At 42.3% G+C, this 142,799-nt stretch overlaps 9 protein-coding genes across 11 annotated transcripts in view; 6 read left to right on the top strand and 3 right to left on the bottom strand.

Moving 5' to 3' along the window:
• LOC311006830 (ankyrin repeat and BTB/POZ domain-containing protein 3-A) overlaps nt 1-9,027 on the top strand; it is a 205,894-nt gene extending 196,867 nt beyond the window's left edge. Inside the window, exons 11-17 of the mRNA XM_083999812.1 lie at nt 622-800; nt 2,089-2,194; nt 4,276-4,378; nt 4,477-4,558; nt 5,521-5,589; nt 5,692-5,805; nt 7,261-9,027. Coding sequence (XP_083855938.1) covers nt 622-800; nt 2,089-2,194; nt 4,276-4,378; nt 4,477-4,558; nt 5,521-5,589; nt 5,692-5,805; nt 7,261-7,491 — 884 coding nt within the window. The 3' untranslated portion in view covers nt 7,492-9,027. The remainder of the gene's footprint in view (nt 1-621; nt 801-2,088; nt 2,195-4,275; nt 4,379-4,476; nt 4,559-5,520; nt 5,590-5,691; nt 5,806-7,260) is intronic.
• A 5,590-nt stretch (nt 9,028-14,617) lies between these two features.
• LOC311006829 (uncharacterized protein) lies at nt 14,618-23,644 on the top strand. Its single transcript, XM_083999811.1, has 7 exons — nt 14,618-14,901; nt 16,514-16,716; nt 17,079-17,180; nt 17,276-17,371; nt 17,961-18,071; nt 18,335-18,458; nt 20,843-23,644. The coding sequence occupies exons 1-7, from the start codon at nt 14,874-14,876 to the stop codon at nt 23,449-23,451; spliced, it is 3,273 nt and encodes a 1,090-aa protein (XP_083855937.1). The 5' UTR covers nt 14,618-14,873; the 3' UTR covers nt 23,452-23,644.
• A 7,453-nt stretch (nt 23,645-31,097) lies between these two features.
• igf1 (insulin-like growth factor 1) lies at nt 31,098-48,704 on the top strand. Its single transcript, XM_083999635.1, has 5 exons — nt 31,098-31,562; nt 32,951-33,110; nt 43,335-43,579; nt 44,114-44,149; nt 44,815-48,704. The coding sequence occupies exons 1-5, from the start codon at nt 31,515-31,517 to the stop codon at nt 44,872-44,874; spliced, it is 549 nt and encodes a 182-aa protein (XP_083855761.1). The 5' UTR covers nt 31,098-31,514; the 3' UTR covers nt 44,875-48,704.
• A 4,729-nt stretch (nt 48,705-53,433) lies between these two features.
• On the top strand, nt 53,434-55,753 carry pmch (pro-melanin-concentrating hormone; the record flags this gene model as incomplete). The annotated part of the gene is made up of 3 exons (XM_083999364.1): nt 53,434-53,682; nt 55,438-55,579; nt 55,692-55,753. 3 exons carry the CDS (start codon nt 53,434-53,436, stop codon nt 55,751-55,753), a joined length of 453 nt encoding a protein of 150 aa, XP_083855490.1.
• Nucleotides 55,754-56,724: 971 nt separating this feature from the next.
• On the bottom strand, nt 56,725-70,698 carry parpbp (PARP1 binding protein; the record flags this gene model as incomplete). Its single annotated transcript, XM_083999168.1, has 10 exons — nt 56,725-57,083; nt 57,643-57,865; nt 62,029-62,110; nt 63,410-63,591; nt 64,547-64,730; nt 68,123-68,277; nt 68,474-68,644; nt 69,398-69,502; nt 69,636-69,872; nt 70,549-70,698. 10 exons carry the CDS (start codon nt 70,696-70,698, stop codon nt 56,752-56,754), a joined length of 1,821 nt encoding a protein of 606 aa, XP_083855294.1. The 3' UTR covers nt 56,725-56,751.
• A 707-nt stretch (nt 70,699-71,405) lies between these two features.
• On the top strand, nt 71,406-84,826 carry nup37 (nucleoporin 37). The gene is made up of 10 exons (XM_083999820.1): nt 71,406-71,459; nt 72,337-72,539; nt 72,638-72,759; nt 76,388-76,460; nt 76,703-76,797; nt 82,821-82,911; nt 84,061-84,242; nt 84,319-84,369; nt 84,504-84,597; nt 84,688-84,826. The coding sequence occupies exons 2-10, from the start codon at nt 72,384-72,386 to the stop codon at nt 84,799-84,801; spliced, it is 978 nt and encodes a 325-aa protein (XP_083855946.1). The 5' UTR covers nt 71,406-71,459; nt 72,337-72,383; the 3' UTR covers nt 84,802-84,826.
• Nucleotides 84,827-90,227: 5,401 nt separating this feature from the next.
• On the bottom strand, nt 90,228-96,257 carry th2 (tyrosine hydroxylase 2; the record flags this gene model as incomplete). The annotated part of the gene is made up of 12 exons (XM_083999819.1): nt 90,228-90,473; nt 91,369-91,502; nt 91,610-91,705; nt 92,365-92,421; nt 92,511-92,580; nt 92,677-92,812; nt 93,415-93,560; nt 93,661-93,711; nt 93,797-93,864; nt 93,964-94,052; nt 94,278-94,452; nt 96,003-96,257. 12 exons carry the CDS (start codon nt 96,255-96,257, stop codon nt 90,308-90,310), a joined length of 1,443 nt encoding a protein of 480 aa, XP_083855945.1. The 3' UTR covers nt 90,228-90,307.
• A 992-nt stretch (nt 96,258-97,249) lies between these two features.
• On the bottom strand, nt 97,250-113,444 carry pah (phenylalanine hydroxylase). Its single transcript, XM_083999818.1, has 13 exons — nt 113,134-113,444; nt 111,815-111,934; nt 107,738-107,921; nt 104,547-104,635; nt 103,945-104,012; nt 102,608-102,804; nt 101,712-101,847; nt 101,562-101,631; nt 101,390-101,446; nt 100,192-100,287; nt 98,593-98,726; nt 98,378-98,493; nt 97,250-97,839 (listed from the first exon to the last, which is right to left on the bottom strand). The coding sequence occupies exons 1-13, from the start codon at nt 113,221-113,223 to the stop codon at nt 97,796-97,798; spliced, it is 1,401 nt and encodes a 466-aa protein (XP_083855944.1). The 5' UTR covers nt 113,224-113,444; the 3' UTR covers nt 97,250-97,795.
• Nucleotides 113,445-118,126: 4,682 nt separating this feature from the next.
• Nucleotides 118,127-141,236, top strand: LOC311006840 (uncharacterized protein). 3 transcript variants are annotated; one of them, XR_014596398.1, is made up of 4 exons: nt 118,127-118,270; nt 121,284-121,522; nt 133,413-133,478; nt 140,377-141,236. XR_014596398.1 is itself a non-coding variant. In XM_083999824.1 (3 exons), the coding sequence occupies exons 1-3, from the start codon at nt 126,829-126,831 to the stop codon at nt 140,785-140,787; spliced, it is 669 nt and encodes a 222-aa protein (XP_083855950.1). In that variant the 5' UTR covers nt 125,628-126,828; the 3' UTR covers nt 140,788-141,236. The 3 variants fall into 3 exon arrangements, 1 of the variants encoding a protein (XP_083855950.1); XR_014596399.1 differs by having other exon boundaries at nt 121,281-121,522; XM_083999824.1 differs by lacking the exons at nt 118,127-118,270; nt 121,284-121,522 and adding an exon at nt 125,628-127,020.
• Nucleotides 141,237-142,799: the final 1,563 nt, after the last annotated feature.

The following is a 142,799-nucleotide window of genomic DNA, read 5'->3' as shown; positions in this document are numbered from 1 at the left end:
CAATTTACACACTTTTAATCTCAACTTTTAAATTTTGCGTCTGAAAATAGTGAAAAACGTCCCGGCTGAGCCCGAGGTGGCGCCTTTGTCCGTCCGGCCGTCTGAAACTCAAAGATAACAAATTCACGATGATATTAAACATCAAAAAGCAGCAAATCCTCCAAAGTGAGAGGCTGAAAATGAGAAAAGTGTTTGGCTGATAAATGACCATCAGTGAATTTTCCACTCGGGTTAATCATCTAATAATTTCAGCCGCGCCGCTGAAACACAAAGCTCCTTCCGTCACGCCATGATTTATGTTGATTTCACGCACTCATCACTCACTGTTCATCATATTGTTGCTGATCATTCTTCTAACAGGACGTTCTTTAATTATACTAAAGTGCTTTCTTCTTTCTTTTTTCTTTTTTTTATTCCCACCGGAGCCTCCGACTTTTCCACTAATCCAGCTCTCACCGTGCAGTCGCCCTTCAAACTCGCACTAACGCCATTAAAAAAAAAAAGTGATGGAAACATGGTCGACTCTCTGGCCTCCCTGACGTCGCACTTCCTCCTCCTCCGCTGCTGTGTGTATTTACTCTATATGTCTGCGTGTGTGTGTGTGTTTGTTGGTGTTCCCAGGCGTTCCGTGGACGCTGCACACCTGGCTCGAGTCCCTGCGCACCTGCTTCATGCAGCACCGCCGCCCGCTGATCCAGGGTCTGCTCAAGGACTTCAGCTGCATCCAGGAGGACGAGTACACGGAGGAGCTGATCACACACGGGCTGCCGCTCATGTTCCAGATCCTCCGCACCAGCAAGGTCAGCCGGCCACTTCCTAACTACTGTAGGGATGTCACGATTATAGATTTTCTTGGTACGATTATTATAAGAGGAATAATCACGGTGTTAAGACTATCACGGTTATTATGCATTATTTAATTTCACAACACTATGAATGTGTAAAATCAAATATAGTCAAAATGTAATACTAATTATATACACATTATTAATCCCCCATTGGGAAATGTTTGAAATCTTTAAAGGGATAGTTCAACATTTTGGCAAATTGGCCCATTGCCACAGTCCCTATAGTCTTAGCAGTAGGTTCGTTACCTTTAATTGTTGGTGCAAGCTATTTTTAGAAAGGCGGAGCAGAGCTGTGAGCTGCTCAGAGCTACGCTACAGAGGCTGATGGGATTTCCCTCATCATATTATCACGCTATGAGATAATAACAGAACGTTACGAGACAGAGTTGTTTTAGAGGTAAATTCATACAAAACCGCTGACGCGCATTCTTGTCGGGGCAGTTTTTCAGCAATCAGTCTCTGCATTTACCTCTAAAACAACTCTGTATTGTAACGTTCAGTTATTATCTCATAGCGTGGTGAATGTGCAGATCACAACTTGTCCACCAGAGCGTTTTGGAGTTGTTGGATTGTGTATTTGATGAGTTTGATGAGGGAAACCAAGAAATCCCATTAGCCTCCGTCTGCTAAAACTATAGGGATTATGTAATTACTTCGGCGTACACAATCAGGTGGGTTTCCCACAGGTGGTGATACATATTAGATATATTTCCTCCTGTAGCTTCTTTGCAGCATACTTTTACAGGATGGCGAGCCGTCGTTGACGTAATGCATTTGTTTGGAGGGAATAAGTCTCCTTCTGCCAAACTTCACCACTAGGCACGTCGCTTTCCTGCATCTCATACAGAACGAAAACAAAGTTTCACACTCAGTTCTTGTGTAACTTTGTTTTCGTTCAGTGTGAGTTGCTCTGATCTGTCAATAAGTATTTAGGAATCTTTGCGATTAATTAATTGTGGCGTTTAATGCTGCGGTTAATTGTGAAAACAAGTAATCGTGACATCCCTGTTCTTCACACACATGCACGTAAACAAAAACATAAAATGAAGCCGGGAACACAAACTGTCCTGTGCTGGTGTGCAGGGGCGACATTAATTCTCATATTTGCATCTATTTAGTTGCATTACAGAGCTCGTTATCATACATTTGCATAAAATATTTGTCCTGAATAGCTGATGGGAAACACACAGAGGCCGCGGCGGAGCTGTAATCTGTGTAACGTTTGTGTCCTCGCTCACAGAACGAAGTGATAAGCCAGCAGCTGTCGGTTATCTTCACCCAGTGCTACGGGCCCTTCCCCATCCCCAAGCTGACGGAGATCAAGAAGAAACAGACCTCGCGCTTAGGTAAGAGAAGAAGAGACGGTTTAAAAATAGTTCCCACCGAGCGCTTCCTGCGTTAAAGGAAGCAGAGTGACGAGGGAGCGACAGCAGGGCGAGTCAGAGGGGAAAAAACCACAGGAGGCGTGTTGTTTTTTAGGCGGGAGGCGGATTTGTCTCCTACTTTGGTGAGGTCAGAGGTCACATGTCAATCAAAGTGATTTAATATGAGGAAACATGCTCCTGTTTTCTTTTACTCCGTCTCTGATCTCTCTGCAGAAACTTTTAAAGCTTTTATATAAACTCTCCGAGAGTTGAGTCAGTTTTGTAAAACATCACTCAGCTCTTTAAAACGTCCATTTTTAACATATTTACTTCAGAAGTTTTGATCCATGAGAAGATATATTTGTAGTTTTAAGAACTAAAAACCATCTCAGTGTTGTTGTACATCTATTCACACTGGAGCTCTAACAATAATAAATTTCATAATTACTGTCATATCCAACTTCCTTGTCAGTTCGGTCGATTTGATGTTCTCTTTCCATCGAATTCACACTGAGCTGAGAAGAGCTGCTTTTAGCTGTAATTTGTTAGCTTCAATCATACCAACTTTGCAGATACTCCAAATGTAGCACAACAAAGAGCTTCACATGAATGCAACATATTAAAATCATAAAAATAAAATGGAAAAAATATAAAAAACATAATGAAAAATTATTGAATAATAATAAAATTAACAAATTAAACCATTAGAATAAAATAAGTACATAGACAGGGTTCCCACACGTCCTGGAAAACCAGGAAAATTGTTTACTAATTGTCCAGTCATGGAAAACACATGGAAAATAAGAAATAAAAAGTCAAATGTCCTGGAAAAGCTTGAGTTGCCCTTGAAAATGATCCACCAGAGCTTTATTTGAGTTTTTCAGACCCTGTTAAGGGATTTATTTTCCAAAGAAGTTCCTATAGCAAGAAAACTAGAGCTACTGTGTCACCAGTACTGGACCATGCATGAGGGTAGTTAGTACATATCTTTAAATCAGATTTCTGGGGCTGAGAGAGGAATAAACATAGAAAAAAATCATCTGCAAAATAAGGTCTGTCGAAAAGAACATAACTTATTAAAACATGTCTGTCAGACCGTAGCAGCTGAAAATGTCCTGGAAAATGATTTCAAGAAAAGAGTGGGAACCCTGTGAAAGCATTAAATCAGTGAGACATCAATGCTTGCCAATAAAAAAGTATGAAAAGTAAAAGTTTCAGAGCGAGTTTGAAGCTCAGGTGAAGAAATAAGGTTTGAGTTTTTTTGTGAAAAAATACTTCTCACACCTCTGGTATCTATTTCCCACAGCTCTGGGCTGAGTCTCTTACTGGGAACCATCAATAAAGCAGCGGTGGGTCGTCTCAGCTCTCTGGTCTGTGTGGTTCATCGGGGAGTTATAGCTTTGATTTAGCTTGGTAGCAACAGGTCTGCGAGCCAATCAGAGGAGAGGAAGCTCAAACATTAAGAAATAAACATGTCTGACATTTTATCCTCACACAGAGTTCATTACACAGATCTGAACCGAACACTTCTGATCTGATGCATGTGTCCACGCGTCACTAATGATGTGTTTGATCACTTTGTAATCTGGTATTAAAGAGCCTTTGAAGTTTGGGAGGTCACAGTCGTTTCTACGTTTCCCTTTTTTTTCTGATGTTGTGTTTAATTAGAGGAGGAAGAGGAGGAGGAGGAGGAGGAGGAGGCAGCGAGGCAGAGAGACTGTGCTGCAGCACCACCTAGTGTCGGTTTATCCACAGGAGGAAAATAAACTGACATTTCATTTGTTGTGTGTGTGAGTGTGTGTGAGTGAGGACGATTAATACGTTAAAAATCTTTGGCAGATAATTAATTTGTCCCGGCGCTCGAGGCTGCACCTGAAGCAGCAGGACTCGGTCCCGACCAGCTGCCACTTACAAACACTCTGAGTTGTATTTTGAAGATGTGAGTGATGGATCAGATTAATAATCAGGGTAATTAACGACCACGTGGACGCGAGGAGCGATGCGTCATCGTCCGTCTGTTCTTCATTCAACTCCCTCTCTCGTCATGTTTATTCTCCCCTCAGATCCTCACTTCCTGAACAACAAGGAGATGTCCGACGTCACCTTCCTGGTGGAGGGGAAACCCTTTTATGCACATAAAGTTCTGCTGTTCACAGCGTCGACCAGGTTTGTTTCATCATCTTCAGTCTGTTTTCTGTTTTGTGTGTGTGTGTCTAATTAAATAAAAACTGTATCTATATATGACTTCCTGCTCTGTCGTCCAGGTTCAAGTCGCTGCTGCAAAACCGACCGGCGGCAGAAAACACCTGTATCGAGATCAGTCACGTCAAGTACAACATATTCCACGTAAGAGCTTCACTCACTCTGGTTCCTTTTCTCCGCTAATTAAGTCCTGGGAGGAAATAAAACACAAACAGATCAAGATCTTTGGCTGATTCAGAGTCAGTTCAGACTGCAGCGAACAATAACATCCTGATAGCGATGAATAATAATGAATTTCTTTCTGGAGGATTGTGGACAGGACTGTGTTGGATGTTTTATAGTTGAAAAATGAACTTTGTTTATTCTGTAAAGTGTTAAATGCACAGTTTATGTGATGAGCAACAGGTGTCAGATATATAATAACTGTTTTTCATATCAAATAATCTCTTAATCATTTGCCAATCAGTAGTTTAGACTGTATTATATCATAGAATAGCTTCTTGTAACTATTTAATTAAGTGATTAATAGTTTCACCACAGGAAACAGCAGCCTATGGGACTTTTAACCTTTTATTTGTCAATATTAGTGACTTATTTACGATGTTTTTATTATTCTAAACACACGTTCTTACCTCAAACTTGGAATAAACTTAATCTAACTTTCAGTTTTCACTATAAAAATCAAATCCTTTACCTTTACCGAAAAACATTACCTGGTGGATGAGTAAACAAGGCATATTCTGTACATAAACCATGGTAAATGGTTTGTAAATATCAACTGTGTATGTATTGTTTATTACTATTGACAGAGTATACATCTATTTTTTTTCAATATGGGGGGGTTATGTAATCTTTTCTTCTTTTTTTTTTTACCATATACTTTAAATCGAGCACTCTAACAAAACAATTTCCCTTAGAGATCATTTAAAGTCAAATTTCTTTCTATAACTGAAATCTTTCATTCTGTTAAAGAATTTAACTTGCCATCAAATTCCCTTTAATGTGGATAAAAATACACTCAGACAACAGTAAAAATGCACTAAAAAGAGATTTTAAATGCACATTATTCTCTAAACAGGAGGTTGTTGTTGTGCTCTGTGTTCCAGCTGGTCATGCAGTATCTGTACTGTGGAGGCACCGAGTCTTTGCACATACGCAACACTGAAGTCATGGAGGTAAGTCAGAGAGTTAGAGGCAGAGCTGCTGTCAGTGTTTTCTAATCCTCAGAGCTGTGTCTCAGTCTGTGTGGCTCTGCTGTTCCTTCCTGCTGCTTCCAGCTCCTGTCTGCAGCCAAATTCTTCCAGCTAGAGGCCCTTCAGAGACACTGTGAGATCATCTGCTCCAAGAACATCACCACGGAAACCTGCGTGGACCTCTACAAACACGCCAAGGTGAGAAGAACGAGTTGTTTGTTCGTGCACGAGATGTAAAACGAAATAAAACGCTCACGGACATGTGGTATTACCTAGTCTACATATCAGGACTGCACAAACACTGGAGCACTTTAAGTCTCTATTAAAAACTCATCTCTTTTCCTTGGCATTTTAGTTTGGTTTTATATGTTTTCACTTTTGTTTTATTGTTTCATTGCATGTTTTACTGTACATTACCTGTATCCCATTTAGTTTTATTGTTACTAGTTTTGCTTGTATGTTTTTCTTGTACAGCACTTTGTACAACTTGGGTTGTATTTTTAAAAGTGCTATATTAATAAATATGTATTGTATTGTACTGTATATTAGATATTGATAAAAAAAAAACACTTTATTATCAGTTTTGATGAAACAGCTGTAAATGGAGGAGTATCAGATGCCTCTCTGTTTCAGCTGTTAGGTCGAATGCAGCTCTCTGAGAGATTCACCCGACTCATCGACCTCCAAACCTTTTCCTCTTCGTCTCTCTGTGCATCAGATGTGAGATTGTTGAACCCTGTGGCCTTGTTGTTGTTCTTTTTCTTCTGTTCCTTCTTTAAACTCAGTAAATGTCTGGTTTTGTGGAGGAGAGCTGTCGTTTTCTTTTCACCAAGTGTCTCTCTCTGTTCGTTGTTTTGGCCTCGTTTCACCCTGAGCTGCTTCAGTTTCACGTTCTGTTCAAATAAATTATTTCACTTTAACGGCAGTTTAATATGCAGATGTTGGTTTTGAGGCCAGAGAAAGAAAATCTAGCAGCTTTAGAGCCAGATGAGACCAAAAACTGAGCTCAAAATAAACTTTAATTCAACAAGTGGACAGAGAAAAGTTATGATGGACAAGTTAATACAGGATATTCCTACATAATTCATTGTCAATTGCTTGTAAATATTTACTATCTATACATCCTGTAGAGTATATTTGTTAAGTAATTATTTTTCATATATTATTCTAATATGACATTGTTTTTGATGTTGTTTTAGCTTTACAGTGCCCCAAGTGGCCAAACCACAAATTAATACAATTTAAATTTTTACGACAACAGTGAAACCTTGAACGTCTTTGGAATAAATCTGTAGCGATTTGGAAAAATTACAGAAAAGTAACTGAGAAAAATGCTAAATTGACTTGTGAGAATGACCCACACAAATGACGTAGAAATTAAAGTTACAACAGGGCCAGTGGATATAACGTATTTGATCCTTAATAATTGCAAATAATTGACCTTTTATTTGACTTTCTGTTGAGAAAATGATCAGATTATGACGTTTTCTTTGCTAGTTTTCATTCAAACGAGAGTGAAGATATGAAAATGTCTGACTGTGTCGCCCCCCAGTGGACAAAAACAACGCTGCAGTTTTTACAATTAAACTAAAACTTTATGATCTCAGAAAATGAAATAAGAAACTTTTTTTTGCCTTTTCTTTCTTCCTGTAGTTCCTCGGGGCCTCGGAGCTCACAGCTTTCATCGAGGGCTACTTCCTGAAGAACATGGTGCTGCTGATCGAGCTCGACGGCTTCAAGCAGCTCCTGTACGAGCCCCCTCCCGCCGAGAGCCCCGCGTCCAGCCCGGGCATCTGCTCCGACATCCTCCTGGACCTGGAGAAGACTCTGGCCACGCGCATCCACTCCATCCACCTCTCCACCTCCAAGGGCTCCGTGGTGTGACGCCCACTTCCCAGTCCCAGTTCCCAGTCCCAGTCCGGAGCGCTCCGATTCCAAGCCGCAGCATCCACGTAACACCGCCCAGCGCCCCACTCCCCCCTACATCCACCCACCCACCCACACACAACTGCTGAAGAGGAGTTTTTACGTCAGGGATTTCCCTTTAACTCTGCCCAGAGGAGGCTTCATGTTGGCGAAACGTGACGGAAACAGAACGGAAAGTTCTCGAACTCCTTCCATCATCACATCGACTCCAACAACAACAACAATAACAATAGTAACAGTAACCCTGACCCCCCCCCCGGCAGTGAGTGTCACTGCAGTCTGACCATGACTATGAAACTTTCTATGGTATTTCATATAGAAGAAGACGTGCATGAAATACAACACTGTACACCTTTTTCTTGCTTAAAAAGGTTAGAAAGTAGATTTTAACTCAATAAAAAGCAGCTTTTTCTCATCATCGCCTCTGATATGAGACTTTTTGAGGTTTACAATAACACCACTGTACGGGAGCAGCAGCAGCAGCAGCAGCAGCAGCAGCAGCAGAAGAAGGTTTCACTCATGCCAAAACATGAATATAATCCTACTATACAACCAATACAAGTGACTCGTAGCAAAGCCAGCAGACAGGTTTGAAGGCGGACTTGTTTGAACTTCTTTTACGTTTCATTGTGTCACTTGTATGTTGGACACGTTTCACTGTGTTTATTATTATTATTATGATGATGATGATGATGATGAAATATCGACTGTGTGCAGAGGCCAAACTGATCACAGGAACTTCCACCGTGGCCACAGACGCCGCAGCGCTGACTCGGCCCACTCAGTGAAATCTATGCTGACGTACGCTTGAAACACAGGATGTCCAACTGGGAAATTAACTTGTGATAACTCCACGAACACTGTCTGTTTTTCCTTTTTTTTTCTTTTTTTCTTTTGTTTTAGTTTTTTTTCTGCATGACACCTCCTCAAACTGAGCTGCCCTGATATTGCTTTTTATGCAGAGCTTACTTCTTCTCGAGTAAACGGGGGAAAACGCTGCTTATTAACTTTGTATCTACTGCAAAACAACAACAACAGACTGGACTGAGCCGGACCGGGGTGGAGGATGGATTTTGACTGGCAGGGAATTTCTCTTAAAGATATTTAAAGCAAAAGTGTAAATACGTCCTGAAAAAGTCATCGTGCTGGTCGTTTCTTCTTTTTTTTCTTTTTCCCGTTTTCTTTTCCTTTTTTAAAAAAAAAGCTGATGTACAGTATTCTCCTACACGCGCTTGGCTGACGACAACAGTCTCATTGAATGTGCTCCCTGAACAGTTTGTTCCTGCTGTTACTGTCTCTGTTTATGCAAAAGTTGCATGTTTAATCTGTTTCGTATATGACCCCTCCGTCTCGCCGTAGGTGTGCTGTATGTGTGTGTGTGTATGTGTGTGTTTGTGTGTGTGTAGGTCGGTAGGACTGAGCAGGGTGTTGATTGTTCCTAGATATAAAGTCCAAATCGAAGGAAGTTCCTTCACATCGTTTTTTTATTTTTTATTTTATCCCGTATTTCCGATGCATTCCAATCGATCATCGATCACAGACGTCACTGTCGGCCGAGTCGATCAATGACAACGACACTGGGTTCATTAGAGACACAGAGTTTACACCAACTGTATTTAGGAAAACACCTGAATGGAAACACCAGAAACATGAAACACAAAAAAAACGTTAAAACTAAAAGTCAACTGCAGATAAACGACCAACTTAAACATACATTTTTGCAGATTTTCCTCAATTTATTGCTAAATTAAAGTATAACCTTGACCACAGTTAAAGCTTAATCATCAGAGTGAAACATTTAACGTCTGCTATGGGTGGAAATAATAAAATAATTTAACTGAGTAGGATTTCAACTTGATTCTAACATCTGATTACAGAGATATTATTATTATTATATTGGTGCCAGAAATTTAAACCTGAAATTTAAAATAATCTAAGTTTTGATTCTGTTTCGAATTAACATGAATTCAACAACCATGGTGTCAGGTTTTATTCTTAATCTCAGCAACAATAACTCTGATTCAGGCAACAGCACAGAGAAGATGCTGATTCAATTAAACTGTGGTGAAAAGAAGTGTTAAATAACCTGCAAGAACAGCATCCTTTAATCTTCACATTAAAGCCAAACTCCAGAAACAAAAACCTCACTATTGATTTAAAAAAGGATGTAAAATCTCAAATAAATCCAAACGCAAACACAAATTTAGATGATTTTATACAAAAAGTGAGTGTTTTTTTTCATTTGTTGGTGTGTGTCCATCAGGTGTTGATGAGGTCACAGGTTCAAGGTGTGTAGAGGATTTGATTGGTTGTCATGTGAACGTGTTATTTCCTCACTGATTTGTTGTCGTGTCTCTAATGAACTCAGACCTCTGTGTGTTTCCCTCCACACTCATTCACCTGCTGCAGTGTGACATCACACTGTTAAGCCACGCCCCCCCATCTAATCTGCCTATCAACCCTGTTGGTTGGTTAAACTCCATCAAAAAAGGGGGCGAATGTGAAGAATACCTGTCTTGTTTTGCTTTTTTTTTCTCCCACGTGACCATGAACGTCTCATTCAGACACAAACATCACCCCTGGGTTCAGGAGGGAAGCGTTCACCACTCACGTCTGTTTTTAAATGAATGTAACGATGCAACGACAGGTGGATACTTACAGAAATGTGCATTTTTTTGTCTTTGGTGCAGCAGCAAAACCAAAACCAGACGCTTCCCTCTCTGTCTCTGCAGCGTGCGTCCTCATCGTCTGTGGTTTTTGTTCCTACATGAATCCGACTGACAAATATTACGACTTAGAATATTGTAGCACACGAAAAATTACTTCAATATTTGTTTTTGGGCCAAAAAAAAAAGAAATAGAAAAGATATTATAAGAGAAACATAAAGGCAAATAGAAGTTGGTTTTAAGTTCTGTAAATAGTTACAGAAAGTGAAATATAGATATTATCCTACGACTTTATTTTCTTACCTACATACATAGCACTATATATTTTATTTTACATTCCACAGCTATTTTGTTTTACAAAAGTGAAAAAGATTATATAAAAAGATGCTTTAAAAAGAAGTTTTACTGAAAAATGAAGCAATATAATATTTCCATCAGACTGTATTATTTACTTTTTGACTAGTGCGATGAATAATGAACACAGGATGCAGAGTAATAACAGAAATGTGACACGAAACAAACTAACAAAAAAAGCCTGGATATGTTATTTCTGTTTATATTATCTGTGACATCCCACAGTGTGTTTTCTTTTTAAGTGTGTTTCACTCATTTTTAAAAGAAAGACTCTTTCTAACGTCCAGACTGCCAGCCTGTTGATTTCACCCTGATTTAGACTGAGATCATTCACCACAACAACAACCACACACACACACATACACATCTGAAACATACTATATTTTTAAATGTGAAGTGTAACTTCTTAAAGATGCAAACAAACCATATAAATGATGTCAGGCACTCCGAGTGCTCGTGTTACTGTAGCCTCACACAATCAGAAGCGTTAGAAGTGTTTGGAGCTTTGGGTTCACGTCTCAGCAGCTGGATATGGCTTTAACATTAACAACAGGAGGATAAGCTGAGAGTCTGGGAGCTTATCTCTGTTTCTATCAGTCTTAATGTTATGTCATTAGCAATAGATGAACTTTAGCTTACCCTCCTCCTCCTCCTCTCCTCCCTCCTTTCTCCCTGTGCTTTTGATCCGAGCCCGGGTCAAAGCCGTAGAGTAAATGTGGGTTCGCATGGCTCTTCTTGTTCTATGTTGTTGAGAATGTGCTCTTCTGTACACCAGCTCTGTCGAAAAACAGGACTCTCCCCCTTTAGTTGTCAATTGAGCATTTATTTGCCTGCGTATTTGTTCCTGGTAATAAACAGCAACTTCTCCTTAGAAGCAGTGGAAAAACGTGCATGGGATGTTTCACTAGATTTCAAAAAATCCCCGGGGGGATGACCTTTTTGCAATTTTTCTTTGGTTTTTTGTCTTTTTTTTTTTTCCTTTAATGAGAACATGTATATTGTACAAAATATATATAAATATATATATATGAAATATAAATTATACATGGTGTGAGAAGCAGGGATGTGGTGGAGTCTAACAACAAAAGGGAATGTTACACTCGTGCTACAGTTTCTGTCGTTCCATGACATGCTTTTGTGGACAGCTAATAAACGACCACAGTTTAAACCTTTGCTCTGTTTTTTTTGTTCCATCACTTTTTACCTTTGACACAACGGACATGAAGTTTTGTACGAATGTTAAAGGGATAGTTCAACATTTTGGCAAATTCTTCTTTTGTCATAATCCCTACAGTATAGTCATAGCAGTAGGTTCATTACCTTTAATTATCGGTGCATGTTGTTTTGAGATCGGTGGGGCAGAGACGTGAGCTGCTCAGTGAACACAATGGAGGTGAACGGGTACAGGTCCCCTGTCCCTCATCAAACTCATCAAATACACAATCCAACAACTCCAAAACGCTCTGGTGGACAAGTGGTGACCTGCACATTCATCACACTATGAAATAATCATGTAACATTAATTAAAGGTAATGAACCTATTGCTATGACTATTACAGTGTACTGTATATAGGGATTATGGTGAGAGGAGAATTTGCCAAAATGTTCAACTATCCCTTTAATGATTATGTCAGGGAGATGACGCCTCTGGAGGGGAATTTAAAAATGAACCAGAAAACTAGAATCACCTCCTCGTGGTTGACTGTTTATCCAGAGTTACATAAAATATGAGTTATGTGGGTGATTTCTTTTGTCATAACAGTTATTTCTGAGGTCAGTGTGACCTTTGACCTTTGACCACCAAAGTCTAATCACTTGATCCTTAAGTCCATGTTGATGTTTGTGCAAAATTTAAAGGTATTTCCTTGAGGAATTCTGGAGCTGTTGCATGCACAAGACTACAACTCATGATCTGCGAGGCCACCATGGAAGTGACCTTTGACCTTTAGCCACCAAAAATCCACATCAGTTCATGGAGTCCAGGTAAATGTTTTTTTGTTTCTGTTTTATAACCAAATTTGAAGGATTTTCCGTTAACCAGGTCCAAAAATATGTTTTGTGTTTTCACCAGGAAGAGTTACGGTGTTTTTTTTTTAACAAAGTTATCGATTTCAGCTTAGTTTAGATTGACACACATGTTTCACAGTCTATAAAATGAGGTGATAATGTGTTTGTAAATCAAACATCAGTTGTTTTTTGGTCTTTTTTATGGATTTGTTAACGGTAAGAAAAGAATAGAGATAAGACAATCAATCAGACTACTTAAAGACCCCGTTCATTCATAAAAACAGGGCATATAAAGTCTGTATGTTTGCATTAGGAGTCCCTATTTGCTCTGATCTACAGCAAAAAGAATTAAAAAAAAACCTTTGAACATAATAAAACCTGCTCCACAGTGTGACTGCATAATGTACAGTAGCAGAGGAATTAGAGATGCAAGTAAAAGTTTAGAGAAGCTTTATTCCTTTTACAAGGACACTGCAGCTTCTCCTGAATAACAATGTGACAGATGTGGCTGCGGCCCAGCTCCGCCGTGTTTTATCAGCCGCTTCACCTCAACCGAGCAAATTAGTCGAGATACTGAGAGTCATGACAGCTCCCGCACAAAGCCAGAGCTCTGTCTGCACTCAGACTGATGAAGAAATACAAGCTCATAAAAAAGTCTGGAGCTGAGTTTGGCTCAGATTCAAATAATTATTTTTTAGAGGGGAGGCTCCTTTTAACACTGCACTGAAGAATGATATCACTGAAGTCATGCAAGTTAAATTACACATATGTATGTGAACAGATACATTTAGTCATTTAGAACTGTCTTGTTTTCTTTACACCATAATAAATGAATAAATATGTCACTATTTCATATCACACGTTTTGTTGTTGAAGCATTTTCAGTGTGGCCCTTCCTGGTGACCACATCATTGTTTTTTAGAGTCTCTCCTCTCCTTATGCAGCTTTTATTCTGATTTTAAACATTTGACAGGCAGTTTACGAGCACTCAAACAATCATTTATTAAGGAGCATGAGAATCAAATGACTCATTTAACCTCTTGGAAAAATTTGCTGTGTTGGCAACTCACTTCATATTTACATGGTTTTATAGTACAATAAATGTCTGTGAGGTGGTTTTCCTTCATTTGATGTGCCTGAGGCATGACTGCTGGTAAATTAAGGATGATTTGTATGTGTTTTGAAGACTGATATAAACTTAAATAGTAAGAAAAACTGGTATTTATTACAGTGAATAAACACCTGAAACAAACAGTAGATATGTAAGGTGTAACATTTGCCTCAAAGACAATTTGATTTGATTTAGGGGCAATGTGCATTTACATGAATCCTTTTTTTTAAAGAAAAGAAAAAAAAGAGTTATGTATTTTTAAAAGAACTACTAATTACATGTGAATAGTATAGTTAATAAAATGTGTATGAAAGTTAAAATGTGACATAAATTATCTCTAGGCAATTGAATCAAGTCAACTGGACTTAGTTTTTTGTCTTTGAAGATGTCCCTTGTCCAAATGGCTTCATCAGTTTGTGCAGACTGGTCTGTTTAGAAGGCTGATACAAACTTAAAAGGAAAGAAAACTGGTTATTATTACAGTAAATAAACATCTAAAAAAACATAAAGTGGCTTTATCAGTTCGTGTAGACTAGTGCAGTCTACACAAACTGATGAAGTCACTTGGATAAGGGGGGAAACCTCTTCAAAGCCTATAGGCTAGATGCCTTTATTGACCTGGACAAATGAGAATTATGCCTGTGTAATATGCATGTGCTATCTAAACCTCAACAAACAACATCAATTAACTTACAAAGTAACAAAATAACATACAAAAAAACAATAAATATATTATTATATTTATACGAAAGTGGAAGAATTTGCTGTAAATGTCTGTCTTCACATAAAAATGTTTTGGTGTCGTTTCCTCAAGCGGCCACTAGGGGACAGTAGGCGCCAAACCAACTTTAGATCAGCCTGACATTTACCAGCCGAAGAAGAAGAACATCTTTCCTTTGCTGACCGCCGTAAAGTTTGTGGTAAAACACCGCAGAACATTTCGTCTGTGGTAAACAAACTAAACAAACCAGACAAACTCCGCAGATCGTATGGAGGAAACACGGACTTGTAAAAAAGCCCGCGGCGCCTGAATGAGAGCTACGTTAGTGACCACGCCTGCGCACTCCGTGCTGAATATCGAGCCGCCCTTCCTCCTCCCCGCCGCCGCCAACTTGCACCGCAGGGTCGGGCGGACGTCGACTCACAACACAACAACCCCGAGTTGGTTTACCCCCCTAACCGAGGACTTCCCGAGTAGAAAATGGAGAGCCCGCAGCGCAGCGAACACGGTGAGCTGAAGACAATCCAGTCCGGAAGCGTCCATAGCGAGTTGTGAGGTTTTGTTTTGGATTGTGTGCGTCCGATTTTAAACATGGCGTACGCCGCTCTGAGATGGCGGTGGCTTTGTGCTGCTGTGTTAATACAGCGCCAACGAGCCGAGGTGTGCGGCGGCGGGTAAAAAAAAAGGACTGAGTGAGCTTAACGACAGCTCGGCTAGTTGTCAAACTCACATACCTGGTGATTTACTTCAATATAAATACGTAAACTTAACAGGCGGTGTCGGTTAACGTGTCCACGTAGCTCAGAAACGAGCGCTGAGCGGTTGACAGGTGCTGCATTCGCGGGCTTCAGCTTTAGCTAGCGGCTAAAAACAAAAACATAAATCGAGCGAGCACCGGGGCAGTCTGACATGCTTGATTATGGGACACACAGCGACAGGTTTTCCTCCAGAGACACACTCTAAACTAGTTTCACTTTCTACTATTTTTCCACACAGCGATGACAACATTCAAAGTCACGACCGTTGCAGCCATGTTTATCTGTGCTAATGTGCTGAAAGTCGTTATTTCCGACACTTGAGCCTGTCCCTGAAGGCAACATGCCTCAACTACTGCATCCACTGAGGATTCAGAGCACCACAGAGTAGCCAGACCAGAGGGCCACTCTCGGTCAGTTGTCATGGTCATACTGACATTATTTCAGCTCATGTTGAGATAAATTGATACATATTTATACAAACAAATAAGATATCTGTGAAATTAAATGATCTCAAACTAAATAACATAAAGTTGGTAGATTTTACCTGAGCAGGAGCTGTGGTTGGGTTTGCAGGGGATGTACACAAACAGTGATGAAGTTCATTTTAAAATCAGTTTAGTCTATTTTGAAAGTTATTATGAGAAATTTAGATGATTGTTGTGGGAAAAATAAACTTTTTTAAGCTCATATAAACCTGGATCAACACCTACACAAGCTGATAGTTGAGTGTCCTACAAAACTGAAATATTAGGTGTCTCATAAAGAAATTTGCAGGACAAATTAACCCCAGAAACTTCACATTAGGGCTGAATAAGTTACTGTTTTCATTATTGTTTGATCTGTTCTTCCCCCAATTAACTGATTTAATCATGGTGCCTTAAATTAACCCAAACTTAGAGTAAGTTTTGCCCTCGTACATGACAAACAGGAGCATCAAATCCTCACCTGAGAAGCTTTGTCCATCTTTTATTGACGAAATGAGTATAAGTTTAATGGCTGATTATGTATTTATTTATTTGCTTGTTTTTGTTACTGATTAATTGATCTATTTACTAGACCAAACGTAAGATCATCGATAGCTACACTCATGCATTTTGTGCGGATATGGGATTACCATTTACTTACTTAGTAATGTCATGAATGAAGTTAATATAAAATGTGTCTTGTTATAGATTCTTCTTTACTCTAATCCACACTGACTCAGGATGTGGACATAGTTAGACACAGAAAGTAAACAGGATTCACCACTATTTGTCTTCAGATAAAAGTCTAGTGCTAATAAAACATTGTCTTCACTGCAGACTTTATTTCTGTTTACTCTGATTATCACATTTACACTGTCTGTCATAATATATTTTCCAGACCAGCTTCTTCTGCTGCCGTCCCTGCGTCTCTTCATCCCCCCCCTGCGCCTGGTGTCTGCAGCCATGTGGCAGGTGGTCCAGAGGGGGAGCGTGCAGGATTATGGGATGGTGGAGGAGTTCATCATCACTGTGACAGAAATTGTACCTGAACTACTGAATGCAGATCAGAAGGCTCAGCTCCTCCTGGGACTCAGAGCGCGGGTGAGGCTGCTGCTGAGTGTTTAGCAAAAAAAAAAGAAAAGTTAAACAATTCACCAGGGAGCTGCATAAAATGACAAGAGCAGCAGTTTGGTTTCTCCCCCTGCAGATGCTAAGCTGTCAAAACAAAGTGTGTGCACTTATTAATATGCGCTGTAGCAGTGTCACCTTGAGTCACTTCTTGCTGTGAATATAATCAAACCAACATCACAGCACAGAGAAATCCAAAGCAGCCAAACAACAAAAGACTGAATTTTCATGACTGACAGTAACTGGCAACACTCTGTACATCGTCATCAACATTTCCAGGTGCTGCTCCGTCTGTTTTATTTACCTTCAGGTGATATTTTCCTTTTTTTTTGCAGGTTGTTCTTGAATTGTGTCAAGCCGAGCCGATGACTGACAGAGAAACCATCGAAATGCACCTGGAGCAGATCAAAACCCTCGTATCCACCTGGGCGGCGCAGGTTGGTTTCTTCAAAATGTGACCTGCAGGTCTCAAGTGTTTTTTAATATTTTACATCCAGTGATTTTTTCTTTCTTTGTGTTTTGTTTTTTCCAGCCATGTTTTGCAGAGGTTGTGTTCCCCGAGTCAAACTTTGTGGATCAGATTGAGTTGTTGTTGAAAGACCCTGAAGAGAAGGAGAGGTTTTTCCAGGTTTGTGATTTATTTATTTATGTTAAAGGGATAGTTCAACATTTTGGCAAATTGGCCCATTGCCATAATCCCTATAGTCATAGCAGTAGGTTCGTTACCTTTAATTGTCGGTGCAAGCTATTTTTAGAATGGCGGAGCAGAGCCGTGAGCTGCTCAGAGCTACGCTACGGAGGCTCAAGGGATTTCTTGGTTTCCCTCATCAAACTCATCAAATACACAATCCAGCAACTCCACAACGCTCTGGTGGACAAATTGTGACCTGCACATTCACCACGCTATGAGATAATAATGCAACATTACAAGACGGAGTTGTTTTCGAGGTAAATGCAGAGTATTGTCCTCTGAGAATTGTGTATTTGATGATTGTGAGTTTGATGAGGGAAACCAAGAAATCCCATGAGCCTCCGCTCTGCCGTTCTAAAAATAACTTGCACCGACAATTAAAGGTAACGAACCAACTCCTAAAACTACAGGGATTATGGCAATGGGCCAATTTGCCAAAATGTTGAACTATCCCTTTTAAAGTTTCAACACATTTTGTTGCTGTGAATGTTTCTTCATTAGATCTGTTTATGTTTTTTTCCTCCAGGATGTTTTCCCGACAGATTTTGGGCCCGACTACGACAGCGCCCTGCAGGTGCTGATGCTGGATTTCCTGTCCAGACTGGAGAAGCTTCTCCCGGTGCCAGACATCCAGCAGGTACTGGGGCATGAGTAACCAGCTAGTTTGTCACCTATTATAAGAAATAATGAGGTATAAGTGGAACCTGAATGTTGGCAGGTAGAGGAAACGTTTGTGTGATGATGGACGGATCTTATTAGCGTCACCTGGTGGTTTATGTTAATTTCCTGTCAAGATTAGAGTTGAAAGTAGGACACTGGATTTTCTCTCAGCACAGAGATAAAGCAGCACAACGTGGTCTTTTCCTTTTTTGTGACTGTAATCTTCCGTCTCTTCTCCAGACGGCCTCTCTGCTCTGCTCAGTCCCATCTGCCCTGGAGGAGTGTGTGCACTCTGTTCCTGACCTGCAGCATCTGAAAGCTGTGCTGCTCTACCACACATCACTCGGACAGTTTGATTTATCTGGTGAGTCTCTCATCTGGGCTGCGGTTTGTTGTCTTTGTCTGTGAGTGAAATACATTACCGTAAATGGTAACCCTTAATTACATGATAATGTCACGAAATAGCCAAGAAATAACAATTAATTGCGTCATAATGTCCAGAAATTGCCTAGGAATAACCGTCAATTTCATAGTAATGTCAAGAAATTGCCAAGAAATAACAATTAATTGCGTCATAATGTCAAGAAATAACAGTCTAGTAAAATATACATAATAACAAGTTGTAGTAGCAGAATTGCCATGAATAACTGCTAATGATTGGGTAATTACAGAATAAATGGCATGCCAACATCATTGTTGCCCAAAATAGATGCAGCAGCCAGTTTCCACGACATAGCCGAGTACTTTCAGTGTAATTAACCTGATGTAATTGTAATTTCCACAGTCGTACCTAGCTAGCTATGAAGAATTGTAACTACTACCGGTACAATAGTTGTTTCCTAAAAGCGAATGGTAGATGTGGCAACTGCTGCAAATGTCTCCATAGTTGATGATTACCTTTCCACTGCCAGTAAAGTGTAATGGGCTTAGAAACATATGAGTAGTTTAAACATAACTAAGATGGTAATAAGAACTTTCACTGTAATTACTTTACCATAGCCTTGCCTAGTAACCCATATGGATGAAATATGTAAATATTTTCCAAATGCTAAACAAAGACAAAGTAGGTACCATGAAATGTCACATTACTATGAAATTGACCGGTATTTCTAGGCAATTTCTCAACATTACGACGCAGTTAATTGCTATTTCTTGACAAATCAAGTAAATACCAAGAAATAGCCAAGAAATTAAAGGGTTACCCATTAAATAATTGTTTTGATTTTTGATTTTATCGGTAAAACTACTGGTTAATGAGCTTGTACGCACATTTTAGTGTCCACACAATGAGTGAATGAAATCCTGGTTTCTTAAACCTTGAGATTTAGAAGTTTAAATACTTTGAACGAAACTAGTGAGTGAGTTTGTCTGATAAACCAAACCAGGATTAGTCACCGCTCAAGAATCTCAGGCAAGTTGGAGTTATTTAATGACTTTGAAACACAGATCTGAGTCAAGTCAGGCTCTGTGTAATTCTCACTTAAGAAAATAGACATAAAAAGACAAACATAAAAGATCCTCACACAGTTGCCAAAAGGAGAGAAAAGCAGTGTTAGTTTGTCCAAGAATAAAAAAGACTAATGTGGAGCAGCAGATGGAGATTCAGATGGTGAAGTTAATTTTTAAATTAACAGTCAGCCTCAGTCTGACGTTAAAGCCAAAATGCTTCTGTAATATTAAAGCGAGCTCACTGCAGGTTATAGTCTATAACAAGTCTTTTACAGCCGCCGTGAGCAAAATCTCATTAAAATTTCAGACTTCATGTCTTCACTCTAGAAAGTGAACAGGTTTTTTTTATGAGTTTGATGCTGCAGGATTTTCTACCATGACAACAGCTTCAAATCTGTTTAATTCAGACTCATATCAAATTAAAATCCAAACTCTTGTAAAGGAATTAACACTTTATGAATCATAAATACACTCATACATTGATGCAGACTATTTGGTGAGAACAAGTTAATGCTTACTACTTAGACTTACTTTCTAACAGATAAAAGGAGCCTTAAAGTAGCTTGTTAATAAATGATGACGGGTTTTACATGAATATGGTCATTTGAAATGATAATTTGATTTGCCATAATGAAATGAAACTTTTTTACCATTAAGATTCAGACGGTGCGTAATTGGTAGTAACTTAATATGATGAAGCAGCAGATGCAAATGCTGGAAGATGGATAAGATAAAGAGATATGAGGCTTAACAGCACAGGTAAATGTGGGATCACTGTTTGGAAAGTGGCATTGATCTATTTATCTATTGTGTTTAAATTATTTATAGGGTTAATAAGCCAATTAAAGGGACAACGAGGAGTTTCTATTTGGTTATAAAAAAGTCTCACGTTAATGTGGATGAATCTACGCTACCCACACTTGTTAATGGGCCCATTTTCGATAAATACATCATTTTGTCTCCATCGTTATTTTGTTATTATTAGTGGTGACTTTCTTTACTTTCGGTTTCGTGGCGAGACATGAGAATAACGCCGCCGAATCGCCGTTTATGGTCGGAACTACGACGGTATCTGATCGTCTTTGAACCTCTGACTTTAATTCTTGATGAACATGAGTCTGTCTTGCGCCGGTCAAACAATTTCACGGTGCGCGCGGAGGCTCATAAATGTAGTGTGAAAATGCTTCGCTTTTCCAAAACTCCTCGTTCTCCCTTTAATATACAGATAATAAACCATTGATAATTCCTTTTCCATTGTAAAGTGTGTAAGTTTTAACAGTTTTCCCTTTCCCCACCCAGATGAATCTCAGACCATTCCTTCTTCGTTTGGGAATTGCATCCTGTCTTCACTGTCGCTCCCTCAGCTGGAGAAGGTGGTGATCAATGCAGATCAAATCCAGTTGCAGCCTCAGTCGGAGCAGATCCAGGGCTGCATGACGGTCCAGGTGGAGGGGGAAACTGTGACGCTGTTGGACTACATACAGATCGAGCAGCCGCTGGAAGAGCCGGACATTCAGGAGGACAACGAGGTGAACGAGGAGGAAACGGCAGGAGAAGGAACAGACGAGGACGTCGGCGACTCTTTAAAGCCTGCAGCGTTTCAACCTCTGAAACAAAGCAAAAGGCTGCAGTTGAAAAGAAAAGCATTAAAGGAGAGCGACTCCGCGGCGGCGAAGCGGCAAAGAAAGAAATACCCCAACAACAAGACGTGTCCGGTGTGCAGTAAGACATTCCTCCGAGCTGCGGCCATGCGGCGGCATCAGGAAATTCACTCTGCAAATCGGGATCTCAGGTACAAGTGCGGCAACTGCGACAAGCGATTCAGGGACCATTACGACATGAACCGACACAACATGCGCGTTCATGAAAAGGAGGAGCTGAGCGTTAACGAAGAAGACCCGGAGGACCCGAGCACCTCCGACATGATGGGGGATAACAAAAACTGTGGTCTCTGTGGGAAGTATTTCGCCCGTCGAGTCGACATGGAGCGACACATGAAGTCCCACTCGGAGGACCGGCCGTATAAATGTTCTTTCTGTGAAAAGAAATTCAAGAACCCGTATGTCTTAAAGAGACACCAGAAGGAGATTTGTAAGAGTAGAGAGCTGAAGAAGCCAAAGAGGAGGGAGACGCAGCGACCAAACCCGCTGCCGCCGTCAGAGGGGCTTACGGAGGGTAAGATCTGCCCCATCTGCAGCCGGATCTTACCCTGCACCGCCGACATCGCGAAGCATTTACGGTCTCACTCGGAGGAGCGTCCTTTTATTTGCATCACTTGCGAGAAGGGCTTCAAGTACAAGGACACGCTGAAGAAGCATCAGATCATTCACGGCCACGAGGGCATCAGAGAGGAGCAGAGTAAAACCGTGGAGCAGATCTTGGCTGAAGCGGACACTCGGAGTTGCGATGATACCGGTGTCCTTGATAAAAAAGACGATAATCCAGAAGTTCCTACGGAGGCTCCCGAGGAGTCGGCGGTGGTGCCTGTGCAGAAAGTGGTGAAAAAGGCTCATAAAGTTTGTCCCGTCTGTTCTCGGACGTTCGACAGCATCAAAACGCTGAACAGGCACATCCAGTGCCACACGGACGATCGGCCGTACCACTGCGTCCACTGCAAGAGGCGGTTTAAACACATGCACGGGCTGAAGCGACACCAGATTTACGCGATCTGCCACAAGAAAATCACCAGATTCTTGTGGAAGCGGGAGCTGAGAGCGGGATCCAGCCAAGCGAGTGACGTAACCAGCGCCGACTCCCAGCAGGGGCAACCGCTGAAGATCCCCGTGTGGTGCTCAAACTGCGGCAAACACTTCGAGTACCTGTCCGCCTTGAAGGAGCATCAGGAGAACATGTGCAAGGTGGACGTGAGGGAAATCATGAAGTGCGACGACTGCGGGAAGGAGTTCAAGACGATGACCATGCTCAAAGTGCACCAGAGGATCCACAACCCGCTCTACTGCAAAGAGTGCGGGAAGATCCTCGCCAACGAGGCGGCCTTCGAGAGGCACAAGCTGATGCACAGGCCGATGCAGTGCACCATGTGTGAAAAGAACTTTACGCTGCTGAGGCGTCTGAGGGAGCACTACGAGAAGCAGCACAACTTCACCGGCCCGTATCCCTGCGCGCAATGTGATAAAACCTTCATCCAGTTGTCCTACCTCGCCATCCACCAGAGAATCCACAAAGGAGAGTTCCCTTACATTTGCAGCTTGTGCCCGGAGAAGTTCAGGTCTTCCAACTGTCTCACGGTCCACCTGAGGAAACACACGGGGGAGAAGCCCTTCCTCTGCTGGCAGTGCGGGAAGTGTTACCGCTCCGCCTCCGAGCTCACGGTCCACATGGGAACCCACTCGGAGGAGAAGCCTTGGGGCTGCACGGACTGCGACATGTCGTACCGCACGAGGCTGCAGCTGACGAACCACATCGAGCAGGTGCACATGGGCGTGCGGTATCCCTGCAGCAGCTGCGGGAAGCAGTTCATGAAGGAAACGTCGCTGAAGAGGCACGAGCTCATCCACACGGGGGAGCGGCCTCACCAGTGCACGGTGTGCGGGAAGACCTTCCTGACCGCCAACGAGCTCCGGCTGCACAACAGGTACCACACCGGGGAGCGCCCGTACAAGTGCGAAGTGTGCGGCAAAGCCTTCATCCAGTCGGGGTACCTGAAGTCGCACATGCGCATCCACACGGGAGAGAAGCCATTCAAGTGCGACATATGCGATAAAGGCTTCAGGTTGTCGTATCACATGAAGAAACACAAGCGGACTCACACCGGGAAGCCAAAGAGCTACATATGCGAGGAGTGTGGAATCGCCTTCCTCCAGAAAAAATCGCTGTGGGAGCACTCGCTCACTCACACCGTGAAGATCGAACCCTCATTCAACGATGAGGAGGTCGTACTTCACTAGACACCCCTTCATTTTAAAGCAGGTTCTTTTATACACCGTTGAGTTTTTTTTCCCATGTCTTCAACAGAAAACACTTCATTTTTCATTTTCCCTTTTTGTTATTTGACTTTGACCAATCTGTAAGTTATTTTGTTCCTTTTTGTCGCTTCACTGTGTTGATTCACATGTTTCTGAGGTGAATCCATGAACTGTAAGGCCTGTGTTTAGTTTCTGCTTACATTGCTTTTTGAAATAAAATCAACCATGAGCCATGAGTTTCCTGCTCCCCTCACTCTTTTATGAAATTTCTATGAAGAAATAATGTCAAATAACTTAATAGAAAAACATGTACGGATCTAAATTACTTTAAATTGAAATTGGCGTTAGGCTGTTGGTTGGACAAGAGGGCAAGATGCCACCGGGAGCTTTGAGAAATTATGATGAGAGTATAACGGTAGTGTCAAACAAAAGGAAAAGCAACCAGCAGACAGCCAGTTCAAAGCATCAACCAAATGCTAAGATGCTGTACAAATGAATCAATAAATAACTCATAACAGTAAGCTGCCATGGTTATCAAAAGTCATATACCAAACCTGCAAAACTAACATAGGATCGGCATCGGCATTTTTAGTGAAACACATTCTATAGTCATAATTATTAGAAATAAGGTTCAACAATGATTTAGGGTCATATAATGTTTTAAACATAGACCAATGGATTACAAAATACTTGTTAGTACACAACATATGCACAGACATCACTGTTAAACACCAGTTAAGTAATGAGTAAGAGTATTGATTCAAAATGTGACCCCAAATTAAACTTGACAAAAGGCCAAAGCAATGTTTCCCAAAGATTTAGTTATTAAATCAATACATATTGACATTTTTCCATTGCAAACACACAACAAATCAAATGAAAATCACTTACGGTAGTTTTACGTTAGGAACGTTATTGCAAACAGCGTCAGTGCAGGTGCGGACACAACACAATGACAACAGCACATCACATGGTAACATAAACACACATTTAGACAACAGACAAGCACAGCACAACAATAAGTAAGCCATATAATAAATACTACAACATGGGACAAGAAGCACTGACACAGACTGTTGTCCAGTGATCAGTCAGTGGCCTTGTTGGACCAGAAGATGGCAGTATAGTTGTACTAATGATCAGGGGGCTCAGCGGCTGCACCTCACAGGGGAGGGTGAGCTGTCAGTGTTGCCCCCTGCTGCCTCAGCTTGTGTTGGAGGATTTCTCCCCTGCAAGCCTCCTAATACATAAATAATACAGTCTTTTAATCCTTCGTTAACATCTGTATATCACAACTCAGTAAATATCAAAAGAAATATAAGCAGAGGAGGATTGTGTTTGCTGTAATTTCACAGGGGGGGGGACGTGTTGTTTGTTGATGCAGCTTTTTTTTTTTTGCTTTATGCAACATAAATTTCCCAAGAATTGTTTATACGGGTTCAGTGACTGCGGATCAATACTTTGCCCTCTGCTCTTCCTCACAGTACGTGTCACCTGACTGTTTACCCAGCCTGAGTGACAGTCGAAACCACAGCGGCAGCAGCTACGGCAGCATCCCTGCCCATTTCCAGAGAAACTGCTCCCATCTCTCAGAAAAATCAAAGGCAGACTGAGTCAGAGCTTCTCCAGAGTGTTGGGAGCAGATCACTTTTTAACCCAAAGCATATTGATTTATATGGGGCTGTAATTGCTTCAGTGTGTCCTGGATTATTCCCCCCGTAATTGAGGCCTGGCAGAGGTCTCTTTCCTAGACATAGCCTCCCCGGTGCCAGGTGGTTGGCAGAGAGGAGCACCGCACCCACTCCTCAGCCAGCGGGAGGGAGCCAGGGAGCGGTGGCCCCTTACCCCCCAAAAAACCACTCGTCGTTGTGGGATAAGTAAACAGCACAAACAGCACACTTCCCCGCATGCTTTGAGGTATCTCGCTCAGGCCCTGGTCCAGCTGCTAAAAACTGCAGAATGAGGCAGCACAATATGAGGCAGAGCAGGATGGGACAGACACATGTATCGCTGCAGTATCACTGACACTGTGAAGATCTGAGTCCGTGCATCTCTTTGGATATTTGACTCTTGTCTGTGGCTTTGTCTCCCCTGGATCAGTTGTGTTTACTGCAACCTCATATTAAGGCTGTAATTACTGTACATGCTATTGTTCAAGTATTTGTTTTGTGTGTGTGTGTGTTTTTTTTTTTTTGTTCCTGACTCAGTGGAACATTCCTGGATTTTGTAGCAGATGCTCGCACGCTCGAACAAGTCTCAAGATTTATTGCAGTGTCACACGTTAACAGGGAGGGGGGTAGACAAAATAATGGAAACACTGTCCCGGGCCGGTCACCGCCACTGAAAACAGCCACTGGCACGTCAGGGTTGTACAGTGGTTTGTGCCATATGTTGCACTGGTTTTTCCAGGGGCTGATTGACCAATGCACCTGCAGTAGAGTAGACGTGGCCTGTTTGAGGCTCTGTGATGCTTTAAAACCTCAATATGAGTTTGTCACAAGATTAGAACATATAAAACAGAAACATCTTATTTCTGTACCACAATTTTTTTCTGGATTTTTGCTATTTTGCTCTCTATTGAAGTGCACGATGCCTTCAAACCTTTAACCCACAGGTCATAGCTATGTCCTATTGTGATTTTATAGAACAAGCACAGAATTGAACACATTAGACAAAGCATCCATTTAGACAATTACATAAGTTAAAGGAGAACTCTGGTCATTTTCAACATTACTTAGAAAAGTCAACTAGACCTTACTAGACGACTGTCGAGCTCGGGGCTGTCGTCTAGTAAGGTCTACCCAGGAAGCTAGAATAGACAGAGATACGTGATAAAAAAAAACACACTTTAACACTACTCTCTCATATTAACAGAGTTATTCACACTTAGTGTTGTGTGGTAAGGAACTGGTGGATGCTGCAAAGCATTTGTAGTGATATTTTGAGCATTATAGCTAGAGGCCGAAGTCGTGGTTAGAAGTACTGCCCCGATTACTTCGCTGTTTAACTGCAGTGTGGCGCAGCTAGCAGGAGGAGAGCTAGGTCCGGTCTGCACAGATTTTTCTCGGATTTTTTGCTATTGTCGCACTCGGGGACCAAGAGCTGTAGAGCGTTACTTAGAAAATGGCCAGAATTCTCCTTTAACATGGAGATACGCAGAGCTAGGGGGCAGGTACAGCTGTGATGCAAAACAAAATTAACATGTTTCTGTCTCAAAACAAAGTTTAACATATGGTTTGTGATTACAGACGAGAACATTGTCGCCACTCTCATGTTTGTAGCCTATGAATCTACCGCCAGCAGCTAGCTAGCTTGATGGCTAGCTTGTGCAGAGGCAGTGACTCGCTATCAGAAAATGACGCTAGCTGCTACGCATGCTAACTTCAGCAGAAGACAAGAAGAGAGAGACTCTGGAAACAGACGTTTGATGCCGAACTCGCAACAGTTCATCTGGACTATGGTGAGTAAACAGATGTTAATGCTAATGGTAACTTTGTAGCTTTAGCAACAGTTTTGATCAAAAAGTGAGTTGATGATATTGAAAATATTGATTGAAGTCCTGCTGATACAACCAATTTGCATAAGGTATGACTGAATCTGTTATTTTAGACAAAATCTAGATGTTTTTTGCCAAACCAGTGCTCAAGTTACAGTAGGCTGGCAACAACAAAAACATAGGAGAGTAAATAACAACCAGTGAATTTGAAGAATGTGGCTCTATTGTTTTCATTTCTCTGTTGTTCAACCTCAAAGTTTAGTTTCCTAAGAGACTTGTGTGAGAAGAGTTTTTTTTTTTTTTTTTTTTTTAAATCCTGCCACTTCCAACATGTTCCTCAGCGATCACAAACAGTTAAACATGAACCAGGGATTTTTTTTTTTTTTTGAAAAGTAGGTTTTGATCATCAACAGGCACCACGGAATTTCCTGACCTTTTTGCCAAAATACCGTGACCCCTCCGTGTTACTACGGAAACATGGGGTATCAAAACAAGCGCCCCCATTTATTTCTTTGCCTTTTGCTCCATGACGCACCTTTATTTCTTCCATATGATCAGTGTGTAGATGGCAGCAGAGCTCGGAGGTTTTGTTGTGTACAGTATCTGCACTCAACACTTGGACGACAACAGTGCCACACACAAACTACTACTACTCGTGCACACCGGCACATAACCACCAAAGCTTGGGAATGTAATACACATTAAAAAAAAAAAAAAAAATCACAAATTACCCCTACAATCACTTGCAATAGATACCCTACTTTCATTGTTTTTGCAAAGCTTTTTTGTTTTAGTCAGTGGATAGAGGAGGGAATATAACACAGAGAACCCACTGAGCTGGAAAACCCTCAGACTAATCAAGAGAATAGAGGAGGATTGCTCTCCTAATCAAGTGTGTGTGTACGTGTGTGCGCTTGCATGTGTGTGTTTCCTCAAGTGAACCTGTGTGTGTGCCCAGACATATCCCCAGCCTCACACACATTCCCTCCCATCTTGGGTACCAGCCCTGAAATCCCCCCACACACATACACAGCCCTCCATCCTCCCTCACCATGCACTCTGGTGTTCATGCAGGATTTTATTTTTTATTATTTATTTATTTATTTCTTATCTTGCCAAAAAAAAAAAAAAAAAAAAGCTTTATCTTGTTTTTCTCTCACTCTAATTATTCCTCTGTCCCTCTCACTTTCATCCACTTGCATTCATTTGCATTCTGCACCGCTGTCTGTATCTGTGTATCCGTCTGACTCGGACATTTGTTTGGCAGGAGAAACCAGACGGGATGCTGTTAACGCTGCAAAAAATGTCCATCTTTACAAGTCCCTTTTTGTGTGTGTGTGTGTTGCTTTTTATTTAACATGTAAAAACTGTTCCAGATGACGTGTTACAACTGTTTTGTTGCCTAATTTGTCGCAATAATTTTCATTTTATAGGTTCAACTCTTTCAAGAAGGCACCTCACTTCTTCACTATCGATGAATCATCACTAAACTCAGAGGTACAACCTTTAAAAAGTGGAGAATCCATTACAAATAAGTGAAACTGTCCAAGTGACGTGTATTTTTAACACTTCCTGAAACAATGAGTGTGACTCTGAGATTGTCTCCTGATCAAAATGACTTGCAGATATGGACATTTTTTGCAGTGAACACTTTCTCCTTCCTACACCAGAAGGGAGTGAAAACAAGCCTTTCCCTGGTCAATGAGTTCACTGGGGCGGACGTCTCCTTAGACAAGGCTGTATGTGTGTGTGTGTGTGTGTGTGTGTTGGGGGGGTGGTGGTGGTGGGGGAGGGGAGATGGTGATGGGTGGGGGGGGGGCTCAAAAGAAGAGAAGACCGAAGAGAAAGGCGAGTCAGAGCGAGGGAGGGAGAGAAACCTGGCACCAAGACAGTTCAGAGCATTGGGCATTAGAGACCGCGAACAAGGGAAGGTCAGCCCCCCCCACCCCCACCCCCACTACCCTCCACCCCCCACCACCCACCCTTCTTCTTCTTCTTCTTCTCCTTCTTCTTCTTCTTTTACTTCTTCCTACTACTGCATCAGCAGATGTGCTGCAGGAGCCCATCATCAGTATCAATACTGCCAGACCACAGCCACAGCGATATCAGGAAAAATCTGTGATGAGGCAGTTACACGCTCGATTGTGGCGGCTTTTATGTCAAGAGGCAGTGAAAGATGAGATAATTTCACGTCTAAGATCAGCTACTGACTGGCTGACTGACTGACTGGCTGGCTGGCTGACTGAGAGGCTTACGGGCGTCAGTGACCAGGCACGTCCCTGATCTGACGCTAACAAGGTCATCCGCTGGTCTGAAAGCAGCTTTGTCCCTCTAATCAGAGGAGCGTCATCATCATATTCCACCACGTTGTATCAGCAGCAGCTCCTGATGGTGACGCAACCCACCAGGAACGGAGACATTGTCCGACGCACGTCTCGTCTCCCAGCAGCAGCAGCAGCAGCCCACTCAAGATGATGATGGTGATAAGTCGGGTCACAGATTGAGGTCACGGACCTGCATGTGTGGGAGTGAAAGAAATAAAAACCTGAAGGTAGAAGTTGCAGAAAAAAAGCTGTGAAACACTCTGAATCACAGATGTTTTTAAATGCACCACGATGTCTTCATTCATTTCTTCATTCATGCATTTCTTTGGCTGCGATGCAATTATTCTCGACAAGTGTTTGCTGCATTGTGTTTCTACGCCTAATTGTTCTTGCTTTAATGTAAAACTGTGACATTAAGTGGGTTTTAGCTCCTTCAAATGAATCAGTGCCAAACTTGTGGTCGTAGATAAACATGTTGCACATGATGATAAGCCGCTATCAGATAACACAAGGAGCAATTTTCCTTTCTTTAATGATGATTTTAGACAAAATGAGTGAGTATTTTTTTTTAAAGTTAAGCTAACGTCAGAACAAATAATCAAAATCCTGACAGTTAATAGTTAGCCAAGTTAAAAGCCTCAAGATTTAACTCAAAGTTTTTGCTGATTCATCCAAAATTTCATCACGGAAAAGCAAGATACTGAGACTTTTCCTGTGACCTCTGCGTTGTGACCTTTCATTTCATCCTCGGGCCTCGCAACCACAAATTTCTGTGCCGCCGAGATCAGAGTGGGCGCCGTAGCATCTGATTCTGCACCACGGGGTGTGACTCAGTGTCACATGGGGACATTTGATGGAGCTTGTGTTTTTGACCCACTTTACCCCAACAACCCCTAACTGTTGCGTGCCGGCCCCCTTTGGATCCAACCTCGCTTGTGATGGATGATGATACACACTTTACACACTCTGGCCCGAGCATGCTGGGATACGCGCCGCCGCTGCTGCTGTCCCGTTTTATGATTGGGTCACAGCTCTGATCTCATGTTTAGTGACTGGATCAGTGTTGATATCCCGTCCTGGCTGAAAACTCTCTAAGCCCTCGCCTCGTGTGAAGCTTCGCCCTGTCATTGCTGCTGCTGCTGCTGCTGCTGCTGCTTTTTCCCCCTCTGTGTCACAGTGGGAACACACTTTGGACAGCACACACACTCCGCAGCATGTGCCATAAAGTGGTGGCTGAAGTATGAAATATGAAAAATGTGAAGTAATGTCTTCTTCACCATGAATCCCCATGTGTATGTGTGTGTGTGTTTTTTTTTTTCCAGCCTCTGGGTTCACAGAAGCATCAGATGTCATTTGCAGACAAACCTGCTTGTATTGACTGAAGCTGAGCAGACAGAGCCCAGAGCAGTGACTGATTTATGACAAGAAATAACAGTGACAGTGTGCAGACAGGCAACAATCCTGCACAGAGTCAAAGAGTTTAGAGGAAGCAGGACCATAAAGTGTCTCTCTGCTCATCTCTGGCTTTGTTTTTATTCCAGATTTCCCCCACTTTATCCTTTTAGTCAGCCTTTTATTATTATTATTATTAGGTCTCCATGTTAGTAGCACAGTGTTGACTGAGTGGAAAAGTGTTTTAAATGATTTATTTCACCCTTGATCAGATCAGACTTTGGATAGACCGGCTGCTGAATTACGCAGTGCCAAATTACGCACAACAACCAACAGTCATATCATAACCCTGCAGCTTGTCTTTAACTTCTCCTCCATGAGTTCTTCTCAGCGCATAAAACAGTGTGTTATAGGAGTGTGGAGCTGCCGCTGGTGGGGCAGCAGCGCTTTTTTCTATCTTGATCTGAACTACTAACCAAGTCTTAGAGAGATCAAAATTCAATCCCGTTCTGAGAAAAAAAGAGAAATGACGTTATTTGAATATGTGCCCAAAATCCTTAATGAATAACTTAGGACGAGTAGGAGGCAAATGCTGCCCCAGCTGTTTCCTGTTGAAAATGTCTGTGTAATGTAGATAAATGTGAGGGATTTTCTCTCTAAATCCGTCTCCTGTTCGCTAAATCTCACTTCTCCAAAACGAGCCTGCGCAATGGAACAAAGTCGGAATATTGAGATGTGACATTGCCCGCATCTCATCCTCTTTTCTCCCCGTTTTTTAATGACTTCAAACAAGTTCATTTTCGCCGGGCTTTGACTTGCGGAGACCCGTGGGGATGTCTAGCGCTCTTTCCTTTCAGTGGCATTTATGTGATGTCTTCAAGGTAACTTACCTGATTTCCTTTGACACTATACATTTCACCTTGGTTCTTCACTTGCTCACTGTTTGCACAGAGCATCCTTACCTAGTTTAAACTGGAGGGATTTTAATCGCTTATTTATCTTTTTTACAGCTTTTAAATGCACGATCAACGAGGATTTATGTTGATTTTTGATCCTTTTTGTATTCTGTTATTTAGTCCACTGTTCTGCATGTTGTGTTGATTCTGAGACAATGTGCCTGTTTTGGCTTTAATTGACTTTTTCTTTTGGAGATGTGAACATGCATTGTGCAGGAGTTTCACTGCACGGATGAATGGGTTTTTCATCCTCGGTGTCTCTGTGCGCTCTGCGCTCTTTTTCACCAGAAAGCCTCAATGCAGCTCTGCAACTTTCAGAGTAATTACTGCTGAGTCTGCATTATTAAGTGCTAAATATCTAACCTGATGCTGCGGGGTTAAGACAGAGGGGAGCTTAACATGAAACGCTCCTGGGCGTCGGGACCGCGCGGCTGCGGGGCTGTGATGAAGATGGATAATGTCCCGTGTTTACTCTCTTTATTATGTATATTTGGCCCACTCTGCTTCCTCCGCTGGGTTTGGCGGGAGAGACGTTTTCCATCTCACATTTTGGATCGGAAAGATCCCGGGCGCTTTTTTTTTTCTTTCAAAAAACAAAACAAAACAAAAAACACATCTTTTTATTCTGTTTTGGGTCAATTTGGAACCACTTTGAGTTGAGTTTTGTGCGTAATAATGCGCTGACAGCTGCGTTTTGGCACAGCGGGACGAGCTGAATCCTCGTTAGCAGCTGCTCATTAAAGATAGGTTTTTAAATTTCTCTGATTAATGCGGACTGTTGCTGGCTGATTAGGTCATACACAGGCGCCGAGCAGCCAGATGATAAGGGGGGGGAAGTGTGTTTCCAATTTGGACGCGCTCTGCTCGGTTGCGCACAGGCGCTCCGGAGCATCAGAGCCGGTCGGTCAGCCTCCTGTTTGACTGTTTGACGCTGGCATCAAGTGGAAGTTTGGATTTAATACGTTTTCCTCCAAAACCCTGTAAACTTACCATCTGTGGCAGCGGCCACTTTATTTCTCTTTTCTTCCCCCTGTTCCTCTTTTTTACAGAGGAAACAGGCTGGATGTTGGAGAAGGAGCCTTAAGCTCACTCAGTTTATTCTTATGTGGGTGAATGTGTAATTCTGCTACTGCTGATGTGCCCTGGAGCAAGATGCTGAGCCATCTCCTCACCAGGCAGCACCAGTGTGTGGAGCAAACAGACTTTACTGTGACTTTCTGTGATGATATGAAACTGTGTGTTTGGTGATGCTCTGTTTGTGACAGCAGTGAAAATGTTAACTCACTCTCTCTCTCCTCTCTCCCTGTGCGCAGAGTGCGATGTGCTGTATCTCCTGTAGCCACACCCTCTCACTACTGCTGTGTGTCCTCACCCTGACTCCGACGGCAACAGGGGCGGGCCCAGAGACCCTGTGCGGGGCGGAGCTGGTCGACACGCTGCAGTTTGTGTGTGGAGAGAGAGGCTTTTATTTCAGTAAGTGCACCTTTTTATTTATTCATAAAGGTTGGCTGTATCTGTCCCAGAGCTCTCCACCTCCAGCGAGCTCATAAATAAAAAAGCAGCCAGTTTGACATCTTGTCTTGACTTTCCCCTGCATCAGTGTTCTCTTTCTTCCTCCCTTCATTCATTCCTCCTCCTCTGTTACATCTTCTCTTAAAGTCCACATTCATCCCTTTCCTTTCAATGCTCCACTCTTCGTTTATGGAGCGAGGCCCAGACTTATGAACCGAACACCTAAATGAAATATAGAATAAAGATAAGTAGCTATATTATTGGTGGCAAATCACAGTTTTGCCCACGGGCAAAGGGCTTTAAGTGGAATTTGGCTGACTATCTCTCAGAAAAAGGAGGGGTAGAAACTAAATGTTGCTGTGAAGTTTTTTCTTTTTTCCACCAGAGAAGGGAAAGCTACCCAAAGAAAACCCTCCACCAAGAATCCAGGATTTAAATCTCAAATTTTTCCATTAAGGGTACAACCCAGCCCAGAGCAGCACAGGATATATGGAGCTACCGAGGTTAGGTGCAATGTTCCACCGGCAGCCAGTGTTTCTCGGGACATGTATCCTGATCTTTCTGTCAGAGACGGACAGTGTGACTGTACATTAGCAGTATATCTGGCTCAAACACTCCACAGCTGAAGTTTATAACCTCATTATTCACGTTTCTTTGGCTGACATCCACCAATTAAGCCACTTTTCACCAAGTGTCCTTGGTGGAGATACAATGCTCCACCAAAAGTCTTTTTCTTTTTTTTCACTTTTCTAATAATTGATCATGCTTCTGACTCCTGTGCAGTTTTTGACATAACAATCCATTATTAATGGTTTGGTTCGGTCCCAAAGTTATGAAAGATTTTCCACATGTGGTAGACTTTGTCAGCTGCCAATTTCAGAGAGAAGAAGATATAAGATTTCTGTGGGAAATCAGCAGCATCTATAGTGCATTTGCAGTCGCTCTCTTTTCCAGTAATTGATTGCTTTCACCCTAACCTGAACCTGGAATGGTTTGTAGATACACCTTCTGGAGAACCTGGTGACTGATGGAAGATTAGGGGCCAGGAAGGGCCGAGTGTTGGAATCCAAGTCTGAGCACAGAAGAGGGAATTACACAGTGTAGGCACAGTGTATAGACTGAGCTATGAAGACCCAGTCCCCACACCAGATGAGTTCATCTTATTGGTCAGATGTTTGCATTCCAAACAGCAGTCCTTTGAGCTAAAGAAAGTTGAGAGTATAAAGATAATAGAAATACATCTAATATTGGTTGAAACATTTCACACAAAACCTCTTGGTGGCACTAAACTCAGGCGATCCAACTAAGTCGAATCAGATTCATCCTCTGGGGAACATGAATGAATGGACCTAATGGTGGGGTAATGCATCTGATAGTTGTTGAGATATTGGATCAAAGCGATGCACCAACCAGCCAACTGTACCATCCTGCATGGGCAACAGCTGGACAATAGACTCTTTATATTCACGGACCACACTGTTATCTGGGACGTCTTTTATAAACAGAGGCGGCAGCTGAATCAACATTTCTGTTGACACAACATGGCACCTCGGTTGATACTGTCTCATTTATGGTAAATAGACATACAGTAGGACTATCTAAATCTTGCAGATTTCTCAAACCTTCCATGACCTTCATCCTACCTGGCCACTTCATCAAGATCACCTGTCTGTCATCATCATCAGCCCTTAACAACCTACATAGTGTTTCATATTTCTTTAAAAAACCAAACAGAAAGTCAATGACTGGTCCTGTCCTCTTGAGGCTATTGAGAAACAATGATTGACGATAGCAACCCAATGCTTTGATCAACCCTCAGACAAAAACACTGACAATGGACGATTCTGCAAAACCCTTTTTAAAATTCTCATTGTCTACAAACTCTGTGCATGACAACATTTGTTATGGTTAAAGGAGGACAGGGATTGTGGTTACGGTTTGGCAATAAAGCATACTTGGCACAAAACATGGTCTCCTGCATGGAAGTCAGACAAGCTACACATGGATCCACCATTAGGACAATCTGCTTTATTGGATTGGCATTGGATGGAAAATCTGGAAAACTGAGCTGGGGGTCCATTGCCTGCATGCTTACCTCTTGTTCATGTATGGCTCAGAGTTATAAAGTTATTGGATGTCCATTGTTTACTGTTGTTACCAATGAGGAAAACACTTATTTGTATCTGGAGTAAAGGTGTGGGAGTCATAGCAGAAGTCGTATCCAGTTGCACACACCAGTGTTTGATCTAACCCCAACCCTTCCTCTAAGATTAACTGGGTATTTCAGCTGCATTACATTAATAAAACATTACATAACACAACATTAACTACACCGTGGCATTGTAGGAATAAATAATATTAAATCGTTTCAATAGAAAGGCCCAAAAATGTCATTAAAAGTAATGAGATTTTTTTTGCAGAATCATCCAATCTCAGTGTTCTCTCTGGCAGTGGGGTCACCATGCACCTTGCTGCTGTTCCCCACCACCCGTCTGCCAAATTCCTCCACCCCTGCATGCAGCTTTTCCAGGACCAGTCAACATCATTCTCTGCATCGGGCCCTTTTGTGCAGCATTTGCCAGAGAGCTGTTGGAGAGCCACCAAAGCTGCTGCAAAGCTGCGAGTCTTGTTCGTCCAGATGCTCCTGGCAACACCCACATGCTGTGAAGTGGTCATGACAGCCTGCTCGATTGCCAGTTTTCTGCCAGTTAAGACTTTTTGGTCTTTGGATTCTCTCTGCTGCAGCACTTCTCATGTACAAATGGCCATGTTCTCTTCATTTATGCTGAGAGACAGTGGAAGATTATGGGCAGTATGATCAAATAGTACATTTTAGTCAACGCAGAACTCAAGTTTTTGTTCCTAAACTCAATTTGTCAAAGGTTCCGGACAATGAAAAGATCGACTCTACAAGACTAACTAGACTTGGATTGTAAAGACGGTGATATTAACACGCGTTCGTCAACCTTTTTCTCGAAAATCAAACTCCCCAGCAGATCCCTGGGTAATGTTTTATATCTCAGTTTGAAGGTTTGTGAATTGGTCCCAGGAAGTGTCTTCAGCCGCTGCCAAAAGCTGATGAAATGTTTAAGATTTTGACAGCGTCTGAAGGTGTCCAGAGATTGGATGATGTGAGAATGTGACGAAGTGTTGGCTACTGATAGTGGATTTATACTACAGCCTTATAAATGTTTCTCCCAGGCCATAGAGGTATAGCACTACTGTCCATATTCATCTTGAGAGAAAGTTTTGAATTGAGGCCAATGTAACTCATGAATCCTGATGCAGGATACACTTCTTAAACAGGAACAGACCCTTTTGTGGTAGGGGGAATGTATTTGTCTTTCCCGCATTACCTTACACTGAACAGTCACTGAACTGCACAGCGTCCATCTATCAATGCCACATTTTCCTGTGTTGAAAAAGAGGTGTATTTCACGAACACTCCATCCTTTTTCTGAAAAGACGATGAGGTTTGAGCAGCAGGGTGCTGTGCTTTGGAAAATATGCTGTTCCCTGTCTTCCTCGGTTTCTCTTTCTCTCTCATATTCTCGCTGTCATTCCTTTTTCTTCTCCTTTCTCTCTCTCTCCTTCGGTCGCCACATGTACCAGTGGCTGTTTGCATAAAATATCTGGAGAATCCATTTGGTGCTCTGTCGTCTATAGGACACAGTGGTGTTAACAGCCTGGCCAAAGGAGGCGTGCTCCTTTCCCTGAACTCTTCCCCTCCAGTCTGGTCATGTTGAACTTGGCAACCCTGTGATTGATAATGTGTCCAGAGACGGTGTTGCAATGACAGTGGGCTTTCTGTGCAGCGAGTGCTTTTGCCAATCCACCTTACGCATGTCACCAGTAAAGTAGCACACTTGCATTTGAAGACTACAGATTTCCAACCCTGACAGAAATGCTAAATACTAGTTGGTGGAAATTCTTTTCTTTTTTTTAAGGTAATGAAACAAACTGCGGTCTCAGAAACAGAAAAAAAAAATCCACAACCTTAGTCAGTTTTTCCAATTATTAGCCTGACCTAGAAATCCTCAGTTGTCTTTGTAATGCTTTAGCAGGCAGGACCGTGGGGTGATTTCACTGGGATGTTCATTCCATGAATCAGATCTGTTATGGGAGTTTTTTGGCTTAAGTGTAAGTGCTAAGTAGCTCCATGTCCTAAGTCACTTTTAGTTCATGCTGAAATATTCTCACTTATTCTAGAGTGAGCATGAAATATATTATCTCACTGTTGATTTCTAAAAAATGAATGATACCAGAAGTCTCATGAATTACAACAAGATGGAATAATCCAGCAGTTTTGGCCAAGACATAACTGCTGGTACATGACGTTCTTATGAAAAAAAAAAAAAAAAAAAGCGTGGCCAAATATGAAACATTGTAATTGTTTTTTTAGGTGTTTTGGCTTGTGAGTTGAAGGAAGGAGCGGGGAGGAAAATAGCTTTTAGCAACCATTGATGAGACTTCCTCCTCAATATTCATCCCCGTCAATTTTATTCAAAGCCACTCGAGCCGGAGAGAGAGGTAGAATGTGTAAACAGCACGTCACATGCATGCACGCACACATGCACGCACTCAAACACACATGTAGCTTGGCCTTGTCCCTCAGCAGCAGGGGATTATGTGGATTACAGGATGATCAGGACCCCCCCCCTCCCTTCCCACCCCTCCACCCCCAACACACACTCCCCACCCTCCCTAATTTTACACTGGACAGCGGAAAAGGACTGATTGTGAAGAAAGACCTCCTGTGTCCCAGAGCTCCATCACTGCAGAAAGGTGTCGTTTTCCCATTAAGGCCCCGACCGAAAATCTCCGACCCTCCTGTGAGTCACAGCTCAGTGGAACAAAGAGGCGTCTCATGAGAAGGACACACAGGCATCCTCCAGATTTAAATCTGTACATTAGGTGAAGTTGAGACACGAGGGATTTGAGGACACTCAGGGACTAAACACTACTTTACCTTTGAAACTCTTCCTTGGTTTAATCCAATTGCATAATGTCGGACCGCTACAAAGCAAAATTAGGACGTATCCAGTTGCACGAGTGCGGAGATCACCGAGTTTAGAGTTGATATCCTGGCCCTTTCTGGAGTTCTTTCGTCTTCACCTTAGGTTGTCTCTTAAATTGTCTTGCGTTTCACATTCCAGCTGTGAAGAAACCAAAGAATCCTGTTCACTGTTGATCACTTGTTCTCACTTTATTGCCAAAGTTTGCACAAAAATAGATATTGAGAGCAGACATAACTCTGTCTAGGCCCCCAATAAAACATAATTAACTCCAGTTCATTGTTTCAGTTCAGTCAGAAATGTGGTGAGTTGAGATAGATACCAGCTGGACACCAAGGAGTCCTACATGTTGTAATCACCCTTAGATGTTCAAGTGTTCATTCATCTGCCAAAATTACGCACCAGTTCAAAGTTTTAAGACGTAATAATGGGAAACTTTGTCAATCTCTGTTTCCTGTTGAGCCATTACCATTGAAAAGAAAGACCCTTACTTACAAATGTCTGGAATATCCTCTAATATATGTCACTAATGTTTCACCAACAAAAACAGATTCAGTGATAAGAGACAACCTCTACCTAGTAGGCTACTTATAAGTCGACCTTTGGAACTTGTTATACATAACTTTGACCCAACAAAGGTATTAGACATGAACATCCATACATTTATTAAAAATAGCAGATTGTTTCCCTTTTATATGATTGAGTAGTTTCCAAAATATGTCTTGACAAAACGCGACTCAATAAATCTACCCTGATATATTGATCATGTTGCGAACCACACTTTGAATTCTGGTTGGGATACATTTGGATAAGATTTTTGTGTCACAGAACAGTAATGTGAGGAACACTTCACTCATGCCATAAACTCTTTGTGGTACCAGTGATAAAGGGGTAGTTTCCAGCACTTTAGCAGCTCTTATAGTCCCTGCCTAGCTGTAAACTGCCTGACACTTTGCAGGAAGAGCAGCGCACCGGCTCCAAGAATCCACTGTTTTTTATTGACCATGACCAAGCTGTAAAACTCAGATGCTTTCTGTACCACTCTGGAATGGGGGAATCCAGCCATCTCTCTCCAGTGCCGTTCCTTAGAGGTGTCATGGTTTTCAGCAACGCGATCCAAGAGCATGACTCAGGAGGCAGATGTAAAAGTAAAAACTCCTTACCTAGAGGAAAACAAAGATACAAAAATCCAAGCAGACAAACAAAGAGTCGGACTGGAGGTGAAATCCAAAAGAAACACAGGCAAAGTCCAAAACATGATAAGGATCAAAACCGGCAGGCAAAAGTTTTTCTTTGTGCTGGAAAGCTTAGGCGCATGGAACAAAGATAATCTGGCAGAGGACAAGTGGAAACCAACCTGTGTATACACTAGTGAGCTAATGAGAGAATAAGGAACAAGTAAGCAGGTGAGTGTGGAAGAAGAACAGATCAGGAGATCCTGGTGTTGGGAAAAGAAGGCAGGTGGGAGGTTCAGGGTCTGAAATACCAACAGAATGTAAACAAGCAACTGACATGGAGGCTGCAGAGAGACTTCTTGATAGGTTTAATGTGGGAGATGTGAAATGAGGGGTGGAACATGGGATTAATGACTTTGATGTTGGGGAATGGGCCAATGAATCTAGGAGATACCTTTCAGGACTTTAACCTTTACAATAGGACATGAGTAGGAAGAAACTCCCACTGGTTTGCTGTGTTGGGGTGTTTGGCCATTCAGAGACTAGTGATGTAGACCTTGAGCCAGGTGTGGTGGGAGGATAGTGGGGGTTGATGACCTCCTGAGCAGTAGATGGACCAACAAGCTTGTGGTTGAAGTATATTCAACTCACAACAGCTGCTTGACCTTAAAGGAAGGAACATGAAGCTCTAGAAGTCCATGTCCATCTCCTGGTTATCTTTCAGTTTGGCCATTGGACTGCAAATGCAGTGGGTCCCCAAGGGATGAACTAACCAAAGCCTGTGTCTTCAAATATTCCGCTGAGGGCTGGAGATTGAGGTCTAGAGTTGATCACCTGGAGTGACCAGAGAAAGTGACATTGTGGGCAGAGTTGAGGTGTCACTTGAATCTCTTATTAAGCGTCTATAGATGTTGTCAAATCATAGGAATCGCTGAAGATGCTCACCTATCTAAGCAGAACCCCCCCCCCCCACCAAAAAACAAAACCTCCATGACCTGAAGCTCACCCATCTCTCCTTTTGTAAAGAGTTTGGTTGGACCGTCCTTGTGTGTCCCATGTGTTTCATAGGCATCTGGAAAACACAACATGGCAGAAGGAGGAATGAACACTATTTGTGCCGAGTCAGTCAAAAATCAAACCAAAGATGTCAAGTAAAGCCGTGCAGTGGCATCGGATGAAACAGTTGGTAAAAACTAAACCCCCGACAGGTTGAAGACAGTTGATTCCCCTCCATAGTTTTCTGTTAAGAAGGACGCTGACAGATTAACATCTTGTGTAAATCTTTTAAATGAGTACTTTTTATAGTATCAAGCACTTGAGAAGTGGTTCTGTGAAGTCTGTAGCCTGCTCATTCGCCGAGGATGACAGCTGTAGTCAGCTTGGATTCACAGCAAATACCAATTATTCCATAACTCTCACTTGCTTATTTCAAAAGCGAGTGAGAGTTATGGAAAAAAGAAAATATGCCAGAACATATCAAAGTGTCCACAGAAACTTTTCAAACCACTTCTGGAGCACGAGGCTGTGTTCAAACAGACAACGGCAACGGTGTGAAAAAATGCAGCCCTGTTCGGGACTGCTTCCCAGGTCCCATAAAAGAGTTCAGGGAAGTGGCTATGAGCTACTCATTAATGGAGATGGGGTGGTTAACCAGATGTACCTTTGCAAAATAAATCAGTTAGTCCTCAACGTTATAGTCTTTTCTCTTGTAAAACCAAAAAATATGGTTTGAAAACACTTCAGATGAAAAATGAATCTCACCTTTGTTACTCTTGTCCAAGTAAGTGCGCCAACCTTAGAAGGGCTCACTGTCGCCCCCTGAGGCCAGAGAGACAAAAACACCCACTTGGTGCTTGATCTTCGTGGTTCTACCGGCTGAATCGGACCCGAACCCTTCCTTCATCATCATGTGTGAACCCTGCATCCTCTTCCCAGCATCCTTTTCAAACAGCAGAAGGCCACGAGGCAGGAAGCACTGGCAGAATAGGTTGTTTACTCTTTGTTTAACAACAGTCAGAGGAAACAACTCCTTGTTTATGAGGGATTACAGCAGCTATCCATGGAATTGAAGCATTTAAAACCTTCCAAAGCTTTTAGACCTGATTATTGTATGCGTGTTTTTCCCCAACCTGCCCTAGCTGATTATCCTACATGCTACAACCAGTGCCAGCTGATTTTTCTCTCCCTTCCAGCTGTTTGTGCAGCAGGGTTGCAAGCTATTTTCAGAATAATAGCGGACGTTAATTTGTAAGGCTTTATTGGGAGGGATTGAAACAGGCCAGGCAACAAGGCACAGCCCCCTCTTTTGGCTTTCAGCAGCCATTATATAATTGCCAGCCGGGGCTCAATGTCATATTTCTCTAAATTTCTTGACATCAGGTGTTAATGTAACTGCCAAGGCCGGTCCCACTGATACACACCACGGGGGAGAAACAGCAGATTGTGTTTGTTCAGTTGAATGAAACCACAGCAAAGAAGTACCATGAAAAACACAGTGGAATCCCTGGCTATAAACGCATGTCTGTCAACTAATTTGAAATTTATAAAAATAAACTTGTCAAAGGGTAAATTGGGAGGTTTTTTAGTCATCCAGATATTTCATTCAACACATCTATTTTGGGTGACTGGGATCTGGGTAAATCCAGTTCCTCTGTTCCCTAAATAATGCAGGTGTGCAATGTATTTTTAGCTTCATTCTACCTGATGTGCAACATGAAAGCCTCTGTTTTGAACCCCCCCACTGTCTCCCCCCTCCCATTCACACCTCCATTAGCTTCACCTCTGCTTTGTGTCAGGGGGTCCGGGGGAGAAAGATGCTTCTGTTTCTGAATGAAAGCTGCTTTCTGTCCAAAACAACATTGTCAGGACAAGGCAGACAGAGCAGAAGTTAATGCACTTTGTCAGCACTGGCAGCCTCCTGAGCCAAGAGCTATTAACTCTGAGAGGGAAAGGCATTTCCTCCTTGTAAATGCCATATTAAATTATTATTATTTCATTTGGTAACAGGGAAAAGCCCATCAGGGCTATATTGCTCAAGGTGGGTTTTTCTAAAGGCCACCAAAAGAGGGTGGGTTTTTTGGGGGGGGTAAGGGAGTTGAAAGACGATGCGAGTATTGGCGTCATGGTAACTTGATGTGGTCACCGAGTCAAAAACGCTGAGTGTCACACCTTTAAATACACTTTCACTTGTTTAGATTAGACTAAAACTACAAGATTTCCACTGTACCTCTGATTGCCATGACCTCTTCTCTTTCCCTTACGGTCATAAAAGGTGCATCATACTTCCATCCTCACCATCCTTGTTCTCTGAGTGAGCACTTCAGGGTGCTCAGGCTTCTGCCAAATGAAAATGTGAATGAACAGTGGGGCATAGCCAACGGGGGTGCGGCCTCAAAGCCTGCCTGGCTGTTTCTGCAGGTTGATCGGGCCCAGTGGGCTTGTGGTTTGGCCTCGCTGGACGAGCCTGTGTGTAAAAGATACCTGCGCCAAAATGGCTGAGCGTGATATTCTCAGCGTTTGGGTGACTGCGACCACCTTTTTTACAGGGAGGCAGCTGCCAGAAAGGGTCCATAGTGTGCAATGTGATACGCTGTAAATTTTACACGGAAGAAATCCATGTCATTAAGGCTGTTCATATATCAGAGGAATCAGACCCGGTGACCTGGCCATTATCGCTGCTTTATTACAAGCAGAGTGTCTGGCCACTACCCACAATTTGTTTGATTAACCCTACTAACAGATACGAGGCATTGGTGAGGGGAAAACAATCTGATTTATAGACGCTGAATGGACTCTTTGCTAAACCCCAAGCCACTTAGCTGCTACACCTGTCAGGCTTTCCATTCTTGCACAGTTCACATGCAGTTTGCAATGATATTTGCAGATTCGCTGCTTGAAATTATAATTAATAATATATATTATGATTATTATTATTATGTTGCATGATTGTGTCTCATCTCATCAGGTATCTAACGCCTCTCACTCTTCTCCAACAGGTAAACCAACAGGCTATGGCCCCAATGCACGGCGGTCACGCGGCATTGTGGACGAATGCTGCTTCCAAAGCTGTGAGCTGCGGCGCCTGGAGATGTACTGTGCACCTGCCAAGACTAGCAAGGCAGCTCGCTCTGTGCGTGCACAGCGCCACACAGACATGCCGAGAACACCCAAGGTTAGTACCGGGCACAAGGCCACAGAGCGGAGGACAGCACAGCAGCCGGACAAGACAAAAAACAAGAAGGTGAGCACAGCACCAAACACACACCTGATCTTTTTTTTTTAACTATGACTTGTTGGACATTTTGGGAAACAGGTTATTTCCTTACTTGAGTTAAATTAGAAGATTGATAGTACTTGTATATATGTTCCTTCAGTATGCAACTACAGCCAACATGTGGTTAACTTAGCTTAGCATAAACATTAGCAACAAGAGCAAACAGCCTTTTTATGTATTTCAAGTCTGTTCAACAGTTTTATATCTTTTTGTTTGGTCCATATAAAAACTGAAATGTAACAACTTGAGTTTGAGTCTTTGCTGGAGTTGTGTAAAGCAAGGCTAGCTGTTTCCAGTATTTATGCTAAGATAAGCTAACCAGCTGATGGCTGTCGTTAAAAATTCAGCATCCAGGCATGAGTGGTGTCAAATTTCTCAGTGCATTTCAAAACTGTCAGCTGTTACTTTGAGAGGTCATTGAGTTCAAGCTTATTGATAACATACTGTATAGCATGAAAAATGATCCCAACTAATTTAAATGGCTTTTTTCTCATCCCACAGAGACCTTTACCCGGACATAGTCACTCATCCTTTAAGGTATGCTTGCACATTGATGCTTTTCATCTTATTATTAATTGATTATTACATCATTTAAACCTGCATCCACCACATAACATCCACGTTGACATTCTTACGAGTTTCAAAAAGCAGAACAGGCTTTATTTTGGAGTGGGAGACATTTGTTCAACCAATCTGAGCTCAAAAATCTTAATCTCCTGACCAGATGAAGACACTGTGAGGTCTAAATGCGGACTCTGCTGTTTCATCCTTGAGTTGCCAACCTGAGAGAGAGAGAGAGTGTGTGATCCTTTTAAGCTTCAACCTTGTGCTTTTTACCCTTCTCTCAAAAAAGAAAACCATTAGCAAGAGAAGGAACTAAGTGGTTTTTGTGGTAGACCCAGTGGCACTCCCCACTCCCCTGGCAGAACCTCCACTCTGCTACTGTACATTATGTGCTGAGATTCTGGCAACTCACCGTAACACACTGACGCATGCAAAAGGTCCAGAGATAAAGCCATGCATGTCATGTTTGATATCACATGTGCAGCGATATCAACATCCCTCGTCCGTTCATTGATTAGGAGATTGTGTCACACTGTAATCCGATATGAAATCTATTGTTTTCCTCATGAAATCAATGTAACATATGAATTGATTTAACCTGGGTCAACCTCTGAGTGTGTGTTTCTTCTCATTTGCAGGAAGTGCATCAGAAAAACTCAAGTCGAGGCAACACGGGGGGCAGAAATTACCGAATGTAGGGAAGGAGCGAATGGACAAATGCCCAGCGACTTGGGAAGAGAGAAGGGAGTGGCCTTACCTGGTACCCCTGTGGAATGGTTCACTGTAAAACAAAACAAAGAGGATGCTAACAATGGTCGGAAAAGCTCTTCAAAATGATAGAAACCAGAGAGCTAAGTGGTGTTAAGGGTTTGATGAGGGATCTTGTGATTATTTTATACACTGCACCATTCCATATCGGGAGGAATTCTTTGTTAATGCAATGTAACAGACTAGTTTAGCTGCTGAGACACGAACAAGAGCTTATTATACCTCCATGTGTGAGCTGCAGCATCCCCTGGCTCCAGGAAAGGTGGGAACGGATCTGGGCTTCAGCCAATCAGAGAGCTGCAGGCTTGTGTTTGAGAATGAGTGGTCCATCCTGTCCCCTGAACTTTGAGGAGGTAAATCATTTTACCCTGAGAGAGTGGATTCAGCCACTCCTCTGGTAAGATGGGATATTTTATCACCGGTCACATTTAACAGTTACTACCCCGAGTTAAAATCGGATTATCTTACCTTCAGAATTTGTTTCCATGCACCATGCATTACTGAGGATATTTTTAAAAGAGTAAAACAAGGTTTGTGTTAAAGGACAAAGACCAGATGGCTCATTATCAGACTTTAAAACATTGTTGTAGTTACTTTACCTTGAGCCCAAGTCAAATCCCTACTTCCCAGTGACTGAAGGCAGCGTTCTTATATCTAAATGGAGTCACTAGAAGGTTTGAGTCCAATCCAAATCCTTCCTAAGCCTCAGGAAGTGTTGAGAACCTGAGGACTGAGTCTACAATCCAAACACTTCTGTAACAACAAATCAAGCACTATTAGAGGGGATTTTGAGGAAGATGGGAAGTACAGTAGGTACTAGAAATATAAGATTGTACAAACCAGAGAAACAAATTGCCCAGAAGCAAACTGAATTAAAGGTTGTTGTTTTTTTATCAGTCTGCACATGGTGCTTGTTTGGTTGTCAGAAATGGGTCATTCGGTGGATTCAAAGTGCATTTGGCATTTAAGCAAGTGGAATAAGTCAAATGGCGACAATCAAGCGAAATGTTTGTTGTCTGTATCCTTTTCACATGCCAAATCAGATTTTTTTTTGTCAACAATTCAACATTTGAGTCTGAGTGAAGGCCTGAGTTCAAGGTTCAAAGCGCTAGTCATTAAAGTTTAGTCACTGCAAGTCAACAAACGCGCTAAAAAAATTAAAAAAAACAAAAAAAACTAGAATAATCTTTTTCTTGTTAACATAAAGAACCAAAAAAATGTATTCAAATCTGTCAATACCGAAGTTTAAAGCAAAAAGACTGAGAGGCTGTAACAAATTGATTGATTGATTGATCATGGCCGGTAATATTTTGTTAGTTTAAGGAGGCCGAGAACTTTGCTGCTTCAGTTGTCGCTTGGACTGCATTATCTGCCACGATGGCGAGAATACAGCAAAAACTCCACTGAACCTGTCGCAAAGTCCACCAGAGGAAACATATAGATTTGACAGTTTGGTAAATATTGCAAACCAAAATGATGAAAAAGTCCTCCTGGAGATGCGGGAAACGACACATATTACAGTACACAAACACACATAACGAAGCACCCAGTGTAAATGAGCGTTGTGTAACTGTGAGCAAGGGTCAAGCACACACAGACCTACACATACACAAAATGAAAAGCCAGTTCTGAGAAGTCCTTGCATGGCTGACAGTCAATGGCTGTTTGTTCAAGCCTCTGTGTGGATTTACAGTCGTTTTATCGCACAAACCGCCCATGACATCTCATAACTGGCTCTGCCTCCTCTGCCTGTGTATAATCAAACAGTACTCCCATTTATGTTAACCTATGCATTGCTATCATTCATTGTACATGATGGTTTCATATAACAAAACTGTATTAAGAATCCTATCCACTGTATAATGGTGCTATTTTGTAGTTTGTTACTTGCAAGAGATGGCTAAGACAGACAGATGGCAGGGCTTACATTGGAGGTCTTCCCTTTTGCACAGCCTTGTGGCCACCATTTTAATAGTGTTTTTATTTTTAAGCTGTTTCAACAAGGTAGTAGTGTAAGCGAGTAAATGTATCTGTGTGAAATCTGTGAATGCATGGAGAATTAAAAAAGAAAAAAACAAGAAAATACCATGTTGTGGTCCCAAGAAGGCAAAATGCTATTTTTTCTACTGTTTTTAAATTATTTTCTCAACATAGATCCCTTATGCCAAATAACTTGACAAAAGTACTGTGAACTGTGATTCTTCCAATTGTATTGAGGTTGTTCAAAGTCATGGTGTGCTTTTGTCTGTCCTGAGATGTGTGTGTACATGCACCTCACTGGAAGCCATGGTATTAACTATTAAAATCACTTAAAGCGAGACTACATAACTTTTGCCACTGTGGCCACGAGTGATTGTAATTGTAGGACAATCATTACGCATTCGATTTGCCTTGATCTAACGATATCGTCATTCCTCAAATGCTTGGAAGACATAATCATGTTTAGCGGCAACATGCCAGAATTTAGCGGCACATAAGTAGCAAAGAGCTATAAAGTCAATAAATGTGTAAAAGTGTTGTGTAGCGTAAAAGAGTAGCTTGAAATTTACTTACATGTTTTCTTTTCTAGGGTTAGATGGGAAAATTGAAATCACTCTCCTATCTTTACATTAAATATGAGGCTAGCAGCTGGTTAGCTTAGCATAGCGCAACAAGGAATCAGCTAGCTTGGCTTTGTCTGTCATGACGAGCAAAATCTGCCTTAACACCGTCAGACATAAGCAAGCTAGAAGTTTCGCTCGTGTTTCCTGTCTTTATGCTAAGATAAGCTAAACTTGCCTCTGGCTGTATCAGCAAAATTAGTTCTAGTAACATTATCTATATTTCCCTCCAATTCTTGGTATTTTCAAACAATTGTAAGCTACTGCTTAAACTCTGGCTAACATTAGCTTCTGTTAGCTTCCCCTAAAACCCCCGAAGCATAACGAATTTCTGTTTTCTTTCAAAAGTTACCTAGTCTTGCTTTAAGAATAAACCAGGAGTTTATAATTTATTTTGTCCAAAACATTTGTTACTTTAAAAGTGTGTTTTTATCTGCAATGATCAAGGTTTTAAAATGGGAATTTGTGTAAATGCTTTGGTGTCTGTTCGTTTGAAATTCTCTTTATCGGTCGACCTGGCGACTGAAATGAAAAAGAAGCTGGCTGGAAGACATCATAGGTCCTCCCAGATCTTCAGATAGTACAAACCAAAGACTTTTTTTGATGAGATGAAAAACCTCATTCAGCATTATAGTCATGAACTAAACCTGCGATCAGATCATTTAATAGCAATTGATGCCATCCCTGTCTGAACTGCACTGCAGCTACAAATACGCCCTTCACACACTGTCTCTGGTACCTGAAAATACAGCTTGTGTAGGCTAATAGATAGTAAAGTGAGCCGGACAAAAACTCCCTCGGTGTAGGCTATCTGGAAATTATTTGGGGGAGCAGTGATGAAGAACGCTACAGCAACCAACTTCAGAAATCGTCTTGACTTATAGGCTATGAATCATTCAAATATTTCTGTTCTGTCACTTGTGTGAAATAATTAATAAAGCCGAGAAAGATGGGAGTGTGTGAGACATTCACAACTCTGTGTGTGTATGTGTGTGGGGGGGTGTTAATAAATAAGAAAATGTAATTTCCTAAAGCTCACTGTCCGAGAAACTGTTTGATCACAGCGCTGTTATTTATGGTGCTCGATTGCCTTCTGTAGAAAAAAAAAATACTGACAAATTGTTCACCATTCCTGCTGAATAAACCACTTGTCAACATCACAGAAACGGCTGGCGAGTTCTTTCAGACATCATGCACATACCCTCATTAAAACCTCCAGGGAAACATCATCATCCTATAAAGGTTTTATTCCCTCTATTATGCAACATTATAGTGGTAAACTCTAGGAACTCTGTGGATTCAGACACATAAACAGCAGATAATTACAAAGCAGGGGTTCTTCTCTCTTAAAGCATGTACAAATCTTTTAAGGCATTTCGGCTATAGATGAAGCCGTAACTCAAGCTGAGGCTTTGTGCACTGCGCACAGGATGAAACTGAGCGTGCTGGGTGTGCTGAATGACAAAGTGATACTTCCTAAGAGGTGCCGGGGTCTGCCAAAGAAAACAGAGCGGGGCGTGGTGCTCCCTGAGGCCAGAGCTGCATGTTCAGCTCTTTAGAGGATGCTCGCTTGCTCGCAGTGACAGTGCCGAGAGCTCTCACTCACTCACTGTCAGCAGTTTTTTTTTCTTCCTCTTCTTTTTCTAAACAAATGTATATGGGACAACAATCAAACCCTGATAAATTGGCTCTCTGGCTGACACGCAGCAGAGATCAAAATGTAGAGCAGCAGGGAGGCTGGCAGCGCTCCGGTCATCCCAGCCATCCTGGATGTTATTTCATCCCATTTGATGACTAATACAGAATCAATTATCTCACCCTAATGGTTCAATTGCAGGCTGCAAGCTTGCAAGATTTAGAATTCAAATAAATCAGAGAGAAATTGTGTGCAGAGAGGCCTGGGCAGTGGCAGGTAACCAAGCCATAACAAATGTAAGCCAATTATAAAAGTGAATACGGATGTGCACTATCATCCAGTTGTAATTACTCTAAAATACAAACGTCAGGATGTCGTAAAAGCGCTCTGTTTACCTTCTTATATGTGCTAATTTTGGATTACATGGTGACTCAAGAAGTGCAACACAAGGCTGTTTGAATAACCTCAGGAACCAGGATGGTTCTGGAAAGAACACGATCCTTTCCCATTGATCTGCATGCACTCAGGATCCAGTGCATCTAAGGACACAGAGTTTGGACTGAGCCCTGAAACACAATCTCTCCACACTCTTCAACTCCTCATCTTAAGCACACAATTGTCTTTTGAATGACCTTGTGGTTTGTTTTACTACACTCACCAATTTTACTACTTATTCTACTGGTTGTTTTACAGGAAAAGTGGTTGCAAGGCTTCATCAGTCTTCAACCATTCATTTTTTTTCAGTAGGACACACACAGGATTTCACTGTGCTGGGGTTTTAACTTTTTGCTCCTTTACTGTTGTCAAATTTTTTTTTTAGCATTTGTTGTCCTTGATCCCTACCAGTATTCTCCGATTCCTTGCGGCGGCGAGGATCCAGCCTTGGCTCGCGATGAGTTGATCATGACAAATTTACAAGTAGCCTTGTGTCACATTTTATTGTTACCACGAGCCAAGGCCAGATGTAAAAGGGAAACAGAGACACAAGAGTCAATGTAGCAAGTGCACAATGAGTGAGACTCGTGCTAGAACTGAGGGGGGGAATTAGCAGTTTCGATTAAAGCATGTGTAAGAAAAAAGAAAAAAAATTGGTGAAACCATTGGAGGAGATTCTCCCTCTTTCTCAATTTCAGTCGACAGTGGAAATTCACTGAGGCTTGATTATAGCAGGAGAGAGTGTTGGCTCAGCTGTGTGCTTTAAGAACCCATGATGTCAGAGCCTTATTTTCCTTGGAGAGACTCTCATCAGCTGCATTGTTCCAGGAAACCATGGTCTGTTCTCTGGGCAACAAAAAAATCCTGCCCAAAATGCGTCCCCCCCCCCCCCACTAACCCCCCTTTCTGCACCCGCATCTCTGCTGAATGCAGCACGCTGGCCCCTGGCACGACTTTAATACACACACACACACACACACACACATACACATTGACACGAAGCATCATGCATGGAGCATCTAAAAGTCCTTGGAACCAAATCTTCCTCTGTGCTGTCACAGCGTTTGTCTTTTTAAAAAGATGAGTGTTGGTGATAAAAGGCAGCGTGTTAATGCAGGACAGGGGGGCTGGGCCGGGGGGGGGGTTGGGGTGGATAATGTGCTGACCCCTGGAGGATTATAAAGAAATGCTGCTACTGATGTCATAGGGCCCAGATTTTTCTGAGGTCTCTCTTTTTGCACAGAGCCGTAGGCGGTGTGATTGAAATACAGCACCGGCGACTGACAGGTGATGCAAGCAGCTGACAGAGCTGATGAAATAACCACTCTGCAGCTTCCTCGACTTTAAAATTTAAACCATGCGCAACGCCGAAATCGATCCTGGACACGTTTACTGACTATAAATCAGCGGCAGCACACACAGTAGGCTAGTTGAACAAACTTTAAAGGAACCGATTGAAAGTTTGACGAACATCAGGATTTCGTAAAAAAGACGTTCATGGATTCCCACTGAAATCACATTTGGTCCCCGGGAGATTATTTGACTCTTGGCTCTTTTTTCTTTTGTTGCTAATGTTCTTTGTTAGAGAATTATGGTAATGATTTCCTAGAAACCCCGGCCAGGGAAAAATCACATCTAGCAGATAAAGACCTTCACCACAGCTCAGAGTTCATTAAATCTTCAGGCCGCCAAAGGAGGAGGTTGATCGAGGCCAGAGGTTTCTGGATCAGGTGGCGTTGCAATGCATCTACTGTCCGTATCAGTTTGCAGATATATATATACAGCCTTTATCAAGAGAAATGTGGGAGAAAAGGGAGGGAGACATTATCAGTAAAGAGAGAAAGAGCGAGAAAGGTTACAACAACAGAGCACGAAGCTCACAAGTTCAGTTGTGCTTCTGCTGGAACGGCTGTGCCCCTGTGGACAAGTTCAGTCCTTCAGTAGAAGTCCTCACCCTCCAACAATAATACTTACAAAATAAAGGCTGACCGCTCCAAGTAAAATCACTTCAGCTGAGTTCAATAGCTATTATTCATGTCCCAGTTCTCCATCCCATGCGCTACGGCTCCTGTGATGTTAATAAGGTAAAAGCCTCCTGAGCTGAGAAGAAGCCTGCGAGGAGCTGTGTCAACATGACGGCCCTTTGGTTTTTACTGTGCCTCCACCTTTTACCATCAGCCGACAATGTTTTGGACCATCGGTGTGTGTGTGTGTCTGTGTGTGTGGGTGCTTGTCGATCAAAAAGCTGCCAAGACTTGATCACAGAGCTGCGGGATATCAAATGAGTAGTTTGACATTTTTGCTTATTTGGGTCTTGCAGAGAAAGAGAGAGAGAGAGAGATTGCAAGTGAGAAGATCAACAACATCCATGCTAGTGGCTCTGTGAAGCTGTGGTTCTGGTGAAGTCTCACTGAACACAACATGACTCACAACCCATTCATTTTCCAAGGGACTGGAGCAAATTGCCGCCAAAGGTGGCGTAGAGGCCAGGCTGGGCTGATAAATTTAGAATGAATCAGCAAAACTGCATGAATTTATCAATACATGTTAGTGGAAAAATACACACAACACGTCCAATATGTGTTACCAGGGGACAATAAGAAGTGCCAAACCTCGCTGGGACTTGTGCTTCTGAGCCAAATAGTGACGTTTGAAATTAAAAGTATTGAAAAAAAGAAAGTCAGGACATTCATGTTTAAAGTTGCAAATTTACAAGAAAGAAAAAAAAAAAAGTGGGTTTTTTTTTCAATGAAGGAAACGTGTCTCTGCACTTCCAAAGGTTTGAAGAGCACAGGCTCCGTACTGATGTGGTAATTCTGGGCTAAAATAACAAGTACTAACAAGTGATACTGAAAAGTGAAGTTTGATGAGCTCTTCTACTGCAGGCAGAAAACAAAATAAGCAATGTGTGTCCAAACTTGCAAAACGTTACATGTGCCTTTCCCTGATATAAAAACAAAAACAAATTTGTAATTTTCTTAAACGTACTTTTCTAACCTTATGATGTCAGAGTTTTAGACCTGCTGTTTGTGTATTTCCATGCATTTTCTTAAGTTTCAATATATTGAGCTCTCAGGGTAGGCCTATTTAAAATGATTAATTATTTGGTAAATACAGAATATCATTAATGTATATCTATATAGATGGTTGTTCTTTATTTCTTATACATATATGAGATTGGGTCAATCTTCTCAACCAACTCTACATGAAAGCCTATAAGCATATTTACCCAAACGTTGAGCTGTTCCTTTAATGTGACTCATCATTTTCTGCCAAAAGACCATCTGTTGGTGTTGGTGTTGGTCTCAATTTGGAGGTTTTGTGATACGTGTCGCTGACCTTTGTCAAAGCTCCATCACAGGATTTAGTTCAACCATTCTCTCATTGGGTCTCTGTCTTCTTCTCACCTGCTGGGTTCATTTCAGCATGTGGATTATATGATGAGACCATATTCACCACTAATTCCTGACCTTTCACCTCCCGTGTACCTTCTTGACCCCACTCTGTGATGTAGAGGGAATTACAGCCCTGATATATTTCCGCTCTTGGGGCTGTTTTGATTCATCGTGTTTCTAAACAGACAGAATGAAGCTATTCAGGGTTTTCTTTAAAGAAGAACACCTATTAACGGAAGCAGAGCACATTTGTTCTGACCTTTATTCACCTTGTGACCTGAAGATGGACTCACCTCTGCAGGAGGCATGATGCTTTCGTCTTTAACAGTTCAGTATATAAACCAGCTGAGATCCCAGTCACACCAGTCATCGAGCAAGACAAGATCATCGTCGGTCTCTCCAGAAGCGAACACTGTCGATACCATGATCTCTGTCTACTCCCTGCTCTTTACTCTGGTGCTGTTCTCCGAGCTGAGCAGCCACTTGGTGACTGCGGCCATCCCTGCTAATAAGGTAGAGGATGGTGTAATAGAACAAGACGGCCTGGGTTCACTGCTGGGCGACGAACCCTTGAGCGAGCACGCCGCGGTGGCCCCCATCTATAGACGCCGCCTCGTGGTGGACACCAACGACAGGGACGAAGACGGGAACCCTAAAATCATCTTGGTGTCGGTAAGTGACACATTGTGATTGACAAAAGACCTTCTGAAGATGTTTAAAGGGTCAGTTTAAACAGTTATAAATCAGCTTGGTTGCCAGGTTTGGTTCAGTTCTCCAACGTTTACAATGCCGTAAGTTACAGTTTAGAAAATGGGACTGTTCAAGACATATTGTATAAGGTATTTAAATATGTATTTCTACAAAGCACTTGTAAGTAGTTCTGTTTTTCTGACTTTTGAGGTATTCAGCAGCAACTAGAATTCATTGGTGGTGGTGACCGCTTTGGAAAAAGGCCTTTAAAAAAACAACAACAGCGACTTTAATACAATAATAATGATGTGAACAGTTTTTTTTTTTTACAGTGCGGACATGTCACCTGCTTTTGGTTAGTTAAATGTGACACCACTCTAATTAAATCATTTATTCATGCGAGGATGTTTTTGTGTCGACACCTGTTCTTAGGGTGCAAGGAGTCACATCCACATAGAGGTGATTTGTATAATAAGTGCTCCAGTCTGATGAATAAGAGGTGCTGCGTTGTAAATAACCATCAAAAGACGACGCTAGCCTAAAAAAACAGGTCAATGAGAAAACCTAATTTTTATCAGAAGGTGTTAAAAGGGTTGATCCAGCAATTTAGCAATTATGATATGCCTTAAAGCTGGGCCACAGTTTAAAATTTAAGAAAATATGGACAGAGCTGAAATAGCAGAGACTGAAATATAAATATAAAGGTTTTCGTTCAAAATATGTGTCAATGCCGAAAAACCAAGCTTTTTCCCAATAGCTACTGTAATTCAGTTGGGTAACGCATTTAATTAGATCTTACCTGGAGTTTGTAAACCAGGATTTCTGTTAGGTATTTTTAATATTTTGCAATCTTCCCAATTAAATCCAACAGTAGTATTATGCTATCTGTGCTTATACGTCAGCAAATGACAACTCCATTATTGGCAAAGGGATAGAAATCCTGAACTTTCTCTCTGTGGTCATATTCTTGTCATTGTGTCATCACATTGCAGCATTGAAATTCAATCCAACTCAATCTAACCAGCTACTTGGGTTATTCTTAATTCATCTCGAGTTAACTGTCTGGCTAGTCTCCGTTTGCCGTCATTCAGGCGGCGTTATTCTGCCAGCGACAGTCATGCATCATAACTATTCATTGTATGAGAGTTCTTTCTATAAACAACCTCAGCTAACCATAGTTCAACAACAACAAAGAGCACATTATCTCCATCCTGTGCCTGAACATTTGACCCTTTTCAATTGGCCACCGTCCTCGCGTCTACCGCTAAAAGTCTATGTTTCATACACATCTATGAAAATCTTTTACAGCAGCGTTGGAAAACCGGGAAATACTATTAGCTGAAAAGGTCAAATGATCACAAGCCTATAAAGATTTATTGGAATCACAGTGGGAAGAATGATCGTATAGCTGTGCTTCCTCAAACGTTTGGTTGCTATGTGTAAAGAGTTTATCTGGCGGCTTCGTCTCCAGTGTGTCATGAACATGGTGGTTATCTCTGTGGTAATGGAGAACAGGCAGCCGCGATGGAGAGAACAAAGCCGTGGAAGAAAACAGGCCACTGTGATGTAGTAAAAAACTGGGGGGAAACACATTTTCTTCCATTTGGGTTCCTGCGACTTAGATCAGCTGGTAAAACACAGATCCAACACCTGCGCTGCACGTGAAACGCCGACGATCCAGAGTTCAGAGCCCGACGAGCCGTAATGTAATAATCACTGATCAATACTGTGTTTCAGGACATGAGGCAGAAGGGACACAGCCTTCGTGGGCTGAGCCCGGCCTTTAGCCGGAGCCTTCCTCTGCTCACAGACCGGAGCTTGAGCCACACTCCCGCCGAGTACAGCTTGAAAATAGATCGCAGAAACACTGACCTCGACAGTAAGTGTCCGGAAAAGCCTCTCGCTTCTAAGAAAATCCTCCTCTAAACCATTTCAAATTCCTGGATGTTTATACTAACTAATGCTCTGTATTCTTTCCTTCCTTCTCCCAGTGCTGCGATGTATGATCGGAAGAGTGTACCGACCCTGCTGGGAAGGTGCCACCCTCCAATGAATGTGCTGTAAAAAACAAAACAAAACTTCTTCCTCCTGTGTTAACACTGACATGCATGCATTTCCTTGTAGAAAATAAGAGCGTGCAAACATGTAAATCAAAATAAAAGTTTATTAAAAATGAAAAGCCTGCCATATATTTACAGTGTGGTTCATTGTTGTGGACTGTACAGTCAGCTACTGTTGAAATACATTATAAAACATGTGTAAAGCCACATCTTGACCAGATTGAGAGCTGGTTGAAGTTGTGCAGAAATGATTGATCAGGCTGATAGAAAAATTAAACAACAATTTTTCATCATTAATCAGTGAACCATTAAAGTCATTTACTGAACAGAAATTGCAAACAGTTGCCATTTCCCGCTTTATTCTGTTAATTTGAAACGGGGTTCCCTAATGTCCTGAACTCTTGGTCGGATAAAATATGATTTTAAAGATATCCCAGAAGTTGTGTCTGGAAATTACTTTCTGCCCTTTTCTGACATTTTACAAACGTAACAAATACAAAAAGGACGTTTTGGGAAATATGCTTATTCACTTGCGTGGTCAAGAGTTCGACGAGGGAGCGATACTATCGCTAGCAGGTAATTAGCTTAGCTTGCATAAAGACTGGAAATAAGGGGAAATGGCTATTTGGCTCTGTTTAAAGGGCAACAAAATCCCCCTATCAGCATTTTTAAATCTTACCAATTAAAACGTGATATCTTGTTTGTTTAATCTGTACAAAAACCTGCTGTGTGTGCAAAATATGAAGCTACTGATTTCAGCCCGTTAGCGCAGGTAATGTAAATGTGGGGAGACAGCTAGACTGGAGCTAAGCTAACGTTTTCTCCCTACACGAGGCGACTTCTCATGGAGCTCAGAGCAAAAACAAAAATAAGTGTTTTAGTTTATAAATATAAAAAAGAAAAACTGGATTAGTTAAACTAAAAATAATCATTAGCAGCATTAATTTTAGCAGAAACGGAAAATCTGTCATGACTTGTGTGCACATGAGGATCAGACTCTGAAGAAGCTGGTCAGCTTCCCCTGTCCTGCTATTAGCTTCTTCTTAGCCGCCGCCTTGTTTACAGTCTTGGCAGGCATTTTGCCCGAGACGGCAGCCGGCCGTTTCTTCTCCGGAGGCTGGTTCTCCGACTCTCCGTGTTGGTCAGATTCCACCTGCTTCCTCTTGCTGCCCTTGCTCTGCACCTGAATGCCACTTTTCTTCCTATTGCCAGCGCCTGCGCCTCTGCTCTGGGCATTTCCACTCCTTGGCGCGAGAGCAGCCCCCTGCCGTCTGCCACTCTGCTCCTTATTTGGACATCCAGAGGTAGGCTTGGCCGGGACGACTGAAACAAAACAAAAGCAAGTGTGAAAACCTGGTGGGAGAAAGAAAAAAGGAAAAAAAAAATAAAAAAAAATGCTGTGACGAAATTGCTGACGTTAGCTGCTAGTCGAAGCAGGCCGTGTGTTTATTCTATGAAGCTGAAATTTAACATTTGTCATGTAACCCGATGGAGCCAAGCCTGAATTCCCACGGAAACAAAAGACACAGGGGGAAATAGGCAAAAGGTCTGTGTAAGAGTGTGTGTGTGTGTGCGTTCTTTGGTTTTCACTACAGATGTGGGGGTGTGCGGGTTTTATAGAATGGGGATTCATTTAATAGCTAATGGTAAGTACCAGTCCCAGGGCTGGGATTGGGAAGGGTTCATGGCTGGAGCTGAGAAGGTGTGCCTCGGCCTCGGTCCAGCCGTGTGGCGTCAGAGGAAACAGAAATATATCCCAGCAGAAAGAGAATGCTGCACGGCTCGTGTTGACATTTTGAGCTTTTTCTCTGCTCTGCGTGCAGGAGGAGGAGAGGACAGAAAGTACCTGTAGGACTTCCAGAAATGAAGGTTGAGTCTGTACCTGTGGCTGCGCTCTCCACACCAGAGCTGCACCCCTCCTCCTCCTCTTCCTCCTCCTCCTCCTCCTCCTGCTGCTCCACAGCTGGGGTGGTTTTGAGTTTAGGTGCTGGGTGCACACAGGTGGGGACCTGGCTGCTGCTGGGGAACTCCAGCACACGGTTGAGCGGCAGCTCTTCATCTTTGTACGTGCAGGCAAACTGGGATCGGATGACTTTGTCTCTGGGCTGGAATAAACAAAAAAAAAAAAACCCCTTTGATCCAAGCTGATATGATAGGGACATGGCTGATGATGAGTATTAATTCAGCAAGCTTTGAAAAAAAAAAAAAATTTGCATTCTGGCTTTGAGTTTGGTGTTTTGAAATAAAAAAGGGAGAAAAAAAAAACTTCACTCATACTAAAATTTCAATAAGTGCTTTCCCACTCCTGCACATTGTCAGCTGCTCAACAGGACAGAACGAAGCACCACATGTTTACAGCTGCTCCGTGAAGCTGGACCTGCTAATTACTGAACACAAAAACAGACTGGACTGAGGCTGGAGAGAATAGCAGTTTTTTTTTTTTTTTTTTTTTTTAAGGAGATGAATTGAAATTTTGCTCATCTGCCACTGAATGGATCGCAATGAATTTTGGCGAAGACGTTTTGGATAAAACTACACATTTCAAACTTGTGGTTGAACTGATTCATCATCTAGAGACTATTAATTATGTGTACCAAAGTCATTATCTAAGTCACCCATCGGCATGTTTATAGTGTGACTCTTTCTGCAGAAGACGCCTTAGTCATTGATAAAAGTTGAGAAATCATGCATCAGCTCAACTTTACTCAAGTCAAGAGACTGAAGCCAACTCTTCTGACTGGCTTATCACACATGTGTAAAAGCAGCAGCACAACACCTCATTAAAAAGCCTTTTTGGACAGACTATAGTTGGTTGCAACAAAGTGAGGATGATAGTGAAGACTATACGATCCTGGGCCCTGGAGCACACAGATCCACGGCTTTTCATCCACTGTTTGATCTATGCCTGCCTGGGATTATCACAATCCAAGGATTTCACCCTTCAGGCCAGTGGGCCACAGTAGGGAGGAGAAATCTGAGGGAAAAAATACAGCGAGCAAAGCTGGGTGGGCCCGTAAAGCACAAAGGGATCAAAGCCTTTGTGCTATTCAAAAGAACTTCTTAAAAAGAGCACCTAAAACAACAAGTAACCGTAAGGACTGAGGCACACTTCAATAATGGAGCTAAAAATGTATGTTGCCCTGGTTGCATGCTAATAAAACATATCTGGAACGCCCCCAGAAACAATGGGAGGGGATGCGAGAGTGAACACGGCCAAACCATGACTGACGGAGAACATCTAATCCAATTACAACAGGTGGGAGCCCGACGTGGCACCGTGTGGTCAGACGGCCCTCATTCCTCCGAAGACGGCTGTCCTGAAATAACCCCCGCACACCGCCTGACCCGACGCTGGAGACACCTGACCAGGACATTCCTGATGGTGCTTCCAAAAACCAGGTGCAAGTCGTTTCTGCAGCCTTGTGTGTTTTGACATGTGTTCTTCTCGCAGGCAGGTGATAGGAGCGAGGAGCGAGGATAGCAGGTGCAACGCAACCACCATCATCATCACCACCAGAGGAGGACGACTCTGGGATTACAACGTATATTCTGCAGCATCTTCACAAACATAATTTCCTGACATAACAGAAGAGCAGCGCTAAATTGGCATTAGGAGATTTACTCAAAGTTTTTTTTTTCTTCTTTTCTCTGTTTGGATAGTCTGTGGCACTGAAGAAAAAAAAGATTTGGACGTGTCCCAAAAAGCAGAAACTAAATCTGTTCATATCTGTGTGTGCCAGTTGACGTCAGTGCATGATGAAACTGCTGGAGAGGGCCGGGATAAAGTCATTCAGCAGACAACAGGAAACAATAACCTTTCAAGTTTCCCTTGCTAGTCGAGTTACGCGACTGATATGGCATCTTCAAAGTGAAATTGATGCAGAAAGCTTCCGCTCACCGAGTTCAGGAAGCGGTGAGCTGCCCAGGGACCATTACAGCGCACTCAAACAGGAAGGCAGCCAGATTGTGGGGAGTTAAAATGACATCTGCTAGCGCAATCAAATAAAGGAGCCATTTCACAAAATGTGTTTAGCATACATGTTAAAAAAAAAAAAAAAAAAAGGAGTTCACACAGCGGAGCTACCTTGTGTTAATACACCAGTCCTACCTTAAAACCTAAAGCTGGCCTTGCTGGTGTTTTTAAAGGGTGACTCAGCAGTCGTGGAGTGGATGCACTGCTGGACTCACATCCTTAAGTAAAGGTTGCGTAAACCCCCCCCCCTCCCGCTAAAATCACAGTCCTGCATTAAAATTTTAATAGCAGTATTACCTGCAGAATGAATTTAAAGTATCACAATAACCCCGCTCTGTGTAATATTACCAGGATCTCATTATAGGGTTATTACGGCTGATTATTATAACTTATGTGTTTACATCGTTGTAGCCGTCATACGCGACACAGGAATTCAGAGGTATCTGATAGCGATATCGATATTGTAGAGTTTTAAATGAATCGTATATATCAGCCAATATTTTTTTTAAATATATATATAAAAACAGTATAAAGAGAATTAACATTGCGTTGACGGACAGTTAAAGAAAAAAAAGGAAAGGGTCATAATCGATGCAGCAGAAACACAGATGTTGGTTGTTTTTTTTTATTATTCCATTCATTCCTTTGGCTTTTCAAAACCTGGTGCCTACATTACCCACAATGCAACTGCAACAAAGGCAGTGGGAAATTTTGGGGTATGATAACGCCAGTAGAGGATAACAACCCATCTATTGAATTAGTTTATCTGATTTCTCAGCTGTAAACAAACTCTGTTGTCAACCGTGACCGATTTAAAACACTGAGCAGGACACGACACGGTTCAAGTTGTCAGTGCTCTCTGGTGGCCAAACCGTCTCATGAGGACACTCAGGACTTAAAATGACTCAAGACCTAGTTCGGCTTTTCTGTACCAAAGTTTACTTAAATGTAAAAGAGGCATGTATGTCAACTAGATCTGAAAAATCACCTGTAAACTCTCTCCATACATCCAGCTTCTCTAGTGGGAGAATTAATTTTACTTTTCTCAGTCTTGTGATGCAGTAAAATTCATATTTTTGGACAGAACAAAACAATTGAAGGTGTTACCGTTTGCTTATGTGTTATAGACACTGTAAATATGGTAGGATGCAACATAAAAAGTCAAAATTCTTACTTAAAATGATGATATAAAACGCATATATAAATAAAATGCCATCAGCTAGTGATGACACGATTATACATTTTCTTGGTACGATAATTGTCAGAAATAATCACGGTATTACGATTATCACCATTATACATTAATTTCATAATTTCAAATTTAATTTATTTACACAAAATAATTCAGTTAACATTCAAGTCATTAATTGTCATCTATACCAAATGTTTAGGTTTATTTGAATAGTTTTGACATGCTAACATTTAAATTCCTACCAATTCAATGTTAGATTAGGAAAATTAACTTAATTTAAACCAGTATCTGTGCATTTACCTTTATTTTGGTGCTTATTATTTGCTTATGGTTCCGACATAATCGTCATGATTCCAAAAAAGATAAATTAATTGTGCCGCTTAATACCGCGATTAATTGTGAAAACAAGTTATCGTGACGTCCCTACCATCAGCTGATCCCAAATCGTGATAACAACTTCGAGAATCCAGTATTTGTCATGCTACGTAGTGGAACAGAAGCGTAAAGAAACACAAAATACGTACGCGTAAGTAAGATTTTAACAAACTAACCCTGTTTTCATGACACATAACGGTGCAACAACTACAGCAAACCAACTAAATAACCAAACCAACTATCTACTGTAAGTAACAGTAAAATCTTTGAACTCAAAATCACAAGGCAACAGAGGAGGAATCTGCTAAATGTCGTGTAACATGAGGGTAAAAAAAAAAAAAGCAGCTGAGCTCAGAGGCAGGAAGAGCAGGTATCAATATCAGACATACAGTACAGTTACATTGTGCACTGTAAGCAAATGGTCCCGTCCTAATAATAGGAAAACATCAGGATTGGTTAATGGTTTGAATCCCCCACGAATAAGTCGTTTTATGCCATGGATTTAAACAGCACCCTCAAACCGACGCTAAGAGCTAAAACACAGCTGTGCAAACGGGAACGGTGGAATTCAGTTAAGATGTGAGCTTCAGCTAAGCAAATAAATAATATAATACCAGGGAGAAATTACAGGATATAAAGACATTATTTTCAATGTTTGTACATCTGATTCAATTTGAAGTAACTGATGGTTTGGATTTGGGGCTCTTGGACGGAGGGGCCCACGTTACCTTGGGTTTGAGCAGGTCTAGTCGGCTCTGGACTCGGTTCTTTAGGGGTTCTGGAGAAGATCCAGTAGACACTTCAGGGGATCTGAGGAGCGAGCCACAATGAAAAGCAAAAAAAAAAAGAAAAAGAAAAAAAGACAAGAGGTTAAAACTTAAAGGAGCCTGAAAGGTCACATGGTCAGAGCGCTTTCTCTCTCTCTCTCCTGAACACAACTTTATTCAGAGGTGTTTTCACAACAAACTGCCAAATCAGCCATTCGATGTCATCCACCTCCGACATAATGTAGGTTTCCCCTCCTCCCTGACCACAGGCAGTGGCTATTTTTTTTTTCTCTCTTTGAAAAAAAAAAGAAATATTATTTTTATTTCAGACGTTTTGACCAGAGAAATTGTTCCAGTGTGGTGTGGGAGGATTTTCTTCCATATGGTTTCAGTGCAGAGTTGTAGAGTCTCATGTTGGTCTAATTGCTCTTTCAGGGGCTTTCCCACTCTCACTGGATCCTTGTAGTAGTGAACATGGTCAAATCTAACTCGCAGCTCTGCGTGATAAACCAACATAGTGTCATAATAGACTGTTAAAATGAATGCTAGACCAATAAAAACTGACTATTATGGTCTATGTTGCTCTGTTTTTTTCTTCTTTTGGATAAACCTGAACTGAAATGGTTAAAAAAGGAAAACAGTGCCATTATTATCATTCTACATGTATCTCTCAGTCTGTTATGATCCATCACTTGCTGCAGCTGCGACTGAGCCAAATAAGGATGCAACAAAGTGTCACCTTCATCATTGATTAATCTGTTGATGCTCTTTCCAATTGACCTCAGAAAAAAGAAAAAAAATGCATAAAACAGAAATGCACCATAGCAGTTTCCTTGAACACACTTGGCAAGCTGGAGCTGGCAAATATTTTATAAATCATAAAAAAAAAAAGTGCTTCATTTTCTTTTGATTAATTGCCTAATTACTACAGAAACATTTTAAGTGTCCATTAACGAGATTAAAAGCCTGCAGTGGTTTTGTGAAGCTGTACTTAGTAATGTAGTAATGGCAGCGCATTAAGGATAATAGTAACATCTTGATTTTGCAAATTCACATGTTTTGCTAATTAGCATTAAAAGTAAACTACAGCTGAAGTTTTGCAGATAAAAAAAAACACAATATATAACTTTGCTGCAGTACGGACAGATATACGTAGAAGATCAGGCTTTTTAATTCTTCTGCAAATGGTAGATGAGCTGACAGACAAATGGATTTCACTTTTGAGGATTAATAAAGTTATTCGTATTAGTATTTGTAAATAAAAACTGAGTGGGGGTTCATCATCTGGGAAGAATGAAGATATAAAGTGATGATGAGGCAAAACGTTTGTTCTGTAACCAACCTGAACATCATGAGGAAGCTCGTCCCCTCGGCTCCACTGAGGACGGGCTGGTCCTCACACAGCAGCTCCGCCTTGTTCTGGCACGGAGGCGTCAGGGCCTCCTCGTCCAGCAGCGCCATCAGCACCTTCACCGTGTCCCGGCCTCCGTATGCGGTGGCGTGGTTCACCGTGTACGCTTTGGGCTGGAGAAGGAACAGCAACAACAAAACCAACATCAGGGTTCACACTCCATTTTCCAGGACTTTGCAGCTGCTACAGTCTGACAGAGATGTTATTATGCCACACACTAATACGTCCCCTGTCCCATTCATGCATCTTTTTGACAATTATACCTTATTTTGTACATTCAAGGGAATAGTTCACCAAAAAATGAAATTCAGTCATTAGTGACTCACCCTCATGCTGATGAATACTCTGGAGTAGTTTTTTATTGTGTGTCCTGAAGGGATATAGTCCAGAGTTTATTCGAAACAACGTAATTTAGGAAATTTTTACAGCCTAAACAGTCCTGTATTGCGCTCCGACGTTCACGTGCACCAGGCAAATTCAATACAGGACTGTTTAGGCTCTAAAAATGTCCTAAATTATGTTGTTTCGAGTAAACTCTGGACTATATCCCTTCAGGACACTTGGATTGCAGCGGACGAGCAGTAAGGAGGAATATTAAATGGTTTTTGTGTAGTTTTATGGACCTTTTTGTGTCTGGCGCTATTGACTCTCATACAGGATTTCGTCGGACTAGGAACCGGCCTCCCGGGTCTACAGATGCACTTTGAGGAATAAAAAACTACTCCGTATTCATCAGCATGAGGGTGAGTCAATACTGATGAATAAATTTCATTTTTGGTGAACTATTCCTTTAACAGGGTCTGAAAAAGTCAAAGTGAGATCTGTCTGGTAGCTGATGTCACAATGTGATCAATAATTTTCCAGGACAACTCAAGCTTTTCCAGGACATTTGACTTTTTTTTTTTTTCCCCTCCTCATTTTCCATGAGTTTTTCCATGACTGGAAAATCGGTCAACCATTTTCCAGGTTTTCCAGGACACGTGGGAACCCTGAACACGTCAGCGCAGAGAAGATGAAGCGGTGTCGTGGAGTCAGTGAGGAGCAGAGGTCACGGGGGTCACGTCTTACCCTGGCGGGGCTTATCCCCGTCCCACTTCCAGTAGCCGTCTCTTTCTGAGTCTGGTGGATCTGGCGGATTCTCTCCTTCAGCTCCTTCGCCGCCTCGTCGGCCGCGGCGTAGAAAGCCTCTCCGCTGCTGCGTCCCTTCACCAGCGCGGCCCTGATGGCGGTCACCAGCCTGGCCCCGCACGCGCTGAAGATGAGACGAAAACACAGCGACACTCAACATTGATGTACACTGGGAGAGCTGCATTGTTGCATTTGTTTTGGAAAGGAGTCGACTCTTTCTTCTGCCGAACACACACACACACACAGGTTTTCATCTGGATGGAATTAATAGCGTTCAAAAGTTCAGCCAATATTTGCCAACATGAATAACTCGCTCCTAAAAACTGAGAACCCAGAAAAGCCGGGGGCCTTAGTGTGAATGTCTTCAGGAGATATACTGCAGCTTCACTTTCAATTAATTGGACACTGACTTTAAGGTCTCAGAGTAATTGTTTCGGTGTTAACATCCAGTCGAGCTTTATTTCACTGTAACTCGGCTTTGCCAATGTTAACAGTTATGAAGCAGAAAATATCCCCGTTAAAAAGTCACCCTGGGCACTGTCACCGACCGACTGTCGGCGGAGAAACTCCAGGATTTTCCTTCTTTTAAAGTTTTATTTCTCCTTTTTTTTGTGCACGTGTCCAAAAATCATAGCAACATATCACGTCTGTAGGTTTCTAACAGTCAAGTGCACTGCACACTAAAAGCTAGAAGTTAGAAGGGATGGCGGCGGTAAGGTGGAGAAGGAGAAGAGAGGCGGTGGTCCAGCGCTGACCCGGCTCTGATGTGAGCGAGGCTCCGGGCTCAGTAACAGAATCATTTGGGAAAACAGATGTTTCGGCGAACAAGGGGCCCTGAACTCTCCGTAGAAGGTGTTTGTATGAGGAAACACAGTACTCCGCTGAGAGCGCAAAGGCACTGCCTGTTGAAAGACACGTGTTGGCCGGGTTCATCAGTGTCTCGTCAGACGTGGAGCAGCGAGGGCCCTGAATGAATCCACTACTACACAAACATCACAGTGTGTTGTTATGGCTCGGTCTGAGCGGAGCAGAGCTGAACGTCGCTACTGGGACTTGCCTTCACCTCAGAAAGCTCCACCATCCCCCCACTGCCCCGTCCTCACATGATTGACCGGCCTAAATCATTTCTGATAACCACTTCTGTTGTGGTGCCAAGTGCCTCCACGTCCAAAATAATCTGTAATGGTATGGTAGAATGATCTGTGCAGCTCCAAGGTTTGATGATAATTCATCAAAGTGAAGGAGGGGGGGGAGGAGAACAAGTTATTTAACAAAGACGAGCTTTGATGTAGCAAAGATGACCATGCTTTAGCAATCCACATGTTATCATGATGAGAAGCTTAGATGGGAGTCATTACAGGGATTTCAAGGGAATAATAACAGGCTGCAGCGGGACAGGTGGATTTCATGATCACAGGTATTATTTCAGCGCACAGGTGCCTGCCAGGCTGATACACCGGCTGTAAATATGAGCAGCAGCAGCAGCAGCATAAGCAGCAGTTCAGCTCTGTGAAATGTAATTCAATTAATGAGCATTGAAATCAGCTTCAACAGGAGAGAGGAAGCAGAACTTTAACCTGAACTCGAGTTACAGGAAAAGACGTGAAGCAATTCAAAGAAAATTCTGTCCGAATCGTAAATAAATCCCTCCCGAGTTTCACTGTACTTCGACTTCGCCCCGCTGCCAGACACCCAATCGCACTCGACTTTTCTTGGAATCTGTGCTGCTGCTCCCCAGTTGTCAGCGGCGGCGGCTGCTGCTGCTGCTGTGGCCGCCGTGGCCGTGGCTCGGGGTGATTTCTCTGGAAATTTATAAAAGCCACAGTAAATTAAATTTTTGTAATTTTGTAAGGATGCATTACTTGGAATGGAAAACGTCAGCAAAACTGTTTGTACTATCCTGTTTGGGATCATCTACTACAAATCAGTGAGGTTTCCCTGGTTATAGATAGGATGGAAAAAAACAGTTGTAAAAAAAGAGGATGATTTTATTTGAGTATCAATTTCTCATTTCAGAAAAGCCTCAAGGAAAAACTGAAAGAGCATATGTGTGTTTTTAATCAAGAAATACTATTAATGCATTGTTTCCTGCATTCTTCGATGCTGCAGCTTTTCATTTTGCTCATATACATATTGGATTAAACAGACATAGTGCAAATTCCCTTCTTATACTTTACACTTTTATCAGAAAATCTGTTTTTTTTACACTCAGAGGAGGTGGAAATGTTCAGCGAAAGCCACCGGATGCCACTTTAACCCACCAAAACTGCCACTGGGTTTGGTTAGAAATTGTGAACTGGCTGTGGCAGCACCACGCACCCAGAGGCCAAACAGCTCTAAGTGGCTTGATGGTCTCCTTGCTTTTTACTTTGAGGAATTGGGTCACCAAATTGGACCAGTGCTGAATGAGTTCCTAGAAATACCGCACAAACATCCAGAGTTGCTGTCTAATGCCGGTCTGGACGGGTTCAGCCACATAATGATGTAAATCATCCAAAGTACTGCAGGACCGGAGCCACAAACAAACAGCTGCAGAGACTATCCAAGGAAAAAACAAACAACTCCCCTCCAACAGACCGTCTTCTGACGTCAGCAATCTTCTTCATTTTTATGAGATGGGCTGATTTAGACGTAGGTAGAGACGTCAGATATGACAAGAAATATTAAGAGGAATATGTTGATCGGCTAAATTCACCAATAAAGATAATCTTGTCTTATATTGATAATTTCTGGTGCGCACTGCAGATGGAGTACGTCACATCCAGCTCACAAACTACAGAAGATCGACATTTTTAGAACCGCGGAGGAGAGCCGTGAGCTGCTCAGAGCTACGCTATGGAGGCTCATGGGATTTCTTGGTTTCCCTCATCAAACGCATCAAATACACAATCCAACAACTCCAAAACGCTCTGGTGGAGAAGTTGTGACCTGCACATTCACCACGATATGAGATAATAACAGAACGTTACCAGACAGAGTTGTTTTAGAGGGAAATTCAGAGACTGCTTGCCAAAAAACTGCACCTAACGGAACGTGCATCAGTGGTTTTGCATGAATTTACCTCAAAAACAACTCCATCTCCTCTGCCATTTTGTTGTACTTCTGTTTGTGAACGTTAACATCTACTGTGCATCATGTTTGCGTAAAGTCGATTAATCGGGACAGCTCTGTTCCTGTTGTGCATTTACACTGTATATTGTACAACACAATCAAGTGTATTCCTCTAAGCTCAGCTCAGCTCGGTTCTGTTCCCATTGTTATAAAAAATTTGCTACTCAATGCTTTTTCCTGCCTTTTGTTTCATGTTGGATTTAAAGTGGAAAAAAACTGAGCTGGAATCCATCAAGAATTTACAGAATTTACAGTTCAGTGATGAATGGAGCGCGTCGAGTGGCGGGGGCCTCCCAACAACTACAGCTGACTGACTCTGTCACAAAGTGCGGAGGCTTCACTTCAAACAGAAACAGTAAGACAGGGAGCGAGGAGCGGAAGCCCGGATTAAGCTGTATTGTGTACCTTGGGTCAGGAATCTCCCCCAGTATTTCTTCCAGGTTGTCTAGAAACTGGACAAAGTCAGACAGGCCTTTGACATGTTTCCTCAGTGGGTCAGACTCAGCTGGAGCGTAGCCCTTTCCTCCGAGCTGGATGGCCCTCACAAAAGATGTCACAGCCTGCAAAGAAGCACGAAAAAAAAGAAAAAAGAAAAAAAAGACTTGAATGTTGCACCAGAGAGGACGTCTCCAATTTATAAAGTCATAGTTTTTGGGGGTTTACTTGTTGTTATGCAACGCATGATGAATACATCATCGCTCAAGCCCCGAGGACATGCTGCTGCTGCTGCTGCTGCTGAGTGTGGATGTTTCTTACCAAGAAGAGAGAAGTGCTGTTGTTGTGTGCGGCGTGCTTGATGTCGGTGAACGCCTGACGTCCAAGCGCGCGGCTGGGGACGTCGAGGGTCAGCGCCACGGCCATGTCATTCTTGGCGTTGACGAGCAAACTCAGATAGGAGCAGAAAACCCTCCTCACCGCCATTTTCATCTGTTAGATACACAGAGTTCACATTAGTAAAGTCTGGAATTTAAAAAGCAAGATATGTGTTAACCTGGTAACTTTCAGACAAAGCTAGGTTAGCAGTTTTTCCAGTCTTTTTTGCTAAGCTAAGCAAGTATTTACTACATTTAAACGGACTAACTTGTATGGTGTAATGATTTTCTCATGTGTCTCTTGAATTAATACGTTTCCCCAAGTGTCAAAGTATTCCTATGATAAAACTTTTGGCCGGTCCAGGTTGTGTTTATCAGCAACCCAAAGGGACAGTAGCTTTACAGCCCGAGTAAAGCTGCTAAAAACAGCAGCTGACAGCCCGTATTAAACTCCAAAAATTACATCACCCCTAACTGGTAGTGCAGCAGCAAGCCTCCACTAAAAACTCATAAATTTGCAAGTGACAGAAGAGTGGAGGAAAGAGACTCTGTTACAGAAGCACTTGTCCAGCCCCACATTGTGCAGTGTTTTAAACATCTGCGTGGTAATTGAATTCACATTGCACTCTTAAATCTGAGTGATATGATATAGAGTTCCTGTCAATAAGGATGGATTCCAGACAGAAATTATGCCAAAGACTGGAAAAGTAAATGCATGGATTGTTGCCAGCAGGAGAAAAGCCTTTTCATATTACTAAAAACACTTTATATGAGGGTAGAGGTTAAAGTGGAAACAGGGGGTTTCTTATGGGACTTTATGATATAAGTTGCACCTTTTATTAATGCATGAAAGCAGGGCTCGGCCTACCTGAGAGCTGCAGGGCCTGCTTTTACTAGACGGCGTGGACGGCACGGAGGAGTCTGGCAACTCGGAGACCTCCACGTTGCCCGATAGGAACTCAAACAGCTGGGTCTTGGCAAAAGAATAGAAACAAAATATTAGAGAGATAAATTAATTGGTCTTATCGCTAACTCAGTAGGCAATCTGACCATCCACAATCAACAGGCTTGATTTCAACCAGCTCCCTCCCTCCCTCCCCGCTCACCGGGCACACAGGCTCCTCTGGATCCGAGTCCACGAGTCTCAGCTGTTTGTACATGGAGAGGATATCAACCAGGTCCACGGTGTTGGAGCGTTTCAGGAAGGATTCGTATGCCTCCAGGATGAGATCATAGTTCTCCAAGCGTGCAAAGTCGGGGGGTGGCAGGTGGAGTTTGCCTAACAGTAAGTGTTTCCAGGCCATCAGGACATCACTCAGAGCCACTTTGAACTCTCCACAGCGCTGTCACAGGAAGAGAGAAAACAGTTTAAGGAACAGCCGTAATTACTGACGGCCTGGAACCAATCAGTTCAAAAGCAGAAAAGACCTTCTCCTCCTGCAGTCGAAAAAACGGGCCGTGAGCGGTCTCAGCCGGAAACCAGTGGTAATGTCATCAGTTATAGACGTGATGACAGTCAGCCTGATGGTTCAATTCAACTATGCCATGATGATGATGTGAATTGGGCTCGTACTACCTTGCATTCAGGCCACCATATGACTTGCAGCTAGAAGACTTCTGCTGTAAATCTGCGAGTGTGTGAGTGTTTTATTGCTTTTTTTATTGAACGTATTTTGACTTTTCCATTTATTTTGTAGGTTCATGTCCTTTTGTCAAAAGAATTAGACACAATAGAGAAATAAAAAGCAGATCTTTTGCACAGTTTAAACACTGAACTGCCACAGAGCACTGATGAATAATTCACTTGAACTTTTTTGACATAATGTGCCTTTGTGGGGTTGGATACTACTGGATACTTTCCATTGCAGTTCACCCATGTGTGTTTCTGCTAAAATATTATCACATTTGTATTTTTTAGACTGTTTTTATATGTAATGAATTGCATGTGCATTCACAGATGCAATATTTGTTTTCTGAATGAATCCAGGGTGGTTTTGGTTGAAGGAAACTAACTTTTACCTGCTTATTCACTTCTGCAATAGCAAGCTGCAGCACCATCAACATGCCATCAGCTCCATGAATGGTGGTCCTCTCAGACTGCAAAACCCTGTGGCATTCTCTCCTGAAGGTTTTCACCATCAGCTTCAGACGGTCTCCGAAATCCTCCATTGCTCCCTAAAACAGCACAAAAGAGGATGATTTCTCACAATTCTTTTAAATTAAGATGCAACTTGTTTCAGGCTTAACTTTTACTAAATTAAATCTAGTTTATACCAACTCTGAGGGAACAAAAGAAGGTTATTGGACTTCATAGTAAATCCAAAAGTACTTTATAAAGAATTTCTTTCCACCTCCCTTGAAAAGAACCCCCCCAAGCTTACTGCTGAGCTAACTTAGTAACAATTTATCCCAAAAAAAGGATTTAGTTTGTCTTTTTCGTCAGCTCACAATACAAACATACTTATTATTAAGTGTTAACTGAGTATTAAACCACAACATAGCACAAAACAACGTTAATTTAGTGACTCAAACCTCGAGTATTGTGTCAGTCTTCAACAACAGAAACACGTCCACCAGCAGAAGAAGCTGTTTTGAATTTAAATCAACGATGACGTATACAGCCCTCTGGCCAACCAGCTTGAAGTATCCAACAATGGGGGCTTCCGGATTTAACGTATTTCTCTTTTACGCTTTTATATCAATTTTTTTTTGTTTACTAATAGACTGTGATTGTTCTAATCAATATTACTTTGAAACCTAATCGTATGTTGGTTTAAAGCGACGTAGTTTAATGTTTTTTAAATTTACGTTGCTCGAGATGTCCCCTTCTTATTTCCACACAATGGTTCGTTCCATGTCGTAGCCGGAAGAAGACTGAAAACATCCCAAAGGCGCGCACGCTTTGACTCCACGAAATAGTAGAAAATAAGGTGGTAAAGTAAAACATTCAGAGCTGTGTGGTGAACAGGGATATACACTAATAGCTTGAGAGTATTTACAACCATGTCAGTCGGAGCGTTTTAATGGTAAAGTCAAGCAAAGATAAGACTTTGTTTGGCTAATTCGCTAGCTTGCTGTGTTGTCTTATCTGAGCCAGGTTTCAGCTCTTTGACAGGTGATAGGTCACTGTTATGTGCCATTTAAACCTGGATAAACTTATTTCCAAAGCTATACTTTAATCTTATGACATGTGGCGGGTGTAACTTTATTTCAACAGGCTGTTAAGTGAAGGACATTGTGGGATTATCGATCCAGTCTGTGTAGTTGTATTGAAACTACTTAGACATTACAGTCATTTACGTCACTGATATGTGTATTTAATACTTGCCGAATTGATGGATGATCGATATTCATTAGGAAAAGTGTCCCATATTGAACCCTGTTATCAGTATTAATATCTGTGTACACAAGGATGTGTAAAATAAGTAAATATTTGAACGAGGTTTGGTGCGGCGCTCTCTGACACACATCTAGTGCAAACATTGTGAAAGTGTCTGATTTGACTGACTAGTTTTACTCTTCATAGCCTGAGGAAGTAGTTTATGTTGATTTCATGATAGATTAGATCTTGTAATATCGCTGAAATGATTGTGAGCAGTCATTTGAGAATATGTCACCACTCCTCAGGCCATAGATTCACCTCTTTCAACAAATCTTGCAAATATCCAAATTCTTTATTTCACTTTTGTGCAGGAAATGATATGACAGTATTATATTCTTGTTTTACTTAAATTTAACTCTAGCTAATGTGTAATTGTGCTCTGCATATAACTAAATTGTCCTCTGTCCTTCTTTATTCTGTTGCAGCACGGTTGAATCTCCGATCCGAAGCCACTTGTACCACAACACACAGCATGCAGGAGGACTCTAGCCGCAGTCCCAGCTACACGGTGGCATGTGAGGACTACGTCCATGTGGTGGAGTTCAGCCCGTTCAGCTCAGGAATCCCTGCCTCTCTGCTGGCGTACGGTGGAAACCAGTATGTGGTCGTGGGCACCTGCCTCTTCCAGGTGAGAGATGCAGTTTCACACAACCAGATTTTCCCCTCTTGAATTGTATATTCCTTTTTTTTTTTTTTTTTTTTACAATGATACTTTTGTTACCACAGGAGGAGGATATGGAGATTGAGGGAGTTGAGTTCAACGTCCTTCGAGTTTTCCATCATGAATTACGTGTTGATGCGCTCGCCTGGAGCCCTGAATCCCGACTGGACAGCATACCCACTATCAGGTAATGTTGCTTTGAATAGCATTAAGGGTTTAATTTCAGTACTAATCGGGGAGGCTCAAGCGTCAGATCAGCTTATATTTGACAACTTAGCCCCTGAACACCATGTATTTCAGCTGCCAGGTGCCAAATGTTGCTGCTTCCCATGAAAACTGAACCTGAGAAGATTTTTCAAATGAATCCATGCATCAAATTAATTTATGATAAAACTGACGGGAGAAGAATCTGACTGTCAGATACTTTTGTCCTTCACAATTTCTGTTTATCCTGCATAAATATACCAGAAGCCACCAATACTTCAGGCTCAGGGTCACTTTACATGTGCAGAGGAGGAGCAAGGTTTCAAACCATCAACTACAGTCGATGGTCATGCTCTGCTGCCACCTAAACCATCTCTAGATTATGTGAAGTGTGTTCGCTGAGTAATTAATTAATCAGTTTTATGAATGACCTTATTAGCATAACAGATGATTTTTTAACAAAAGATGGTGAGTTTGGTGGAACAGTTGCAGCTGCAGTGCCTCTTATGTAAGAGATCATCAGAGCATTGTAAAAGGATTAGAAAGTTTTACGCCAGGCTTAGTTTGCTCCTGCATCGGGAGCTCGAGCTTCGTATCTTTTAACACAACAGGATAATTATTCATTCACAAACATTCTTCTTGTGACCAGAACAAGAGGCGGTTGTATTGAAAGCTCAGCAGCCACGCTGTGTGAAAGTAGTCATCACTGTCACACTGCAGCTGCCAGGATGTGAGCCAAGTTGTTTCAGGTGGCCTTGGACAGGGTTGGAGGAGGAGGGGGGGTGGTTGGGGGGGTAACCTAACTGTAGATTGTTAGAAAGCAAGAGTTTCCTCCTAATTGGAGCAGGGGATGGGAAGGCTCGGCGGTCCCTCCAGAGGTGTTTAGCCTTTCTGTAATTGAAAAGGAAAGGCAGCGATAATTCCCAGCCTTCTGTGGTTTACTCCACAGGGCCCTCGAGCCAGCGCTGTGACGTGCGCACATGTTATTGCGCTGATGACTACCCACTCTGGTTCCATCCCTCCCTTCGATCTGCACGTAGCCGTGCCTTCCAGGAAAAGTACAACGTTCTCACAGGCTTGCCTCAAAACAGGGGCCCAGAGAGAGAGAAAGAGAAAGAGAGGGAGATGAGGGGAGGAAAAGGGGGCTCGAGCTGCAATCGCTGCCACCAACCACCACATCGGCTTGTAATGGGAACAAGTCTTAGGCCTGTTGAAACTTACACAGAGCCACATGCTCCCAAATAAACAAACTCTATACCTTGGACAAAGCATTGAATGACAGGTAGAGAGAGGACAGGTAATGACAGGAAATGAGGGGGGGGTGGAGGGTGGGAATGACGTGCAGCAAAGCTCAAAAAGCAGTTCACGTCGGGGGCATCATACCTCAGGATGTCCCTCCATAGACTCTGACTGCAGGTTGCATCACTAGGTAAACTGCAAACCCTGCACACAGCCTTCACCACCGCTCATCAGTGAATAATAACATGCTTTTTTTTTTTTTTAAACATATGCTGCAGTTTGCATAAAACCGATTAAACATCCCAGCGTTGCTTCCCGGTAAGCAAAAACCGCACTGCCCTCCATCTCTCTCCTTGTTTCTTGGATTACTGAAAAAATAAACAAACAACACACACAAAAAAAAAAAAAAACCTGCTCATCAGAAAACTCTGCTGTGTCATGGCCCCATGAGTGATGGCAAAGACGGGAAGTCTACCCCATCGGACAAATAACAGCCTTATTTAATTACATTTTGTTCACTGGTTTTGCGTACATGTCCTGCCTGCACGGCCGCTGACCAATCACAGCCTCTCTCCGGGCAAATTAGTTTAGAAATGGAAAACTCCAGCTAACAAGTAGTGTAGAGCTGTTGTGGAAACAAAATGTTGTATCGGATGTTTCAGAGTATTTTGGTTTAAAAAAAAAAAAGAAGACAGGACGAGTGGAACAACAGCAGAGGAGGCTTTTTCTGGCTGGAGCTGCTTCTGCATGTGTGTTTATTTATTTATGTGGTTTATTCTGTCCCCTGAGGTCCAGAAGCCACCGTGCAGGTGCCCTGACCCGCCATTAGGGGTCAGTGATGCAGTGACACGGTTCAGGGCCTTCACTCACTCTCTGGCCTCCAACCCCCTTTTACACAACCAGGGCTTGTTTGGTGGAGGGCCAGACCAAACTGAGAGTACAACTACTGGTAATCAAACCCTCTGTCAGACCCCGGCCAAGAACGTAACCCCTACGCAAACTGTGTACCCCCAATTTTTTTTTTTTTTTTTTTTTGTCGGGAAACACGTTAATTTGCCTGGAGTCTTGTTGTCGCTGTGAGGTTGCCAGGCCACGAGGGTAAAGACTGTAGGAAGTAACTGTGCCTAGCCAGTGGTCGCTAAGAAAGCTACACCGCATAACTCCCCATAAAACCACAATTTGCCGTTTTTACACTCAGATTTCATAAACATGATAGTGAGGCGCACGTAGCCATGTTTAAAGAAGTTCTTGGACAGAGCCACTTGCCCGCTGGTTCCCCCCCTGCCCGTCCTCTGTTTACAGTCTTTATGCTAAGCTAAGGCTGCTGGCTGTTGCTTCCAATCATCTTTGAACTCTTCGGGCAAGAAAACAACCGAGAACACGACACCGCTGCAAAAAAACGAAAACATTGTCAAAAAAAAAAATCATTAAGAAGATGTTTTGGAGACGAAAACAATCTGTCAAGCTTCAGAATTCAGATGTTGAAGCAATCGAGGGAGCTCCACGCTTAAAAGATGTTCCCTCTTGCCTAAAACGTTCTCCTGTTTCACACAAAATTTGCATTCGAGTTTATGTTTTGCAGGCCTCCGCGGGGTTATTCTCGTCTCTGTCGTTTGCAAAAACAATAATCATGGTGATTTGAAACAACAAACCTCCGAATTCACCAGAAGTTTTAGCATTTTATCGTGACTTTTATTATGTTACGCAGGATTTGTTGGAGAGGAATCAAGAAAATGGCTTTGACATTAGGGCTAAAAAAACAGCCAGAATGTGTTCCATGCTTTACTTCAAAGTACAACACTAATTTGTAGGGTGAGAAGGCCCGTCCTAATATAATCTAATCTACTGTAGCAGTAATACCCCGAAGCACGTTAAGGGTGTTTGTAGTGACATCATGCCAAATCCATCTGTGCCTGCGACTGAAAATGTGTGAACCGCTGTCTGTTTATTCTGGTGATATGTGTGTGTTTTTCTTGTCATAAGTGAGTTAGTGTAATTGTGTGAATAATTGCAGGCACTGGTGTATACGAGGACTGATTAGAGGGAAAGTCCTCTGCCTGGCTCCGCGCAGGTTTTTTTGAACAGAGACATGCGTAAATGGCGTGAGGAATCTTGTTTTTCTCCGTGTTTATCTTAGCTTGCAATTAGAATCTCCCTGGCAGCGTTTCCACTGATCGCCGTCCAAGTTCCTACCACACACACCGACGGCCTCAGCCAGAGGTGTCAGTCTAGGCGGTTGCAGGCATGTATGCAGAACAAGATGTTGTCTGTCATTGGGTCTGGTGCAGGCCGACTCTGTTTTGATGTTCTTTCTTTGTTTATTTTCATATCCTCTCTTTCTTTTCCTCTTCTCTCCCCCCTTCTCTCTGCAGATTCTGCACCGCGGCAGCTGACAGAAAGCTACGCCTGCTGACTTCTGATCTCCAGGATAGGCATGAAGTCAAGGTAGTGCAACATCTGGAGCACATTGGCCAGAATTGCGCTTGTCAGTTGGCATCAAACTTTCTCTACTTAGCACTGACATTTGGTACTTAGTGATACAGCAAACGTAGCCGTGCAGAGCTGCAGCCGCCGCCGCCGTGTGTGCTGCTGGCTAATGTTCACTTTCTTTTATGGATAATGCTTATTGATCATGTGTTTGCTTGTTTTGCATACTTACATATTGTTTTTCCCGTGCCGTTGTCTAGGTGATGGAGGGGCACACCAGCTACATTAACCATTTGGTGTTCGAGCCCACAGAGGGGAAACAAATTGCTTCCGTCAGTGATGACCACACTTGCAGGTCCAAACCGTTTTGTTTCCGTGTGTGTGTGTGTGTGTGTGTGTGTTCGTTCCCAGCTTCTGATTTTCAGTTCTGTTCTCTGTTAATGGTGCAGAAAGTCCTGACTGTGTTTCCACAGTGAAACTTGATGCTAAGCACAACATGCTCCGGTGTGACTGTGCGTAAGCACAGAGCTGCTTTGTAGCTTTTCTAGCTAATTGGTTAAATATGGAAATCCAATTAGCTGCAGAAAGATTTTCCTCTCTAAGGGGGACCTATAATAAGGTCCCCAAATTTTCCTTTTCAATTAATGCTAGAGGAGGGAAAAAGTGTGTCAGTAGCCAGGGTCACTGCAGGGACAACCCCCCCCCCCCCTCTACATCAACAGGCTGCTTCTCTTGCAACATGCAGACCCTTGTTGCAGCACAGGCCCTGCTCTTACTGTACATTGTTCATGTGCAGTAAATATATAAATTCCTTATATTGATACAGATGCTTGTAGATTCAAAGCAAAGGCTGCTGGGAAGTGAAGTCCAGGGCTTTACGCATTTTATTAATAGTTGATCAACAGTCTGAGTCCATAGAAGTCAGTTCACTCCGACGATGAGACGATGGTACCAGAGGAGAGTTTGATTAAAGGGATAGTTCAACATTTTGGTAAATTGGCCCATTGCCATAATCCCTATAGTTTTAGGAGTTAGTTTGTTACCTTAAATTGTCGGTGCAAGCTATTTTTAGAATGGCGGAGCAGAGCCGCAAGCTGCTCAGAGCTACGCTACGGAGGCTAATGGGATTTCTTGGTTTCCCTCATCAAACTTATCAAATACACAATCCAACAACTCCAAAACGCTGTGACCTGCACATTCACCACGCTATGAGATAATAACAGAACGTTACCAGACAGAGTTGTTTTAGAGGTAAATTCATGCAAAACCGCTGATGCGCATTACCGTCGGGGGCAGTTTTTCGGCAAGCAGTCTCTGCATTTACCTCTAAAACAACTCCGTCTCTCCCCCTAACCAAGAAATCCCATTAGTCTCCGTAGCGTAGCTCTAAGCAGCTCGCGGCTCTGCTCCGCCGTTCTAAAAATAGCTTGCACCGACAATTAAAGGTAACGAACCTACTGCTATGACTATAGGGATTATGGCAATGGGCCAATTAGCCAAAAATGTTGAACTATCCCTTTAAGTGATCCATAGTTCTTTTGACAGACAAAGTGGCCATGTTTTTACCCAGTAAGGCTGTTTGGCGAATGTAGATGGTGGTAGCGTCAACAGATAAGTTTCCAAGGAGACCATTGTGAGTCTGTGTTTACTCAAATCTCCGTCATATATCAAAATATGGCTTTTTCTTGTTCATATTTTTGTTTCTTTTTGAAGATTCATGTAGTTACTGTTTTTCTGTTTAACCTCGTTAAATGTAATAGTCGAGTAGTCGTTAGTTTATAATTAATCGTCTGAACGCAGCCCGTGTTGGACCGAGTGCAGCAGGTGAGAGAGCAGAGCAGGTTCCCTCAGCCTCGGTGCAGAAACAAGCCGCTTGTCAGGACTTTTACAGCCGCTGGCTTTTTCTGATGCTCGTGTCCTGCTCAGTGCCCTTGTCCTGCCACATCAGGCCGTCTGAGATCACACAGAGAGAATAAGTCCCCCCGCACACACACACACATACACACACCCCCATCCACTCTCCTCTTCCCCTCCCTCCACTGACCAGCCAGAGAAAACAGGAGTGCGCTCCATCTGCTGAAAGATTTAAATTCTGTCATGTTGAGAAAATATGGGACGCGGGAGGAAGACAGAGGCGGAACAAGGGATAGATCAAGTTAACAGGAGAGGACCTTCCAGTCAGCCCACACAAACTGAGCCTCTATATGAGAGGAAGAAACTGGTCCTCGCAGAAAAAGGGAGGCGAGGAGGGAGGGAGGGAGGGAGGGAGGGAAGTGTATGTCTGCATGCATAGGCTCATGACCTCTCCATCACTCTGTTAGGTTTGGCAGCCGAGCCTCTACTATAAGTTTGCTTAGCTTTGTCATCACTGTCCCCTGCAGTTGTGGGAAACTCTGCAGCTGCCAACGTGCAACCTGACGCTGCAGCACCGAGGTGGGGAGCCAGACTCCACTTCCTCAGGGGAGTTTACATTTGGCTCATGTAGTCTAAACAACAGCTCCTCGTCCTCCTCGTCCTCCTCCTCCTCGTCTTCGTCCTCTTCCTCCTGGTATCAGTGTATATAGTATTATAGAGCCCGAGCCCTCTCTGTCTTTCTGTCTGTCTGTCTGTCTGTCTGTGGGGAAATGCGCCACCTACAGATCGCAGGGCCACACTGCAGGGTCCTGAGGGGATTTGGGGGTTGACCGAGTTCGCCGATGAACCCGGGATAACGCACACACACAAACACACACACACACACACCTGCTACAGCTGCTTCATTATGTATATGGTTTGAAGCGTTTGTTCTGTTCTGGCTGATAATCTGTGTTTCTTGATCTTTTGTGTTGTGTAAGGATCGGGAAACAAATTACAACAGATTTCTATCTCATCCATGCCTCCAACTTATCTCCCAGGCTCTAAGAGATGAGGTCTAATACTCCACCCATCGTCACGGTCTGAAGATGATTTTATGAATGGATTATAAACTGCATGTTACTTAACTATTAGTTATAAAAGTGTGGTGATTGTTACAGCCTATATTCACGCAATGGTTCTGTTCAGCTTGCATTTGTAATGCTACTGCGATGTTTCATTTATTAATTCTTTTTTTTTTAGACATAATTTCGCAAACAAGTTAAACACTTGCGCTTTTTAGATGTGAGCACTTATCAATTTTACCATTTTTTATACAATACTAAAGCTAGGTTTATCTTTTCCAGTTGTTTTCTTTAAACAAACATGATTTATCTCCATCATTTCACCATTACTCCTTATAATTTAGCTATTACTTTTATTTATCTTCCGTTATCTCATTCAGTTTTTTCAGCTTTTGCTTTTAAATATCTAATTTAGCCATTTAGTGATTTGTTTTGGACGTCTCTCTGATATTTAAACAGTTTGGACATATATAGTTTTCCATTTCAACCATACATCCATTACTTTTAGTGTAAGACACACTATTCCCACAGCCTCTCTGTTGCAACACATGGTGTTAATGTGTTACTGGCTTCGGTGCAGCGGGGATCGGCCTGTGCAGCGTACAGTCAGACAAGCTCAGCTCGTAGCTTTACTGCTTATTGAAAATGTACCAAAGATCAATCACACCAGTCAATGTTTTCATTTTCCTCCTTAACATAAATATGTGAATATATCTTTTGAAATTCAACCACTCCTCAATCTTTCCACATATATACACACACATACACACTCTCTCTCTTGCAACTATAGAAGTTTCCCTTAGGCTACAAGTGCCTTTTCATTTTAAATGCGTATCTTTGTGAGGCATTATAAGGGGGGTCCCTGAACTCACCAGATGTATGGGGGGAAACTGGGCTCATCCAAAAAACATATGAAATGGTTTCAATAACTCTCTCAACAGTAAAAAATTGCAAAAGATAATGTTAGTGTTTCAAATCTAAATTAAATCTTGAGCAGGTCCTGTTAGGATACGTGCTGATGCAGACGTTGTGCACGTCGCGACCCCGCCAGGCAACCGGGATGGGATTTGTATTGTATTGTTCGACTCTTCCAGTTCTCTCCCCTCCAGAGAGTCACCTTCGATTATTTACTCTGCTCTCTACAGTAAATCGGCTCATACAACGCTAACAGCATTTCCCGTTTCGTCCGCGTACGGGAAACGCTGACGAACCGTGACGCCGCGGCGGGCCTCGATGTTTTCCCGCTCCTCAGATAACAACAGCACCGCTCTTTTCAGATGTCCTTTTCAACTCTGTTGTACATGGACGCCGAGTGTTTTCGCTTGATATGGCGTTATGCAATTATACAGTGTTTTATCAGAGGGCGGTCACGTGTGTTTTCGTGTCTCATGTCTTTCACCTCTTTCTGCAAAGTTTATGTTTTTTTGGGGAGCCGGTGCTCTCCATTTGAAGGGCAGAGTGGTTGACCACAGTTTGGCCGTTGGTGGTGTAGCGTGCAATTGAGCTCTGCTTGGCTAGTGGTCTTAAAGAATAGGGTTTAGTCGTTGTTTTCCTGATGTGGTCTGGGGGTTTTTCTATCCACCCACCCCACCCCCCCACTCCCCCCTCTCAGCCCCACTCATGCTCCATGGTGGAGGCTCTGGCTGAGTCTGCACATGGGCAAAGGAAAGAAGCCCAGAGTTTCGACAGGGCTCTATCCTTCTGCAGGGGAGACGAGGCAGGAAAAGTTGAGTGTTTACTGAGGTCTTCATCTGAGACGGGGCATATCCTCCCCTACACCGCACCACTGAGGACATCAATCTCTCCAACAACACACTTGACATTTAGATGGTCTTTGGAGGTACTTTTTGGGCTTTATTAGATGATGTCTTCTGCATGACCTCATCAGTCAGCGCCTTCCCATGCTTCACAAGCGTTTGTTTTATATTCCCAGAAACACTTGTAGGCTCCCCCACCCCCAACCCCAAGCCCTTCACCCCCCCCCCCCCCCTCCCTTACCCCCCACCTCCCTCCTCATCCCCACCTTTTCTTCTAGTTCAGGGATCGTTCAGATGTGGTTTACCATAGATCCAGGTCTCAGGAACCGCAGCTCACGTCGTCCAAGTGATTCATTACATCCGTGGTGTTTCTCAGCTGCGTTCGCTATCACATGTCTTATTTAGCTGCAGAATTGGCTATTATTTTAATGAAGATTGGTCATAATCCTCACACACACACACATATACACACACACACACAGAGTATGTTTGATTCCCGGTTGGCGTTTTGCTTGCACGACCTCTCTGTTTCATTTGCATAGAGCAGGATACTGTTCAACTTCTCTCCCCTGCTCTTCCTCAGCTGACGTGCGTTCTGCTGCCCTCTCTGTACTCCACAGAAAATGAATGGCAGCGGGCCGCCCACAGCGAAACATTTGCTGTAATGTGAGTGGAGCGTAACGCCGAGTCAGGCGAGGGTGATGTCCCCCCCCCCACACCACCACCACCACCACCACCGCCATCCCCCTCCTCCTCCTCCTCCTCCTCCTCCTTCTCTTCTTCCCCCCCTTCTGCCCCTGCTATCATAGCTCAATGTAATGTGAAGCTGGCGTTTTCCCCCCGTAAGAGGAATCCAGCATAAGTCTGTCTGTCTTCACAGCTCAGGGCCCAGATCTGAGAAAAGAACCCGTTTTCCCTGGAAGAGCTCGAAGACCCTGAACATCACTTGTGCACGAGCTCGCAAAGGAGCTGGATAAATTAGGAGCAAACACGGACTTGGAGGAAAACACGCCGTCCATCATTGCCCACGTTGCGCGCCATAAAAGCCTCTTAGCCACGTGTCTCGTATTGAGCCGCAATTTCAGGGAAAAGTTGAGGATGAATTCTGTAGCAAACACGTCGGAGGAATGAACGAGTAAATGTCTTGTTTTAAAGAATATATTGGCAAATGGTAACAAAGAAGCTCGTGACTTTATATCTGCGACACTTTGGCTTTCTGGAGAACAAACTACGTCATCATGTTTTGCATTGAAAGAAACCTTGGGATATTTTTTTTTCAGCCATTATGCAAGCATCTCAGGGTGGCTGAAAATCCAGTGCTATTTTTAGAAGTCTGCTCTAAAGCCCTATCTTTGTTGTTAATTAAAAGGGTTTTGAGTTCTGGGCCAACGGTGGTTCACATATCCAGTAGAATCAGCCTGAGATGTTACTAATTAGAACTGATGAACAGCCCCTGTGTTTGTTCCCCCTTTCCGCTGTAATGAGACGGCTGCACAGGTTCTTGTAGTGAATTCTCACAGAAGTTTGAGTTACTAATGAAATCGTTAACTTTGTAAAGCCTAAGATTTTGCAGATGTAGTCTCGGCTCCAATAAAGCACAGAAAGAAAAGTAAGACACAGACGGTGTTGATCTGTCTTATCCATTGTGCTGTTTTTTTTTTATTATTGTTCATTGCAACACTCATTTTAATTTATCTGAACAGGGTGTGGAACCTGGATGGAAATGAAAGCGCCACCCTCAGACTCCGCTCTCCTGGTATCAGCGTGTGCTGGCACCCGAAAGACGTCTTAAAGGTATTCATTCGCTCAGGTGTTTTTGCTCATATTATGAGATCAAACTCTTTGGCTGGTCGACTACATTGCAACATCTGCACCACCAGATGACAATAACACAGTCAGGTGTGAGGTTAGGAATGAACTGTGAAGTCTAAACGTGACAAGTAGTCTTTGTAAAGGAGTCGTTTTGCACTTGGTCTTTGCTCATGGGCACTAAAACATCAGATTGTGAAACATACTTTGTTGTGACTGCTCAAATTGGTCCAAAATAAAAGATTTTGCCCGGAATGAAAATGGGCATTTTTAGAAATATCTTCTAATGCAACGGTTGCCAACTATTTCTAAATCATGGCTCGGTTCAAAAGATGGTAAACTATGTGTTCTGAGAAACAATGTGCTCCTGCTGTTTATCTAGCTTTTCTTTTTATTTCTTTACCTGACATTGTATCATTGTATCTTTTTGTGGAAGGCCCCCCTCGAAAATGAGATGATTCATCTCAAGGGGCTATCCTGAATAAATAAATTCAAATGCAAACATTCAGGATTGAACTGAAACCAGAAGAAGATCGATTTTTCTTGCTTATTTGACAGGAGAGGTCACAGGTCCACTCATCGTCTCTTGATTGACTCTTTGTCCTTTCAATTCTTTTTATAGCATATGTTTTTTTTATATATAATTAATAACATATTTTCACCAAAGTTCTACTGTTTTGCAAATTATATTTGAAGGGCCCACTAGAGAGGCCTTCATGGCATGCACCGGGGCAAAACAAGTCGTTACTGTTTTGAAAGGCCAGACCCGAAGGCGGGATGAGAAGGCAAAGAGATTAAGAGAGGGTTTAAATGAGGATGATGACGACGATGATGACAATCAAAGTCATAATGAAGTCAGTTCAAACTCTGCCAGCTTTCTCACACCCACACACCTGGCCAGTCACCTGAAAGGTTTGGAGGCAGGTAGCTTCAGATGCTCTTCCAACCTCTGACAGGCTCCCAGTTAAAGAAGACTGATGCTGTCAGGACCGCCTTTAATGAGTTTTCGCTTTCTCAGCTTTTACGTGCCGCGACAGGCTCCGGTTCCTAGAAGTAATTATTGAAAACAATCGATTGAATTGTACAATGTGTGCAAACGCCGATTTGACGTGACTTATATCTGTCCTCTTCAAGTTGATGGTGGCAGAGAAGAAGGGGACGATTCGCTTCTACGACCTGGTCACCCAGCAGGCCATTCTGTCCCTGGACTGTGGCCAGTCGCCGCTCATGTCGGCCGACTGGTGCCTCACCAACACCATCAAAGTCGGTGCTGTTGCAGGCAACGACTGGCTCATCTGGGACATAACTCGCTCTAGGTAAGAGGAATGTATGGATATGTTGCACTTGAAAGTATTGATTGGTTATGTCTAAACTGTATGCTTGTCATTGCAGTTACCCACAAGAAAAAAGACCAGCGCATATAGATAAAGCCAGGTTATTCAGGTAAGGAAGTCGGTTCGTCTTCCTAGTTTGTCAGCCCGTACAGTCTGAAAACCATCATGCTAAACTGTAGATATTATATTCAAGCAGTTCTACGAATGTGATGACATTCGAACGGATGTTATTCTCCTCTTCAGGTGGTCTCGTGCCAATGAAAACCTCTTCGCCACCACTGGATGTCCAGGAAAAATCAGTAGTCAGTTACTCATCCACCATCTTGGCCACCCACAGGTCAGTCAGATGCTTTTCACAGCTCAGATCATTATCTTTTTAATGTTCTTTACAGCTCCGGTCTCATGTCACATGTTGGTGTTGTTACAGCCAGTGATGATCGGATCAGCAACAGTGGGATCGGGTCTCAGCTGGCACCGGACGCTTCCGCTGTGCGTGATCGGCGGCGACAGGAAACTTAGCTTTTGGATGACGGAGATGTAGACGTCTCTACGGCACTATCCACGGTGGATAACAAGATCCTCTGTTTCTACCCTAGTAAATGTTCAATAAAATATTTTTCTGAGTATCTGGTGAGTCTGTATGGAAATTGGCTGCATACTTGAGCTTTTTGTTGTGTTTTTTATTTCTGACTACCCCTTCAGGTCAGCTACAGATAAACAGCGGTCTGGTCTGGTCTCTGCGAAGGGCTCGTTTTTCTTTTTCTCTGAAGAGTGAGTTACATCAGTTGTCTGTTATGTCCTGCCAAGCGAGCTGTAGTTCAAAGGAATGCGCCGGGGCCTCGTTGCCAAATCTCCACTTCACCAGTCAACATGATCATCGTACTACAGGTGTTCTCTCTTCTCTAACTGTTTCTCCGTTTTCTCACTATCCATGACAGACTTTGAATCATGTCAGATATATCTTTGTAGGGCCTTTTCCACCTGCCGTGGAGAAGCAGTAAATCCACAGAAAGGTTAGGATGTGGAAAAGCTAGGAGGTCTGGCCGCTCTCCAGATGTTGGGCAAACCCTGCGTGAGGGGGGTGGGGGGGGGGGGGGGGGGGGGGTGGTGGCGGCAGCAGTGGCGGCGGCGGCTGGGTTGTATGAAATGTAATCATAGGAAAAACCCTGGGAAGCATGGGAGTCTGAGGCCATTTCAGGTCACCTACATCTCCATGGCATGTGAGCCGAGTGGTTGGTGAGGATGCAGGGAGAGGAGGGGATGCACGTTACCTTACCTTTTGGTGGGTAAGACCGAAGGTGGAAGATGTGGGGGTTATTTGGCCTCTGGTGAAACAAGGCCTCTTTCTACTGTCACAGGAAGTCCATGTGTGAGAAACCACCATCTCCATTTTCATTTCTACGCCGGCTAAGCTGCACAGGGCACTCATTTAATTAACTTGATCATGAATCATTCGAGGTGACAGCTGATCACTTGTTTCCACAGATGTACTTAATCTTCTGGCATTGGATAAACGTGCATTCATACCCGAGTGTCTAACAGAGCCGTTTATTGTACTTTATTAATGTATATGTCAGCTGAAACACTAGGTTGTATTGTGCAACCATGTGTCTGCATGACAGAACGGAGCGAGCACAGGCCGTAGAGACCTCCACTCTTTCAAACCAGTTCGTCAACCTTGTATATTTCTTGGACGGGACGCGTTAACCGCCATCCACAAAGCATAACATGCTACCGCTCTCCTGGTCCACTCTTTTGTTTGAACAAGTCCAATGTGGTCTCCGCTCTCTGCGTTTGCTGTGCTTAAGGTGCAAGTGGTGCTGGAGCAGCTGCATTTAACACGGGGGGAGATGTCAGTGTCGGAGCAAGAGGCTGCCATTTTCGTCTGTGCACACTCTGAATGCTCTCCAAAGAGTATAAAAGCAGCCATAGAGGGCACTGGAATCGCCAACTGAGCCAGTTTCCTCTCTAAAACATGCGTCATGGTTCTCAGTGGCTTCACAAATCCTGGTGACTCAAGGACACCATCTGATGGACGATGAGCAGAACTGCACCAAGATCCAAATCCATTTTGTCTATGAACATATGATCCACCTCGGACGTCATACGAACTCACCTCTTTCCTGGAAGCACGTCCTCAGATGTCACTGCCCTGGGCCTCGATGTTACCTTTGATGTAACCTGAATGAAGCTATTGTGCTTCACAAACAGTTTGATCTCTTGCGGCAGTGGTGTGTGTGGACTAATAACAAACTGTGAAATGGATGAAAGAGAGATCAGACCGCCTTAAAATCCTCACCAACTTTCTCCTAATCTCCTCCTCAGATAATTCTTCTGCGGCCGTGCCAGCTTTAAGCCCTGGCTCAACAAAAAGAGAGCAAATAAAAATAATGAGGAGCATGATATGAGGGGAAACAAAGAAAGAGATTAGAGCTCTTTGAGGCCGGTGTTTGATTTAATCTCACGGCTGGTTTGTTTGCTATGCTTTCCCAGAATGAAGTGATTATGTTGATCTTGATGAGTGGAAGCCACTTGGCCAAAAAGTGCACCATTACTACTTTCGGGTGGAGTCTGTTGATCATCCAAACAGTAGACGCAGTCGTCAAACATTTTGAGGAAATTGGAGGACAAACTACCTAGAAATGGACGGATCAGTTGCTCAGGATTAAGGAACGACCTCTGGTTCTCCAGGTGTTTATCCTGCCTTCAGTGTGACACCCGTTTGTGTTGTTACACCTTGATGGGTCAACAGCAAGAAGAAACCCTTGAGGATTTGTTAGTGACACTAATACTGGACTGGATTTCCTGATGAACTACCAAGCAAGTTCATGTTGGAGGATGATGAACACCAGTCCACAAACCAAAGGGAGAGAACATTGATTAGAACCAAGCAACAGGATGGACCATTGGTTTAGGATGTGTTGCTTGGAGATGTTGCAGATTAAGGAAAACATCCTGACCTTTTCTTATTCTTGCTTTGTGCGCTTTGCCCTCAGCAACTTGGCCAAAAAGTGCACCATTTCTACTTTCAGGTGGAGTTTGTTGATCATCTAAACAGTAGACGCAGTCGTCAAACACTTTGAGGAAGATGAAGGATAAACTACCCCAGAAATGTACAGATCGGTTGGTAACAATTAAGGAACGCCTTCTGTTTTTTGCCAGGTGTTTATCCTGTTTGTGCAGCTATACCTACAACAAGAAGCAAGAATAACTCAGAAGAAAGCAATAAGGATGTGTTATTGAAGAGTCTACTGGACTGGGCTTTCTGATGAGCTACAAAGCAACTTCATGGTGGGGGATGATGAACACCAGTCCAAGTCAAGACTAGGCAATACAGAGGAGGCTGGTTCTGTTGGAACAAAACAAAAACCCAGCTAGAAAAGATCAACCATCAGTTCTAAGACTTAATATTTATCTCACTTGATGAACATGCACATAAAAAGAAATTAGAAAATCATGCTTATATTGTATATTTACAACTTGCTAACCCTTATAATGGAAGTTGAGTTGATGCTGGAGGAGAATAAACTTTCACAATCTTCAAGACAAAAATAGGTTTGTAAAACAACATTTCACCATGATGAACATCTTGTACTTACTTTAATGCTTTTTAAAGAACTGCTGGGAAGTCGGAAAACTCAGAACCTAGCTTAAAAAACTATCTTTCTAGAAGAGGATACACCGAAAAGTGTTCTTGTTAAAGGAGTAGTTCTCCATTTTTTGGAACATATACAATTCTGCTTTCCTTCCAAGGCTGATAAATGAGAAGATTTATATCGATCTCATGTGCAGAGCTGCAGTCAACATGTGTTTAGCTTAACGTACCGTTAAAAAAAAAAAGTGGAAAACAGCTTGCTTGGTTTTGTCCAAAGTGAAAAAACGCACATACCAACACCTCTTACTTGCTTACTCCTTTGTCCCCAGTGGGAGATAAAGCTGCAATAAGCTCCCTCCATCATTCTCTATCCTTGGCAAACATTTTCAGCCTCACCACCAGTTAAGTTCATCTTGGCTACCTTGTCAGCACCAGTTCTGTGCCAGGTCATTTTGGTCTTCCAGGTTTTATTTTGCCTGGAGGAGTCCATCTCAGCACAACTCTTGGGATGAGATCTGCGTCCAGTCCAAGCACGTTGCCCAACCATCGGATGACTCTGCCTTACTTCAGCGATGATGATGCTCTTGCTTTTTTGTCCTTTTTCTGTGTAAATTCTAGGGGTTGTGATTTTTTGTTCGGGGCCACGTGGCTTTCTCCCTTTTCATATCGCCCTGGTCTGCTGCCAGCTTTCAGAACCAAGCAACAGGATGGACCATTGCTTTAGGCTGTGTTGCTTGGAGATGTTGCAGATCTGCGAAAACATCTTGGCCTTTCTCCAATCTTGCTTTGTGTGCTTTGCCTTCACGGCCTCCTTGTAATTGCATCTGTTTAACATGAACATGAACAAAAGTGCAGCACAATCATTTCTCTACATTTCTTTTTTTTTTTTCGTGCTCTTTCACAGACATGACCTTGGTCTGCCTCCTCTCACCTGTTTCACCGAAAAGGGTGAAATTACGAAATGATTTGTTAGCTGCGGAAAAAGCTATTAGATTTCTATCAGGCTTTAAATCTTCAGATTTTCTCACACCTCACAGAGTGTCTTTCTCCTCCTTGAGCTCTTGGGCCTGAGGGCAAAGTGAACCCCATGACCCTGCCTCCAGCTCGGGGAGGAGGCAACCCAAGCCAGCGTAGGGATGGGATGGCCCTGACATCAATAAAGGAAACACTTATGGTTGGAGTCAGGATGATACAGCGTTTGGGATTTGCGGCGAGTACGCAAGGCACAAGAATCTAGCTGGATCCCTCGCTGGTCGTCCTGTTGCCGTGGCAACCTGCTTTTGTTTAGCGCTCAGCAGATTCGGATCCTGGCGGTGGTTTCATGGGGATTTGTGGATTTGAGAGCGCTGGACGTAGAACGAGATACAAGGAATTATAAAGTGTTTGACTTTTGGTTGGAGTGTGTGTGTGTGTGTCTGTGTGTGTGTGTGTCCCGACTCACTTGTCAAGCAGTAGATCACTCTTTCCCTCCACTTGCTTTATCCCTCTCTCTCTCTTCACACACAATTTTTTCTACTCCGCAAACACAGGCTTTCCCAGGGAGGCTGGAGCGGGGCTTGATTTACTGTAGAGTGGAATTATGGGAAGGGAAAGCTTCCCAAAACAAGGTGGCCGATGGGAGGGTTTGCCAGCCACCGTGCTGATGGTGGTGTTGATGCTTTATGAGTCCTGCAGATGGAGATGATTTGTCTTTTCAAGGGAAAGCTTTGACATGTGCGGCTCTGATATGCATTGTCGCCTGCGTGGAGATCAAAACGCTGGACGTCTGTCAAAAAAGCCCGAAAGCCAAAGTCTCCAGTCGCAACGGAGGAAGAGAAATGAAGAGAGAAGAGCATCTGTCAGCAGCGCGGCCCTGCGGACCGTACTGTGGTCGGCTGTGAGGTTCCGGTGACCTGGCCCTACTGATGTGCTGGGCCTCAGTGCTGGCTCTGGCCTTGACCAGCACAGGGAACATGATACTTAAATCATTCATAATTAGCTCCTTCCCTTTGCTTAATAACACATGAAGATAAATGGGTTCCAAGAATTTTCCAAATGGAAATAGTTGGTTTGGAATTAAAAGCTAGAAAATGGCCTACAAACCCGTCATTGTAGTGGTTCACTCCCACTCCTGTTCCTACTGCAGCAAAACACTGGACAACACAACCTTTTTTTTTCTTTTTCTACCTTTTCTCCATCTGGAATATAAAACATTGACTTTTGAAGACACTTACTGCTGAAAATAAACATTTATTCCTTTTTACATAATCTTCACATTACATGATACATTATACACACAAATGAACGGCCCTGTGGAACCTCACAAACTCGACTACATTGTGATTGTTGTTCCTAGTAGATGATCTCATATAGTACATATATACAGTATTTACACAGGCCTTAATGTCCATCCTTTTCGTTTGCAAGTCTCTCTTTGTCTTCTCTCTCTGCAGAGAGTCTCTGTCCCCTGTCTTTAGGACAAGCTGAGCTTCTCCAGGGCTCCCTGCAGGGTCTTCAGGTCTTCTCTCATCTTGCTCAGAGCGTTTTGGATCTTGCCTGGCTGGTCCAGAATCTCCATGCTGCAGGTAAAGGGGTCGTAACGAACCGCAAAGGGACGCTTGATGGTTGCAGAGTACCTCCTGTGGGAGTGCATGAAGACATACAGGTTAGTATTTAGAAGATGCAAAGACATCAAGATATGACGGTCAGGGTTTCAGAGCAGCATTGATGCTCTTCTGCATAGATATTTTTGGTGATTTAAGGTGTTCAAATTGTGACTTTAAGTCGTTAACATAATGATTTATATGATATTTATACTCATCAAACCACTCAGTGACCTGTTACACCTTGAATTTAAGTTTTTTGCCCAATTTATTTAGGTTTTCCTTCAGTCAGTCCGACATTATGTTTCCATAGCAGCTGCATACATTTAAAAGAAAAACTGAAGATACCGATACGATAAAAAGTAAAATGGTAAAGAACTTCAATTAAATATCAAGGCTAAGGGTCTATAGCCATGTTAGCAGCTCTTGGCTAATGTCTACTACTTCAGCAACTCATCCCAAAAGTACAGCTGAGTTTGTCAGGACTGCCGAAACTCGAAAAATAAATTTTAATCTAAACTGTCCAGTGATTGTTGGGATATTTTGGTCTGGACAAAGTGATGGATACAGCTGTTAACACGAGTAAAAGAGTCAGAGGCACCATAGGCTGGAAATACCTATTATATGTTCTGTCATAGTACATTTGTCATGGGGCTAATGCATTTTTTTTAAGTTTAAGAATGGATATTAAGTATAGAAGCATATTAAATACAGATGTTTCTCTCTAAGATTAGAAAACTAAACTGCAAGTTAATGTTTAGCATTAGGGAAAAGTGATTAAATTCGTGGTAAAGCTTTCATTAACCAGTAATGCACAGCTTTAATGTATGTTGCAGCTTTGATGTTTTTATTCTGTTACCAGCTGTATGAACATGGTTTAGATGTTGGTTTTCCTGACAGTGTTTAACATGAAATGAATTAGTAAATATACCTCATTTTAATCTTTGCATCCTCAAAGCTCTCGGACACAAAGTACACAGGCTGGTAGGTTTGGTCCTGGTACGGCTGCACCGCTGTCTCCTCTGGGTTGAACGGCTTGTACTCTGGCTCATTGGACAGAGCGTACTGGAAGAAAACAGGAGGTCAAAGACTGTTGGTGCGCCAAGCAAATAAAATAAGAAGAACACGCTGCAGTAAAACTATCTGTGTGTGAACAGAGAGATGGCACTCACAACGAGCTCTCCGTAGGACGACAGGAGTCCAGCGCCGTAAGCTTTCACTGCTCCGTTCTGCTTGCACAGGCCAAATTCCACAGTGAACCAGTACAACTAAAGACAGAACACAATAATAAAAGAAAAATAAAAGCAGATACGATTATTTCATGTCTGTCTGGACAGGGTTATGGTTTCTGTATTCACTGGTGAACGCACTGAGCATATTTTATTTATAGCAGCATAACTTTATTTATATGTCATGTTGAGACAAGCTGCGAAAACCAGATGAAAGTGCTGAGGTGCGTTTTGTTTAACAATAACAAATAAAACTTTAAATCTTTGGATTTACACGCATCATCAGACTGTGAGGAATAGACATAAATTATATTTTTTATACCCTTAAGATGTTCTTTAATGAAATTTTGAGTGATTATCATTTGTGCATTTTTATCTTGTTTGGTAGGTTTATACTTGACATTATGAATCAGAATATACATTAGTTTGTATTGTATTTAGGACACGGTTCATGTGTGGTAAGTGCAGTTTAAAAATTATCTGAACAGAGAGAAAAACTGGCAAAAATTCACAAAAAATAAACCTGAACATCAGAGGTTCAATATGATATGTAGTTACTGTCTTTAACCACTAGATGGCACTGAATAACCATTAAAGTGAGACACATCCAGGCCTATACAAATGTAAATTCATCTTAATTTACTTTTAAATTGACAAACTTATGGCTATAAATGTTTGTTTTTTTAAATAACACCTACCGTTGATAGTTTCTCGATGTCGTCATCTGAAGCTCCGAGCGAAGCCAGTCCAATCTCCTGTAAATAGTCACATGAATTAGTATTAAATATAATACAACTAAAAGAGATTAGATCAGATCAGTGGACATGCAGTGCAGCACCGTTACCTGTGAGAACTGTGCAAACTCTTTATCCGTCAGCATGGGGATGTGACCCAGGAGCTCATGACAACAGTCTCTGTGGGAGCAGATCAGAAAGAGTCTGTGAAATACAGTAGATCCGTACGACAATAAAAGAAAAGTTATGCAGCAGATAAACTGAGCTGAAACTTACGGCTCGGGCGAGTGCATGGGGGCAGAGGCGTGTCGGATGTACTGCGTGCACTGAAACACCCTGAAGGCCAAACTGGCCAGGAAGTCTCTGGCTGACAGGAGGCCGGCGACTGGACGCAGCTGGAAACCAGTTTTCTCTGTACAACAACCAGAGAGGAGGAGAGACAACAGGATGTGTCAAACAGGAAGTAGAGCCAGTGGATGGATACATGAGATACAAGTGTGAACGAGTGTTTCATTCAACATCTGCTTTGGATATAATTATATCTAACACTCTAATTTCACTCTTATTTAAAATTAGGCCATTGAGGTATTAGACAGAAAACAAACTGGCAATTTACTTGTTCCTGCTTCTTAAATGTGAAGATTTGTTGCTTTTTCTTTGACATTTATTAACGTAAATTGAATAATTTGGAGTTTTGGACAATTGTTTAGACAAAACAAGACGTATTAAGGCGTCACTTTAGTATGAGGGAAGTTATAATTTGACTTTTTTTTTTATTTCTTAGACAAATGGAGACAATAACTGGCAAATTAGACAATATATTTTATTTGAATTTTACTTTTTCTCTTTTAGAATGATATAAATAAGTTTAAAAGGAAAAAAAAATCTCTCATAATTTAACTTTTTCTATCCTTTTTAGATCTTATAGACGAGCAGGGCCATCCACACATTTGGCTTTCACTGAATCTACAGACTGCAACTTCTTTTTATTCTCATTTTTCTTGTCTTTGTCACCTTTCAGGCAGGCGGACACCTCTCTGAGCTGAGGGATGCGGTCCTCTCCGTAGCCACACTCCTTCTCTAGCTGCTGCAGACCGTCCAGGAACTGACGACAGGCCAGACTCGGGTAAATGCTCCGCAGCTGCTGGTAAACCTCCCTCCTTCAATTTAAACACAGTCGCACCACATTATCACATCGTTGCACTCTGAACCCGTTCCCCCCACGGACGAAATCTGTTAAATGTGCGGTTGATTTCTCACCATGTGGATATTTCCTCTGCCGTGTACTCCACAATGGGCAATGGGTCCCCCCTGCAGCAAAGGCAAAATGTGTTTTTGACAGAGTATTTGAAGTGATACTGAGGAAATTGAAGGCTTCTCTGGAGATCTGACTCACTGTTTGTATCTGAAGGCAAGCTCAGAGATGTAAGCCCGTCTTTTTCTGTATTCTGGATCACTGAATCCCTGCAGGAAACATAAGTAAAAAAAAAAAAAAACATAAACAAGCTGCAACATACAGTAAGTAAAACTGTGACATTTTGCAACAGATCCGTCAACACTCACTGGATGGTCCTGGTCCATGTCTGGATCAAATTTGGTTATTAGCATGTTGCATCTGTCCAGGTCTTTTATCTGGCGAGGAAACCAGGGAACTGTGATGTTGATTGGAGGGAGGGAGAAAAAAAAATTAATTAGCCGTTTTTGTAATTGGCCTAGCTGCATCTTATTATCATATGGAAACATTCAAAAGGAGCATTCATGGGATAAATGAGGCCAGTAATAGTAAACATGATGTACCTAGAGAGGAAATGTTAATAATTGTGAAAAGACAAAATAAGAACAATAATAAAAAAGAAAAAAAGAAAAGGTGCACTTGCCTTTTTCCTCTGGTATGGAGCGAACGTCGTCGGCAACTCTTTTCAGGGAGTTGATGAACACGTCGAGGTCGGAGCTGTGGACTTCACACTTCATGAAAAATTCCAGGTCTGTCGTGCTGTTCTTCGACTTCCTCCCCGGTCGACTTTCGATGTGGAGAAGTTTCGCTTCAAACGTCTATGAAAAGAAAAGGATGTTAAAGAATATACAGACATGAAGGAGGGAAAAAGAGACTATTTCTCTATTATGTATTCATTTCTTGACCATGTAACACCTCAGAGGAGATACAATAGCTATTCACTTTGCCTCTATTTAGGCAGTGTTTTTTTGTTTTTTTTACCATCTTGACAAATCAGTATCTTGTCTCTCATTAGGCAGAAGTTCACTTGGTCATATTTAAAAGCCTAAAGTGCACATTATAGACTTTTAAAACCTCATTTGCAATACAACTGTTAAGGAGATTAAGAGACTAAAACTCAAATCAAAAAGCAGGTGATGCATTTAGGGACCACAACCTAAAAAATGCAGATTAAACATGACAGCATCAGCAATTACGATACATTGATAAAATATATAATACTTTTGATTAATATGAATGGACTTTTATTTGTTTTAAATCTGAAATAGCTTTAACAGATTTTATAGTTGGGTTTTATTTACTTTTAATTCAGTGTTTTTACAGTGTAGTGCAGTTTGTTTACATGTAACTAGGATCTACTTTTACTTGAGTAAAATTATATAGTAATATAGTTCAATTCACTTAATAGTAATAGAGTATTTCTGTACAGTGTATTGCATTTACTTTAACTTGAATAACAGTAGGAATGTAAAACAGGAATATTTTAGAGTGCAGTATTGTTAATTCAAGTCATTGTAGTGTTACTACAGTGTAATTTAGTTACTTTTACTTGAGTGAAATAAGCAATGTGTATTTCCATACTGTAAAAGAAGAGCTACTTTTACAGAGCACAGTAGTAGTAAACAGCAGTATTTTTTTTTTTTTTTTTTTTTTTTTACAGTATACTATAATTTCTTTTACTTTTAATAGAGTATTCTTGAAGTGCCATTAAATAAAATTAGAAATTAGCAATTTCACATTTAAAGGGACAACGAGGAGTTTCTATTCGGTTATAAAAAAGTCTCACGTTAATGTGGATGAATCTCCGCTACTCACACTTGTTAATGGCTCCATTTTCGCTAAATATATCGATCTGTCTCTATCGTTATTTTGTTATTATTAGTGGTGGCGGAAATGCTGGTCGAGCCGACCAGCGTTTCCTTCATGGCGAGTTATGAGAATAACGCCGCAGAATCGCCGTTTATGGTCGGAACTACGATGGTATGTGAACCTCTTTGAACCTCTGACTTTAATTTTTGATGAATGAAAACATGAGTCCGTCTTGCGCCGGGTCAAAGAAATGTACGGTGCGCGCGGAGGCTCATAAATGTAGTGTGAAAACGCTTCGCTTTTCCAAAACTCCTCGTTGTCCCTTTAAATAGCATAGTTAATATACTATAAAGGCTACTTTTACTAAACACGCAGGTAATGCAGGACAGGTGTATTTGCACAGTGTAGTATATACTTGTAGTGGAGTATAGCCTATATATTTTTACAGTGTACTCCAGTTAACGGTAGTTCATTTTACTTGAGTTAAGTTAGAAGTGTAGGGCCTGTCTATTCCCTGGAGGCCCACATTAGTTGTATTGCAAGTTGTTTTGGCTCTCACCTCGAATATTTTGCCTGTTTTGAAGAATCCGTCGTGTTTCTCGTTGCTGAGGCCGAACAGCACGTTGAGCGTGACCCTGCCGTCCTTCTCATTCTCCTTCTCCTCGAACACGAAGCCGTCGGACCCGTGTAACCTGGAGGGCCCCGGGGAGCCCGCGGAGCCGCTGCTGCGCTCCCGGCGCCGAGCATCCTCTATCAGACTCTGTTTCCTGCCTCCGCTGAACGGGGTCGCCTGCACCACACCGTCCGTCTTCATGCTGCTGCTGCTGCTGCTACTGTTCCTGCTGCTGCTGTTGCTGTTGCTGTTTGTCACCGGAGAAGGTTCATGTGGCTTCACCGGGAGCCGCGGACAGGTTTAAATACCCTGTCATCTGAGGGGGCTTATGGAGATCAGTTGCGCAAGCACACAACAGCACGTGCGTTTGGCTTCTTCTTTTTTTGTGTGTTAGGGAGGGGGCCTGTTGTGCGTCATGATCATACTAACATCTATTTATGGGACAAAAACAGAGGGAAAAATAGATCATAATAATAACAGTGGTGGTGGCACAAAAAAGGAAAAAAAAAGCATTAGGGCTGAAATCTTGTGAATGACAGGTGCATTCAACTAAAACAGGTCATTACAGGTGACGTAAAAGTTATATAGATAGATAGACTTTATTATTAGACTCCAGGTCCATTTAAAAAGAGACAAACACACACATACACAAATTTAAAGGAGACAGTCATACCAGTGTTTCATGGCTGACTGTTATCTCATTTTATTCAGGCTATAAAAGGAAATAGAAAACTCACTGACTGGCTGATTATTAATCACAATTTTGCAGTGGTGCAGTGAGTATTCAGGTCATTTAATTCAGAACACATTGATCAGCAGCTAAAAGGCTTATTTTAACTGTTGATTGAATGTTACATCAACCATTAAAACAGTACTAAGACTATCTACTGTACACATGCAAGCAATCATTGCAAGAACAGACAGCTGGATAATAATAAAAAAGATATACATATTGTTAAGCAAAGACAATTTACTTAAGTGCAAGTTTTGGATCATTATTATTAGTGCAACATGCAGGCTGCAATTTGATATTGTAGTTGAAGCAAATGTACCTAATGTATATTGGAAAGGTTAATGTTTAATATTGCATCCTACGTGTTGGATTAAAAGTATAAAATAGAAATATTCAAGTGAAATAGCTCTAAACTGTAAATATTGAAGTGATCAATAAAAGTGAAGACAGGAACAGGATGTGCAAGAGGAGAAATATTTATTTATTTCATTAAAACATTTCATGCATATACAAAACATTTAAGTTAGCCCAGCGAAGTGAAAGCTTTTAAGTGACAAAAAAAATCTCTCAATATACCTTTAAGTTTAAAATGCATAGAAAAAAAGAAATATTTGGACTACTGCAGCTGTTTTCCATTGTATTAGAAGCAAAAATTATATGTATACATATCTGGTTAAAGTCATTTAAGGCACTGAGACGTTGATTGTCTAAACCGTCTTATTTTGAAAAAGCATGTATACATTTATACTGCGATAATGTCGACATGTTCCTTTATCATCGTCCATAAGTAACAGGCTACACTTCATTCACTTCACTAAAATACACAGAGAAAGGTATCTTACTAAATGGATAACAGTAATAAGCCATTACTTGATTTGCATATTTGCTTTAATACAAAGAAAAGCTAATTTTAGCAAGCATGCTAAGCATAACCATAAAAGGCCAGCAGTCTAATAAATGAACAAGAAAAAAAAAGAAAAAAGATGCTCCAGATTAAAATGTGCAGTTACGCCAGTTTCCGCAGGGCTTCACACAGTTTCCCCATTTCACCTGGAATGAAAAGAAAAACAAACGTTAGACATCGATCTGATAAAAATGATGATTTTTCTGTTATTATGGTGACAATCTTTACATAAAACATTGTATAACACAAGTGTAGACCATTTAAATTAATGTTTTTAAGAGCTTTAGGGGTCATAAGATGCAAAATTACATTAAGATTATTAAAATTTACATATTCTTGGCGTTTTCTTACTTATTTAGAATAAACCAGACTTTTTTATACTGGTTAACAGTGCCTCATATGAAATAAAGCCTGCTTCTTTCACTAAATTATTATAATGTAATATTAGGCCTAATAGGGGAAACAGGGCAATTAAGCTAAATTACAAAATAAAAGCCCTACAGCATTTGAGCGAGATGCTCATTTAGGCCGTTGTTTAGTGACTATAAGATCTGTGTTTGCTTTGCTTTGTAATTAGAGCAGACAGGCGGGACAGGAGATGCTGCTGCTGCTTCAGAGATCTAAATATTGTGTGTTGCTGAAGAACAGTGATGCTGTGAGTGTGATACTGTAACTACTACGTACTCCCGATGCTGTCGGCCAGGTTCCTGAGCTGCTGAGTGTTGTCCAGCACTTCAATACTCTGGGTGTAGGGGTTGTAGCGCACCGTGAAAGGCCGTGGGATGGTGCCAGCAAATTTCCTGTGCACACAAACGTAAAACAAGATGAGTAGCTACACAACCGGAACCACAAGCTAAGTGAGTAGAGAGAGAGTAAGAAAAACCAAAAACATTTCTTACCTCACTTTCTCTTTGGCATCTTCAAAGCTCTCGGCAACAAAGTAAACAGGCTGGAACTCTGTGATGGGGTATTTCTGCAGGCTGGTCTTGTCTGGGTCAAAGGCCATGAGTTTGGGTTTGTCCGTCAAGGAGTACTGGAAGAAATCAGTGCATGCAGTCATTTATTTGCCATCTGCAGTAAAATCTACATTGGAAAGCAATTTGCGAGAGATTCACATTCAAGACGTAGGACTGTGAAACAAACATAGTTAAATAATAAGACAGTGGGTACATAAAACGTAAAAATAAGATAGGAAAGACACTGCCCACAGATATACGTAGGCCTCAGTCATCTAAAAAGAAATACAGGGTGAATTCCAGTTAACCCTCAATCTCAAAAATGCACACTCCTGCGAAGTGCTAGTGCTGTCCCTCAGTATTGAGATTCTCTGACACCACCCTTGGTAGCAAGGGCTACCTAGAATTCAGTATTTTCTTTGTTAACAGATATATACTAACCCTAAATATTACGAAAACCATTGTATTATCCTAGTTTAGGCCCATTTTCATTGTTGCATAACATTTATTTTTTATTTTACTATCTTTTGTCAAATAGCCGGCCGGTGCGGACAAGCCATGTTGCTATTGTTTAGTTACAAAATGGTCATTTTTCTCGGTGGTAATGTAGTTGTTAAGTTGTTTTATCAAGATACGGCCTACGTGAAATGTTTGTGCCGATAATGTTATAAGATGACCGGGCTATAATGTCATCTCCTGTAGCCTCAGAGTTATCTAATGATAGTTACAGCTGGTGTTTACCTTTCAATAAGCCATGGTGTGCGGTGACTTTCAGCTGAATATGTCCGTGGTTGTGGTATTTATACAGATTATTTGTTTGAATATCAACTCATAACTAACTCAACTAATTTATAGGCTACAAAAAAAACTAATAACCAAAGTAATAACTGACAGATAGTCCACAACACTTTAAAAAGATACATACGTAACACTTGGTTTTGAGGGCTACTAAGGTTAAGGGTTGAGCTTGAGGGTAAATGTACAAAATGTTTGCCCTGAAAATGTTAATGAGAATACAAAACTTCCTAAAGATGTGAAAGATAAAGAATATTTAGGGATTTCAGTGTCTCATTGTGTGTTTATGTTTGTGTGTGTGTGTCTGTGTGTGTGTCTATTCCCGTCACGGCCGTCACTACGCAGGAAGTGCAGCATTATTCAGGGCTCGGCCGATCTGTCTGTTGATGATGTGGCTCGGCAGAGTGCACATCCTCTGCTGACGGAGGCTGATGTAACCTGTGACCTGGATAGTGAGCTGCTCCCCTCGACCCCCTCCCCCCAGATTCACCCAGTGAACCACTTTACCCACACACCCCACTGGGCCGCTGAGCCGACTCCCCCACTGACACATTAAACCCGAATCTGAGTGAACCACTAACCCACTGCCTTGTGTTGTAACCACAGACTGGGCGGTGGGGGGTTCAGCAGGAGGTGGGCTGCCCTAGAATCCTTCTGACCCTGATGCACAGTTTGTTTTCTTGTCTCAAACACTAGAGTTACCCCCTCCCTCCCTCATCCTTCCCTCCCTCCCTCCCTCCCTCTTACCTGCAGCTCTCCAAATGATGAAAGCAAACCAGCTCCGTAAGCTTTGATCTCTGAGCCCTGCTTGCACAGACCGAACTCCACGGTGAACCAGTACACCTGAGAACACACACACAGCACAACCGTAAAGATGTGATTCATACAAGGTCAAGTTCAAGTTGTTTTTGAGGTAAATTCATGCAAAACCACTGATGCGCGTTTCCGTCGGGGGCAGTTTTTCAGCAAGCAGTCTCTGCATTTGCCTCTAAAACAACTCTGTCTCGTAAAGTTACGTTACTATCATAGCGTGGTGAATGTGCAGGTCACAACTTGTCCACCAGAGCGTTTTGGAGTTGTTGGATTGTGTATTTGATGAGTTTGATGAGGGAAACCAAGAAATCCCATGAGCCTCCGTAGCGTAGCTCTAAGCAGCTCGCGGCTCTGCTCCGCTGTTCTAAAAATAGCTTGCACCAACAATTAAAGGTAACAAACCTACTGCTATGACTATAGGGTTTATGGCAATGGGCCAATTTGCCAAAATGTTGAACTATACCTTTAACTCTCCTTGGCTCTTCCTGCTGTTACAGTAGCTTAGCATTGTATCTTAAGCATTCATCATCAGTGTTGTGATGTGGAGCTGCACTGGTCACTGTTTACATGATCTAGAATTTAAAGGACCAGTGTGTGAGATTTAGTGGCATCTAGTGGTCAGATTGTAGATTGCACCCTCCCCTTTCTAAGCATAATATGAGAGAAACTACGGTGGCCTGCAGGTAATTTTAAAATAATGCAAATAATAATGCAAAAGAAATCCCCTCTCTAAAGAGTTTGTTCATTCTGGGACACTGTAAAAACAATGGCAGGCTCCATGGAAGAGGATTATTTATGCTGATATGAAAGCTCAGTCAAAGCTAATGACCCTTTAGGACCATTCACTGATGCTGTACAATAAAAAATCCCCACAGTAAATCATAGAGATATTTAAATTTAATCAAAACTAATTTCAAAAGAAGTTTTTGAGCTAATCAGTCACTTTCTCTGGGCATCATTGAGATGAAAGCTCCAGTTCTTGTCTCTAGTAGTGGTTGAAACTAGATAAAAACACCTGCTTCCGTTCAATTTAGGAGAAGAAAATGTAAATTAAAGCATTTTAAAATCAAAGCAATCTCCCAAAATTAGAAATTAGTCATGTGATAATATTTCTCTTGTGCATGTTACTCACAGTAGCAAGTTTCTCAATGTACTCATCAGGGGCACCAAGGGAGGCAAGTCCAATTTCCTACACAGGCAAATAGAAAATAAATGGTCACAAAATGTCCTGTGTTACATATATATTATAATAAATAAATAAGTTATTTAATTGCCTCTGCTGTGTGAGGTCACTGTATTATTACCTGTGAGAACTGGGCGAAACCGGGGTCAGCGAACAGAGGGACGTGTCCCAGGAGCTCGTGGCAGATGTCCCTGTGTGAGAAACAAACGTTACTCCCTGACATTTATATCAATGTTGTATTTCTGTTCCTCTCTTAGACAGAGACACTCACGGCTCAGGTGTGTACGTGGGCTTGGAGCCGTGACGGATGTACTGCGTGGAATGGAAGACACGGAAGGCGAGTCCAGCCAGGAAGTCCCGGGACGACAGCAGGCCGGCGACCGGGCGAAGCCGGAAACCTGTGCACGCTGCAGGAGGAGGAGGAGGAGGGGCAGACAGGTGAAGGAGGAGGAGAAGATGGTGAGTGTTGAATAACAGTGGTTAGGAAGAGAGAGAGAGAGAGAGACAGAAGAGAGGGAGGGAGGAAGTGCGGCGTTTGAATAGGTTGAAGACTCCCACGTAAACACTGAGAGGTTTCCAAAATGAATAAATAAATGCTTCCTATCATGTGTAACACTGAAGGTGAATGACTCTGGTAAAAAAACCCAAAAGGAAATAAACTGGAAAAATAATTTTATAACTTTCTACCTGAGGAATCATGAAAAGAAAATATTTAAATTTTAAATTTTGACGGTGTTAGAGCCTCAGACAATAAAGTCAGACTTATTCTATTTTACATTAATAAACCTAATAAAACAGTCACATAGAATTAAATTAAACGTTTTATTTCATGCATGAGTCACCTAGACATAAAACATGCACTTCTATTCCAGTCAAACGAATTAAGTGCAAAGAGTTGCATAATATTTTCTCAAAAATTACAACTTGATTGTGTAAATATTACTTAGAATTGAACAGCACATAAATAGAAATGATGTTAAAACAATAATATTATAGACAAAACAATACAGTACGTGCAACAATACAGTACGTGCAATGAAGTTCAGAGAAAAAGGATGATTAAATCAACAGGAAAACAGCAGAACACACATAAATGTTGTATTAACCTATTTAATACAAAAAAAGGAAGAAAAACGTGTTTACGACTCCTGAAAAGGCTTCACTCACACTGCAGGAAGCGGGACACGTCCTCCAGCTGTGGGATGTTGTCCTGCCTGTAGCCGCAGTATTTCTCCAGCAGGGGGAAGACGCGGTTGTGTTCGCGGCAGGCGTGAGTCGGGTACAGAGTCTTGAGCTCCTTGAACACGGTTCCCCACGTGGCCTTCTCCTCCTCTGTGTACACTACCCGGGGGATCACCTGGCCACTGGCACAAAGACAGAAAGTTACTATTATATATAGTATCTGTTAGTATAAAGACCGCTGAGAGGGCAAGCACTGAAAATATAAGAATCAATAATTAGTTATTGACGGTAACACTTTATAATCAGTACACACTATTAAGCATTAGTGAAGCATTAATTAATACTGAATTCTTCATTTATAACGCATGAATACTCATTAGTATGTAGTTTATAAATACAGTTAGTGCTTATCAATGATGAGTAAAACATGTTTAACTGTGTTTATAAATTACATACTAATGAGTATTCATGCGTTATAAATTAAGAATTCAGTATTAATTAATGCTTAATAGTGTGTACTTATTATAAAGTGTTACTGTTATTAACTGTAGCACTATATAAACAGTAGTAAGCGATAAAGGATGAGTACACAAAAGCTGCACAGGGACGGTATCTATATAAATACATAAATAACAGTGTTTGTTGGCAATCATTTTGTTATATTATGGGATAAAAAATTAATAGTCCACCTGTTACACTAAAAATATCCTCTGAGAAGATTAACGTTGTGGATAAACGGCTCTTTAATGTTCCTATGTGCAGGATTTGAGTGTTTCTGACTTTGGCGACTCCTTGTGGTCGTGGGCTAATACTTCTACAAATTAAGGCGTTCATACTCATTCAAAATATATTTAAATCATGGAGGGGGGGAAATAGCATATAGCAGCTTTAAATTTTGCACATACTGTATGAATAAAGGCTTGATTTTACAGTGTATATCTCAGTATCCATGAACTAATTGATATAAATTTCTTCTTTATAAACAGTTTATTTACTTCCCTCAACTCCTGTATTCTTTCATTCTGTGATAATCTGCATATACAGTATCAAACCTGAAAGTAAGAGCTTGATCAATGCTACAAATTGAAAATATTAGATTTTTGGTGACTATGACTATGGACTACACAGTCGGTCAGTGTTACACAGTGATGTAAATGTGAGTCATCTCACTGGGTGTTTTTGAGGCAGAGGAGTGAATCTTAAATCTCGTAAATCTTTATTAATATTTATGAAATATTTCTTTAAGACTTTTTTTCCAGATGTGAAAATTAGACGTAAATCAGAGATGGAGATAAAAAATAGAGATTTATAAGAGTAGTTACTGTCTGTAGTTGTAGGCGATGTCAGCAAACTCCTTCCTGCGGGCTCTGTAGACTGGATCTGTGAAGCCCTGACACACACACACACACACACACACACACACACAAAGGAAAGCCATGTTAGATCTCATGATCGCAGCCCGGCCACTCTGAGCTAAATCAAAGCGAGGAAATCCTCTGCTCAGGCTTAAACCCCCGTGGCCTTTGACAGCATTATGCACTCCGTCTCTAACAAGAGCACGCAAATACATATTCAAATGAAGCCTTTGTAGAGTGTTTTTCAGCTTATGATGAATACATTTCGCTTTAATGGCGGTGGCAAAAGGGAGCAATTATCTATAATTATAGGGGCTCAATTAAAGCAATGACATCAATTTGTGTTTCTAGATAGTTTCCATTAGAATAGACGGCAGAGTGCGGCCTGTCATCTCTGCAGCCCCACGTCTTTCATAAGACATGTGGGCGTGAGTGGACACGTATTCACACACAAAAACACACACACACACACACACACACACACACACACACATGCAGAGGCAGGATGTGGCTGCACAGACAGTGGTGATGATGATGATGATGATGATGATGGATGAGTCAGTCTTTACCGGGTGATCGGCCTCCAGCTCGGAGCCGTAACTGAGGATCTGGTTGGCGAACCGGTCCAAGTCCTGGATGTCGTTAGGAAACCACGGCACTGGAGGAGAATCAGAGAATCGATAACAGTTATTAAACATTTATAATAATAATCTGTCTTTTTATGCAACATAGTGTTTCAGTCAAGTCGAATCAATTTTAGTGTTCAGAGAAAAGAATTGTGCTTATTTATTGATCCCATATTGCGTTTGTGAGCTGGAATAAACAGGAAATGATAATTATTTTGATAGTTAGTGATCACTACAGTGAAAATACCAACTGTTGCTTAGTCCCAGTGATGCTTTTGTCGGTTTTACATCAGTGTTGCTTGAACAAAGACGTCGTTTTAAGAGCTGCAACTAAAGATTTGTTTAACTATTGATTTTATTCTCATTCATTAAAAAGAACAAAATAGAAAAAAAGCTATAAAATGCTAATATTAAACATCCAGTGTAACAATATCAGCTAAAATATGCTTGAACTTCAGTTGCACTCTCTTACAAAAAACATTCAGTGTTGATTTATTGATTAATCTGCTGTTTATTTTTAATTTAAAAAAAATATTTAATTTTATGATTCACTGATTTATTGTTTAATCTATGAAACGTCAGAAAATGTAAATCTAATTTTAAAAGTGATTTAAAAAAACAATTATATTTGTTACAGTGACATTGAACAAAGTTAAACAGGTCATTTTTGACCTTGTTTAACCTATGAAATGTCAGAAAATGTAAATCTAATTTTAAAAGTGATAAAAAAACATAAGTATATGGGGCGGCGTTTAGCTCACTGGGTAGAGCTGCCGCCCCATGTTGAGGCTCAGTCCTCGGTGCAGGCGGCCCCGGTTCGAGTCCCGCGTCGGACGGCCCTTTCCTGCGTGTCATTCCCCCACTCTCTGCCTCCCCATTTCCTGTCTCTTTCTCGACTGCACTATCAATTAAAAAAGGCAATAAAAGCCCAAAAAATATATATATAAAAAAAACACAAGTATATTAACGTTACAGTGACATAAAACAAAGTTAAACAGGTAATTTTTGCCTTTGTTTACATATTTTAGCTTGAAAATTGACATATTATTGTTATTATCACAATAGTAGCAGGTTATTCTATTCTTTAAAGATCTATTTGTGTTTTTGCTTTTGCATAGAAACCAATCAAAAATGTCTTTTCGCCACAGTTTGACTGTAATCAACGAGCTGATGCTGTATACTGACTGCAGGGATTTTTGTGTTTGGGAGCCTTGGCATGTTGACACTCAACAGATGAGCACATGAGGGGCATCTGCTGGTTCATATGGATTTATGACCCTCAAAAAAAACACTGGGGCCCAATCATTAATCTACATTTGTGCAGTGTGGTCTACCCCGAGGCCCCCCGAAGACGACAATCGGCCCCCCGGACCAGGCTCCTCCATAAACAGGCTGTCTCACAAACAGGGCCGTGACTCTCCCCTCCCCTCCTCGTCCACTTGACCCTGACCACTAGACCTCAGTGTCTCCATTGGGGGTCAAAGGATGATCCATGGTGGCCCTGTCTGTCTCAGACCGCCGTGACCTTGGCGTGTTCTGCTCCCCCCGTGTTAGTGCGGGCCCCCGGGACACAGGGCTCCTCTGTTCACGCCGGGCCTGTTGGTCCTCAGTAGCTAAACTAATGTCATTCTGGAAACAACTAATAAAGGGGGTCTAGATGCGGGCGATGGGCCATCAGTCTCATCGGCGACACTGGCTGTCCATGACTAACAGTCTAGCTGGAGGGGTGGGGGGTTCATAAACCACAATCCGACAACCATCACTGACTGTGCTCGGTTGATAAATGGATAATTTGAGCTGTGTGTGTCTCTCGGGGTGGCACTGTCGCTCCAACACTTTGACCCAGACTGAAATGTCTCCAAACTTAGCCTGATAAACATGTTGGCATGCTGTTGTTAGCATTTAGCACACAGCTGCAGACTCTGAGTCTACTGTAGTTTAAGTTCCTCTACAGACATTTAGCTGTGTGTTTATAATTCCTTTACATTAGTTCACCCACATAAAAAGTGGAAAACTACTCTTGGACCTTCAAATTTAAAGCTGCCTGACACCATAAGAACTATCAGTTCTTTTTGTCTTTTTAAAAACTCTAGTTTGCCTCAATTTAAAGGAATAGTTCAACATTTTGGCAAATTGGCCTATTGCCATAATCCCTATCGTCATAACAGTAGGTTCATCACCTTTAGTTGTTGGTGCATGTTGTTTTGAGATCAGTGGGGCAGAGCCATGAGATACTCAGCTAACGCAATGGAGGTGCATGGTATTTTCGCTTTTCCCCCAAAACTCATCAAAATACACAATCCAACAACTCCAAAATGCTCTGGTGGACAAGTTCGTATAATTATGTAACATTACGACACATGAAGCAAATACTTTTGCTTTTCTGTAATGTAGTTCCAGCTACGCATTTGTCTCAAAAACAATTCTGTTTTGTAAATGTTACATGATTATCTCATAGCGTGGTGAATGTGCATGTCACAACTTCTCCACTATAGCGTTTTGCAGTAGTTGGATTGTGTATTTGGTGAGTTTGATGAGGGAAAGGCGAAAGTACCATTCACCTCCATTGTGTTCGCTGAGCAGCTCACGTCTCTGCCCCGCCAATCTCAAAACAACATGCACCGATAATTAAAGCTAATGAACCTACTGCTATGACTGTAGGGATTATGGCAATAGGCAAATTTGCCAAAATGTTGAACTATCCCTTTAAAACATCATGTCAGTGCTTTTAGTGGTGGTGTCTTATGTCAATACAGTATCGTACTGTGTTGTATGGATAGGTTTTGGGGGTTTTGGTCTGTTGTCATGACTGTATGTGTTGTATGTGCTTTGCGTTTTACGTTGGACCCCCTCGAAAATGAGATGGCTGCTCATCTCAAGGAGCAATCCATAAATAAATCTGAATCTTGCTTCCTCTTTGAGTTATTCTGGATCAGAGGAGCAATTTACAATCAATTAAATGCTGATAGGAAGTGATCAATTGGTCAAAAGGATTTACAGTATAAGATGATGTGAGTAGCATGTTCATGTGCAGCTGCATTTTCTACACAGCCAGTGTTTTTATGAGGTTGAGGATTCATGCTTATCTTGTTCTCACTACACACACACACACACACACACACACACTGTCTGACCTGTATCCTTCTCTTTGTTGCGTGTTAGCTCATGCACGTGGCCGCTGATCTCCATGCGCAGGCCGTCAATGACCTCATCCAAGGCCTTTGAGCAGGTCGAGTCCACGCTGATGAAGAACTCGTACTGGTCTTTGTCCATCCGCGACGGACGGGACTCGATGTGCGTCAGGTTGATGCCCTTGTCCTGCAGGAGTGGAGGTGAGAGCTGAGATGATGAACTTGATCTTTTTTTTGTTTTTATTTTTGGTGAATTTCCCCCAAGCATAAGGTTCAAATCAAACAAAGTTGGTGCAAGTGTAAATACTGTATGTTTGCTGCTACACTTCCTATGTTTGGCCACTAGAGGGAGCTGTGATGTTGCTAAATTGATGGATATTATCTCTCAGGTTTTGCTCTGCACCCTGACCTTGGGTAAGAGCTGCCTTGAACTCTCTCTGTCTCTCTCTCTGCAAACGGACACTGAACCAGACACACTGGTGACTGGTAACTTGCACAGTGAAGGTATTCAGGACATATTGTACTGATTTGGTGCAAAATTGCCAGATAAATTACCCCGACTCTGCTCTTTTCTGCATTTTTTTCCTCATTCTGCTGCATGAACACAAGAACCTTTTGGGAAAGTTTCCAGACTTTTTTTTTTTTTTTGGCCGTGATTCCAACTTCCAAAAAAAAAAGAAAAGCAAAGAGGCTCCGGCTCGTGTGAGGAAGCGTGATCGTCGAGTCGTAATTACCATCAAAAATGTGTTTTTGTTTATGTAACTTTTGGGGAGGGAGATGGGAGTATGTTGTTCCCTGGCTACCATAGGCTAAGTAAAGGGAGGGCGTGAGCAGCAGGGCCCCCCCTGTTCTCTCCCATCTGGATCTCATTCGATATATAACAGCTTTGCTTTTTTTTTTTTTAAAGCCCATGTGGTCTTGTATTTTCCCCCGGGGACAGTTCAGACACAACCAAAGACAGTGTCCAGGCTGGCATCTTGAAAGACAGGATGCCTTGAGTTTTCTGAAGTAATTTCATCTCTGCACAGTCTGAGGATTTACTGTTGCTTTCTCAACATGTTTAACAAGAAAACAAAGACGTTTTCCAATAGAAATTCAACTTATTTAACTTAATTTGTGTTGTTATTCACTTTAAATCCACAAGTATGAAGATTAAAACCATTATATAAACCCACACTGAATATATCATGCATGCAGAGCTTTAAAAACTAATGAGGTGTGTTCAAGTAAAACTCATTAGCCATAAATGATTTCCCTGATGTCATCTCTCTAACATGGTATAGAAATATGTTCTCTCATATTTTGTGCAAAGATAGATAGATAGATAGATAGATAGATAGATAGATAGATAGATAGATAGATAGATAGATAGATAGATAGATAGATAGATAGATAGCCCATGGTAATACAAATAAAATAAAAATATTTAAATGTTATATTTCTATAAAGTCAGATATGTTTGTTTTTAGGTGACTGCACAAGTTTTGGAACCAAAAAGTGCTTTTTTTTCTGTGCATTAAGAGTGAAATATTTCATCGTGGTCCAGCTTAGTCCACCTTAAATCCTAAAGCCAGCAGCAGCATGTCGGGGGGTCATCTGGTCAGGCTTCAGTACCCCTCTGAGCCGTCCCTTCGCCGTAACGCAGGTGATATTATTAAACCCCCCGGCCCGAGGTTGCCAGGTCAAGGTCGGCCCGTGGCTCCGACTCGTCGTCACATGAAAAGCACGCTGCCGTGTCACATGCTGCGTGCCCGGGCTTGAGACTCAGGCGGATAAACAGTGCGGTGGGTTTTAGTTTGTGTGACCCCTTTATGAATGAAAATATGGAGATTAGACGATGAGCACATGATGTCGTTGCTTTCTTCTTTTCTTTTTTTTTGTGCAACGTGAGCTGTTTTCTGTTGTTGGGGGGGTTTGGAGGGGCTGATGAGGCGGTGTGCTGATGGTTTGGGGATCATTTGACATGAAAAGTCTGGAAATGAGAGGAAGAGGGGAGGGGTGGAGCAGGGGGAGGATCGGGAACGTGGGAGCTCATAGGTTCAAAGAGGATCCTGATGTTTGCAGCTGCATTTGGAGAACAGCAATTTGGCACATACTTGGTATTGATCACAGTCAACCCACTCAAGTCTCCGCCCCCCACCCCCAAATTACTCACATGTCTGAGAAGAGGAATGTTTCTCTTTAATCTTAAAATCATGAATCAAATTTTATTTTATTTTATTGTTGTTTTTCCCAGTTATTGTTTTTGTTTTTTTGTTGAAGGATGTTCTGGAGTCAAACTTTGAGCTTTGCCTGCAGCAGGAAGAGCAAACTGAAGTCTTAGTGGGACATCGAAGTTGAAGATTAAACAATCAGTGTTTACTTCGGGCCTTCGCACTGTCACGTACACACGGGCCTTTCAGAACGATGACACAATAACAAAAAACACACGACACACACTGATACATTGACCCTCTCGAGGTTGCAGACGTGCAAATTAGAAAGAAAGAAGTACAACAGGTTCCCTTCCTCTCCATTCGCCGGACTGTTTTTATCATGGTTAGTCTTATTTTGAAGGGCTTAACCTGTCGTAGTGATAGTTTAGGTCAACTTGAACTTGAGGCTTAATGATTAAAAGGAAAAAACAAGAGTGTTTTGAAGTGGAGGTGTAAGGTTTAGAAGATGTGCGCTTTCTGGAGGCAGATAGGTTGAATTGCATTATGGGAAATGTAGGCAATACGATACAAAGCCAGAATATCTCAGCCTCTGTTGGTTAAATCGTTATTGTTCCTCTTTCTATCCATCTCCTGACATTATAAAAGAACATAACTTGGATGTTAAATGTGTGGTGGATTGATTTTAACTATTTTATATTCTACTGATTAGTTTAACATGTAGTAAAATATGATTTTGATTAATTATTTGGTCTGTAAAATCTTATAAAATTGATCCCTGACTAGAAAAACAGTCCAGATCCACATTACTAAACGTTAACAGATCCACATTACTTAACGTTAACTGATCATCATTATACAGTCGTTGCTGATTTGTTTTCTGCTTTGCGATTTATCAATAGATTGACAAATTTTTGCAGCTCTGTGTCTGGTTCAGTCAGTTCGCCTCCGCTAGTCACTGTGTGATTGCTTTGGGACACCTGGCTGGAGGAGGTGGGTCAGTGGATCAAAGAGCCAGCTGACATGTTTGCACACGACTTGATACACAAACAACAGAGATAAGTTCAGTTTGTTTTAGTTGTTGCTTCTTCAAAAGGTCAAAAAAGGCCTCGGACACCACACAAAAACAGCCGCACAGAGTCAGACACATGACTCCTACTTTCCTCCCAACGCAAATACTGGCAAAACTAAACGTGGTAACTATTTAAATGACCTCCCAGTTACACTGTAATCTGTTAATATCTGTGTAAAATAGCTTATTTGATGTTAATCAATAACTTTTTGAAGATGAAAGACCTGAGGAGGCTTGAGCAACTTGATACAAAATAAAATTATTTGACATTTCATACAATAAAAATAATGATGATTATAATAAATGAAGATTAAACATAAGTTTGAGGTAGCTGTGCTTTTATTTGCTGGGCCAAACTAGCCATGACGTAACTGTTTACAGTCTTTATGCTATGCTAAGCTAAGCTAAGCTAAGCTAGGCTAAGCTAAGATAACTGAATCCTGGCTTGTTTTGATCTTATGCTAATAAGTCAATTTCCCCGAATGTGGAACTATTCCTTCAAACACTCAACTTGTTTATTTCCATGTTACTGTCACTGCTGTTTGTGGATTCCTCAGAATCATTAAAAACATTTGTTGAAGTTACATAAGTTGGTTTTAGTGATCTGAAGCTGTGTTTTTTAACCCACAGCCTGGAGTAGTTAGTTTCACCACGTGAAGACTAAACCACCCCAACACTAAATTAACATTCCTGCGCTCTCTGGTTGGTTTGCTGCTGCTGCTGCAGTTTGTTGCATGCTGCATGCATCACCTGCAGCTTATTTTAAAGGCATGCAGGAAGAAGCAGGATTTTGAACCGTGAGCGATGAGTAATGACAGATAGGAAACGGTCTGGTCACATTTGTCAGGTTTTTACCTCAAGCATACGCAGGGCCTTGGCCAAAGCTCCCACCTCCTCGTTGAGGGAGAAGATGCAGGAGATCACCTCTGACTTCTGGCCCGTCTCCTCCTCCAGGTACATGGAGCCTCTTCTCTTCTGTGGAGGAAGACACATTAAAGCCACAGATAAAAGAGAAAGCCTCAGGGTGCAAGAGGTGCGCTCAGGTTCACGGTGCAGGGAGCAGCCTATAGCTCCGCTGCTGCACAGATCAAATGAAAAACATGTGTTATTTTTAGATTTTCTAATCGCTTGTATTGCTGTTTGATTTGGGTTTGGCTCTCTAATTGTGTGTGTCTGTGTTAAAGCGCAGCCATATGTACCAGAAGGAGCATGAAATCTTGTTCAAAGTCATGACACCGCAGATCGTAAAGCATAGAGCAGCTCGCACCTTTAACCTCCAGGCGCCGACCCCTCTGCAGCCGACATAACGCTGCCGTGACGACAAGCTCCAAACACCAGAGGATTTTTAACAAATGAGAAAATGAACACAAACACATGCTGATGTTTTTCTCTTTTTTTTTTAAAAAATCTCTGCAGGTGTCACAATTTTTTACAGATTCCTGAACTGTTTTCTTGAACCAACCTTATACTTCTCAGTGCAAAAGTGAACAGTGAAGGAATTTGTTTAATCTAATAGCTAATAATTAATCTCATTATTGATTTACTGCTGGAATTATGTGTGAAATAGGAGAAAATAACAAAAAAGTAAACGTCAAAACTTCCCAAAAACCAAAATTCAATTTGATTTCTGACCATATAAGTCAAACAAACATGTTTAGAAGCAGGAATTGGTCATATTTAACATAGCTGTTCAAATTATTGATTAATCGGGTAATTATTTCATCTCTACACAACAAAAACATGTAATCTATATCCAATCTGTCCAAATCCCTGCACCCATAGTCTTTTCTAGTGATTATTTGTAATTAGTGACCTTGTCATATTACCCAGGTGTATTATCACTGCACATATTGTTCATTCATTATGACCTCAGCTGTTTCCCCCCTCCTCTATTCACTGGCTTTGTCTCCTGTTGTACCTGGAATATTCCAGCTATGACTCTTTCTGTTTCTGCTGCTGCATTGCATTAGCATAAGGAGATGAAACAGTTTTTATAGTAAATTACTTTTTTCCCAGCTCACAGTTATCATGTCATGACAAAAGAAACACAAGACAGTTGGTGGATTTGCACTAAGTGATGAAAAAACTAGACAAAAACAAATGCAAATGTGTAATAACTGATTATATTAGATGTAGCTAATAATGAGGTGTCAGGAGTCAGAGGTCAGATTTACCCGGGTGCCCTGGTCTGCCTTCTCCTTCTCCTCCTTCTTCTCCGCCTCGGGGCCGTAGGTACCGTTCACTTTCTTGTAGGCAGCGTCCATGTCGAGGCCGTGCAGGTAAACAAACAACCTGTCTGTGTGCGCTGATGCTGCTGAGCTCTCTGTGAGGCTGTGCTGCTGAACTTTCTGGGAGCTGCTCGTGTCTATAAAACCTCTCCCGGTTTAACGCGCAGGCCACGTGACTCCACTCCACATCCACATCCCCCTGCCTGCCTGCCGCACCGGGCTGCCTGCCTGTCACGGGATGTTTCGTTGTGAAACAGAATCACAATGACGCATCTGGTTCTTGTTGTGTGCACCGCTGGGCTGAGGTTGCCCCCGGGTATGACTTTATGCTGGAACTTTTTCTTTATTAATTTTTGTGTGTGTGTGTTTGTGCGCTCATGCAGGCTGGCAGAGCAGACAACAGGTAGCTAGAAGAAGAAACAGCAGAACCAATCAGGAAACTTGTTTTATTAGGCTATTAGTATTCGTTTAATCATTGGATCGAGTTGAGGGGGCGTTCACGAACACCCACAACTATAGGTATTTTCAGATTCCTCAGACTTCTCTCACCTCATTTGTGCTCAGATCCTGTTACAAAGTGTTTTTAACCACAAAATAGACCAAATACAAACTATAAAGATAATTGAATAGGCTAATTGATGAAAATTGAGATGACACCCAATCCCTAAAATCCATTAACTGAATAAAATAAGTAATAGGCTACAAACAAATAGAATAACAGAACAAGGAAATTACAAATAAAGTGGTTTTAACTACAAATTTAGACAAAAATGCAACATTTAAACATTAAAATGACATCACACTCTATTAGTTGAAAAGATAGAAGATGGATAACATAAGACAAGATAATACTAAACTAATAAAATGACTGATAAAGTGGTTTAATCACAAATAAAGACCAAAATATAAACAGATAAAGAAATAAACTCACACATTGATTTTTAAAAAAAATCTTAAAATCTAATACTTGAATAAATTAAATCATATAAATAAGACAAAATAAATTCAAATTAAATAGTAATGCAATATTACGCTACATTCTTAAATCCTCTTTATAACTGATGTTATTTGTTCTCATCAACTACGGTTACCTAAGAGTCACAGTTCTCCAGGAGACAATATAAGCCCTCAAAGTGTTTTTTTTTACACATGTTTCCTCATACATCATAACTTGTGTGACTTTCTCAAGTTGTTAATTAAAGCTTTCATTTAGTTTTAGTAAAATGTTTTACCCATACCTCCTGTCAAAACCCAACTCTCACCATCACCACCTGAGGCTGAGGGACTCCACAGGTGCCACATGAGGGCAGTGTGGCTTTGATAATAACCACCAGTCCAGCTGTTTGCCAGTTGAGGAAAAACATGTCCAAGCTCTAGCTATTGATCCAATTACATCATAACAAAAACTGATGGTAGCTTTTTGCTGTTAGATTGATCACAGTTAAATATTACTGAAAACACCTACAGTACAGTACATGGGGATTTTCCTACATATTCTCCTTAAATTGCTGGTTCAAAGTGTGTGAGTGCCTCTGTTGCATAACACACTCTCTCCTGGTTTACCACTGGAGAAAGTATTAGAAAATTCATAAATTTAATAATATAAATAGATTGTTTTTGTTGTTAAAACACCATGTTAACATTTGGACACAGTGCGATTATTTAATGCTGAATTTCATACATTACCCACACGTGCAAAATGTATGTCTGCATCATAATGTTAAAAGATGATGTACAGCCTAAGTATAAGATGGATCTATTAGTTGTTTAGTTTTGTTTTCAACTTCTACAAAACTTTAAAAGTCAATTTAGCATTTGCATTTAGGCTTTCATTCGATTAGACTTAATCCTTAAAGGGATATTTTTTCAGGTGCTTAAAGGTGTACAGAAAAGAAAATTGAATTTGAGCCCACTTTGGGTCATAAAATTAATGTGATAACTCATCTTTCAGACGTTGTAGGCCAAACTTTGTGCAAAATTCTATTTTTGAGTAAATCCGGGATGAAAGTGTGTATTTTTTTTTCCGCATTGGATAATGCAGGCGCACGGATTATACGTCAGCCTGTACACGATTCACCAGCCACTGGTATTGGATCCGTAATCCGTCATTCAAACGTCTGAGACACGCACACACACACGGAGCTCGGGCTCGCCCCAAGCTTTGAATATCCCGCCTGCTCGATAACGACCAATCAAATTCGTTTTCCTCACTCGGGTAAACTCGTGTTGCAGCTCGTGACAACTCGGCGCGACAAACAGGACAAACGGCCATTTCTGTACACCTTTAATAGCGGACAAATATAATGCTTTATGCAAATACAACTTTATTAAAAACAATGACAAATATTGTCGCTGAACCCTCAAAGGCCTCACTGCTGTTGGCATTAAATAACGACGTGATGGCTCCTCCATCCCATTGGTAACTAACTGTCACCAGCGACCGTTTAGCTCAGGTTCTGCAGATGATTCATTTCCGGCAACTGATTCAAGCTCCAGGTCAAAGGTCAATATAGGAGGAGAAAGGAATTTGCATTAATGCGTTGTTATTATTGCATTGACGCTGACAGCTCTAATTTGCATATATTTTATATTGTGTGTAAGCTGAAGGTGTAATTTAACAGACTTGAATGGACACTTAAAGCTGCACTAATCAATATTTATACATTGATAATGAGTCAGATGACATGTGCTCCTCTTAGCATCTCTCAGATAATTGTTTATCCAGATGAATGTTGCTCCGTATTTACAGCTTGTTCATTTGCAAGTTGCTCATAATAAAAATGCACATAAGCATTTACATCCACAGACTATAGGGACTTATAGTTGTGCCTCTGTGCGTGCGTGTGTAGTTCACTATTTTCCTGATGAACCCATCTGGACCCATGTGATGTCACATAAAAAAGTCCCAGGGTTCCTCCTCACATTGTATAGTACAGTTGGATGGAGAGCTTCCCCGCTGCGTCATTTACTGTCATTAATGGTGATGATGGAGACAATTGCTCATTTATCACAAGAAGTGGTGCAGTGTGTGCATCCCACAATGGCTCCTCTCCATAGGGCCTCAGTCTTATTCACACACTGAAGGTCCATTCTCGCACTAATGACGGTCCAGATGCAACGAGTCACTGTTACTGTCTGCGAGGAATGAGCTCTTTTACACACTGCAGCTGTCCTGTTTTTTTTTTTTTTTTTTTGATATATAATAATTTTTGCTTTTGTCATGATTATGCAACTCTCCTTTTTTTTTTCCTTTCCAACTATACTTCTTGGGAAAAAGTGCAGTTGGACGGAGGGTGGCGACTCCAGCACAGAGGAGTAGCAGGGGTGCTTAGAGATGATAATCGCTTATAGAGTTGTGAGGTTTCTAATTGTGCTTTCATGAGCCGTCGTTGATTAATGGACATAGTTGACAGACATCTTGTGATTGTTGTCCACATGTGCACCATCCGCAGGGGTGCTGCTGAAGAATCCACTTGCGGCCTTCCAGCAGCAGCATTGTGGTGACTCTTTTCTGAGAGAGGAGAGCAAGAGAGAGGGAGAGAGAGAGGCAGGAGGAGGAGGAGGAGGAGGAGGAGGGGGGAGAAGGTGGAAGAAAAGGAGTGGGAGCAGAGAAAAGAGAATGAAACTTTTAGGCTTTGGGCAGCGCTGTTGTAAAGGGGAGTGAATGAGTGCGGGGGCCGTGCAGCCAGCCACATGGGCCGTTCTCACTCGGGATAATGGAGGCCTTTCTGTGGTTCTTAACCCTCCTTGTCGCACGCTGGGAACGGGCAGCCGTCCGCCCCGTCGCTGACAACAGACACGCTCAGACATGCTCACCCGCTGGATAATTGAATTTTACACCCAGAAAAGTAAAGTCACCTCCTCCTTCCTCCTCCTTCCTCCTCCTCCTCCCTGGATGGGTCCCCAGCTACACGTGGCCCTGACAGGAAACTCTCCCAGGATCAACATCTCATCCTGGGGACCAGTCCAAACCAAGAGCCACTTCACATCAATGCACCACATTGATCCTAGTTGTATTAGATAGATAGATAGATAGATAGATAGATAGATAGATAGATAGATAGATAGATAGATAGATAGATGATACATACATACATACATACATACATACATACATAGATGGATACATAGATACATACATAGATACATAGATACATACATAGATAGATACAAAAATAGATAGATAGATAGATAGATAAATAGATACATACATAGATAGACACATAGATAAATACAGATAGATAGATACATACATAGATACTAACAGCAGCATTCACGTCATTCATTGCAACAACGAAAAATAAGAAACATTTTGCACTTTTTAAATGTTTCAACAACTATTGGATTGATTGCCATTCAAATTTTGCACATGTCAAGGTTCAGTATTTCTTAATTTGTCATTTTTTCGTGCACAAACGTACATCAGTATTGAAATACTGTGTCCCCCAGCAAGTACCATGCAGCAAGAACAGGTTAAAATGTACAAAAGGAAACTTCAAATATACCAATGAAATAACAATAAACAATGTAATCATGACTTAAATGTGAGGTTATTGGATATAAACTTTAAAGTGCTGCCAGCTGTTTTATCACCTCTGCAGACTGTGCAGCACCACAACAAAGACGTGTAGTGTTACTGGCAGCGAGTGCTCTGTAATTAGTTTCCTACACAACAAGATGCAGATTAGATTGGTGTGTTGTTTTCAAGAGTTTGTTTAAGGGGGAGACCCGAGGCCCCTAACTGAGGGGGATTACATGTTAATGTAGAGCTGGTTGTGTTGTAAAGAGACAGCGATCCTGACCCTCCCTCCCTCCCTCTCTCCCTCCCTCTCCCTCCCTCTCTCTCCATCTCTCTGTCTCCCTCCCTCCCTTCTTTCTCTGACAGTGCATGGCTTCCTACCCTCGGGCTGATGATCTCGTTGGAGAGGAGGAGGAGGTGATGGGTGGGGGGATAGGAGGAGGACCAGGGTCACCGCTCTCCCCGGTTCTCTGACCAAACACAAAAAAGGTGTTTCCTCCCCGCAGCCGTGGTCACTTTCACCTGTCACTCACGCTCCCTCTCTGCGTCACCCAGCGGCTGCAGGTGAGCGTCTGAGCGTCGGGCCGGCGGCTCCTCCACCAAACCAAACCAAGTCCCCCGGGGTGGAGGTGGGGGAGGGGGAGGGGGAGGGGGGGTTGTTGTGTCCTTACGTCACCTGGGAGCGTCAGACGCCGGGGTATAGGTGCACATGACATGCACAAGCTGCCCACAACAAGATCATTGTGGCCTCATGCAACCTGAGAGTCATGACTGCAAGCCACTTTTTCATTTTGACCACCTTACATCTGAGTTTTACCTCCAAATATTTTACTTTTTTAAGGCAAGGCAAGGCAAGGCAAGGCAAGGCAAGGCAAGGCAAGGCAAGGCAAGGCAAGGCAAGGCATCTTATATAGTGCATTTCATACCAAGGCAACTCAATGTGCTTTACATAAAGACAAAACATTAAAAATAAGAAGCATAAAACAGAGAAAAAGTACACGTAAAATTTTAGAACAGATGCATGGACTCTACCATGTTTCATCTCTGTTTAACCCTCCTGTTGTCCTCCTGGGTCAAGGAAGGAAGGAAGGACAAAGGGAAAGATGGGAGGAAAGAAGGAAGGGGAAAAGGAGGGAAAGAAAGATGGAGAGAGGGAACAGATTCGTTTAAGGAAGGAAGGGAAAAAGGAAGGAAAGGAAAGAAAGATGGAGGGATATGGAACAGATTTGTTCATGGGAGGAATAAGAAGGAAGGAAGAAGGAAAAGAAGGAAGGGAAAAGGGAAGGAAAGGAAAGAAAGATGGAGGGATATGGAACAGATTTGTTCAAGGAAGGAATAAGGAGGAAAAGAAGGAAGGGAAAGGCGAAGGAAAGAAAAGAAAGATGGAGGGATATGGAACAGATTTGTTTAAGGAAGGAATAAGAAGGAAGGAAGAAGGGAAAGAAGGAAGGGAAAAAGGAAGGAAAGGAAAGAAAGGTGGAGGGATATGGAACAGATTTGTTGAAGGAAGGAAGAAGGGAAAGAAGGAAGGGAAAAGGGAAGGAAAGAAAGGAAAGATGGAGGGATAGGGAGCAGATCAGGTCAATCGGATCAAAAGAGCGAGGAAGAAGAAGTAAGGACGAAGGGAAGGGAGGAAGGAAGGAAAGAAGGAAGGGAAAAAGGATTGTGGAAGGAAGGAAGGGAAGAAGGAAGGATGGAGGAAGGGAACAGATTGGGTCAATTTGACAGGAGGGTTAAATGATCAAGACCTGCACACAAACAGGTGACGCATGTTTCCATACCTATTTAAAGCAGCACATGCACCTGGAGCTTCACATTAAACATGCATTTCTTCACATGCAATGAATGAAACATGTAAAAAAACAGCAGAGTTTAGCTTGTATGAACACATCTATCAGTGTTCACACCTGCAGATTGAAACAGACTTATTTCAAACCAAATTAAACATTAAATCTCATGTGGTTTGAGACTCTGGGGGATTTAAAAACCTACATTTCTTATGGAGCACTGCAGAAAGGAGACAGTAATAAAATGATTTATTCTTGTCGCCCAGGATTAAAGAGGAATTTACCACATCAACAAACATTTCACCTCATCATCACTCAGTAAAAATTGCTAAACTAAAGCTAATCTAAGCCACGGCTCGTGCTGTTATTCTGTGACGCACCATAAACCTCTCCACACTCTGTTCCCTCTCCGTCTCATTCATCAGGTTGTTTCATCTCCTGTGTGTGTGTGTGTGTGTGTGTGTGTGTGTTTGCCTTTCTGAGCCGCGCTGCGCTCTGTGTTTACCCAGCCGTCACTGGCAGAATGTACAGTGACGAGCACAGAGACTTAATGAGAACTCTGTGATTGACCGACATTCAGGCAGCGCGCCGCACCATATACCTGATGAGCGCTGAGAGCAAACACACACACACACATAGACACACATACACATACACAGAGAAGGGCCGTCACTCTGCAGCTGTTAGTTGTGCTCGAGTCATTTCCTCAATGTAGATAAATGTTGTTTTATGATGGTGATGTGAATTTAACAAAGATAGACGGGTCATAAATTCCCCTTTACGTTATAAAAGTGACAATTGATCCCAGAGTTATCGCGCTGCTGGCACTTAAAAGCAAATCATTGATCTGACAACATTTGTTATTTTCTATAAATAACCTGTCACTGGGCAAATACAGTAAATCAGCCTTTAAATGAAGCATTTAATTCATAAATCATGATTTCTACATGCAAATTCAATGTTTCCTTTAATGTTAAAGTGTTGATATTAATGGTTCTAGTCCTGGTAAAACTGCATTATTGTGGTATTGCAAATCCCAGAGAAAAAATAATGAAGCAAATACAGATGTCAATATTAAGTTAAAGTGTCTTTAAGCAAAATCCTAAACCCCAACCTGTTCCAGGATCTCCAAAATATCACTTAACCTGCACTTCAACCAGAAAATAAGATGCATAAATACATTTTTTGCTTGATTTTATTGCGCTTCTATCATGAAGGGAGTAAATTCTCTGAAGTGTGTTGTAAAGTTTTTAAGAGCAGGAAATATAATGTGCAAAAAAAGATGGTAAAGAAGAAGAAAAGCGACAAGAAGATCAACAATAATTCAAATTCTTGCATACAGATCACTCCACTGTAAACTTGTTTAGTTACAATCAACAAGACTTTCTTACGTAGTAGCATGGCTTCATCTCCAAAGACACTGGATCATACAACTCCCACAATGCACCTGGATAAATTTCTTCAAACACTGTGCCAAGTTGTACTGAGCTTTAACTGTAGAACTGGTGGCATCCAGAGTTTATATCTGAACTGTATAGGTATACCTCCGCCCAAAGATATAGTCCCTTTCTTTGCAATACTGCAGTAAATCTTTTAATCTGGAACTGTTCACCTGTGTTACTTTGATAACTGTTTTTAACTCTTGTTTTAACTCTTTTCTTATTCGGTTGCTGTCGTAGCACTTTGAGATTTCTTGTTAAATGTAAAGTGCGTTAGTTTATAGATGTGTGTTTAAAGTATTTAGTTTTTTCATGTGTAGTAATGATCTCTCTCTCTCTCTCTGCCAGCAGAGGACGACATTGGCCTCCCTCCCATCAGCCCCTCTTCTCCTCCTCTTCTCCTCTCTGTCCCCAGCGACGGCCCCTCCCATCAAAGCCATAACCTCTCCTAATCCCCCCCCCACATACACACACACACACATACACATACACACACACACACACACACACACACACACCCCTTGTTGCCCTGGAGACGGCTCAGACGAGCAGGTGATGCATTGACAGGGAGCAGATGGTTCCCTGTGGAGGTAAGCATGGCTGAACAATGCTTCCATATTCATCATAAAGTCTCGCTAACTCTCTGCGTCTCTCCCTCCTTCAGCCGCCAGCGCACACATAACTTCAAAGCTGAACGAGTCGAGCTTTCACTGACCAACTCGTATACTCACCCCAACGTCGCCCGTGCACACACACTGCACACTGAGCCGCGGTGATAATGTTGTGACAGGTTATGAGACGGACACTTGTGATAAATAGAAGCTCCTCCACAGAGATGGACAGAGTACTCCACCCCAGTACTTGAGTAAGAGTAGTAAATACTACTGGTCCAAATATACTCAGTTACAAGTAAAAGTAGCTCAGTCGACATGTTACTCAAGTAAGAGTAAAAAACTACTTGCTTTTAAAGGTACTTAAATCCAAAATTACATGCTTTTAAATTTACTTTAAAGCAGAAGTAAGCGATCCGGTTGTTTTGGCTAACTTCCTGTCAGCAGATGGAGTTAGCAGGCCCCGCCCTCGTCCCTATGTCACCACATTCACGCGCATCCCTTGGCTGCACACACAGAGAGGACCGCCCCTTTATGCCGTTCTCTCTCCTCATTGGATAAAGGTTGTAGGATACAAGGAAAGTTTTCTCCTTGGCTTACAGCAGAGCAGAGTGACTGACAGACCCGTGTTTCAGACCAAACACTCTATGTAAGTGATTGCTGTCGGAAGATATAACAATTTAAGACTTATATTAACACAAACATTCACCTTACTTCTGCTTTAAGTAAAAGTAAGAGTAAGAGTAAATTCCTTATTTTTCACATCAATGAATTACTATAATTTTTTCTAAATGAATTTAAGGACCTTTTAACTCTTGTTTCTGAGAATGAACTCTTTGAATCCACCTGCACTGATGTGCTGCTTTTAGGGGTTAGGGTTTCCTTCTTTGACAAACACAGCTTGTGTCCAATAGGATTTTAGAAAAAAACAAAAGAGCAGACCTGAAAGTAACGAGTACTTTTCAGCCTTCCTAGAAATTAACTCAAGTAAAAGTAAAAAATATTTGTCTTGGAAATGTATGCAAGTAAGAGTAATAAGTACCAAAGAAATCTAAAACTCAAGTAAAGTACAAATCATCTGGATTTGTACAGTACTCAAGTAAATTTACTCCGTTACTGTCCACCACTGCTCCTCCATTCAGATTCAGAGGACACCGTTTTTTATTTTACAGTAGCTGGGATGGGAGGCAGGAAAAGTAAAGACAGACAATAGAGAGCTCCTTCCCTCGGCCTCCCTGCGCTTGTCTTCTGCAGGTGTTTTCGGGCTTTTCGCCGCAGTAACTCACTGGTCTAAAGAAGCTCCTTCTTTTAGCCCCCTGTCTCCCCTGGAGATAAAGTACAGACACCCCACTCTCCCTGTCTTTCTTTCAGCTAACTCCTGAATAATCCAGCAACAATACAGGCGCTCTGAGGCAGTGTGCAGCGATTCGCCGCAGGCCTGACTTGTTTTTTTTTTTGGGGGGGGGGGGGGTGCAGCATTATGGAGATCAGCTAATGCATGTAAAACACTGCATCCATTTTTTTTTTATTGGAACAAGTGGTAAAAGGAGGAAAAAAAAGAAAAAGTGTGTGGTACAATAGAGGCTGTGGAGCGCTACGCTTAACCCACCACACCTGGAGCACACAACAGGGGGTGAGAGTGGCAGCCCACCTCCTCCTCCTCCTCCTCCCATCATCACCAGCACCACAGCACCTATCAATACAGGCTGTAAGGAGCTTGGTTGGGCTGCAGGAGGAGGAGGAGGAGGAGGGTGGGGTTGGGTGAGGTGGGGGCTGCCTGTATTCACGGCCTGACTATGATAAAGACGCACAGTGAGGAGCCATTCAAGAGCCCTGTGCCCATAATGGAGTCACTAATAGGTGCCTATTCAGCAAGGAAAGTGTTTTCTGGAGGAGAAAAAAAAAAAAAAGTTTGGGGGGGAAGCAACAATCACTTTGTCTGCTGCCTTGTGTATGTAAAATTTATGCAGCGCTCCACCCCTCCGCCCTTATCCAACTCTTTCTGCTGTCTTTTTTTTTCTTTCTTTAAAGAGCGTCGCGCAGTGAATAGACTACATGCATAGTTTGGAGTCTTCCTTTCATCCTTACTTGAAAATAAATTGAATGGTGTGTCCTCGAGTGAGTCCAGTCCAGCGGCAGGGATCTCAAAACGGGGATACACACTCTTTCTTTCTTTTCTTTTCTTTCTTTTTTTTTTTTTTTACCTCCCTCTCTCCATAAATCTGTTGTTCCGTATGCACAGGTGACCGACTCTTACATAAATTTCGTTGGCAAAATCCTGCATGCACTGCAGCCTGGACTTTCTCTTTGTATAAGCGCCTGTGTGTGTTCATAATTGGCATTTAGATACGGATGAGTTTTCAGTGTAAAATATCACAAGAAGGTAGAAGTTCCACTTTTAAAGTACACAGCTGTTCATCAAATCAGTTAAAGTTGACCAATATAATAATATTTAGGACAGTTTTATCTTCTTAGCAGTCTTGCAAGAGCTGCAACAATTGTTGTGTTTACAAAATCGAAAGGTGATCATACTGTACATCCTCCTCTGAGCAGCTACTTTATTAATTTATTCAGTGTTGATTTTAATTGGAAAGTGAGTCTGGCTTCAGCAGTAGAAAGGAAACAGATATATAGAGCAGAGGCAAAACAAACTTGTTGGACTGGAGATGGGTTTGGAGATTATAAAAGGAAACAGCTGTTAATGTTAATAACATAAGATAAACTTACAAATAAGACATGAAGTCTATTAAAAATCTATACCACAGATTGCATGATTTGCAATCTCTAACTATATTTGGATGATGTCGTATAGGGTTTACTAGGCCAAAGGGTTTGGCCCTTGATATCATTCCACTCGATATGTTTCATACAAGTAATGACTTGATTATGTTGTTACAAGCTTGTGTGCAGCAATTACAACTTCTCCTGTGAAGACACATCATGTATCATTACAACTGGGATATATAAATATACAAACAGGCAGCTATGGATTCTTCATGAAACTACAACAGCAAATTCTTGTCTGCATGTTGCACCTGTTGCTGTGAAAGTCACAAATCAGATCTTGTCAGTGTTCGTCAAATCATTTTCACTTTAATGAACCAAGATCTTGGATACAGCTGTGGCTGATGTGCAGGCCTGATCGTGCCAGTGCCGATAGCAACTATATTTGCTGCTGCTGACCCCCCTCCCTCCCTCCCTCCCTTGGTGCAGAGGCACCAGGGGAGCAGAGCTCGTGGATGAGCTGACTAATCTTGAAATGCTGGGACCATATTGAAAGAGGGGACATGAACTGAGAAATACTGGGACCATATTGTGCTGCATGTCAAAGGGCTTAGCTGACAGATTGATGAGATGCGGAAATAGCAGAGCTAACCGGGGGGGCTGGAGCTTGAGGAGAGAGGGGAATGGAGCGGGAGGGGGAAGGAGGGGGGTGCGGGGGGGGTCCCAGCATGGCATGGCAACCAGGATTTGGAGTCAGAGCAGGACTCCCCGCAGCCCCACCGGTGCAGGTCACCGCTCTTTGATTCTGGGTCTCTCTGCCGACAAAGGGCAGCACGCAGTGGGCCGGGCGGCTCTCCTTAGAATAGCATGAAAGCCCTTGTAATGGTATTTTTATGTGTTTTGTGAGAGGCTTTGTCAGCTTTTGTGTGCTGATGTATGTGTTTATTTGTGTTGTGTGTGTATGTGTGTGTGTGCACCATCTAAATTGGCCTTTTTTGACCATTATTTCAGTCTAATTGAGAGAAAGTCTTTAAAAAAACAACAACTTCAAGGTATTTTCATTTAGAGATTTTCACTGCAAATGTGCCAGTATCATTTTAACTCTTAGTTGAACAATTGTTTTTCTCTTCTTGGTCTTATAGAGAGAAGATTAGAAATTAAAAACCACTATAATCAAAATTTTATTTTTATATTTTTTTTCTGCAGTATGGGCCTCTATAAACTAATTGTTTTAGCTTTACAGTCCATAATTCAAATGTTCTGCTTCACTTCTGCCATAGTTTATCTCTTTTAAGCAGAAAAGCTGTACATTGAACTGAACTGAATTGAAACAAGGATCCACCACATTCACAAAAAAATACTGAGATTTTCCGACCATACATTTCCGCTCACACAACAATGCATTTTCTGGCAGTGTCTTAGCAACTCTTATTGTGGCATCTGGATTACCCAAAGTGCACTGCAGAGCCCCCGTAGGGTCGGACAGAGGGGAGACTTCAGGCAGAGTCAGTGTGCTTTGGAGGGGACGAGGTCATGGTGCTGCTGTAATCTGGAGAGTTTTAGAAAAAAAATGGAATAAAGGAGACTTGTGTGTTTTTTTGCAGATGATGCAGAAGACAAATGTCTCAGGATTAGGATTGTTTTTTAGCAGAAGTGGGACAGTGGTTATGTGTGTGTGTATGTGTGTGTGTGTGGGTTGGCCGCCAAGTGTTTGGTCTGGCGGTCACCATGGAGAACAGGGACTGACTCACTGACTCACTGCTCCTTACTGGTTCACAGGCCTCGTTAATGTTACACCAAGAGCATATTCGCTAAGATTTTTTCCAGCGCTACAAATCTGAAGATGAAGAACCTCAAATCCAAGACACACTCTAGATAATAAGCTTTGATCACAGATACAGATAGAGGGCTGTTCAGAACATGCACACACACACACTCGCAGTCACACACACTGGTGAGGTCTGATTTGTGGAACTGATAGGGTCCATTGTTTCCACAGCACTTGCCACTATATGCCCTGTAATGTAATTAGGGCCAGGAGATTTATGCTGCTGTATGGCAGCCCAGAACCTGATCCGTGTTGTGTCTGGAGTCGGGCTGAAAAGCCCTCTCTCTGTCCAGCTGGTCCTGGTTTCTGCTCTGGCCTCTGTCACTGTGTGGAGCTACAGCGCTGCTCGCTCCCTAATTGAAAGCTTTGGTTTACTGTCCTTTACTGGCCTTGTTGTCCTGTTGCATCTGGAAAAAATATGGAGGTGGATGTTCATAATTTGTCTGAAAATTTGTAGCAAACTCTGATGGGAATCTCAGGCTGTGCTTTTGTGTTTGCCAATGAAATGCTGTGCATGAGAGACCTGCACTGGTTTAGCAGGATGGTAATTATTAACAGCCATAAGCTATTTAAATAGACTTGTTTTTCTTTTTTTTTGCCTCCCACAGAGAGGCATTGCCACAGTTCCTCTTCTCTTAAACAACTCAGCCACAAAGACTGAAGCTATACAGCAGGAAACGTCAGGATTTTAATGGTGACAATGAGGAGACTGAGGCATTAGAGCTCATTGAACATGTCTGCTGTGGACAGAGCAGCAGCTCCGGAGCGTCACTGCAGGGAAAACAGACCTTCCAGAAATCAGGATTTCAGGCGTCCTTTGAGACTTGTGTCTCGGCCCAGACATCCCGTCAGCAGCAGCAGCAGCAGCACCAGCACCTGGTCGCCTGGGCCCGGCCCCCGTTCTGCACAGCACGCGCACATGAGGGTGAGTCCATCCATGCCCACCCACCCAGCTCTCTTCTCTCCCACTAAATCCACAGCTGAGCGGCCGGCCCGCTGCCGCCACCGCCCACAACTCCAATATCCCAAATGAAAGACACGTCAAACGCTGCTGAATGAGCCCCATGTAGAGAACATGAGAGAGAAGATCCGTAAGACCCGGAGCATCTGTCCACCTCTCTGACACTAATGAATGTTAAGTAGGTTAGCTGCTGGTGTGCCACTGTCCCATAGGTCATTGTGACTGGTGGTGGCAGCGGGGCTGTGCTTTTGTCAGGGTGCGCCAGCCCCCTGTGAGACGCCGAAAATGGCTGGGCCGCTTACTCCATGCACACAATCCCAGCGCCAATAGTTGCCATATTGATCCTTCTTGCTTGCAGATTAAAGCATAAAAGGAGCTCTGTCCTATCAGCGGGGGTCCCCACTGACTCCCAGAGCTCATTTCAGGGTCACAGAGTCCTTGCAGCCCCCTGACCCGAGCCCCAATATGAACACACACAAACACCGGTGCAAGGGCTGCATGGACAGAAACCTTTCCAGGGATGAACTCCATTAAACAGGATTGGTCGGATGCTCACATTCATGGCTCATTATAGCTGACCCCGGCCTTTCTCTTTTCTCAATCTGGGTGCTCTCCCATTCTGTCCCCGGCTCTAACCTGGCCAAAGACATGCTGAGGTGGTCACCCTCACCTTTTGTTTGCCATTGATAGCTCGGACGTTTTGCTCGATTGTCTTCTGAACTGGATCTCCTCATCCGTTGTGTATAGCGCTGCATTGTCGAGTTCCTGTGGTGTGCTTTTAAAGTTTTGTCTCTTTAGCTTTAGAAAGTGTGTCTCTTTTGTCTCAATCTTAGTCGGTTTGTAGTCAAATCCGGTGACTCAAGGGGGACTGGAACTAAATATGAACATTTGGGTTATCGTCGTCGGCAGTCGTCTTGATACGAAAGTTCAGGATAGTCTTTGTAAATGTGGATTTATACATCCTCATATATAGACTTATATCACAAATACATCACAGTGTGCTGCATGACAATGTGACAGTATGACAAGGGCACTTATTGTGAGAATTATCATCAGAATCTGCAGATTTCAGCTCATTGCTCAACCGTTTTGGCTTTCAACACTTTTATAGGCTAGCGTCATTTCCACCTTCAGTTGTAAAAAATAATTATGTGCATGTGAACTTATTTTCCTCAGGACTAAAAATAGAATAAATCCTGGAATAAACATTCATCAGGTGGGCAGAAACTCAACGAACTAGCTCATTGCATAATATATTTCAACAATGAAGTACTTACTGTAAAAAGTTGAATTATTTACACACGCTGACCGACCATATTGGTTTTCAAGTCTGTATAAATATACAACGTCCTTGGCGCTGACCTCACCGAGACGGAGCTCCGGTCTCCGGCTCCCTGCTCGATGCCTGTTGCCTCAATTAAACGTTGATTAAATGCCTTTTAATGTGCCCTGACTCACAGACAGGGTGTAATCAGGTGAAACAGAATTAATAAAGCATCCAGTGTGGTGCTCAGGAGAGAAGGAAGGGCTCCCCTGAGAAAGACAGACAGATGGCGGCAGGAGTCACCAGAGAGAGGAGAAAGCAGAGTGGGAGAGGGGATAAAGCAAAGACCAGCCACCACTTTGGTGATTAGCTCCAAATTGGTAATTTGATCTGGCCCCTTCCACCTACTCTTTATTGATAAGAAAGGCCATATTTGACCTTATTTCCCCCCCTGCTGACTCAGACCGGCAGCTTCGCACTTCCTGTTCTCCCGAGTCCTGCCGGCCCACGCCGCTCTGCGCTCAATGGATCCGACAGGAAGTACCTTGAGGTGGAGTTTGCGTGGAAAAAGGGGGGACACACGGCGGCAACACATGCACAGTGGAAAGCCCATCTGCCAGGAATCTGCCTAATCTCATCATCTGAATTGAACAAGGAAAAGAGGAGCAGCAATCACTTTAGACAAACCCTCTATGGGATTATGTGTTGTATTCGTGATGATGGGTCAAACCATGACTTCAAAGGCAGAGCAAGGCCATCGACTGATGCAATTTGGTTTGAGCTAATGGAGCAGCAGCTTCATTACAGGCCTGGCTTTTTACTGTATGTCCATGTGTCATCAAACTACGTATCATACTGTAGCTGTTGAGATTGAAAGTTAATGCTTGATATTGGAAACAAAAGCTTTTTATCACAGTTTTCACTGCAACTGGGGGTTTTCACTGTTGTTATCACAATTTCCATTTCATACGAGCACTTTACTCCACGTGGGTGGAGAAAACTAAGACTGAAAGACCTAGTAAACATTTGCAGAAATTTAGAAAATTAAATTTTCTCCCCGATGTTAAGACTTCCTGGAAAAATACCGCATTGAGCAAAACGTCTTCAACATTTACAATGCATTGGTGTAAACACTTTCTGCCAAGGAAGATGGTGTGATGAGATAGAAAGATCCCCTATTTCAGCAAAAAATAAACGTTGTGGTAAGCTTGTTTTGTCAAATAGCTAGTTTCACAATATGCAAACGGTTTGCTAAGCCCTCTCCTCTTACTACTGTCATGGTGCATATGGCTCATGTGCAGATTTCATTGATAGTGGCAGCAGATGAAAGAGCTGTTGGTTTCAGAAACTAAAAGCAGTTTTCTTCTGAACTTTGTTGGCTGAAGTGAGGCAGATTTTATAGATTTCACTTGATCAGCTACTTAGCTTTCACACTTTGATATTTAATCATATTATCATATTGATGTTTTCATATTTAAAATCTAAGAGAAATGGTCTTGGATAAGGAGTTTGGTTGCAGTTACTTAAAGCAGAAGTGAGTGATATATTTGTGTTAATAAGTCTTAAATAGTTATATCTTCCGACAGCAATCACTTACATAGAGTGTTTGGTCTGAAACACGGGTCTGTCAGTCACTCTGCTCTGCTCTGAGCCGAAGAGAAAACATTTATCGTATCCTACAGTTTTTATCCAATGAGGAGAGAGAACGGCATGCAGGGCTGTGTGTGCAGCCAAGGAACGCCGTGAATGTGGTGACTAGCGACGAGGACTGTTATGGTGCGTTCAAGGAAACTCGTATTTTTCCGACCGTGAAGTGGTACCAGTTCGATCTGGTACGAGTTCACCGGTCGGAAGTTACGAGTGGCCGTTATAGTGACTTTCACCAGTAAAACAGGTCGGAAAAACACGAGTGGGTTGCCTGGAACGCTACAAAGTCGTAAGTTGTGACTTGAAGCTGTAATTTACGATTTCAAAAGCCTGCCTGGAACGCAGCATTAGCGAAAACGACCGGATCACTCACTTCTGCTTTAAGTGTAAAATTGAAAATTTAAGGGCTGACCTACAGTAATGCTATCTGAAAGATAGAGATAGAGATATAGAGAAAACTTTATCCCCGAAGGGTAATAGGCTTTATGCACAGCACTACTACTTCCTGAATTAAGCCAGCTCCTACATTATTGGACCGACCGATTAATCCAGGTGTGTCTGACCATTGTTGGCAGGTCAGACACACCTGGATTAATCATACATATACATATATATATGTATGTATTATTTTTTCTGGTGTTGCACATGTGTTGGTGTTTTTGTCTGGAACAGAACTGTGAAAATGAATTTCCCCTCGGGGACAATAAATTATGAATCTGAATCTGAATCCTCTGCCTCTTCTGCCCATAAGGTGTGTATGTGGCTTTGCGCATGCGCAGTTTTGTGAGCAGCACGTACGTTCACGTTGCTTTCCTGAATTGTAAACAAACAGATACCCCCCCCCCTCGGTTTTAGTTTAGCAGCTGCAGTGATGGATAATTGTACCGGAGAAGCTCAACAACTTCATGAGCTTCATTTGAGGAATAAACGGCAGCTTTTTACCTTACGGGAGACCAACGCCTGAGCTACGGTAGCTAACAGTTAGCAGCTTTTACCTGGCGGGAGACCAACGCCTGAGCTACGGTAGCTAACAGTTAGCAGCTTTTACCTGACGGGAGACCAACGCCTGAGCTACGGTAGCTAACAGTTAGCAGCTTTTACAGGTTTTACCTACTTTCTCTCTCCCTCTCTTTCTTACACACGCAGGCACACACAGCCCAGGTTGTCTGTCATATCTGTTGTAAACCTTGTAATAATAGCTTGTTCAGTACAGTTAACATTATTGTTGCTTCGGTTTGAGTGTGGATTAATTGTTAACGGTTTGTTGTGTAATGTGAGCGGTGGTCCAATATCGCGATCCTGTTATTGATGAGTTGGGTTTCGATAACAGCTGATAACTGTGTGTAGATGGCATGGATTGTGATGAGAAGGTGTTGCACATATTTTAAGACATTCATAGAACATAAATTCATAAAAACATACATGGAGGTCATGTCATAGTGTCATGAATATAAGAATTATCATAAAAAAAAACACTACTGCCCCACATCTCAGTGCTTTAGGGATAGCATCCAGCACTAGCTTACACATTTTGGGGAAATGGTAGTCTATGCTGTGTGGACAGGTTGTTGGGAAGTAAATGTTTTTTTTCTTCTTTTACTTTATCTCTTTTCAAACAAAACTAAATTGTTGAATGCTCCGAAGACAATGGACAAGCCATATTTGACATTGACTGAAGTGCAGCTAATGTTAGCCTCTATAGCATCCAATGCTCGGACATGGTAAAGATGTCAATGAGTTTTCAGAAAATAAAGGATTTTATTTCAACTTGATCTCTAGTCAAACTAAAGAAATGTAGTTAGCCAAGATTGTGCTCCTTAGGTACAACACTATGTTAGACAATAACTGTCTAACGGTAGCTGAAACTGAGGTAGCATCTAGTGCTAGCTTCCATATGGTAGAGGAATGTGACAGTGTATTTTTTTCTGGAAGTAAATTACCTTTTTTTTCTGTTTATGTTGTCAAACACAATGTAGTTGGATAATAATGTGTTTATTAGATATCAAAGTATTGCTAGGAATCAAGCTATAACATATGAGATTTCTGCCTACCAATGGGTTTAGCAAGTTGCAGTTCACTACAGTGAACACATGACATTTGAAATACATTTAGTTTTAGCTTTAGTTGAAAGTTAAGGATTGATTTTCCTCATATATTTGAATTCTAGCCTTTTCTTTTGCCTTATTTTCTCTTTTCACTTCACTTAATTTCTCTTCTCTGTTGCCAAAAGGCCGTCCCAACCCCCAGCCACTTCATCCGCTACTGTCTGAAAATGTACTTGATTTCACATTCAGTATATAATTAGTAACAACAAGGTCATTGGGCCACAAGCACCCGTGATTTGCAGGGAAATTAGTTGTTGCTCCCTGACGGTTCATTATTCTGCTGCAATTAAGTCTTCTATTAAGGATGGAGAGGCTTGTGAGGTATTCCTGCCATAATGTGCATAATCATACGTGATGTGCTTTGTTAACTACAACAGGTACGGTCTAAATGAAGCCTGACAGACAAAGGCGATGAGATGGCCAGACCTGACGCTGGCCTCTAGCCTCTCACAGTGGCACTGAATGGGTTTGAGGGTCTGGCACAAGCTGGCAAAAAGCTTCACACCATTGCACTCCAAAGGAAAGGGAAACACACACATGTATGCACACATCAAGCCCCATTGTCCCCTCACCCTGCGAGCCCATTCTGCCCCCTGTCACCCACTCTGGTCTGGGGTTACAGCCCATGAATGAGGGGGTGAGTTCTGGGAGGATCTGCTCTCTCGCTCCCCGGAGTGGACCGGGCCCTGGAGCCGACTCAGTGTTTCTGGGAGCTGCCACGAGCTGCAAAGAGAGATGGATGAGCTGCTGTGTTGACTGCTGGGCACTGGCCGGTGAAGTGTCTTCCATTGATTGATGAGTTAACACAGCGTCCCCCCCATGCGCCACGGGTCAAACTGATGCACCCTGGTCATCATACCACCATACACCAGAGGAAGCTCACATGTAAAAAAGGAGAAAGAGATAAGGAAAAGACGTGTTTTTTTTGGTCTTTTTTTACTGAACAGATGTCGGACAGCGGCTGCGTCCATCATCGAGGCCTCAGCTTCTCCTCCAGTAGGAGTTCAAACCACTGGAGGTGTTTCACAGCAGCCCAGTAATCAAGACAGAGGGGTTGTTATTGCACCGGCGGGGGTTTAAATGTCTCTAGAGGGCCCTCTCACTGTGTGGCTTTATGTTTGTTGTGCCGGGATTCACTCATTGTTCCCGGCCTCGGGGGCCCACGGAGCAGGAGATTGAGCCTCTGAATGAAAGCAGTTCATCTATGAACTCTTTTGACTGATCAATCTCAATTTGCCTCCAATAGATCTGTTTTTAAGTTCCCCTCTGTAATCAATAAGTGTTTTTTTATTAGCTGGTCTATTCATTGAGCTTCTTCTTCCTCTCCTGTTTTCTTGCAGAGACCCGTTTATGTGTCTTTTGTCAGCAAGGCCGTCCTGTGGGAGAGAGGAGTCTGTCACTACACTGTGAGTGCCACAACAACTGCATTTAATTCAAATTCGACATTTTGAAAAAAAAAATTCTTATCTTGAATCTCTCTCTGATTTTTTCTGTGACGTTGGTACGAGTGCTTCGAACACTCTTATCTGCACAAACATCCTCTTATTAGCTGATGTACTGTTCTTCTCCTGTTAATGTGTGGGTGGTGAGATATGATGTTCGATGCCAAACAGTGCCCCGTTAATGGGTCACAGGTCATAATAGAGAAATTATGTTCCATATACACCGTCACATATAGTCACATATGATGTAGCGATATGTCGAACAGAACAACAAACAGATTCTTTTTTTTTTTGCTTCATATTGCTTCATAGTTTTACTGCAGTTCTTATTAGCAAACATTTCAGCTTTATTATTCCTACGCCCTCTGTGTGTTTCACCTGACTTCCAATAGTTCGATAAAAAACTGGATCATTTACGACAAGAGAAGTTTCTACAAATGAGAAAACTTTCTTAAATTACTCAACAACAAATTAAAAAAAAACGAAGACACATGCAAACTTTGAGGGCAGTTGTAACCAGTCACTCCATTTTATTATCAATTTATAATTATCGAATTATCAGTGGTAAAACTTGATTATTTGTGACGCACCTACATTTTCATCAATTTTGAAAGCATACTCATGATTAAAAATAATTAATCAGCAAGAATTTGGGAGCTGAAACCAATAAATATTCATTGTTTTTATTGTTAAATTATACTTTTTTTTTTATATAGGCCTAGATATTAAGCTTAAAGTTCAATGAAGTAAAGATTAAAAAAGTTAAACTCAATCCCAATGGTCTCGGTCTGCCCCTCTAATAAGTGAAAAGAAAGAGACACACACACATATACACTACACTACACACACACACTCCTTTCTCTCCTCCAACACTCACAAGTCTCCACCTCTCCCCTTTTGCTCAAAAGAGTCTGGGAGTGGATGTGCCACAATTAACAGTGGGGTTGCCATGGGGACAGCAGAGTTGTGTGGGCTGGCTTCCTGTCTTGGCCTCTGGTTAAACAAACAAGTAAAGTCGGCGGACAAAGACGCTCGCTGGTCCTTACAGCCTCATTTACATCCTCAACTGCCTCCAGCAAGTTCATCAGGACCTGGCATCCTCGCTCCGCCACCGTCGCCGCTGCTCTCCGACTCGCCTATATCTAATAAATCAGGCTTCATTGTGATGGTATAAAAAAAACAAAACAACCAACACTCCCCCTGTCGTACGGTGATGCAGCTTCTTCTTTTTTTTACGACCAGGGTGTCGTTGTCCAAACAGACAGGCGGGCGACAAGAGGCTGTTGACCCAGCAGTCTGCTTTAAATACTGTACAGTATACTGTCGGCGGCATCGAAGATCCTGCACTGTCACCGGGGACACGAGCTGCTATGGGACGGAGCAATGCACAGGTGCCCAAACAAGGCCACAGAGCTGCAGAGTTTAAAGGGATAGTTCAACATTTTTGCAAATTGGCCCATTGCCATATAATCCCTATAGTCTTAGCAGTAGGTTTGTTACCTTTAATTGTCGGTGCAAGCTATTTTTAGAACGGCGGAGCAGAGCCGCAAGCTGCTCAGAGCTACGCTACGGAGGCTAATGGGATTTCTTGGTTTCGCTCATCAAACAACTCCAAAATGCTCTGGTGAACAAGTTGTGACCTGCACATTCACCATGCTAAGAGACAATAATGTTATGTAGTAATGAGCCTCCGTAGCTTAGCTCTGAGCAGGTCCAATTTGCCAAAATGTTGAACTATCCCTTTAAAACTGAATGTGGGGTTCAGGATGAGGAGCTCCACCCCGGTGCTGTGTGGTTTCACCGGTGACAGTGACTAGAGAAATGTCTCATCACACCCTGATAATATAATTTGTTAAATACGGTAATAACGTCATAAAATCAGGGGTAGAAGAAACAAACTCCTTTTAAATTGAGTATAAATAAAAGGCATTTGTACTTTATTTCCATTTTATGCTACATTACACTTACATTATTGTAAAACTTTAGTTTGAAGTTGATCTACAGTAGCAAAAATACAGTACAAAACCACCTAGTTTTGTCTGAAGTACAGGTGCCTTTCAATGTTTTTTACACATTAATGCAGTGTTTTTCAACCTTTGGGTTGGGACCCCACGTGGGGTCGCCTGGAATTCAAATGGGGTCGCCTGAAATGTCTAGTAATTGAAGAAAAAACTAGAATTATTATTCTTTTTTAGATTATGATTAAAAACACCACACACAATCTTAAACAGCTGTTTTCTATACTTTCACTTTCTCGAATATAAATCCAGTTCAAATAAAATGCAGTTTATAAAAATATGAGCGGGCACATCTTGATTGACGTGCAATTGTCACATGATTGCGGGGTCGCCAGAAATTTGTGATGTCAAAAATGTGGTCACGAGCCAAAAAAGGGTTGTGAACCACTGCATTAATGCATCAGAAATAATCCAATTATGTGATCAATAATGACAGGTTGCACTCAACTGTCAACGATGTCCTGATGCTTTATAAACCAATTAAAGCCATTTAGATGAATAACTTTTGGGTTGCCAGGTTGTGAAAAAGCACCTCACTCAACTTAACCAAAGCCATTCATCAACAACTTATCATCATGAACAGTTTGCAGACTTGAAGGAATAAAAAAACGTATCGTATCGCTGCAAGACTTGATTGCTTATATAAAATTAAGTATTTATCAATTGATTATTAACATTTTTACTAGAATTTTTCAATCCAAGTGTTTTTTTCTCATTAAAGGTAAAGGTAAATCATTTTATAGACACTTTATAAAGCTTATAAAGACCTAAAGTTGCAGCAGCGTGTCTCATTTTGTTGCTTAGATACTTTTTTTTGTTGATGACGCTTTAACTCAATGTTCTTATACTGCGATGCTGCTGCTTTAACTCAAATAAAGTCAGATTTATTCCTCCGGCTCTGTATGTAATGCTGTGGTGCAGTGCTGCTGTCATCCTGCATGTACTCTGCTGCGTTGTGTTGTGTTGTGTTGTTTCAGGATGTGGGGGCTTCAGCGGTGCGGTGTGGTGTGGTGGGGTACTATAGCGGGAGGAGTTGACGGGCCCTCTGGGGGCTGCGTGGGCCTGTAAAGCGGGGTCATTGTCTAACCATCGAAAGTAAGAAAGTTGCTCTGAATGCTAAGCTGCATCTGAGCCTGGCTTCTGACACGAGCTGATAATCAGATTTACTCCCCTGAATCCGCCGGACTCCACAATGCGCCCCACTGTCGTCGTCCCCCGCTTCGCCTCTCGCCAGCATCCCCGACCCTTCGTCCACCCTCCCCTCCCTCCCTCCCTCCTCCCCCGCCACCACAGCAAAGCTAATTACACCCCGCAGAAACACAAATCTCCATGATTTAAAAAGTCACTTTTTTTTCTGGGGTTTAACCTTGTTAGGGCCTAAGCCTGGCTTTCCTTGTGTATCAGCTCTGTGAAGAATTCTCTGTTCCTGCAGACGCTGGGACATAGACACACTTCTGTCTCTGCTCGTAGTCGTCCGCCTGTCAGAGGGTTCACTCGGAGGCAGCGTAATTAAGTGTGTGTGTGTGTGTGCATGTATCATTGCTCATGTATGCTTGTGTGCATGCATGTGTGTGCATGTGTGTTGGTGTGTGTTTAGAGGTGAGGAGGGGGAGGGTGGAGGGGGTCGAAGGAGCACACGCAAGCCTGTCCTCTGCAGGCCATCTGGGACTCTGACTAACTAATAGACTTCCTACATTCATTGAGCAGCAGCAGCAGCGCTACTTGTACATCTCAATCAGGGAGCTGTTGACCACAAACAGGCCCATAATGACATTAGCCGGCTCTGGCTGTGTGAGGACAGCGTGTGGGTTGCCTGACGCCAGGAGGTCAGCCTGTTTCCTGGGGGCCTGCAGGGGGCCCGAGGGAGCCCACACGAGTGCTATCTATGGGTGTGCACAGACAGACGCTGCAGTGTTACCTACTGTCTGTCGCTGCTGGTGGACGTTGTGTGTGTGTCCCACTGGTTGACAGGTTACAGAGCAGCAGATCTGTGTTTTTGCTACAATGCTGAGTTTACGCAACTGAACCGCTGATTTTCGTTGTTGTGGATGTGAAATTGAAGCGTTGAAACAATGATGAACCAATGAAATTTCCTCTCAAACATTCAGGACAAACTTTCTCTCTCTCTTCAAGTATTTACACTACTCAAACATTGACAATACTATGTACAGTCCAGGCTTTATGGGTTAGGGTTAGCTGGGATGGGACTCAAATAGAGGGGAGCTTCACTGACTTTCATTTCAAATGTAGTGGCAACAAGAGGAAACACAAGAAGACAAGAAAACAGATGTGATTAAAGGTCAAGTTATGATATCATCAAGAAATGATTCAGTTTTATTACCACATTATTTCTGGTATTCACACTGGACTCTAACTTGGGAAAACTGCAACGTTAGAAATGATAAAGGTGGTGCACAAGTTAAAGGTAGAGAATATATTGACCATGCATCACTACTTATGGATCCAGAGGAATTCAAAAACACTCTTGAAGGGATAGTTCAACATTTTGGCAAATTGGCCCATTGCCATAATCCCTATAGTCTTAGCAGTAGGTTCGTTACCTTTAATTGTCGGTGCAAGCTATTTTTAGAACGACGGAGCAGAGCCGCGAGCTGGTCAGAGCTACACTACGGAGGCTAATGGGATTTCTTGGTTTCCCTCATCAAACTCATCAAATACACAATCCAACAACTCCAAAACGCTCTGGTGGACAAGTTGTGACCTGCACATTCACCACGCTATGAGATAATAACTGAATGTTGTTTTGTTTTGGAGGAAAATGCAGAGACTGCTTGCCGAAAAACTGACCGAAACGCGCATCAGCGGTTTTGCATGAATTTACCTTGAAAACAACTCTGTCTCGTAATGCTCCGTTATTATCTCATAGCGTGGTGAATGTGCAGGTCACAGCTTGTCCACCAGAGAGTTTTGGAGTTCTGAGCAGCTCGCGGCTCTGCTCCGCTGTTCTAAAAATAGCTTGCACCAACAATTAAAGGTAACAAACCTACTCCTAAAACTATAGGGATTATGACAATGGGCCAATTTGCCAAAATGTTGAACTATCCCTTTAAAATAGAGTCAGGTTCAGAAAATAAACTACAAATGGACAGAAAATAAAACAACTAGAGAGATTAAATCAAGTGCAGCAGGTGTAAACGGCTCTTTAGGGGGTCGACCTGGCGCCGAAACTCATCAGTGTGACCACGCACGATAAGAAACGTCAACGTGTGTGTTTAGAGGACACACAGCTTTGTACTGTACTGTACTGTATGCTGATTGCATTTGCGTGTATGGATGCATTAAAAGAGCTTTTTTGCGTGGGCCGTAATGACACAGACCTGCGTGCCCGGACCTGCTCTGCAAGAAGGTCACGAGTTTGATAACAGCAGCCGAGCGTCGGGCTCACAAAGGGGCCCGACTCCTGAAGCCCCCCGAGTGACAGGTAAAGGGGAGGGGGGAAGAGGAGCGTGGAGGAGAAAGGAGCTCCATCACCGGCTCTTGTTCTGCCGTTTCTACCTCACTTCTCCCTCTTTACATCAGAAGAATGCAAATCTTTAAAGCCTCCAGATCTGAGAGGAGGGAATCAGTGGAGATGGTGCAGGGATTTAAAAGCTGATCCTCCCTGTGTGAGTCACAGACAGTGACCCCACCTTCCTCCTCCTCCTCCTCCTCCCTTTCTCTCCCTTTCTCTTCTTTTTTTTCTGACTCTCTGTCTGAAGGTCTCCTGGTTCAGACAGATGTTGCACTCCTGCATTTTCTTGTTTGTTTTGATTGTGTGTTAAAAGGGTGAGGAGCCCGAACTTCAGATGCCGCTTTAAATCCAAGTCAAATAAAAGCCCCGCGTCTGTCGGCCATTTGTTACAAGTGTTTGCTCTCTAAAGGCCACAGAGGGTTTCACTGGCCGGCCGTCCTCTGTCCCTCCACGTTTTAAATATTGACTGTCCGTCCGTCCGTCCTGCTTTTTTACCTCTAAAGACTTTTATCACTCTCTGCCTCCTCTTCTTTCAACAGGAGGCAGCAGGTTGTGTGGGTGGAACAACAATAAAGATGTGTGCAGTTACTGTGTTGGCTGTGATCTGCTGTGTCAACACAAGGGGGCAGTGGTGGCACCGTGCATCATTTGAATTTACCCTCAACACACAGACACACACACACACAGTGGGGTTCCTCTTCAGGCTTTTATTTTGTGCTGCCATGGAACCAACACAGTTGTTTTCCAGAGAGACTTTTATTTTGAAAGTTGGTTAAGTGTCATAGTTCCTTTTTATTTTATGTATTGAACTCAGTTGCAACTGAACCAATTCTGGTTGGAACGTTTTTTTTTGTTCTTTTTTTTTACATAATATTTGTTTTTAGTTGTTTTTTTCCAGGTTCAGTTCAAGGGGAAAAAATCCTATAATTTCTTTTTTTTTGTCATTTTAATAGATTTTTTTTATTCTTTTGTATTTCTTTTTTTGTCGTTGAATGTATTCTACTTGTCAGGTATCTCATATAAATTTGTAATTTAAACTTTTTCATTATTATGTATTATTATATTTTTTTTCTTATTGATTTGTCGTACTTTCAATTTTTCATAATAGATCTTTTTTTTGTTTAGACACTTGGTTATTTGTCATATTTCTGTCAACATATTAATTTCATATTGAGTTATTTTAAATTATAAAATTTTCATTCATTTATTCATCCATTTTGTTATTGTGATTCTCTCACTTTCATTTTTCTCATTTTTTTAATGTTCCAAGTTTTCATTTTTCATTTTTTTCTGGATCCATCTTTACTAAGTTGTTATGAAACAGCAAAACTTTTATTTTGCACTATAATAAAGTCTTGTTCTTCTCTTCCAGGCCGAGGCTCGTCCTCCATATCGTCCATCTCTCTGTTACTGTCCACGCTTCTTGTCTCATATGAAAGTCCGTCCTGACGACCTCAGACCTCCGTGTTTCTGGCGCTCCGGGTCCAAACCACCGCCGCCGCCACCGCCGCCGCCGCCGCCTCCATGTCAGGGGAAACCGCTGCCTGCGCTCGCCCCTGCTGCCCCGAAGAGCCCGGCGGCGCTGGAGGGTGAGACTTATCATCAACACCTGGTGCTTTCACAGCAGCAGGAGGAGGAGGAGGAGGAGGAGAGCGTTGACTCCTTTGACTCCTTTGACTCCTCAGCTCTGCTCATTAACAACCTTTCTCGCCCTTTTCTTCTTCCTCCTCGGCTGCAGCAGCGGAGCGACGGGCCACCAAGCACGTCGTTATATAGCTCTTAATCTCTCTCTCTCTCTCTTTCTCTCTCTGTGGTTGTGGTTTGGTTAAGTGCAAATCTTGGCGGCTGAGGAAGTGCCCACAGCGCCGCCCTCCTGGTGGTCTTCTCCTCTCCTCTCCTCTGCTCGGTAAAAAGAGAAAAGGCCCCGGGGCCGCTCCTTTCAGGGCCTCGGCCTCTGATGTGAAGGCATTTTCCCCTCAGCACACACCTCAGCCTCCCAGCATGCCACTCTGCTTTCAGCCTGCTAGGGGTGTGTGTGTGTATGTGTGTGTGTGTGTGTGTGTGTGTGTAGAAGAGGAGGGGGTGTTTCTCAGCAGCACCAGGGTCTAATACTAATTATTCTACCATATGGTGGTCGACTCCCTCAACAATCGTCCTTAACCCCGCTCCCTGAAGAAACGTGCTGCGCCCAACGCCGTGGCTTTGCTGCTCTGACACATGTCATTCATATGCACATCAGCACACACACACACGTACACGTACACTTGTGTGTGTGTGTGTGTGTGTGTGTGTGTGTGTGTGTGTGTGTGTGTGTGTGTGTGTGTGTGTGTGTGTGTGTGTGTGTGTGTGTGTGTGTGTGTGTGTGTGTGTGTGTGTGTGTGTGTGTGTGTGTGTAACAGATGGGAATGGCAGGGCATTGTAAGAGGAGGCAGTGCAGAAATGTGCTCTCCAGTGCGTTCTCTTTATCCCCCTGTGCTGACTCCTCTCGGCGGCAGACCCCCAGGAAACAAGAGCAGATTGTCTGACACCCTCCTCACCCCTCCCTCCCTCCCTCCCTCACACACACATACACACACACACACACACACACACACACCCTCACAGTGGTCAACAAAAAAAAACTAGGAGGAGAGAGAAAGGAAGGGGTGTGCAAAGGCAGAGAGGGAAGAATGGAGAAGGCGAAAGGGAAATGGGCGGCGCTGGATGGAGTCGATGTTTGTGGAAGAGAAACTCAGAGGGATGAAAGGAAACGTTCGTAGTTAGACAGAGGGATGATGAATGAGAGAGAGATGGGGAAAAACAATGCAACAAGTGCTTTTAAAAAGGAGATCAAGTTTGCACTATAGAGGCAAACAAAAAAAACAAACAATGGTGAATCTTAACATTTCTGTGTTTCAGATGCAAATATCGGCTGTTTTATGTATTTTAAATCTGAATATCTGTGATTTTTGAACAGTAAATGAGTCACTGTAAAACTTGTGACAGTTACTTTTCACAATTTTTCACCATAAATGAAGTGGAGGGTAACAATCAGATTGATCTCTAAGAAAAGAATGTAAGTTTCAGCCACATATGGGTGATTATTTTAACTTTTATCATGAAAAAAGTAAGACTTAAAGCAGATATCAGCTTCACGGCCGTTTCGGCTAATGCTGCGTTCAAGGCAGGCTTTTGAAACCGTAAGTTACAGCTTCAAGTCACAACTACGACTTGGTAGCGTTCCAGGTAACCCGTAGCTCGTGTTTTTACCATCCTGTTGTCTGTGAAAGTTCCCTATAACGGCCACTCGTAACTTCCGACCCGTGAACTCGTACCAGATCGAACTGGTATGACTTCACAGGAAGGAAAAACACAAAGTACGAGTTTCTTTGAACGCACCATGAGTTAGCAGCCCCCGCCCTTGTCAGGCATCAATTGGTCCTCGTGCTACGTCACCACATTCACGCGCATCCCTTGGCTGCACACACAGCCCTTCATGCCGTTCTCTCTCCTCATTGGATAACACTTGTATCCCACAAGGAAAATTTTCTCCTCGGGTTACAGCAGAGCAGAGTGACGGAGAGACTCGTGTTTAGGCTGAAACACTTCATGTAAGTGATTGCTGACGGAAAATAGGACTATTTAGGACTTATATTAACAAAAACATTCCACTGATATCTGCTTTAAAAAAAAAAAAAAATCAGGTTTACAGCCACCTGATATCAAAAATATAATAAGCTGCAGCTTTGATCATCTGTTTATGGTGTTGCTAGGCAACCAAGTGTCAGAGTGAGCAGCTTTAAGGTTTTAAAAGTC

Source organism: Trachurus trachurus (assembly GCF_905171665.1).
Source record: "Trachurus trachurus genome assembly, chromosome: 23".
Classification (NCBI taxonomy): domain Eukaryota; kingdom Metazoa; phylum Chordata; class Actinopteri; order Carangiformes; family Carangidae; genus Trachurus; species Trachurus trachurus.
This window is presented reverse-complemented; position numbering and strand designations above follow the sequence as displayed.

Excerpts from the sequence above, each read along its gene's own strand:
- LOC311006840 (XM_083999824.1), top strand. The coding sequence starts at position 126,829 with ATGTCTGCTGTGGACAGAGCAGCAGCTCCGGAGCGTCACTGCAGGGAA. Across the intron at positions 127,021-133,412 it reads CACAGCACGCGCACATGAGG|AGACCCGTTTATGTGTCTTT; the intron begins GTGAGTCCATCC and ends GTTTTCTTGCAG. Across the intron at positions 133,479-140,376 it reads GAGGAGTCTGTCACTACACT|GCCGAGGCTCGTCCTCCATA; the intron begins GTGAGTGCCACA and ends CTTCTCTTCCAG.
- nup37 (XM_083999820.1), top strand. The coding sequence starts at position 72,384 with ATGCAGGAGGACTCTAGCCGCAGTCCCAGCTACACGGTGGCATGTGAG. Across the intron at positions 76,798-82,820 it reads AGTGATGACCACACTTGCAG|GGTGTGGAACCTGGATGGAA; the intron begins GTCCAAACCGTT and ends TTATCTGAACAG. Across the intron at positions 84,598-84,687 it reads ACCATCTTGGCCACCCACAG|CCAGTGATGATCGGATCAGC; the intron begins GTCAGTCAGATG and ends GTGTTGTTACAG.
- igf1 (XM_083999635.1), top strand. The coding sequence starts at position 31,515 with ATGTCTAGCGCTCTTTCCTTTCAGTGGCATTTATGTGATGTCTTCAAG. Across the intron at positions 31,563-32,950 it reads ATTTATGTGATGTCTTCAAG|AGTGCGATGTGCTGTATCTC; the intron begins GTAACTTACCTG and ends CCCTGTGCGCAG. Across the intron at positions 43,580-44,113 it reads ACAAGACAAAAAACAAGAAG|AGACCTTTACCCGGACATAG; the intron begins GTGAGCACAGCA and ends CTCATCCCACAG.
- LOC311006829 (XM_083999811.1), top strand. The coding sequence starts at position 14,874 with ATGGAGAGCCCGCAGCGCAGCGAACACG. Across the intron at positions 17,372-17,960 it reads AGAAGGAGAGGTTTTTCCAG|GATGTTTTCCCGACAGATTT; the intron begins GTTTGTGATTTA and ends TTTTTCCTCCAG. Across the intron at positions 18,459-20,842 it reads CGGACAGTTTGATTTATCTG|ATGAATCTCAGACCATTCCT; the intron begins GTGAGTCTCTCA and ends TTCCCCACCCAG.
- pah (XM_083999818.1), bottom strand. The coding sequence starts at position 113,223 with ATGGACGCTGCCTACAAGAAAGTGAACGGTACCTACGGCCCCGAGGCG. Across the intron at positions 104,636-107,737 it reads CAACAAAGAGAAGGATACAG|TGCCGTGGTTTCCTAACGAC; the intron begins GTCAGACAGTGT and ends ATTCTCCTCCAG. Across the intron at positions 98,494-98,592 it reads GATGCCAAAGAGAAAGTGAG|GAAATTTGCTGGCACCATCC; the intron begins GTAAGAAATGTT and ends TTGTGTGCACAG.